Below are 126,234 nucleotides of genomic sequence, written 5' to 3' on the forward strand. Positions count from 1 at the left end.
AGGTTATTATTATTATCACCATTGTAATGCAAGTTTAGGATCAAATAACATATTTAAAATGATATATTATGCAAAGCATACAAGGCATTATTTTTTAAAATGATTTATTTATATATATTATGCTTTTTATTTTACAAATATCTAGCAAGTATCCGGCTATTTTATGCAAAACATTTATTAATATTAATCACAAATATAACATAATACAAAATACACTCTGAGTCAATAAGTGGTCCAGTCAGCCCATACTAGGACTAATTGCATTTATTTTGTGTGCATAGTTTGCAAACACAAACGGGGTTTTATCAGGAGGTTGACTTGCAACAAAGAAAAATATTAAGGCTACTGTGAAAGCGGCAATAAAACAGTTTAGACACAGCTAGGGAAGATAAAATAAATTAAATAAATTTGAAAGTTAGTGTTACAAAATCTTATTACACAACCAGTTATGAAAGGGTCGTTTGAATGAAGTTTTGACTGCTTTCAGTAACTCCAACTAACTGATAAACATACAAAAAGCAGGTGTGATATTATGTGATTTTATTTGGCTGTATTTGTTATATCATTAGTCTGGTCTGACGGTGTCCTGGGTCAGATTCAAACAGGAGCGCTGGGATCTAGCACAGTCAACTTCAACTACGTCCCTTCCGCAGTTATGAAACTTTCTAACGCAGGTTTTGTAACCGAGACGTCTCGACCAATCAGGGCCCGAGCCTGTTGTTCACGTGACGGTGTTTTTTTATGTAACAAACGGGTGTCTATAGGAAAGTCCGTTGTGTATATTGTCAAGGACCGCGGCAGCTACAGAAATGTATAGGCACGTCAACAGAAGAAAACCTAAATCTACATAACATTTTCTCTCTTGACGCTACGATGTCGCTCCAACCGCAAGTGGAGGACGCGGCGGAGGAGAGAAGCGCCTTCTTCATCGGCGCCGACGCGGACACCGTTTCGGAAGAGGAGGAGGAGGACCACCATCAACTTATATTACAGAAAGCCAATGCCCTAGCATCGGAAAACTGCCTCAAAGAAGCCATTGACTGGTTTTCAGTGGCTATGCGGTATGGCCCAGTGCGACCCGAGCAATTAAGCACTTTCGTGGACTGTATTCTGCGCAACTTTAAGAGAAAGGCCGCTGGGCCAGATACGCTGTCGGGCCGGAGTCAGGACGCAGGGGGCAGCTGCAGGGACAACGCGTTTGACTGTCCCAACTGTCATAGCTTTTTAGGTGAACCTGTCACCATAGCCTGTGGACACACGTACTGTAAAAGATGCTTAGAGCGACGACTGCTCTCCAAATGTAAGCTGTGTGGCGACGCCGTCAGCGGCATAGAGAAGGCGAATGTGATTCTGTGCGGACTTTTAGACAAATGGTTCCCCGGCGAGCTGAAAAAGTCGAAAACACTATGTAAAGTGGACGAGCTGTGTCGAAGAAAACGCTACCAAGAAGCTATATCGCTGGCGAACGATGTTATCCAGTCTGGTAAGTGTTATTAACACATAACCTTACATCCATGCAGTCATGAGGGAGGTGTTGCCCTCTGTGCGCATTCTCACTGAGGAGCAAAGGGAACTAGTTTGTGCCTGACACATTATGAAAACAGCAGAAATATGTTCAGACATAAGACACAAACAGTCCTGGTCATGTACTTTGTTGTTTTGGGGTCCTATGGGGCTAAGTAGAGTAAGTTCTACTGACCAACATTTTGTAAGCCATTACTACATGTGTTATGCCGCTGCCAGTCTCCTCCCACTGAATAACCTGATAGGTCCTGCTTACGAAATTTCACAAGCTGAGCATGCGCACTTGGCACAAGTTGCATAAGGCAGGTCGTGACACACACTGTGGGGCAGGTTTTGTAACTTATCGGAAGGAGGGGGGGGGGGTCTTGTAACAGACTAACATTATGCAATGAGAGAAATGAGGCTACTTCTGTGGTAGATGCTTTATAGTTAACAAACTAGTGAGGCAGTAGATTTGTGAATGCAAGGGTTGTAGGTGCAAAGCCCAGTACTGGGGTGGAAAAGTGAAGTGAATAAGAAATGCCATTGTCACATTAATAACATTGTTCCACAGTGCCCTTGCCCCAGATGCTGCAGTGGAGAGTGCACTAGATTTGGAAACTTAGCTGCATGTCCGCTGTGCAGTCCTGGTTTAAACTGGGTTGAGGTGTAGTGGCTGTCATGACCAGCCTACCAGTGACATCTTGTGGAGCCACTTTCTGAAAACTTGAGCTGAAATGGAATGATGCACTTCCCTGCAAGACAAATAGCCTTCATATTTTTAACCTCAGAACCAACAAATCCCAAATTTCTCCTTGCATGAAGGAACCACAGTTTCTTTCTTTTATTCAGTTGCTCCATGCTATTGTAGTTAAGGAGTTTTAAGACTGAAAAGCCATTTGAATGTATTGTTGTCAAAACAAAGCAACTAGGAATCTCTATGTGCCATCAGTTTAGATTCTTATCTGATCTGGTCCACCACACCTTGAAGTGACCTTTTAATCTGACAGTATGGCTGGAGAAATGTCCAGTACCATCACCTGGTTTTTGAGTGCTTATGGAAGCATCCATGCTATGTAGGTCAAATGCTGCTGTATAACAGTACTCATAACCTTGTCCTGACCCTGTTGACCTATGTTACTCAAACTCTAAGATATTTAGTCTAGGGCTTAACCCAGAATACTTCATTATGACAACCTGAGTGACCCTGACTCAAAAGGAATAAAGTAGAATTACTTGTCTCCAAGTTTACTTTGTATGATTGTTGACTGCTAGAACATTTTTAAAAGTTGTTCCTGCATTGTGCATCTCAGGCGGACTCACAAAAGCAGTGAACTGTGTAATTTAAAGGCTACGAGAAAATAACTGGTGTGTCACCTTCTGACAAGAAATAACTGTCACTTGACATCTGACTGATGATGCAGACTAATGTCACTGCGGGAGTGATGCAGTCACACCACCTGCTTTTGACAGCTCTGTCTGGCCCTTAGTGCCGCAGACAGCCAGAGAAGCGGGACGGACACTTTGAGATGTACAGGGGGTGCTGTGAAGACTTGACAAACAACCCTGTCATATTATCTGTCATACATCAAAAAAAAGCTAACTACTCCCATGTGTCTCACTGAGAGGTAATAAATGACTTGGATTGATGACGTGCCATGTGAGGAGAAATCACAACTCAGCCTGTGAAGTTAAATTGTCTGAACTTTTGATGGAATACAGATAAACTTTATCCACTAACTAAATTCATTAGTCAGTAATGTCGGCAGGACAGACGGCTTCAAAAGGTTCAGACTTCCTCACAACAAACTGACCTAGTTGGGTAATTAGATGAATTGAAATGTCTGATTTTTAACATAACCCACATTTAGAGGAATGCATAGCAATGTGCATGTTTACACTTAATTATTATCCCAAATAATTAAGCCACTCCTGAGAGTGTTGAGAATTGTTTTAGGCTTCTTGATGTTGTTTGCTGCCTTTGTAAATGTCCCACAACAAAGCTCTTTTTGTGTCTTTTTAAATCCAACCTACTACAGGGAACATAAATATAAAATCCAATGATCTCTTGCTGCTCTTACAGGCTTATGCAACCTGTTTTTCTTCTGCATTCGGTTGCAGACAATTCAGTGACACAGTTAATATATAATTTGTGCTTGTCATGTTATTATGTAATGCGCAACTTGCAGAAAACAACAGATTTCTAAAAAATCTTGTTGTGGAGCTAAACGCTACCTACCTGTGCAAGAAGAAAAGGTTCTAGGCTTGATGGCAGTATTGATTAGTATGGTGTTATTTGTGCTATGTTTCATGATAGCGACATAACCCACAACCGAATGATATCCCTTTAAACTAAAATGCCTTTCTCTCGTCTAACTCCTTCCCCACCTTCCATTTCCTCATGTTTCCTGCAGATCCAGATTCAGCAGCGGTGGCACGGCTGTCTCGGGCGGAGGCGTACATGGCTCTCAAACAGTACCGTCTGGCTTTGGAGGACACAGAATTTTGTCCTGGGTCCAGCTGTTCTGCTGAAGTAGGTCACTCACTGATACTGCAGTAATTTGTCAAATCATTGTTACAAATTCAAGTTTGCATGGAAAATTTCTTGTGTGTAGGCATGTGGTAACTCCTCTTATGATGTCAGGAAGGTCAGAGTTGGATAACGACACACAACAACTAATTTGTAGGCATTTGATTGGCCTTGCAGAAGCACGGGCATTGCCAGGGTGTGTATGCTTGCTTACGCACACCTGGCTTTACTTACTAGAGTCTGGTATGTGTTTAGTAAGTCAGTCAGTCTTTTCTGATTGGGCAGCCAGCCATTACTGAGAAAAAGTTTATTTTAAGGCTGCCTCCCTAAAGCCACAGACAGGGAGCACCTCACTTGTCATGTCATTGGATTATAGTTACAAGGTAATGACCCATAAATTGAAAGGCAGTTTCCAGACGCCAGATATAATGTCTGTTTATTTTTTCATTCCCTTTGTTATATAAGAAAGTAATTGTTGATGCATGACTTTGCAGCTGAATTCTCTGGACCATAGCTCAAGAATGATTTGTTCGTGGTGATCCTGCTTGTTTGTTTACAAGGCATATTTTTGAATGAGCTCCTGCTATTTTTAGTACTGTATCAAAAGGCTTCTCTGAGGGTAAACGAGTTACAAAAGAGTATGATGAGTAAAGAAGGTTTTCTAGAGCACAACTGCAAACGTAGTGATTAAGGTCAAAGCCATTAATGACTGTTACATCAGTACCAGGAGACCACAAGCGTGTGTGGTCGGGGATATTCTTAATTTGTGGTGCAAAGTACGTCATGCAAACACTTGCGTAATTGCTAATTTCACATTGATTTATTGACTAGTGTAAGAATATTGGATTTGGAAAAAGCTGCATCTTTTCACTTCTGTTTAAGAAGTTTATATATTTGTTCTGTCTTGCTGTTTTTAAACAATTCTGCATGATTTTGAATCCAGTGTTTTCTTAAGATGCATGCAAAGCTGTAACACTTAACAGTAAAAGTAGTTAAAGGTTTAAGGATGGACTGATGTTTATATGTACACAGTTGGAAGGGGCTAAACATGATAGTGAAAACCCAGAATACTTCTGAGGATACAGAATTGTAATTCCTCTCTTTTTCTGTCCTTCCTCTCGACCTTTGCAGGCTTTATTTTGGAAAGCAATGGTGCTGCATGAGATGGGCCAAGTGGACGAGTCTCTCCAAGTCTTCCTCCACTGCCTGGCTGTAGACGAGGACTTCCCCAGGGCTAAAAGACAAGTGGAAAAGGTGAGCTAATGACGGAGTAAGGATTACTCTGCTGGCATTGTGAGAAGGGATAGAGAGAGGGAGACAAAATATTTAATGTTGACGTCCTGAAGTCTGGCAGTGGGTCGAGTTGAGGTCACATGGTGTTATGCAAGTAGGCTGGATGAGTTAGCCTCAATACACTAAAGCCAAAGATTTAAGTGGAACTGTTATCGCTGTACCATTGCTTCAAGGAATCTGGCTACTTGAGCGTCTCAGCCCTTTGATTCGATTGCTGGGAACTTAAAGCTCTCCCATTATGACCCTTATTGCAGACAGCCATTTGTTCTGTTTTTATAGCTGTCCTATTTTACTACATTGACTGCTGGTTTAATGAAACCCATTTCTTTTCATGGCTCTGATATTATAATACTACTTTAGCTTAATGACTTAAAGAGAAACTTAGGTATTTGTTAACCATATTTTCCCATCTTTTTATGTATAAGAGACTAATGGGGACAACAAATTTGAACAAATTTGAAATTGGTCCAGTATTGAGCGAGAGCGCTTCATCCAGCAGCCGTGAAATGAGCTGCAATGTAATCCTTTGGGGTAATTGCGCACCGTCAATGTATGTTCACTGAAAGTGCTCGTTTTTGCCACTGACAGGCTCAGATTGTTATTATAAGTGTCTGATAACATTATGGAAAGGACCATACAAAGAAATAAAATATTTTTCTTTACCTTTCGTGTGATCCGGTCTATTTGTCATTGTGTCTAACCAAGTCTCGATCAAGGAGAAGTCTCACTCTGAAATATCGCAAAAGTTGTTGAAATCAGTTAAATATTCAGCCATGACAGAGTTGGAGAGAGGAGTGCTGGAAGGAGTTTGTTGTGTTGGAGTACAGAAAATGTAGCTTAGTTTTATACAAAAGATTTCAAAGTCATGACTGAATATTTAGCTGATTTCAGCAAGAACTCAGCTCTCGTGAGATTTCAGAATGAGACTTCTCCTTGTTGTCAGACACTTACAATAACAATTTGAGTCTGTCGGTGGCAAAAGTAGTTGAAAAATACCACAGTTTCCCTTGAATAAAGAAGGCGGAAATGTTGTGTTTAATAGGCCTCCCCACCATGTATTGCTGTGTTTTTAATAGGATTTACAGTTTGCATTGTTCTGTACACATAGGAAATGTGTCTGGAATGTGCTGACAGACATTACTTCCGATGGTCATATTAGTCATCCATATGAATCTACGTCAGTCTATATAAACGGGTTTATAGTAGTAGTTTACAGAGCTGAATGACTACTCAATTAGTCAATTGACAGACAATTGATTACTGATTGTCAGACTGATGTATAATTGATTAAGTTTAAGTCATGTACAAAGTAAAAATATCAGACATTTGCTGGTTACAACTTCACAAAGTGGAAGAGGGAAGCAAATTTAACATATCAGTTCAATCTGATGGGCATTTGCCACTTTCTCAGTTTATAAACTGAATGATTAACTGACAACTCTAAAATAAAATAAAATAAAATAATGAGCAATAAAAGTTATTGTTACATTTAGGCCTGAAAACATATATTGTGGTGATGCAAAGTAAAAGAATAAAAAGTTTAACATCCAACTTTCTCAGGAAGTTGTTGTTTTAGGGGTCAGGTCTTGTGACTCTGCCTGTAACGACATTAGTACCACTTAATAGACGGGGCACCATGTTGTGGTTACATAAGTGCTAGATAGTTAAGCCATGTATGCAGCAATACATTTTCAGAATAACATGGCAAATGTTTGTTGCCATTTTGCGGTGAAACGGTTTAAGTCAATTGCTAATGCTGCTCACGGTTTGTTTAATCATCATTGAATCATCGTTGTATAAGGTGGCACACATAAGCACATTACTCATCTCCAGTTAGCACATGGTAAAATGTGTGTACAATTGATTGAACAAGTTGTTGCTGGTTGCATTGGCATCTTGTTCCAATTCCTCGCCCCTCAGATCTTGAAGGAGACACTTCTCAGGCTAGACATCAATCTGAAGCAGTGTGTGAGCCAGACACTGTGCATCAATAGAATGTGCAGCCTGTGATCACACTTAAGTCTCATAGGCCTTCACAATACCCATATAATGAAAACAGCAAATTAATGAAAATGAAAATGACAGCCTTCATCCTTATTTGCCTTACTGAGAGAGGCAAAATAAACATGCACCAATCTTTGGTGTTAAATGAAACCTTTTGAAAGCTCTAAGATGGATCAGCAGCCAAATGACGCGGAGCATATACATATTACATATTATTACGTATTACACATGAGTTGAAAAAAAGTAAAAATGCACAAACTCAAAACCTCACTCAAAATACATGTTTATTTTAAAAATGATTTGTACTTCAGAAACCAAAGTTCAGGCACTCAAGGCTCAACTGAATTGGAAATAAAGCTTGATGTTCTCAGCTACTGGATCATATACTCTGAGGTCAAACTGAGGTGAGACTGAATTCTGGTCTGGACATAGCATGAGCTGCCTTTCTGAACAGTGTTTGCTCTCTCTGTTCACCCCTTATCACCATGTACATTATCATGACCAAGTTTGTTGGAGGTCATGGCTGCAGAATTTGATGTATAGTATAGTGTAGTTTAATCTTCTGTCAGGATAGAGGGTAAATGACCCATACTTCTCTTGCCACACACCATACAGCATGTTCCAAGCATTGAAAAAACTAGAATATATGTTGCTGAAACCCAGTTTTACACCACGGTTTTTTCCATAAAACCTGACAAATTCAGTTATCAAAATAACATTTATTATAATACTTTTGAAACATAATTTTTACCCAGATGTGAAGACATGTACAGGCTGATAATACTTCAACTAACAACCATGGTAGCCACAGCTGCTAAATGCTACAAGATGCACTTTCAGAGGAAAAAGCGCAGTTGAATGAATAAACAACTCATCTACATACTTATTAATAACTCATATATTCCCTCTCTTATGTTGTGTAGGTCACATGTGTACATGATGTAGAGCAATATTCAGTTGAGCCAATCTCTAGTAGTCAGATTAAATTTTATACGGTACCATAAACAAGGCTCTACTATCTATGATTTATGTAAGTAATATGTGTCAAATACAGACACCAGCATCCATGTTTGCATCAGTTGACTATCTCACATGTACCTTACCCTTGTTGAGATGTGGTTTTCTTACAGTAGGCACTCACTCAGGATCATGTTAATTGTTTTTGCTGACATTGACTTCAGATAAGACGTTTGCCTGTTCCGCAGTCCTGCTCCGATGACAAAACTGAGTGCTTTTTTACAGATCTTGTGTGACCTGCTCTCCCCGGCTGATGAGAACGTCAAGGTGGGCCTGAGGGAAACGACACAGAACACGTCGCCTCACCTGCGCAGTAAAACCCTTGTGTCTGATGCTGAAGCTCCACCGCAGAGCCCAGTCCACAGACAACACCAACACCAGGTCCGCGCTGCCTCAGCACACCACCATCCGGACGGCCAGGAGGTATTATCACAGTGAATAATAATACTGATATTACATAGTTAACTCTTAGATTAATGATCACATTGTTTAATAAAGAACCATCCTCATCTTCTTACTCTTGATCCTTTGTCATTACTCAGAAACGCGGGGAAAGTCTGGAGCGCCCCGTTCTGAGCCGAGCTCATTCGCTAAGGATGAATGGCTCCAACTGTGGTGAGGAGGGGCTGAAGAGAGTTTGCTCTGCTCCTCAGCTGGGAGACCAGGAGAAGGCGAGTCTGCTGAAGAGGAAGTTGTCAGTGTCAGACACAGAACCTTGTGTGGTGTATAGCGGAAGTAGCAAGCATAAAAAACAAGGTAGGTTGCCAAGACCATTATTGTTCTGCTTTATTTTCTTCCTCATGTTTTTTTTTAAATTTCCTGCTTTTGATGTCCCACTAATGTCATATATATAAGTATAATACAATACATAAAAGTGTAGTAGCAACAGTGCATAATATAAAGCTTAATTAGACACTTCAATTCAGATTTTTTGCAGGAATAATGTAGACACTACTACTGCTATTTATACCCCACTCTATTATTTAAATGAGATTATTAATTACTAGTACTGTGGTTAATAAGCATCATATCTATGTTAGAGATAATGGCTTTGTTTAGAAAATTCATTACATTTTCTCCTTTTGATTTTAGGTGTGACAAAAGGCTCCAAACAACAGGCTGCCAAAGCTAAAACCCGCAGAGCTGTTCCTGTGGACCTGCTGGACCCTAATGACTTGGAGTGCGCTCTCTGCATGAGGTAAGGACACACACTGCTCAGCCACATACAGCACATATTTACCATGAAGTTTACATGCCAGCTTACATTGTAAAGTTGTAAATGATTTGATTGTTTGATTTCTCTGACCAACACAGGTTATTCTATGAGCCTGTGACGACACCATGCGGCCACACCTTTTGTAAAAACTGTCTGGAACGTTGCTTGGACCACACACCTCAGTGTCCCCTCTGTAAAGAGAGCCTGAGAGAGGTGAGAAAACTCACTGTTGAATCTGGATATAAATACTCTTAATTGGCTAGCTTAGTGTTAATCAAAAATATGTGTTCCATATCTTGCTCTCTCCAGTATCTAGCATCTAGGCAGTACATGGTGACAACTGTCCTGGATACACTGATCAAACAGTATTTGAGTCAGGAGTACACAGAGAGGACAAAAACTCATCTGGAGGAGACCAGAGAGCTTTCTGAGTAAGCAGCCTTTCCATTCATTCATTACTGTCTCTGCCTTTGTTCATTCCAGTGTTTATCATCACATATTGCTGTGTGCAGAAGGTTTAAAGATGTTCAAAGTGTCTAAACTGCTTCTCTCTTTCTTTCCCTCTGTGCAGCTTGACGAAGAATGTGCCTATCTTTGTGTGTACCATGGCTTACCCCACCGTGCCTTGCCCACTGCATGTCTTCGAGCCACGATACCGCCTCATGATTCGCCGCTGCATGGAAACTGGCACGCGGCAGTTTGGGATGTGTATTAATGATCCCCAGAAAGGGTAAGCATGCAGGCGCAAACATGTGGTATTAAACTTCAATTTTAGAGGACCTTTTAAAGTAGATACATCTGAATATAGTTAGTTTTGTTATCAGATTCAAACTTTATTTACTAAATGACACATTGCATCCATCCTTGCAGGTTTGTAGATTATGGCTGCATGCTGATCATCAGGAGTGTCCATTTCCTCCCTGATGGACGATCAGTTGTGGACACTATTGGAGGGAAACGCTTCCGGGTCCTGTCCCGAGGAATGAAGGATGGCTACAGTACTGCTGACATTGAGCACTTGGAGGATACTCGGGTAGGAATCGCAATGATCATCATTTATGTGATGTCATCTATCCTGTGCTTTTAAAATGTTGCAACACTATTGGACTTAATTTAGGATGCAGTATTTCTCTATTGTGAGTATTTAATTGCAAATCTGTTACAAGAGCTTTCATTTCAAAGTGCAGACAGTACAAAAGCGACTGTTGTATTAATTGATTCACTCTTTGATCGTTAGGTTGAGGACAGTGATGAGCTACAGAGACTACAAGAGCTGCATGATGCAGTGTATGAGCAGGCTCGTGTCTGGTTCCAGAACCTCAAGATCCGCTTCCACAACCAGATCCTGCAGCACTTTGGACCAATGCCAGAACGAGAAGCTGATATCCAGGTACACCTCCGGCACATTGTTCCTCTACTGTAGAGAGCTTTTTACACGCTGTAGATTCTCTGAGGTGTTTTATTACAGCCTTATATTACGCATACAATTTCAGAAAACGCTGTGTCGTAATTGCTGCCTTGCTGAACCCACGTGTAGATGCCTGAGTCAGAAACTGATTTAAATTTTGCAATAATATTTGAGCTTAGTTAAACAATAGAAATATGTTGCACACAAAAAGTAGAACTCCTCTATCTCATCATTTAAAATCAGCTAAAAACAGAAATTGATACCTGTTGCGTGAAATAAAGTAAAATTTTTGCAGGGCGTTTCAGAATAGGAACTAATATGAGATATTAACAATGTCTATTTGTAAAATCTGTGAAAAATACTCTGCTGCAGTGAGTTGGCAGAATATCACAGTTACGCAGATGGTGGTACAGAGTCTATTAAGAACAAGAAGTTATTTAGCTGCCTTCTTGCAGGAATTGTGTTCGTCACAACTGTTGAAATAAGCAGTTATGCAGATAAGTAAAGCAACATCAGTCAACATACGCGTATTATTATTATTATTATTATTATTATTATTATTATTATCAGAATGGCAGAATTTGTAAAGCTTTGATTACCTCTCCTGCCACTGCAAGATACTGCAAATTGTCAGTCTAAAATGGGATCATCTCATGACACACTTGCCTTTTGGGGAAACCCACATTACCATGGATTCACCTGCTTCAGAGGCCTTAATACCGGAACGCAGTCGCTGTGTGTGCTCGGCTGTGGCTCCGGCTTGTAGCCTGCAGCGATGAGAGGGATTACAGCTCCACTCTTAGGACAACCACGGGGAGGAGTCAATTGACAATATAGGCTAAAGAGCTTTATGGGGGCTTCTTATCTAATCCCACCGGTCCTGTTGCGTCAGAAGTGTCGTGAAGAGAATCCCCTACTCCACTCCTGCAAACATACTAAAAAGGCAAAGCTTGATTTTTGGTACTGTTATGTAATTTTTAAACATGTTTGTCCCAGGGAAAACTACAGTACTTTCTTGGTTTATAGCCAGACGACTTGTCTGAAATTAAAATCTAGCAGAAATAGTAAGCATGATTCTCTTCAATTCCTTGAAGGTGTTAAGTACATTTTGTAACTGGCTCAGACTCTTAACTCAAAGAAACAGGGATTTTTTTTTCAGCTGTGCAACTGACTCGCAGACATGCATTCCTCTGGCAGATTACCATAAAAGGTCATTTATGTTTTGACTTCTTCCAGGGTTGTAGGGCTGAGTGTAGTCGTAATACTAGTACCCTTCAGTCGCTATCAATACAAAATAAGTACTGTAATTATCAAGCATGTAATTGGAAGTACTAGAGTGTAACACATAAATAAACTCTGAAACAGCTACAGGTCTGTGATAACTGCTGTTAGCCACAGCTAACGTGGTGATTGATAAAATGCGTTTAAATCTTTATTTATTTAGATTTTATCACCATACTAGTTTGAAATGATGCCAGAGACGAATGGAATTCAAACAGCTATGACAAATCGGGGGGAAAAGAGCAGATATATAGGAGAACAGTCTGTCTGAAATTATTTGTAACAAGAAAGTAGTGACGCAACAACAGTCTGAAGTTCAGTTGCGTTACGTAGATATCGATTGCTAGAGTACTTGGTATTGTTTTGATTCACTCAATACGTTGTAAGTCTAGAGTCTTTACAGTGTGATACCTGTTTTTTTTTTGGATGGGAGAATTGAAAAACAGTTTCTCAAATCCAGAACATTTCAAATAGTTTGAGATATTCTATAATATAAAACTACTTCAATCCAAAAGATAATTCTGATGAGAGGGATGTGCTCCACTTTTTTCCACACACTTTCCTGACAATGTTGTCACATCATCCTGTTCAGAAGCCTTCTAGGCAGTAAACTGACCTCAGATCTCCTTAGTTTGGCTCAAAGAAAATCGCTTGAGAACTATCTTTTGTTGATGGTCTCATACTATTCGTCCTTTCTTCCAGGCAACTCCTAATGGTCCAGCGTGTTGTTGGTGGCTCCTGGCTGTTCTGCCTATTGACCCGCGGTACCAGCTCTCTGTCCTCTCCATGACCAGCCTCAAAGAACGCCTGGTGAAGATCCAGCACATCCTCACATATCTGCAGAGCATCCCCAACAACTAGCACTTCCTCTTCTCACCACCAAAAAAAAAATCCTTTGGACTTTAACACAACATTCAAGCAACCTTCTGTCGACATTTCGCCAGCTTTTGTTTTTACTGCGTCTGATTCTTCAACTTTTATTTTTACAGCTGTAAAATCCCTTCATTTTAAACATGTATGTGTTAAGCTTGTACAAGATCGGAGCAAAGCTGAAACATCCTTGAACTGTTCAGTGAAACCAGAGATATGGCCATACCACCTCATGGATGACACACATTTTTTGTGTCAAAAATTATTTAAAAAAACGTGTTAAAATGAAAATAGTTAGTTTCCACTTGGTTGTTTTGCTGTTGGAGATGACAGAGTAATATATGTAACAATCAAGTACAAATGCACCTTCTATAAAGATAATACTCTGCTTTGCAGATGAAAACTAAGTGGAGCTGAGTTGAAGAGTCTGTCAATGGTTATGGTTTGTGTTGTATCATCCCTGGTGAGACCAGAGAAAAGGAAGTTTTTTTGTTTTGTTTCTTGGCTGCAAGATTTATGCTCATAGTAGAGGAGGGTTGGGGTGATGCTGTGGAATAAAATCCTAAATGCTGAAAGTCCAAAAGGAGATAAGATGTGGTTTTAAGAAACCAATGTGAAAAGAGAAGATTTGTGAAAAACCAAGTGCAACTAAAGGCTGGTGTCTGCGTACCAAACGTGAGAGTATTAATCGATTTCTTCCGGGTATCGAGTTTTCTTCTTACCCACTTTTCCCGTGTGTCTACCATACATAACTTCCATGGCTGCCTCTAAGTAGTATCACAAGACCTTCCTGTTAAAAGAATGAAGCCATCTGCATTTCTTCCCATTTTTTCCACTTAGTTTCTTCCATGTTGTCATGCACAGATTAGCCACTTTGTCCCTCTTAACATGAGGTTAGAGGACCCCTCATGACCTTGAAATCCCATCTTGATTCTATGCTTTTTAAATGCTTAACTCCTCTCACAGTTAAACTTAAGTCATAAACTTCCAAAATGTTTGTTTGTCATGGACCTTTGGATATTCTGGTAGAGTGTGAGGAGTTTTGAAAGTGTTTCTGTGGTTCTGTTATTGTATATCTTCTCTCGCCCCAATACCAAAAGACTCAGCTGTCCATTGAATTAACTTAAACTGAATTAATTTATAAGTAAAAAATATATTTGTACATTCTGACCGTATGTTTGTATGACAAATTGAAACGGGGAGTCTTGAAATAAAATGACAAATCAAAACAAATTAAGAATAGCATGTATAGATCTACAAAGCAGGCCAGTGGGTTAGCATTAATCTTCATTCAAAGCTGCTCTGTCTGCTTGGAGGGGAGAGGACGGTACCTGCAGTGCTTCAGTCAGGGGACTGCATTTGCCTTACACCATTTTGCATTGTGATTGGAATAACACAGTGTGTTGGCTTGGTTACCATTCCTTTTTGCCATCGTATGAAGTATGTTTTAATTGTATTTTTCTCTAAGTTAGTTTGAAGCACCATTTGTTCACAATGTGTAAAAAAGAAATCTGGAAAAAACTACTACATTTTAAGTCAAGGCTGTCATGTATGTAAATCATTTGTAAAAAGGCTTTTTGGACAGATCTTGCTTTTTGCTCAGATGTTTTAAGTTATCAATTTTCTATAATAAATGCCCTTCGTTTTTTTTCAACTTCAGCCTCAGTGTCCTCTGTTTGACACATCTAATTTGTAGGCATTGTTCAGTGATATATAGCACCATACTGGAGTTCTCACACAGTGAGAAAGACCTCAGGATGCCCTGGTGTCAAGGAATTTGAGACACTGAATATGTGATCACAACATCAATGGTTCTAGTCTGGCTGGAAAATTTTGTTGCACATCATTCTCCACTTATTCCATGTCTGTCTTTACAAAAAAAGAAGTTATGATAAGCTACAGTCCCCAGTGAACCTGAAGTAAAAATACCAGATGTGAGAGAAATGCTGTACATCAGAGGTTTTCAAAGTGGAAGGCGGGCCTACTCAGAGGGGCTAGTTATCAGAAGGAGATCACATAGAATAGCCTAAATGTGTGTGATCTGGTTAAAGAGATAGTTCAGAGATACAGTACTTTTGGGGAATTGGGGAATTTTACTGTTTTTCCCACTTTTCCTGAGTGAGAAACAAAGAAATGGCTTCAGACAGACCCTTTTTTATGTATTTGGTGTTGTTTGAAGTATGTCATACACACAATACCAGGCTGTCTTAGCTCAATTTTTGAGTGTCTATGCCATGGGATCAAATAACAGAATCATGTTATATAATCATGATCATGTAATATCATTGGGGGAGAAGGGTGGGGTTGTCTGAGGGAAGGCCCACAGTCTCAGACTTTGTATGCCCCTGCTGTACACAATCATAGAAAATGAATGTAGCGTCATTTCGAGTCTCTACACCTTTGATCCACCAGGGGGCGACAATGCAGCATTATTGCTTCGTAAAGTTAAGCGTTTCATAACTCACCCCTTACCCCTAATATTTACTCAAACTCAGTCTTTATTATCAAAATATAAATAGATATCTTTGTCTCTATTTTTTACAATCATACATTTCAAATATACAGAGGAAAGACTGCAGCAGCAGGAATAAACAGTGGTTATGGATATATGGTACACAGCCCTATGGATCCAGTGCTGAATGCTCCATCTTCTTCCATAGGAGGTCATCGTGCAGAAAGCATCATAACAAACTCTGTAGAGGGAGACAGAGACAGCAGCAGATCCACCGATAAGGACTAATGACACTCTGATATCATGAAAGGACAGCAAGGCACGCAGCCACATCATTATCAGCCCACATGAAATTGCACTGGAAACTAACCACAGCTCACAGTGTGATATAATGAAAAAAAATGTTTCCATTATCACTAAGTTAATGAAAAACTGAAGTGGTGATGGGGTGATATGTTAAAGCTGAAAAACTGACAGATAGAGGAGCATTTGAGCTGAAAATTTAAATATGACAGTTTAATTTTTCTTGCTGTTAAAAAATAATAATAATAAAGAACTGGTTAAGCCTTGTTAAACTTTAAATATTAACAACTCCAACATGCCTACTGTCATTTTTTTCAGGCTCTGTTCATCTCTTCTTGACTTGTAATCAGTAATCAGTTTGATTACCACTTGTTTCAGCTTGCTGTATCCATTATTGTGGATTCACTTGTCAATCAGGACAGCTATTGATGTGTCCTGTCAACGCTTGAGGCAGGTTTCACTAAATCCATCCAATCAATCACATCTTCCTTTACCCATTGTCTTCCTGGAGGGCTTTGCTCTGAAAGACTTCTGATTGTAGATGCGAATCTATTGATTGACTGAGAACTAAAGCTTTAATTCCGGATGAACCCACTAACATTGTTTCTTGAGGTACAACTCCTCTAACCATTTTCTATAAAAAGAAGTAAACCATCGAATCAGTCACTTGAGCTTCACCTGCACCTAGATATTCAGATCCGTCTCCCCAGTGCTTATCGGTCTGGTGCCTGATTGTTGGATATTCTGCCAGTGTGGACAAAACTGGATAGATACACTCAAACGCTGCCCTAGGGGCTAATTGATGATAATGAGGAGCACCTGCTTATTGATCCCTTCTGAGACTGACACGCCTTTTCATATGTTCCCGATAATTGCAATTGATTGGATTGCTGAGACAAGACAAACAGGATCACACCTCTAAGCACCTCTGCTTTTTTCGGCAGCCTGTGATCGCACTAACACACTGTGGTGTTGATGGTGCCTGACGTGCATCTGTGTGTTTATATGTGTGTGTGTGTGTGTGTGTGTGTGTTTATTCACTCGCGAGGTAATACATGGTAATGTAATTTCTGCAAAGTCCTTGAGCCGTCCAACAGTGTGTGTTCTTTACGTGTAACATGTGACAGGTGTCCAGGCATGTGAATTGATTGTCTTAATGCACTGCTGATTAGATTGGATTGGCCCTTCCAACCAGCCAACCTTGACTTAACCATCCCTCCTTTCTCATCGCACCCTTTTCCTGCCTCATTTCTTCCCCATTTTCTCCTTCTCTCCCCTTCATCTTCAACCCATTCCAACTAGATTTGCTGACCTTCTCTGCTCTGTCCCTCCTCTACGTCACTCTTCCCTCCTGTAAATCACAACACCCGCCTGTCCCAAGTGCTTTATCATTGGTTTTTATGAATTGTATTAATGTCTATCCACCCCCCCTCCAGCCCCCAACCGCTCACCATCAAAGTCGATGTTGCCATCTTTGTTGAGGTCAATGTCGCTGAGGATCTCCTCCAGCTCTCCTTTCTTCAGCTTCTCCCCCAGGAGGGTCTTCATGCCCTCCTTCAACTCATCGAGTGTGATCTTTCCATCACCATCACAGTCAAACTGCAACGTGTTGGGTTAGTGGAGAGCAAAGAGGTGGAGACAAGGACATGTAGTGAGTGAAGAGAGACAAATAAATAGATAAAAAGGTGAAGATGATTAGGGGTGAGAGAAAGAGCAAAGAATGAAAGAACAACAATGCGTGTTGCTGGGCTAATGAGGTGGGTGGACAGATTGAATGCAGTACAAGGAAGAGGAAGAAAGACAGAAACAGAGGGGAGAGAAATTTATCACAAGACCCAGATAAACAGAAATAATTTTATAAATTATACCACGCAAAAGTTAATTAAATTTCTTCAGTTATCATCGAGTTTCACTCGGGTAATAGCTGTAACATGGCTACATGAGGTCCCTGGAAGTCTGAAAACAGCTTGAGTCTGCAGATGGGGCAACACTGACTCACAAGGTGTTAGTACTGAAGTGAGAAAGACTTTTTAAAGTGATTATGAGACTGAGTTGGAAATTTATTCTCATTTGATTGAAGGGTGCTTTGAAGTTGCAGAAGTTTTTACTCAAGAATAGTGTTGAGATTTAATTAATATTCTCTACCAGTGCAGTCAAACGTCAGAACATGTGAATTTCTGGATTTTGACTGTATCATTCAGGACCTTGATGATGATGCAAGCGTGAGGCAAGAAACTCTAGATACAATAGCAGATGACCATGTAACCTTGTGTTTTCAAAATAGAAAACAATAGAAACATTTTTATGCTTTTTGTTTTTGTCTTTTGTTTTTGTTTTTTACTTGTTTTGTTGCTTTATCTTTTGCCCCTGACTGCGAGTCAAGTTTCCCATCTGGGATAATAAAGTGACTGAACTGAATTGAATTGAACCTTGTTAACGACTTTAATACATGAACAGAGCAACACACGCTTTTAAAAACTTTTTATGCAAACGAATGAGTCTTGCCTACAGATAAAAGCTTGATAGATGGGGTCAGATGCCTCCCCACAAAGCTCAGACACAACCAAGTAAAGCTCATTAAAACACCACAGAAGTTCAAGACCAGAGTATGTTTTTTAGCCTTACCAGCAGCGTGTCTGGGATGGTAATGTCAGTGTGTTTGTCAGCCAGTCCAGCACTTTGGTCCAAAAGGAAATATCTCAACAACTGATTGTCATGAAACTTTATACAATGAAGGGTTTCAGTCATACACACATCACATAGGTGCAGTTGGACTCTTAAAAACACAAAGACCAAAATGTTGTCTATTTGGTTTTGGAGTAAGTATACAGATGTTTTTTTCGTGACATTTTTTACAGACATTCATAATGCAAGTTCAACATAGCCAGGATATCTTTTTGTTAGCTTGCTTCACTGATCCTAACATTGCATACAAAGCTGGCTATCAACTAGCTCAGTCAACTGTGGGTTTTCCAGCTACGAGCACGTTCATGTGAAAGGCTGTTAATTATGAGCGACATCATCAGAACCATGAATGAATAACTTCATATGATATGAGATGACATGGTGATACCAAGTACCTGCAGCAAACTTCTGTTTTAGGGACAGCATATTAATTGACATATTTAATGAAGTGAAATGTTAACGAGTCTGTAATCATACAACAGAATAAAAAGATGTAGAAACACTAGAAATAATTTCCACATATTAAAAGTAGGCTGAGGCTTAAAATAAATGCAGTAATTATTACATATGACTTAAGTATAGAGTGAGTATTTTTTGCTATTTAGTTGGATGAAGATGAAACCTTTCTGAATATGTCACATAAAAAAAAAACTTACAAGTAATGCCAGATTGTTTCTGCCACTGAAGCAAAGAGTGGAAAAGTAGTTAATGACTAATGAGGTTTATCTGACCCAAATGTTGCATTTATAATCATGGGAGCTAATTAAAAGTGTTTGGATTATTTTCTAATAAAAGACAAACTTTTGTTTTTATCTCCAGTTATCATCAAACAGTTGTCTGATGTTATTCTGAGCTGCAGTGATGGAATCAGAGTGTAAAATCATCCACATTGTCAGCTGTCACTCCAGGGATAAAATGTAGTGAAGTGAAGTTTACACAATTAAAATGCAGCTAAAATTATCATCATGTATTTGGTGTCGTAAATGACCTCTCTGTTTGTTAGAAGCTCCGTTTTGAAACCAGAGTGGAAATATAAAGCCTGGAACAATAACATGTTTCCATTGACCTATAAAAATATGTTTTAGTCTTTTTTACTTGTCACTTCATTGTAAACTCAGGACTTTTGTCCATGTCGGGATATGTAGGAATGATGACTCCTTTTTTTCCAGTGATCTGATCGGTCAGTTAACCTGCTCCGGAGCAGGTTAGCTGTTAAGCATAAGTTACCATGGCAATATAACCCGGTAAGAAGTGAACCACTGTTGTAATCTTGAAAACCCAGAGTTAAACCTGAAGTTACCTCGCTAACTCCAAATCCTGCTTCATAGCACAGGCCTCAGAACTCAAAATATGCCTCTGCCAAACTATACATACTGTTTTTAAAGTCCAACAGCATTGCTGTCATTGCCAATTGTATTGTAATATCTACAAAGTAACACCCAAAAATGTTTAGTGTGTCAGCATTTAAAGCAGTTTTCCAGAGAAGGGTTTGAGAGGCGGGTGCCAGGCAACAGAGAGCATTACAGTATGTCGTGTGTGTGTGTGTGTGTGTGTGTGTGTGTGTGTGTGTGTACATGGGTAGTGTGTTGGTGTGTGTGTACATGCTGATCTGGAGTCAGTTTGGTAGGCTTAGGCTTTGGGTATAAAAAAAAAATTCGTTTAAAATATGGATTTTTATTTATAGATATTATTCATGTAATTTGCATGCAAAATAGGTCTACCCAACCAGTGGACAAAAAATTCAACCCGTGGCAACACTTCAAAAGTAGCCCAATTCCGCAGGAAAAGTGCAGACCTGGCAACCCTGCCTCTGACAACCACCTCCTGGTTTCCTCCCCCTCACCTCAGCCCAAACACCATCCAGCCACCATCTCTCCATTGCTCCCAGTCTCTGTAACAAAAGACTTACTTCTCCTTACCTGCTTGTCCCGTGTCTGCATTTGGGTTCAGCCTTAATACGTGTCACATGACTTTATTTTCCGCAGCATTACAGTGAGGTTGATATTTTGGGTTTTTGGTGAAAATTCGCCACAACTGTTTTCATAAATAACATCACCAAAGTTATTTATGAAAATGATTATTATGTTATTTTGTTATTTATATATATTTTGTTATGATTATGTTATCACCTGACTTTTCATCTGGCACCACAAGCAAGTCAATTTGTGGTTTATGACCAAATACTTGCAAAACTAGTGACATTCCCATCAGCCTTGTCGCACTTTGTGTTTAGTGCTAATTAGCAAATGTTAACACTCAAACTAATATGATGAACATGGTAGGCCTGCAAAACATCAGCATGTTAGCATTGTGTGTTAGCATGCTAAATTTAGCACTTGGCTCAATCCTGTGTTAAAGTACAAACTCACAGACTCTTGTTTTAAATTTACATTGTTTGCTTTAGCTCCTAACATTGTTACGTTCTGAGGTGTAACTAAACACTGTTTGGTATAGCCATGGAGAGAGCATATTTTACATAAAAAAGCATTAACATTGAAATACCATAATTTAAATGCCATAACTTCCCTGAGGCAGCAGCTTTTATTAGGCGCTAAAAGTGGTCACATTTAATGCATGAGAACAAATTTATAATATAGATTGGCCCATATAAATGAACAGCAGGAGCGTCCACTAGCATATTGTACACTCTAGTCTGATATTTATAACCATTAAAAGCACTTTCAGTGCTGTCCGTTCTGCAGTAATCATTAAAAACCTATCAAGTAGTAATGTGTTAAATGGCTGAACCCAGGTGTGTGGCTGTGCTTATAAATAACATCATCACCTCATTTGTTTTGTTTGGTCAAAGGCTATGTCACATCAGGACTTGGCTTTGGGGGACAATCAAATTGTTTACCTGCCTCTGTATTGACGTCAGAGATAGCAATTCAATAGAGATTTCCTGCAGATTATTGAGGCACCACAAAATTTAAAATAGAAGAGCAGGCATGTCTAATGAGCACTAATGAACAGGTGAGAGACAGAGAAGTGCACATATATAGTGGCTGCAACTAGGCTACATTAAAACATCAATATTAATTATCCTCTTTCCCCATTTTTCTTCTGCATTAATAGACAGCTATGCCACTTCCCTTAGGCTTGTTTACAAGTGAGAGCCATGAACTCTTGAACGCTCTAAGGAAAGGTCCTATTGCACACTTCAAAGTAGGCCTACTGTCACAATACCAGGCGGCCTGCTTGAAGTCAGACTTCTTTGAGTTTTTAGCTGGGGGCCTCTTACCTGTTTGAAGGCACAGCGGAGCTCCTTCAGCCCGACCATATGAGCTGTCTCAGCCAGCATCCTTGGTCCCATTAGCTCACAGAAATCATCAAAGTCTACATGACCACCCCCTGTAGGAAGACAGAGCACACACAGGTGGATGTTGGCACATACATGTCGGAAAACACAACATTGACATATTATCATCTTATAAAGTCATGATCGTGAACCTATTAGCAAACAAAAGCTTATTTAGCATAAACATTCAGCAGACAAGGGGAAACTTAGCATTCATTTGCAGCTGTATCTAGTCACCTGGTGAATGTTATTAATGCTACTTGTTGCTCTGCTTTAGTCTCTACCAACTTCTCAGAGAAATAACCATCTTTTTAGCTGCTAAATGCTCCTGTATGTTGACCAGCTAGCACGTCTGTCTGTCATGTGGTGCTGGGCATGTAGTTTACTATACTGTAGGTTTATCTGAGCCCTTTCACTGAAAAACAGCTGCCTGGTGTGGCTTGAAGCTACACTTATATGTATGGAATTAGATTTGTTTCATAATAATTTAACAAAATCTACCCAAAATCAAACTAAATAAATTAAATTGAAAGTGAATAAAAATAATTTGAAACCAAAACCCCCAAATGCAACACTTGATTACTACAGTAAAGAGAAGAGATTACTGTAGTAATCTACAGAATTTAATTGGAATTTCTCCTTTGCTGTCACTTTTTCTCAGTTTCACAGCTGAATTTTTCAGTTTTGTACAACTTGTTGCTCGTCCAGACCACTGACCTGTCATTCTGAAAGTAACTGGCCATTGGGGATGCAGCCCCAAAACAACTGGCCAAAAGGAGGTCTTAGTGTCAACTGAAAAATTCAAAAGTGAATCTGAAAAAATTGACTACACTGAGTGATCAGTGAAAGTGAAAGAAAAGTGGTAAATATTATAATCAAATATCTTGTATAGTTTTATTGTCAGTTTTGCCTTTGAGGTCATTTTTAGTTTGAAGTTCAAGTCAGGTTTAACATATTTTTAACAAATAAAAACACAATCAGTGAAAAACTAGCTGTTAAATAAATGTAGTGGAATAAAGGGTACAATATTTGTTAAAGATAAAGTTAAAGTTCAACTTTATTTGTCCCTGAAGGGCATTTGGTTTTGTAGCCTGAAGTGCAACATAAAACAAACCTGCATTAGCAAGAGTGACACAGACTCAGCAGAACTGCATCAATGAACAAGCATAATCATTGAAACAGTAGTCAGAACAGTAACAATGACTATCTTGTCATCCCCCTACATAAAATATGACCAGCATAGCATTAGCATCAAAATACAATACAATGATGACTATCCTGGCATTCCCCTACATGACCAGCATAGCATTACAATCAAAACTCATCAACAAATCCACCCAGCGGCAACAACGTAATCAGAAATCAACATAAACTTCATCCTACAAGTAGGCCTTCTTACTCATGATGGGCAAGCTATGATCTTCTCCCTGAGTTGAGGAGGGTAATGGCTGTGGGGATGAATGAGTGTTTGTATCTGTTTGTCTTGATTGAGGGGAATCTGAAGCGGGTGTCAGAGGGTAGGGATTGAAACTCCTGATGAAGAGGGTGGGTGCTGTCAGACGGGATGTAATTTGCCCTCTTCACCACCTGACAGCTATACGGAACAGACAGGCTCCACTGTTAGACACCTGTAATTTTGCTGCTTGTATTCACTATTTTAGCCAGTGCATTCTTGGATTTGACATTTAGACTGCCATACCAACAGATGAGGGGAAATGATAAAATTGATTCTATGTAGGATTTGTAAAAGACATCATCAGGGACCTGTCAACATGAAACTTGGTTTTCGTAGGCAGAAAAGTCATGGTATTACATTCAAAAGTGAGATTGTTCGATGATTGAACCAAGGTATTTATGGCCGACGACAGATTCCACCTCTTGACCCTCAGTGATCGTGCTCTGAGTGGGAGGAGGATGGTGTCTAAAGTCTATGCACGTCTTTTGTCTTTGATACACTAAATTGGAGGAATGAATTTTGGCACCAGTTTAAAAAAATAATCAACCACAGGGCCATGACCTGATTCGTCATCGTGGGGGAGACTGACTATAACTGAGTCATCCGCAAACTTCAGGATATATTGGTTCTCAAACTGGCTCCGACAGTCATGTGTATACAGAATATAAAGGAGTGGTGAGATGACACACCCTTGAGATGAACCTGTAGATGAAGAGAACTCCTCTGACATGCACTCGTTCACCCTCATCCTCTTGGTCCTGTTGGAGAGGAAGTCAAGGATCCAACCAGCCAAACTAGTCAACACCAAAATAGTTAAGATAGTTTATCCACCAACAGGTGGGGTTGAATGGTGTCAAAAGCTGATGAAAAATCAACAACAGCTTGGCATGAGTTTTACTGCCCTCTAGGTGCTTGAATAAAAGGTCAAGCAAGATGGCAGTAGCATCCCGGCCGTGTAAGCAAACTGAAATGGATCAAGAAGGTGTTGGGTTTTGTCCAGAAGTTCCTGTTTTCTTTGTTTTGTTCCGGTTTCTCAAAGGACTTCATGACCAGGGAGGTCAGGGCAACTGGCCTATAGTCATTCAGGACCTTTGGGTGGTTGTTATCGGCAACAGGAATCACAATAGACTGTTTCCATAATTTTGGAAACCTCTGCTGGCTGAATGACAACATGAAGATATAATTAAAAATGGGACCTAGTTGTTTTACATGACAGGTGAGCAAGCGGCCCCAAATGTTATCTGGGCCAGGACTTTTCTTGCATTTGTAGCACTTAACAGTGCATTATCAAACATAGTAAGGGGGGACAAGTTAGAAAGGCTAACTTTTAGTTGATCAGATTCATTAGAAAATTTGTGAACGTCAAATCTGATATCAAATCTAACTCATTGAGCTCTTGGGCCAATGACTTGTCAGAGTTAAAACCATCTAATGCCACTCTTTTCTACTTTTATCCTGCAGACCAACTGTAGTTTTCATGACATCCCATAATTTGGGGTGACACCTGTACAAGTGTCTCACAATTGTACTTAAGTGCAGTACTTCTGTAAAGGTAGTAATGGCTTCCTTTCCTGACTTAATATTATGTTGTCTGTGAAACGTTAATGAATGTCCTTAGTGCTCAGAGACTCTTATAATACATTTAACTATGTGCTCATTTATGCTCCTCTCAACCCAGTTTTGTTTTGTTTGATCCCCATGGCAATTATCAAAACAGACTGATACAATGAGATGGCTCATGTTATTAGTTTGACAAAAGACAGGCTTATTTGATAGTGTAGATGAATAGGCTCGGTCTGTTTTCATTATCCGGGCATTGGTGGATGTGAAAGACTACTTCAATAAAGTCATGCGGTCATTTACTGGTTCAGAAATTTAATCAGTGCTCTCAGTCTCAGGACTGTGGCGGATGAGAATCAAATGGCGAACTCTGCTTGCACGGAAAAGCATTTTCATGGGGCTGAATCTTGAATCTAATGGCTGTCATCTAACTAGCCATCTACTAGTTACAGCAGCAGCTGAAGGATTCTGAGATAAAAGACCACTCCTTGCAATTAATTATATGATTTTTCAGTTAGCAAAGGATTTTCATAGTTGCCTCAAGGTAAGGTATATATTATTTTGGCTGCCTGGCTTGTGGAGCAGAAGTCTGGGGGGATTCCTGACACTGCCTTAAAAAAATCTCTGTGCGTTAAGTGGGTCAGTCTATAATCATGGAGTAGAAAACCTATCCCAAAAGTCTTGGGAGATTATTTTTCTTAAATTGATAGTGCTATGCTAGTTATGGGAAAAAGAATGAATGAATGAATTTCACGGCATCATTGGCTCTATAGGGATTACTGCAGAACTGCAGAGATTAAACTATAAATGTCTACCATTCTACCTTATAGGTCAAAAAACATCAGTGAACAGATGAAAAATTCATATTATACAGTATGACATGATACTTATGTTGAAAAAAATAAAGCACAAATGTTCTCAAAATTTATCTCATAGTTTCCCTTTGAGATAAAAATGTTTTTCTACTCTGTTTGAAGCATCACATATTGTGCATCTGCTGCCATTCATTGCTGTTATAGTGTATAAAGCTTATAATTCAAATCTGAAACACCGTTTTTATGGCTGGAACATTACATTAAATGGAAGCGTCTCAATGAAATATGAGTCATTTTATACACATTTCCCTGTAATTCGGCATGAAGTATGAATTTAAAGTACATTTGTGTTCTGTTCACATCAGTTGGGGACATTTACGCTGCAGTGGCTCTCTCAATCCTGCTTTTCAAGATCCTTGCTGTTGCTATTTTAACCATCTTATCAGGAAATTACTTACACTTGGGACAGCAGGTGAATCCAATTAACTAGTTGCTAGGTCAGAAAATCAGCTGCACTCTGGTCCCTGAGGATCACCACCTTACTGTATCTAACATGATGTATGTTTTGAGGCCAAACGATTATACGCTGGTCCCACAATATTTTGCTCATTATCAGTGCTATTGTCCTGGGGTCTCAATGCTATGTTGTGTGTAAATTGATCCTGACTTCAGGCTTTTTTTCAAAGAAGGCACTTACACATATAGATGTTTCTAATTTCAAAATCCTTATTATAATAAACCATGTAATAGGGATATGCCTGAATACAAATACGTTATTCGGCAAAGCACAAATAGTGGGTTTTTTACAAACATTTATTTCGTACAAATATTTTTGAAATTATTTGTTTTCGGGAAGAAAAATATCCTAAAATTAAAAGTGTAATAAAAATAAAAACTGGATTTTTACACCTATTTCCATTTTAATTCGAATACAAATACAAATATAAATAATTTTCCAAACAAATATAGATACAAATACTGGGCTTTCTGCACATCCCTACCATGTAACAACACACACTACACCAATTGGTATGATTAACCTAACCACTTGGTTAAAGGGTTGCTTCACCTAGTTACAAAAAATAAAATAAAATAAAGATGGTGTCTAGCCATGCTGAATTTTATTTGCCCAGGTCTTTGGAGGTTTGTGCCTCCACCCCAATACAATGGAAAGTACTCACAGCATTGATCATGACAAACAGATTCAACAGCAACATTCCCATCCAGAAACGTCCCCATTACACAGAACACCTTGTTGACAGTTTGCATAAGAACTATTTCTTCAGTAGAAGCCTCAGCAAATAAAACCAAAACTGTCTAAAATGCTAGATAACTCTGTGATTTTTGTAATCTGGGTGAAGCAACCCCTTTAGAGTAAGAGTAGAGTAATAATAGGCTGTAAAGCAATGTTTCACTGCCCATAAGTATCAAGTCTGTTTCACCTCTGACCACACTAACGCGACACCACTACTAATGGAGCATAGCGTTAGCTCAGGCAGAGCACTGAAGTTGTACTTGTTTCAGCTGATTGGCCTCAGCTGTTTTCAATATGCTTTTACAATCACTGACTCATCCACAGCTGTGTGACTGGTAACATCCACATCATCATCATCACATTCATGCTGGTGTATACCGTGAACATTTTAAACTGACAATGTCACAGTTCACTCTGCCGATTACGCTCTCATCAACACAGTTTGCTGCTGCAGCTCCTTCCACCACCGCAACCTCCTCCTTATGTGGTACTTCAATATTAAGACTGACTACTAAGATTTTAACTGAGATTTAATGTGTATATACAGTACCGGTCAAAAGTTTGGACATAATTCCTCATTCAAGTGAATGGGAAGGTCTGTCCAAACTTTTAACTGGTACTGTTTATTTATTAGGAGGATTAGCTCTCCAAGCAGAATCCTCATTGCTGCTCGGCTTCTTTGAGAACTCCCTCAAGCAGCAGAACCTTTTCCGCCAAATCTAACTGTATAACCATTTGCTATAAATGATCACTACTTGACGTAAGTGTCTCTCGCTGAACTGGGTGTAGTCGAGTCTTCAGAAGTGTGCTTTGTTGCGCCTGTAACCACACCCAGGAGTACACTTCTATATCACTGCAGCGAGGTGACAAGATTTTCAGCTGCCTTCCCTATAACGTCCATGGCACCTGGCTGCGTCATGTCCCAGCTCTGTCACAGATGCCAGAGACGATCACCTGCCATTCTAACCAGTGTTCGTGTGGTCTGCAGATGCCTGCTCCACTATCTTTGTCTGACATGTCTATTTTTGCTGGACTGGCTCACGTCTCTGAAGTGTGACATGCAAATGTGAGTGTTTATATATGCCTGTATTTATTTACGTTTGACTCAAAATTAATGTTTAATTATGCTTTTCATATGTTACTGACTTTGTCTTAACACACATACAGCAAAACTAGTTTTCATGGTTGTATTTAGAGAGAGAGAGACTGAGAGGAGGGAGTGAGACAGTGTCGTTCAAATCTCCCCCTGCACTCTGTGATCACATTATAGTTATTCTCATTTACATATTTTCTGTTTCTGTTGTCAAACATTGGAAGTGGTGTGAAATTTGATAATGGCTGATAAATACTACCTGTTAACCAGTAGTTATTATCTGTCTGCTCAGCTGCAGATAAAATCATTATTTTAAGATCACTGCACCATCTGACAAAATTAACAAAAATACAGGTTAATGACAGCAGCTGTGCTGTGAGGTGAGCTGTATTATCATTTAAAATCAGTGATCACAGTTAAAGTCAGAGGCACAACTACATGTATAGCAGATGCTCTGCTTATGAAACATTTCCAGGACACTGAAACAGTAACTTAGCTTTGACAGAGCTGAAACATGACGCAGCCAGATCTTGTGGACATACAGAGTTAAAGTTTCTCTTTAAAAGTGTGCAACCTGCACACTGTGGGGACCTCCGCTGCTCCACTGCATATAAACATGTAAAAAATGCTCTGATGCAGTGTAAGTGTGATACAGGTCTCATTTATACTGTAAACCAATGCTGCTGGATTGCTGCATACATGATGCTTTAATTAGCATACAATAAAAACGTCACACTTCTAGTCCGCTCTTTGTGTCTATGCCCTGTGTATCAATTAAAGCTTTACGTTAAGACTTGGCAGAATCTTATATAGTAGGTGTTGTCAGATTTTACAGGCCTTGCTTTGACACTATGTAGGTGTTATAGGAACAAGTTCTCCATGCTTATGGCAGAAATCCAGATATCAATACAATGATGATTCACCTTGAACTTTGAACATAGAGATTTATACTTGAACATTCGGAAAAGAAAAAAAATACGCTGACGATAAAAGCAGACAGAGGAAATGTAGGTCTAAACGAAACACACACTTGTACATGCAGACTCACATTCTCTCATCACACTCACTCATACACCCTTGCACCTGCAGAGTGAGGGCCATCAATCAGTCTGCTAAAACATCTTCAATGTCCCCAACTCCAAAGACAAACATCAGTTCCTTATGTAGTCATAGAAAAAAAGCACGTATGCAAGCACACGTGTTTGTGCAACACTTACAGACACATTACTCACACATTCACACTTCAGAAAGACCCATCAATCATTCACACATGGTGTAGCCACTGAGGAAAGAAATGAAAACTATCCACACACATACAAACAGACAGATGAATACACACATTTCATCTTGATTTGCTGGATGATCTCGATGAGCTCCATCTCTGTAGGCATGTAGCCCATGGTCCTCATGCAGTCTGCTATGTCTTTGTAATGGATGAAGCCATCCGCATCGTAGTCAAATTCCTTGAAGGCCTCCTGCAGCTCTGACAGACACACAAACAAATTACAGAGATTGCAACAAACCGTAAAACAAGGTAAAATGTTTTTCCCAAGAGTCAAACACACATACACACCAACACACACACATGGTCACTCATGGTCACTTTGGGGGACATAACATAGACTTACATTCATTTCCTGGAGACTTACCCTAACCATAACCATAACCACTCTCTGCCTAACCCTAACTCTACCCTTAACCCTAACCCTAACCACTGACCCAAAAATCAGCTTTTTCCAAATTGGGGACATGGCTTTTGCCCCAATTGAACACGCTGTCCCCAATTAACTGGTTCTGAGTCTGTAATTTGTCGCCAAAGGTAGCCTATGACAGACCACAGTCTGGAAGTTCCAGCAGCCAGTAGTATGCTCAGTAACATCAAGTTATGTTGCTTTAATTGATTTTTTAGCTGAGTCACTGGCTAGAACATTTCAAGGCAGTCTGAGAAACCTTCCGTCTCAGTCTCTTACATGAATCACGAAGAGGAGCAATCACAACAGGAGAAAATATGCCTACAATTGATAAAGCTGTGTAGTTGAGTTGTAATTTATTGTGTGCCTGCATCGTAATCACACCAACATCATCTTACCATCTAACTCCTCTGGCATCAGCTCTCTCTCCTGTGCAGCAGAGAAAAAGAAAGACAGAGGAAACTATTACAAGAGAGCATCGGCGGACGGGATGTAAAATCAGGGTGGCTTTAAAGCTGCAAATTCTCCTGAGAAATACCCCAGTGATAATCTGTTTTTGACTACCAAATTAGCATAACATGCATATCATGTCAACACTGCTGCATACTGACAGTAAACTCTAATGGGAATTCAACCCAGACATGTCTTTCTAATTTGCAAAATGACACAATATCACACACTCCCACACGCACAAACTCACCCAAACACATCCACTACATTTGCAGCATCCTGAGGGAGACGCAGCCGAAGCTGAGTGTGTGTGCATGCAAATACACAGCCACGCACAAACATGTGAGCGTGAGTTGCGCACACCTTGCACCGTCGCAAAGCAACATAGATGCATGTAAACACAGAAACACACACGTTAGACACTTGCCTACACAAAGACACAAGGCATATAATTTGCATAAAGCCTTGTGTGTGAAACACTCAGTATTCTCTGCCTTGTTCTGACATTTGCTCAGGGTGACTCTCCCTCTATTTCTCTCTCTCTCTCTCTCACTCTCTCTCTTCCTCTCACTTTTTCATGTATTTTCAGAGAAAATGATGCAAATCTAGAAGCTAGGAACAAAATCTCCACAGATGCTCATTAAGCATAAGCATAAAGTGGTGAAATTTATGTGCACCGAGGGTTTAAAATAGCAATATGTTAATAACTCCGCTGCAAACTAATTTGGTCGTCAGTTGCAATAGTGTAAAAATACAGATCCTCAGGCAAGAAATTTGTTAGCTTTAAAAGGGTGTTTCATTTGGATCCATATTGCCCATGAATGAATATTTTAAAAAATGTGATGGCACATATCACACCCCTCAGTCCTTGACTCAATTTTATAATTAGCATATTTGTAAACATGTGCTGACTTGAATTTGCATATGTAGAGCATGGTTGATTGAAAGATCTTTGTGAAATTACATGAATCATTTCATAAAAGTAATGAGACAATGTTTCTTTAGCAGGATGCCTTGTTTAAATCATAACTGTGCCTACAGCAGCATTCAATCTCTCGTTAACAATGTGCAAGTCCTCTGCAGAAACATCATCACATCCACAGTGGGAGGCTAGAAACATGCAAACTCAGTCATCTTAGTATGGAGCAACGGAGCCTGACATATGGAGATATTGTTTAGCACAAAGACGCCGCAAGCCTGAGGATATCTATAAGTTCAAAGACACTAGACTGATACAAGAGCTTATGGAGAGTATAAAAGCTCTGATTGTTGCACTTATTCGCTGAGGGCTTGTTTGTCCTCGTTCTAATGTGGTAAGGAAAAATATTGAGACTGGATAGAATTAAAGACAGTAAGATAAAGACACACTAGCAGCAGTGGAAATAGCAAATTATAACTGTCCATGTGCAGCATTTGGATTTTACTTGAATGTTTCTATTATGTCAGTGCTTTTATTCCACTGTATTTCAGAGGGAAATGTTTCACTTTTTACCTCATATTTATCTGATGGCTGTACTTAATAGTTTTATATGCAAAACTCACAAAAGCACTCGTAAAAATACACTTCATTATTGCATATAGATGAGATAGACAATTGTGAATGATAACATAGCTTAATGCATCTCTGAAGTAACATGTTCTTAAGTCTATTTAATGCTAATGCTCACCTTACTTTTACATTATTATGTATGGCCATTGCTTTTCATCAAGAGCCTATTTTCATTATGTTATTGCTATTTTTATTAGAAAAAAGGATTTTTCAGCCTTCAGTTGTTCTTTTCACTGCTGAAAAGTGAGAGATAAAAAAGGCAAATCAGAGCTACAATGACACTGAAATGCAAAGAAAAGTGCAATATTTTTTCTCCTAATACATGTTGGCACTCAGGGCAGCTAATACATAAATCATACAAGGTCATACTGTTCAAGTGCACAATAGCTCCAGGAAAAGTAGAGGCCCCTGTGGTTTATTTGGAAGATGCTCCACATGGCAGACGTTCAAATGATTATTCACTGTAGAAATTGCCAACAGAGTTAAAACACAAATGCAATGCCAAGATGCAACTGCATCAAGAGTTATTTCACTATACAAAGTGCTGTGCCTCAAATACTACAACACTTGTGATTTAGATAACTGTTTTAAGTTTTAATATGATTTTCAACACCACGACTTAAAACATCTCTGTTGCCCAGAGTACAGCAGCACCGCTGTTTACCCTGCAAAGGATCTTCTAGCCTACAAGGGCATATTTTGATAGCAAGGTCAACACATTAATTGGATTTTTTTTTCGTCCAGAAAGGATTAGACAGCATGCCATGCAGACTCTCAATTCATCTGTCAGAACGAGCCCATTAACAGTTAATTTCATTCTGTCTGCCTTCACATGGCCCACTGAGCAGCCTACTGCTTTGTAAGCATGACGCATGGACACATATGTGGACAGGCCTATATTCCTCAGATGGAGAAGGCACTTAAAAACGTCCATACAGTTACAGTATATGCAAAGCAAATGTTCATTCCTTCAGTCCATTTTTGCTTGACATCAACAATTGTTTTTCTTTTGCTATTTGTCTCTCCCAGCCCTTTCTCTAGTTGGATCTAATGAGGGTTGACAGTGGACCTTGCTAAGGGGGTTATTAATGCTTGTGTTGATGCAGGGATTAGGAACACTGCAGGATGGATGGTCTTCATGCCTCAGTCTCAAGGCAGCAACCAAAACAATGTGTCCTTTGTCCTGTGACACAGACCCCCTCTACAGTACCTGGCTACTAGTAAATTCAAACCAGGGACTGTCACAGGAGAGCAAAGCAGATCAGTCATGGCAGGTGAGGTAGTAACTCAGGGAAGAACGAGTCCACAGTCGCTCAAGGTCATTGTGAAACGGTTTTCATTCCCCATAAATTGGCTTTAAAACAATGAAACAGTGTCATTAGTTATTAAGAAATCTAGTTATGAAACATCATTAAAACGTTCATAGGCACAAAACTCCCTTTGGCGTAGATTTTTGCTGTTATCTTTTACAGTAAATCCCTCTCCTATGATGAAGGCATTTTATGGAAAAGCCTTTGGCTCTGCTTATGGTTTCACCAGGGTCTCTTAAGGTTCCAGGATGAAAAGGATTTATTATGAGTAACAATAATAATCAAAGTATTTTTAAAAAGTGCATTACATAAAAAACTAAAAAAAGAAAAAGAATCAAACGCATAACAGGGATCAGAACAGATAAAAGAAAAAAAATGCAAGAATGACAAAAACAAAAGGCCCTTGATCTAACTAAAGAACTGTGATACTGTTACATAACAATTTTTTTCATGGATTAAATAACTAAAGAAGAACATGTACACTATGTTTAGGCAATGATAAGATAACAAAGAACCAAACTGATGTTTAATGAAAGATATAGATAAACAGACAATGTATATTACACAAAACAGTCCACATCAAATACAAATCTACATTGTGGCGAAGTTTAACCATTTAAGTTTTAGTACAACATAGAAAAAGTCCATTTCCCATCAATTATCTTAATGGGTATTTGCCATTAAGAGTTCTGTCCTTGATAGAACAGAGTTTTTAAGTCAGTCTCATTAACATCCTGGATCTGATCCACGTCCACTTCCTCAATAGAAAGAGTCAGACATGTAGCCAAAGTCTTTCTGTCTGTCTCCCACTACCTCAAACACATTACTGGTTCTGTGAAGGACAACACAAATCTTCCATGGCCAATTAGGACTAAAACATCCACACACACACACACACAAAAAAAAATAAGTCAAATCATTCAAATTTTATATTACAGTTAGACATTTACTGTAAAGGATGCATGGTACATAAATCAACTCATGTTTTTAAAATAAATGAGAAAGGTGCCATTGAGCTGGATCTTTAGCTGTTGTCATTTTCCCAAATATTCTGTGATGCCCTGCAGCTACAGTATCTGGGATCAGGGTATCAGACATGGCCACAGCCAGTGACGTAACATGAGTCAAGCGGGGTAATAAAACAGGCACTGCATTGCTTTTTTTTTTTTTTTTTTTTTTTTAAAGATTTAGAGAACGAGGCCTGTATCAGATAGATCAGTCTGAATGAACAGAGGTGGGTAATGATGTTCACTTTTCACGGTCATTTGACCCATTCTGTATCCGCAATTATTGGTTTGCAAACAGGGCATTACAGCAAACAAAACCACAAACAGCAAACAACCAGTGTTTAAATTTTCAATCAATAGTCACCACTTAAAATCTGCTGAACAAATGGGTCCATTTTCCGACACCACTCTGTGTAACAATTCATTATATCTTTCTTCTGTGACTCAGTCTGTAAACCTCCATTTTATTAAGTGTTCTTTGGTTTCTTTTCACTATAAACTGCTCTGCACCAAACTCATCTTTATTCCACCTATATTTTTAATAATTTTGTTAGAAATTGGAGTTACAGATCATTCAGATTGTTGAAATACATACTCATCATGGAACATTGTGAAACAACAAAAGCTGTTATTAATTTTCTCCATCGCACTGGACTCTACATAAGGATTGAACTCATTCTACAAACGGAATAGAGGGCAGCAATACGTTGTAAATTTCATCAGGAGACAACGGTATTGTCATTGTCTTTTTATTTAATTTGCTCTCTTAAAGGTTAAATCCACCCAAAAAACAGAAAACATTTTTTCTCACTGGCCTTTAGTAGTATTAAGACATGCAGACGGTTTTGAAGTATCCTGGTGTGATTTTTGCAGAGATCCACACAACAGCTTTTAATTTAAACTATACATAATAATTGGACTCAAAGATTATTTTTTCAAACTGCTGCTGACACCAAGTTCTTTATTCAGAGTAACAGGGACACTGTTTGCTGAGAGAGATGCTGTTAAATTTTTAAAATGTAGGTTTTTTTTTTTAAGTTTACATGCTCTTACATAATCAGTTTACAGCCGGTCTTCTGTAGTATTCTGATTTCTTAAACATCATGCATATGAGAAACCTGGTTTCTGTGATTGGAGTGGGGGACTCGGGGTTTCTAACCAGCTTTAGTCCTGGAGAAACTACTTTAAGCGCCACAAACAAAACTCTATTCACTCTCATTGTATCATAAAATTGTATACAAAAAACCCTGGAAAAATATAAATTTAAATAAAAGAAAGACAACTTTTTTTTCTTGGAGTTTTGGGGTCCTTATTGCTAGTTTGAATTAAAGTTGTACTTTCATTTTGGTTTGTGTGTGCCATGGATGTATTGTGCAAATAGGTGTGTTTTCCCCCTGGACTTTATTCTAAAATGGCAGCCACTGTATTATGTGTAATTTCATATCAATTTCTGATTGGTTTCTTTGTAGCAGCAGTCACATTAAAAGAATTTGGTCCTAAATTTCTGACACTGTCAGTACTTTCCTGCAGGCTTTGTTTGGTTGCCAAAGCTCCAAATCAGTCATTGGTGCACGTGTCTCACAATGCGATCCAGGACCTCCATTTTAGATTGACAACCGAAGATTTCACCACTTTTCTCTCAGACAGCCCAAAAACATGCAGTGTGAAAGCCATTTACCAAAAAGTACATCAAGGTCATGACAACATGCATGTGTGTATAAGAAGCAATGTGCTGTTCAACTAACCTGTCCAAAGAGTTTATTGAGGAAGGAGATGTAGGCGGCGGCCACTGCTGAACTGTTGCTGAGGCTCCTTTTACTGCGTCGTTGACCGTCATCCTCACCAGAGCCCTTCCCCTTGGCCGAAGGAGACTGTGACTTTGAGCTGTGAAGTGTGCATTTGCGTGCCAAGTGTTGAGAGCTGTCATCATTAAAGCTAGGCCTATAATTTCCCCTCATAGCTTAATTTAACAAACACACTTAAGTGCCATTTTGTTGGTATTCTTAGAAAGGTGTTTCTCCATCTAGCTGCCCTTGAAATAATTACCCAGCATGAGTGAAATGATTGAAAAACCTCAGCAATCTGACCAGTTAACATCAGTCATTAGGTCTGTCACTAGAGAAGGTAGGAAGGAAGCATTTAAGAGGAAGTTTGAAATTCTGAAGGCTTGTTTTGCGCCTGATGTACCAATCGATGACACTAATTGGGTGCACAAATCCACACAACCCACTCCCCTTGTCCTAATCAATGTTGATTAGAAACAGAGAATGATAATAACCAGAATTTCTTGGAGAGGCTGAGCTGAAGGGCCTTGTTTTTGAATCTCCCAGAAGCGAGCGATCTGCCAGCAGCTGCACCCCTCCCTCCTCGTGGAGACATGCTAGGAGAGAAAGACGCCTTAATCAATTTAAAGTGCTCTAAGTGTAATTAATATGAATACTTTTCATAATTTAAAAGCAACAATAAAATGTAACAACACTGAACTTTATGGATTGTCCTAATGATGGACCATCCTGTTGTGGAAGGTCTTAGATTGTTGGTAGACAGCAGTAGCAATGAGGGGCAATTATTTGAATGTTCAGGGATGTTTCAGGGATTGTATTACCCAGAAAACTATAAAAATCTTTCTAAAGCAGACTAGACCATCTCCTATGAGACTGTCTTCCTGTTAATTAATTGCTTACTTGCTACTGTATAGGAAATGATAGTATAGATCGTATGTTGCATATCTTATTTTATGTTTACAAAAAAAATTGCGACAGAAAGAACAGATTTAAGGTTTACAGCCTCACCAATTCCTAATTGAGCTTTTAGTTAAGTTGTAAATAAGACTTTAATGGGTATATCAATGCTATTTTTCTCCACCAATTTAAATGAGATCTTACTGACCTGTTGGCAGAGGATGGTCTACTGTCTGGTCCTCCCTTTGAACTTTTAAGAGACATCCTGGCTGCGAGAAAAAAAAAGAGAAATGTGGAGAGATTTGAGCACTGAGGAAAAGACAAGAATCCTCCTGATGAAACAGTGAAGGCAGACATAGAGGAAAGTTTTATAAAAGCTGCATTAACAGATTTTTTTTTTGGCCACTTAATTAAGGAACAAGCTGAAAACACAATTATCACCTTATAAATAAGGTTTTTTTTTGAATGTGTAAGCAAACAGTTGCCTATTAACACATCCACTAGACACAGAGCAACATTAGTATTTATTTGTGTCGTGATTCTGGACACCAGATGAATTTCAGTCCAATATTCACTTTCATTTTAGCTGTGTTTTGGTCTCCACCAGCTCCTGAGGGAAATATCTGATTGTTGAGAGCTAAAAGACGCTAAAATTTCCTGAGAAGCTAAGAGGTTGAAAAGCTGTAGAGTTGGGTCATAATTTTCTGTAGGTTTGTCATTACAAGCGACTCCTTTCATATTGCACATTTGATCCACTGTTATGTTGATTAGTGCAGCTTTAAGAATTAAAGCTTGTCCGTTATTTGCTAGAATTTCACACCAAGTTTAAAAATTGTAAAAGAAGAGACATGAAGATAGGATCCTCTTAAAGCTCTGACTACTGAGGGAGGAATAATTGAGAGACAGATTGATTTGGACAGCGGGACTCACACCTAAACAATAAAATGAAATAGTGTATGAACAATATGCGAAGAACAGGAGTGGGTGGAAAGCTCAAGACAGCTGAGATTAATGAGGAACAAAGGTGTGGATAGGAAGAATTTGGTGAAAAATGGAAAGATGGGAGTATGAGACAGAAGAAGATGGAGAAGAGAAAGACGATGAAAAAGGGAGTGAATAACAATCACGTGTATAGGACTTGCAGAGGAGGAGAGGAGAGACTTACGGCTGTCTGTTTGAGGGGCAGATTAATGTTCTGTCATGGACCTCTGCGGGTTCTGGCTATCAGCGCCTGATGATGAACGGCCGTACTTAGCACTGATGTGCTGTAAACACAACGCCTCACTCCACCATCTCACATTGCCACAAAGATGGTGCGAAGACAGATACCCAAGATCTGCTCCAGCGGCCGCTACTCAGGCCGTGTAGACCACGAGGGCCGTAATGAGAAGAGACATGAGGACCAGCCGTTTAATGCGCCTCTGCCAAACGAGATGCATTCCCAGCTCCCACTGGGTTGAACAAAACGTGCCATGACTGAGTAGTGATTGCCTGTCTGTCACGCTTTCACCCAATCGGTTTGTATGTGCTACATGCTGACTGCAACATGCTTAGAGCATGTAAAGCTGTATGGGTGGAGCAGGGAGGGATTTTCATGTCCATATGATTACAGTTGTAGAATGCTTTAAAAAGTGTATTTATAGTCTATATAATGTCTGTACTACACTGTACAAATGATATAGCAATCTTTTATTTATAGAAATACATACATGCAGGAGATGATACATTCTGCTTTGAATGAAAGATAGATTCATGATGTTCACAAATCTTGTTTGCAAGGACACACAAACGCACACAAACTCACACATCTGGCTCTACCGCTCCCTGAAACATTCATATTGAACATGTGGGTAAAACATCAGGATTTTCTACACTGGTGGTCTCATATTGTTTGCCTGAAGAATTGCTCTCATCTTCAGTGAGCCCAACTCCCATCAGGGTAAACAAACACTCACACACTCGCAAGCACAGACTGTACACGTGCGCGTTTCACTACACAAGTCATTGAGCAGCGCTGTGCTGTGTGTCTGCAGCTCTCCTCCCTAAGTGGCCAATTGCTGTCAATCAAGGAGCCGACACAAGCAATTTTTGGTCCTAATCAAGCTAATTGAAGTAATGAAATGGAGAGCCAGGTGGACTGGGCTAAAACAAACACAGCTAACCCAGCTGATGATGGAGAGGAGGAGGAGGAGGAGGAGGAGGAGGAGGAAGAGGAGGCTGCACTCCAGAGCTGCGATGTTGTGGTAGGACTTGAATGGGCCTGGCTGGAGTGTTAGGGGTTAAACGCTGAATGGAAATTCTAAATATATTTCACAAGAGCCACTGCAGTGAAGAGTGCTGAGATTCATTGTATATGTTACACAAACAAGACCCACACGCTGTACACACACAGCCAGGAAACAAACAGAAAGAAAACACTCAAATTATTCCACCAAGGCTGCACCATCCGCTTAATCTGTTATTTTAATAACCGAAAATGTTTTTCTGCATCTGGATGTGGGTCTGCATCAAAAAAAACCCCACAGTGATACACAATACACAAGCATGCTGTTTGTGAATCATGATGATTTTTGGAGAATACCTAAATCCTGTTGCTATTATTAGAGCTTTGTACAAGGATGAATTGTGCAAAATATCAAGTGAGTCACACTCATGACCACTGTATGGAGATTTCATGTTGCTGTAGCATCACATACAATAAGTCATCAAATTATGCACCGTTGTTCAGAAGAGAAGTGTGTTCACCTGCCTTGTAAATTTGGCTCCAATTGACAGATAGGCTATGCTTAAATAAATGTCAGCAAGTCCTTCAAAATATATGACAAAATACAAGGGGGACCCAAAAATTCGACAGGAGCAGGGCGATCAGATTTGCAGCTACAGCTTGGTTAAACTAAAATTGGGACTGAAAGAGAGAATATTTGCCACCGTGGAAGAAATCCAGGAAGAATTGCAGGGGGCTCTGGACATGGTTACTAAAGATGACTACAGGAAATGTTTCCAGGAAGAGGAGAAACACTGGGACAAGTGTATTGCATCTCAAGGAGAGTACTTTGAAGGGGATTAGAAATGTATTACTCTATTACTTTTATAAGTAATAGAGTTTATAAGTCATTTATAATGACAATATATATTTTAACAATTCCAAGATTTTTTTTGGGTCCCACACCCTGTACATTATTTCTCATTACTTTCCAACGACACGCATGAGTGTTTTCTCATCTGGCCACTTTATCGTCAAGAGGACCGTTTGTCAGTTCCTACAAAAACACATAAGCTCATTTCAACAATCGTTCATATGAATGTTTTCTGATACCTTTATGGTCCAGGTTTGGCCATGTTTAGGCACAAACATGAGGAAAGATTACATCTTTGCACCTGACAGACAAGAGCCATAATTCACCCTCTTGTCAGCAACAATCCCTAGAATTTGGCTCTTATGACAAAAAACCTCCAAATAATTAACACTTTTTGGGCTCATGAATAGTTTATTGATCTAATTTGGTGAAGATTGGATTCAATATGTAGGAGGAGTGGTGAAAAACTCTAAATGGTGAACAATCTATTAAAGGAGAAAAGGGTTTGACCCAGTGGTGGAAGGTTACCAAATACATTTACTGAAGTATTGTTCTTAAGTACAGTTTTATGGTGCTTCTACTTTACTTTCTTATTTTTTATTTTATGTTACTTTATACTTCTGCTGCATTTCATAGGGAAATATTGTACTTGTACTCCAGATAATGTATTTTATATTTAATGTATTGATGATCATTTTGTAGAAATCTGTTTTCACCTTGACATTAAAGGGTCTTTTTCTGTTGATAAGTGTCAAAAAATTTACATAAAGCATCTTTATACAGTATAATAAATATATCACTGAGTGGGGACTTTTTGCATAATACTTTTGAGTACTTTTGAAACATGAAATTTTATTTAAGTAATATTTTTAATTCAGGACTTTTACTTGTTATGGAGTATTTTATGTTGTGGTATTACTACTTTTACTTAAGTAAAAGGTCTCAATACTTTTTCCTGATAGATTTCCTGATGATAAATTTGCCTCACAGATCACGATTTAGGAAGAAAATGTAAAGGCAACATAAATGGCCTCATACTTGTAAAGCACTTAATGTTTTTTATCATGTATTTTTAAATTGAAATTCTAAATTGAATCACTTGTTCTTGGGCTCATGGCCTGCATTTACACCAAGCATTGTTGTTTTTGAGATACTCCGTAAATTAACAGGTAAACAGACAAACACGTCCTTGGCAGATGTGGAAAAAAAAAGAAAAAGAAAAAAGAAACACATATTAAGTCAGAGAAAAAAGCACACTGCTCTCAGATTTACTGTGAGTTCAGGTGAGGCTTCACTCCTCTTTATACTCTCCCATCTGTTTTCTCTTTGTTTTTGTATCATCTTTCTATCCACCTGCTGTCCAGTCAGAGGACAATCAATCCCAGAGGATGAAACCAGCCTGTGTCTGATCCATAAACAACCAATAGTAATACAATCTGGTCTGACACTTCATCTTCTCTTCACCTATCTCAACACCTCTCCACACTTCCTCCACCTCACACCAACCTTTGTGTCATGGCTCTGAAATGAGACTGTTCCCTTCAGTATCAGTTCAGATAGGAGGGAACAGAGGGCGAGAATGAGATATTTTTCTTATTCACTGACATCCGTTATTGTCTCTTCATTTACAACAAACGCCTTATTGCTTCTTTGTATAATTCATATCTGATTACAACCTCTTCTTCCTTGTATTTCCGGAGGCCAGACTGATAATAACACGGCAGAGCCGCCTTGAATAAGTCTGTTGATGTGATTGCGTTGTAGCAAGCAACAAGGGCACAAATATTGAACCAAAATGAATGCAAACCGTGGGCTGGCCATCTGTTGGCTTGTACAGCAAAATATACTTGAGATCCAGATAATCAAATATTATAAAGCAGAGCCGAGACGCCTGTCAGTCTCATTAGAGTGTGAGTGGGCTGCCTGAAACATGCTCTGTAAAATACGCTCTACAAATGAACTGTAGCTGATTCCAGTTGCTTTGAATTATTAAGCATTGCAAAGAAAAACAAGTCGACACCTCACTATAAAACAATAGTACAGCAAAATGCAATCTTACCTTCACCAGGCACCAAAAGAAAGGAGAGTAGAAGATTTTTTCCCTATCTAATCTGATTGTCTCCCTTGTTTGTGTTGGATGAATGAGTGAGGTGTATCTGTATGAAGGCTTACCTAACCTGAGGATTATATAATGAAAGGTGATTATCCAGCTAAATATGTCTGGATTAGAGATGTAACTGGCTGCCGCTGTCCTGAAGAACAAAAAGGGCAATGATACTGTCTCCCTGCTGAGCTGGGACATTCTGTGTATTTGGATTAATCTATATTTCATTTCAATCTATTTCGGTTCAAATTACTTCAGATTCAACATCATGAAACCTTTTCAAGCTTATACCCGCCTGGCCAGACAATGAACACAAATGGAAGAACAAGGGAACATAAAGTGAAGGATAACATTAACATTAACTGTAGATATTTTCTCAGTTTGATCCACAATATTACTTCATTCTGTACAATTTAAAACTTAATTGAATTATACACATTAATTTATGGCCAATATTTTTAACTCCCCCTACAAATCCTGATGAATTGGTTTTGACCAATAACCATGCCGATAGTACTGTATAAGTCAATGCCTCAGCTCTCTTTTTTTGATGGAGGAATGCCACGTCAGGGCAGAAACTAAAGCAACAAGAAGACTTGTGCTCATTAAAGAGTCAGTATGAAACAATTTGTCCCTATTTAATTTCTATATAATTACTGCAAACATAATCATGACAAAAAAGAGGTGAGAAGAAAAACGAGCGAAGCATCACAAGTGTCATTGGAACCTACCACAAAGTGGAAAGCAACAAGAGCCGCAACAGAGCGTATTTACGGTTTCTGCACGACAGACAAATTGTGCTATGAACTAGGTAGTATCTTTAAGCATTTACAATTGAGTGAATGTGTGTGTTACAAGAAAAAGCACCCAAAGAGCACAAAAGATGTCTTACTCAACAGACAAGATGAACAATACTTCATGCTAGTAAATTAAAAATTTTGGGGAAGCACAACTTGGGAGAGCCTATGCAGAATATAATGCTGTATTTGATGACAGTGGGGATAAAATGAGGTACTTGACATTCAGGAAATTAAGACATACCATAATGTTGCAGCGTTGGCAGCAAGCAGATAAGGATATATATATTATGGCTATAAGTGTGAAAAAAGGCTATTTAAGCTGGGGAAAATTGAACGTTCAAGAGTTTAATTAACTAACAGCTTAAGAAGTAGAGACAGAAGAAATGTAGAAGTCCATTAAAGCCTGTAGTGGCATGTCCATATACTGTCACATGGGATGTAGGAGCGTTTTCCCTTTTTGAGGTTTAAGCTATAAGGATGCTTTGTAAAACTGTCTCCACAGCGGGGAGTAAGTGTGTGTGTGTGTGTGTGTGTGTGTGTGTGTGTGTGTGTGTGTGTGTGTGCGCGTTGTACATATACTACATAGCTTGAGTGACAATCCTGTCATCTTTGTACTGCCCATTCCTCTCATCACAGAGCAGTTCCTAACTGACGAGTTTGTTGATGGACTGCTGTTGGTTAGTTAAGTCAGGCAAAGGATTTGGAGGGATTTCAGGTCCCTGGGGCTATTTCCTATTGAACGCTACACTGCACTGTTTATTGACTGCTGACTTGTTCCAAACATGCTTGCTACTCTTGCTGTGAGGACACCTTAAGTTTAACCTATGAACAAGGTCAGAATTGTCTTAAATTGTCTCAGTCATATCAACTGTACATCATCCACACAAACGACGGAGCAGATCTTTTTTTGGCTGGATCAGCCACAGACCAGACCTATAACCTTGAATGTCTATTCGTCACTGACTGACTGAGTGATGAAGTTACAGCATTGGTCGGCCCCAGTGTTGGAGTTGCTCTTTCAAAATGAATCAACACCAACAATTTCAAAAACGTCCCCACGGGGCATTTAGCAGAGCCTCTGAGCACAGCCCTGAAATACATTTTAAAAATACACATTTACCAACCGAAACGTCTCACACGGAGGGTCCAACACTGACAGGAACACCAATCTACAGATACAAAGAGACGCAACGGATCCATTTTACCGGCCTGCATGGCGGCCAGGTGCTAGTTAGCATGGCTAGCATCATTAGCATAGCTGTGCTGTGCTGTGTGTAGCCCATAGACTGTATAAAATTAAGGTGTAGCCGCGGTGTTTCCAGTTTAACAGCACCATGCTGGGCAGGTGACAGGTGTGTTTACGGTGTTTGTGTGCTCTGAAAGTCGTCACGGCGTGGATATAAAGTCACACAGCTGGCGGACTGTTAGCCTAGCATGCTAATCCTTCATAAACATATGATGAGTCTATATGTTTACAGACATCCGCAGATAGAAATAGATGAAAGAGTAGGGGGAGTTAACAGAAAATTAGAATAGTTATAATTAAAACTAAAATAAGTTCTCTTTCAAATCAAATATTCCAAGATATGAGTAGAAAGTATTGTTCTTGCAACTGCATTTATAGCATTTTTTTTATGTTGCTTAACCATGTGACATATCTACTTCAGTTTACACTTTAACAACAAATATTACTGGGACCACTACAGAAAATTGCAGATGAACATTCAATATCCAGGAATTCATATTATAGACACTACCACTGACTATCCCTGTAACAAGTTGGCCACAATTACACACATTAACCATACATGGTTGGTCCAGCCATACATTAGGTTTTTAGTCTTGTTTGATAAATGTAGCATAAATGATACATCAGAGAGGTTTGTTACTGTCCATGCAAACTCTGTTGTACCTGTCCTTGGCATTATGCGTCGCTCTGCAGTGGTCAGTCCCTGAACTTTGTCTCACTTCACTGGACAAACCTGCTTCATGACCCATGACTCTTGCAAATGTCATACTGCACTTTAAAATGTGTAAAAATCCAAAATCGCTAAATCTTTTCCGCCCTGTCATTTTAGTGAAATATATTCTGTAATTTCATGACTAGTATGTCATGTAAGTAGAGCAGAAAACCTTGTGCTCATGAGACAACAAAAGCTGCAGGTAAGGCATAATGTAATTTTTATGCTTTCTCCCCATGTTTCTCTCACTTTGTCTTCTGTCCTCCCTCTTTTCCTGTTCTTTGCCCAGTGAGGCAGTGCTGAAGCCGGAAACTACTGAGGAACCTATTCCCCTGTGCCACCAAACTCCCGCCACGCTCAAATATGCTTAGTGTGTCCAATCTAAGCCTTTATATAGCATCACTTTTTTTTTTTTTAAAGATGTGGAAACTTATTTCACCTCTTACCTTCACAGAAAAAGACAAGGAAGTGCAATAATGTTGTTGACTGAAGAGGACATCAACTTTTGTGGTTGGCTTGGAGGCAGTGATACAGTTTTTTAGCAGCATGCAGCCAAATCTTAGAAATGCTGTCTAGAAGGCGTCACTTTTGATGATAGACAATTTGGCCAATGCTCATTCTCACAGCTAATAAATACTGTAAAGATATTCTGGCCAATCCAATTCAAAGTTTAATGTAAAAAGGAAGAATTTAACATTTATTTTGATTAAATAAAATGACGTGTACCGTATGTTTAGGCAGAAATACATGTGCTGCTTGTATTTGTGCAGAGAGAGGCTATTTGAGGGGTCTCAAAGTTAATGATGTGTTCAGTTATTGGTGACTGATGATGTCATATCAGGAACTAATTGCCGGCACTGTTGCCTCATTAAGCACAGCATGACGTCCTGCCACGGGGCACTGGCTGCACACCTCACTACAATCACTGCTATCTCAATACGTCCCCGTTTTACTCCCTCATCTGCTGTCGTGTACTGCATTTACATTATTTGATAGTAATACGTGTTATCAGCCCTCTCAATTTCTCCCGGTTTCTCTGGCATTTTTAATTTATGTCTCTTCCTGCTCTTTATCTCCATTTCCCTGCTCTTATCTGTCTATCTCAGTTTCAGGCTGTTTTTATTTTTATGCATATTCTCTCCGTTGGATCTTTCTGATCTTTAATATAGTTTGCATTTGTATTTCCTTTTAATTTCTGTTTCTCTCTGTGTCTTATTCGCTGCAGTCACCTTCACACTCCTGATCTGAAGCAGTTGGCACGTCTTTCCCCTTCCCTCTTCATCCATTCACCCCTCCATTTCGCACATGCCCACCGCCCTGCCTCTGGGCCATCCCCCCCGCCCCACACACACACACACACACACACACATCCCTGCTCCACCTCAACATCTCGCCCTCTTTTATTTATGGGAATATGCTGATGGGGCAAACCCAGGTAAAGATAGAATATTTCTAGTTAAAGGGTGAGAAACAGGAATTGAAACAGAAAAAAAAGAAGTGAGAAGGTATGGACGGACTGAAAGAGCACACACAATTAATCATTGCGCTGTCATTTGTCCTATAAAGCAAAGCCATTCATCAAAAGGCGCAGCGGAAAAATACGGAAAGGGAGAGAGAAAGAGAGGAGAGAAAGAAATGTGTATTGCAGGATCTAAGCAGTATCTAATTGGGTCAGTGGCAAATAATGTGGCTGCGTTAGCGCTGAGCTTCGTTTTGGAGTTGGAACAGCAGGCTGGTTGGAGATCAGCATCAGCAGGAGAGTAATTCAATCTTGTGAGAGATAAAACAAGAAATAAAGACTACCTCAGACCTCCTGAACAACCTGACTTCATACCCTTCAAATCCAATCACATGTTTCTTACTCTAAAACCACCTGGTAACTTGCTATATATGAAAACATGGAATTGAGACCAAAACAACATCACCTAAATGCCAGAGGGACCTGTTGTGTATTTTCTCCAAGACTGCACATAATCCAAAAAAAAAAAAGAGCAAGAGGAGATGTATAAAATAAACAAAGAATGAACCTCGGGGGATATCATTCTGTCAATCTGTCATTTTATTTGACAGGGGTCATTCTTTCTTTTGCATTGCTGGCTGAGCCTGTCACAAAACATTAGAAAAATGAAAACTTATTCAATGACATTATTTTTGAATTTAGATTTTTTTTGTGTGTGTGTGTACCCCGGCTTGTCAAAGTTAAGGACAAATCACAGGCTGGGTTAATGGGATCTGTCTGTGTTAGAGAGAAATTCTCATAAAATGAGGGAAAGGTGAAGGTGATGTTGGTGGTAGATGATAGCAACAATGGGAAGCAGAGTTGAAACAGAAAGAGAGACAGACTGAAGGAGCTGCTTTTTTGTGTGAGACCATGCTGGGCTAAAGTTGGGGATTGTGGCATGCAGTGAGAAGAATAATGCACCTTGACAGAACAACACTCTCTGCCAACACGACCAATGATTCCCCCCGAAGCAGAGTGATGTGGAGCGCGAGCAGCACCTGTGACACCAACTGCCACCGTGGGGGAACATCAACAACTAGCCACCTGTTAAAAATGCACTCGCCAACATCACACTGCCTATTAAACTCAATGAATCTCTCATGATTGATGCTGCTGTGCGCCATGCCATGACGGCCTCTAAATGATTCTTGAGCTGAATTCAAATGTCATTCAAACAATTTGTCAGATGCTCAGGGAAAATTAGTGTCATTCACATCTTGCCCTCATCAGGGAATAAGGTGCCTACTTTATTCAAAGTCCAACTGAAAACTGACTTCTTCTCCCTTTTTGTTGAAGGGAATATAAAGTATAAGCTTAGTATACTACAAAAGGATAATCAGCTGGTTTAGAGGTAGTTTCTTGACTTTTGACTTGTATTTAATATAGGCAGCAATAGCAAACGAGTTAAGAGACAAAACTGGGAATAAAACAAACAAAAAAATGGTCAGGCTGCATAAGGAAATAGCAGGTAGCCTGTGAAGGTTTATACAAGACAATTTCACTCCTTTTCAACAAGCATACATAGTGTTTGTTCCCACACAGATATTGCACCAGTCACAGTATCAGCACCAAAACTGTCAGTTGCTACCAACAACAACTACCACGGCTTGAGGCTAAAACCAGTGTGGATGTACTTTAAGGTGCAATGCCACTGATAGCCACTAGATGTTGTCTCCAATTGACTCTCATTCAAAAATAGTCAACTTCTCTCTAGAAATACTAAGTTCATCATTTTTTGCAATGAGTCATTATGGTCTCAATCGCTAAACTCAGGCCCTCTCATTTTGGAAATAATTGCTCATTAATAATATTTAAAGACGTATAGTAGGCTTTGATGTCTGCTCCGTGGGCGTTGATTGATAGCTGTGATTGACAGTTTGCTCACCTGCTGCTCTGCCCGACTCTGGGACTCGCTCCGAGTCAGACTATCGTTGTAGTATTTCGGTAAGTTTAATGTTACTTAACTAGAATACCCTGTTAACATAATTTAGCTACAGTAGCTAACATTAGCCCAAGTGTGCACCACTTGGTGTTCCCAGTAAGCTAGCTAGTGCACTTCAGTCTGAGGTAGCAGGGCGTGTTTCCAGAGCATGAAAGGCAACACCCCACACTCCTTATCTGGAAGGTTCCTGGTTCCAATGGAAAAGATGGCACCGACCATAAGCAGCAGCTCTGGGCTTCAAACTGGCTCCAGCGCAAACCAATGGGTGATGTCACACCTCCACGTCCATTTTCATATATGGTCTGTGGTCAGTACCAAAAATTCACGCGCCCTGGAGTACACCAATGTAGGGGGCAGGTTTCATTGCAGAAAGGAAATAAAGCCTAAATGTCCTTTTTTTGGTACAATTGACCTTTTTCACAGCAGCCATTTTGAAGCAGGAAAGGTACAGGTACAATTAATAACATTAATCATGGCTGAGTCCTATTTAGTTTTTCCAAATTCAGGACCCATATACTGTACGTGCATAAGGGTTCACCCATATGGCTTCCTTGGACACTTGAATGGAACTAAGTCAGAATATGTGCTGTGAAAAAGGTCTATTTTGATCAAATAAGTACACAAGTCAAACAAGACAAACACCAAGGTTATACACATTTATTTAGCTAAAGTGAATTTTCATTTCAGGTTGGCTTTAACATACAGGCTCTTATAGCAGGCACTCAAAAAAAAAGCAGAGAAGTAAATCAGGAATTCAAGATATGTCTACATATAGTATACTTCTAAGGGCAAGTGTAGGATGGAGTACGCAGTTCCTTTGATCGTTATCATAAAATTTATGCAATTTCCCATCTTGTGTGATGCCAAAAACGTTGAAAAATTCAGCATGCACTAGTGCTACAGTATGTAAATAGAGGTTTACTTAATCTCAGAGCTAATGGCTGGTGAAGAAGCTAGGGAGTCTGTGGTTGTGCACTTAATGGAAAACCTGTGCTGCTTTGTGCTGGAGTAATGGGAGGAGATTATCTCGCCATGCAGAAGGACTGGATGAATGCTCCTCCACAAATTGCTCGTACCCTCTCCTTCCTTCCCACCAATCTCTCTCTCTCTCTCTGTCTCTGTCTCTCTCTCTCTCATTCTAGATGTTTATTATTTATATTATACTCATGAGCAACATGAATGCTTTAATCATGCTTACATGGAGGCTGATGGATGTATGGCTGACAGTGTGTAGGATGGATTTTTGGTTTGGTCATGCATTTTGTTTTCATTGAGGTAAGATTTTTTGCTTACAATGGAGTATCATTACATAATATTCTGAGTTGGTCTGCCTCCATATTCTTCATCATTAGGCTTCGCTCTTCTGATTTGGGTTTCACATCTTTTCTTGGTTGCTGCTGACTATTATTTAATTTTGTCAGGGGCAATACCACTGTGTTAAATATCCATCTGACAGACAACCTAATGTTTACCCCTAAGAAAGATCGATACCGCAGCGCCATCGTCCAGACTTCATTCTTCAAGCACAATTGATTGCGTTTCTTCCTTAGAACTGGCCTGGATGTGGTAAACCAGACAAATCCATGTTGTTTGGTGTCACCGTGAACGAAAAACTGTGTCAATTGTTAAACCTGTGTCTGTCGAATGTACAGATTACATCACTCCGCACATTGTCAATCTATGGTTAGGGTGTTGTCATCCTTCCCAATCACAAAATATTGAACACATTGTGAGTCATTTGAATTACATTATCAGCTTAACTTTTTCAATATAAGACTGTGTGACAACAATGACGTCAGCAGACATGTCTCACAAGTGCGATCTAGGACCAGTGTTTTGGACTGATGACCTAAGATTTTACAATGTTTCTCTCAACTTTCAACAACTTTCGCCTCAGACAGCCCAAAAAGCCCATCAGTGTACAGTACACACATTCACATTTTCAACATTTTCTGTACAAAAGCTGCAAAGATATGTTTTTAAAGACTACTCTTCAGAATTTGCTTGGACTCCTACAAAATCTAAACTCAATGCAGCACATCCAGAGATATTATGCTTTTTATTTGATGCATTCTTCTTCCTTGTCAAAAACCATAGACTGTAAAAAATATGGGTGTAGCCACTGTGATGTCACCTATTGGTTTCTGAAGAGCGGTTTTGAGGCTTACAGTGGGCGACTCTGTCCGTCGCTGTCTTGGCAGTGCCTGGCTACGCCTAACTCCTGGCTAATCCACAATGGGCAAAGAGGTGGAGCTGAACCCGGTTACTGACACAAGCGACCTAGCAGCTAGCGACCTGTCGCTCAAAGTGGCCACATCCTTAATTATGCATAACTTTATGGCTTAATAAAATTTAAACAGGTGAGTTATAAAAAAAATTCATCACCCATACAGTTGTCATGAATGGGGAATTTAACTAAAGAGACCAAAACCGTTTTTTGGACCAGGCTGTAAACATGTTTATTTCTGCTGTAGAGTTGGGTATTTTAACATGGAGGTCTATGAGGATTGACTCGCTTTTGGAGCCAGCCTCAAGTGGTCATTTGAGGAACTGCAGTTTTTTGCACTTCCGCATTGGCTTCATTTTTCAGCCCCAGAGGTTGCTGCTTGGTCAAAACATGGAGCCTACATTACCCACAATTAGGGCTGGGCAATATGGCAAAATGTTTTTATCACAATAATTTTTTTCATATCCACATATATGTGATATGTATTGATATCAAGATATATATTGATATCGGTATCGGTAAAGTCATATTGCACTGGTAGGTGAAATGCGGTCTACACAACGATGTAATTTTAACACATTTAATTTTTCATATAAAATGTTATAAATCCGAATCTGAATACAGTATTCTGAAAAGCACAAATAGTGGGTCTTTATGAATATTTATATTGAACAGATATTTTTAAAATGATTTGTTTCCAGGAAGAAAAAAAAAACATGTCCAATAACAGCATGCAAGTTGGGCATCGTAGTGTAGCGAGGTTACATCGCTGTTTCCATCCCTCTCTGTTGCTCAGCTCTGCTGTCTCTCACTGTGTCACTGATGTCAAGTGAGAAATAGAGTAATTTTCTCAGACTTCTATACAATCGGTCTTCTTTTTCCAACCAGTGGAGTCGCCCCCTGCTGGTCATTAGAAAGAATGCAGGTTTAAGGCACCTCTGCATTGGCTTCACTTTTCAGACCCGGAGCTTCCTGCTTGTGCGTTGTCAGGCAATGATTCATATCGACAGTTATATAGAAGTTTCTAATTTTCCTATGATTCAAATTTTATATCACAATGAATGTATATATTGTTTATATCACCCGGCAGCTGACAGTTCAATCAGAGTTAGGATGTGTTATTCTAGTAGCGGCTAATGTGCCCCTGAGCTGTTAGCCTTAGTTAGTTTAGTTAGTTTGTAGTCAGTTAGTTCTTCCTAACTCCACACTCAATGATTCTTTTAATTCTAAACTTGTAGTCGTCAACGCTGCCTCAAGTGACATCACTTCCTGCAATAAATCCAGTTTTGGATTTTTCATATTTTATTTATCAAGTTAACTGTTGAAATCTTAAATCAACTCAATATTTTTCCTCTCTCTTTTATTTACTTGGAGAAAAAAATACATCGTTCTTTTTAGGAAATTAAATTATTGGGAAGTAACTGACCTGTAAAATAAGGTGTTATGCATTTTATTACACATAAAGGTCTAAATCCTGTTCCAAAGCCCTCTCCACACTGTCAGTCATAAAATTCAGGTAGAGAAATATTGAAATTATTTATTTATTTGAGTCTTAAAATATTGACTAAAAAGCTGGAATCGGAGCCTAACAAACCCACCATGTGAAGGTTTTTGTCTGCAGAATGTAAACCCACCAAGATTGCTTAACACCTCAGATTGAAGATTGCATGGCCTCAAATAACACTGGGCGTAGTTGAGAAAAAATATGTTATTCGTAGTTTGTGTTAACCTAACCCTTGCAAATCTGTGCTTATGTGTATTTCACCCACTCATGACCTGAGCGTGTTGAGACTGCCTTAAGAGCCCTCTTGGTAGAGTGCAGTGTGTCTCTTGGGTACCCAGGCACATGGAGAACGTCTGAGAGTTTTAGTGGTCAGCAGGTCAGCAGTGAGCACTCTGCAGCTGCCTGATAACTGCTGCTGTGGGTGGAGTAAGCGCTCACCTATGGATACATGTGCTTTTTCATTTTTCACTAAAGGGATGAGCATCTCTGGGGGAGCCAAGACCATGAAAACCACGAGAGGATTCTGTCCACGTGACAAGAACTCAGACAGCCAAAATACTTAACCACTTAAAACATGCGGACCATGTCTAAAACACCTATTTATAGATAGATAGCTTTGGCATCGGTAGACTGAATTTTCATTTATCTCTTTTCAACTAATTTAGCCCTCATGTTCCTTTTGCAAATTAATGAATATACAGTGTAATGGTCTGTTAACACAGTATTGATGAGGTAACGCTGATAGTAATGAGATGCCCAAAGTAAATCAAAGTGTTTACAAATGGATGAGCACGTGTCCACATCTAGCTGACCATTAATTTAATTGACCGCGCTTGTTGTTCATCTGTTACTTTTCAACCATGGAGAATTACATAGTTATCAATTTGTGCTCTGATGACTTTCCAACCAGCAGTACATGAAAATGTTATGTTTTTATATTCTCCGCCATGTGCTGCAATCAAAGGAGCTCTCCTGCCACACTATACTCAACAAAGGGAATGTGCTTTTAGCTTTCTCAATGAGAGTTTTCATTTTTTTATGTCCATTTCTAATCCTTTGAAGTTTTTTTTTCAACTTTGTTATCTACTCCTCATACTTTTGCCTGTGAAATTTTGAAATTTCTCTCTTTTAAACACCCTCGCAGCCATTCATCCGTTCTTTACTCTTCTCATTCATCCAGTCATTCTTGTCAGCAATAATTTACTGCAGTGTCACCCTGCACAAGTCCACTGTTATTGATGGTTTGTTGTCTTTGATTCATTTTATTACTGAGGCAGGTGAGAGCTGCCACAGTTGGACGCGTACAAACAAAGCACACACACACACACACATACACACACATTCACATACACACATATGCTTGGCTGATATTGGCCATAGTCTTAGCCAACACAAATGAATCTGGCAGTGTGATTGTATGGCTGGCAGTGTATTTTGTTCAGCTCAGTCAACACGTTGTATTTAATTTCCTCTCTTTCTGTCCTCCAGCGGGTGGATTTTTTTCATCCCAGAGCAATATTTCCTTTTTTTGTGCGTTGAGTGTTTTCACACCCGTTTCCCTCCCTCCATATACTGTATATATATCTGCCTCTCTGTGTATTTGTTTTTGCTGGTGTCACTGAGCGCTTGTCTGTGTGTGATGTCGGTTTGTCTCCTCATCTGTCTCTCTGTCTTGCTCTGCTTGTCTGTCTGTCACTTCCTCTCTCGCTCTTTTTGCACCTCCGCCCTCCACCACCCCACCCCCCCCATACACACCTCATCCACCACCATAACCATCAAAACACACACTCCCAACCCTTTTTCCCAGGTCTCTCTTAAATCTCCTCACTGCTGAGAAAGTGAGTGGCATTACTATATGCACAGTCTACAAACGCCTGACTGGGATTTTAACTGGATACGTCACAACTAAGGGGAAGGGAAAGAGGGAGGGACAGAGGAGAGGAGAGAAGGAGAGGAGGAGAGCAAACGATGAACAGAGACGGAGAGAGAAAGAGAGAGAGAGAGAGAGTACAGAGGGATATATTGACTCAAAGCTGGTCTGCATGCTCCTCAGTGTGTGAGAGACTAAGGACGTGAGAGCAGGCAAGATGGAGTGCTGGCACAGATGAAGACTGTCCCTGGGTACGTATTTGTGGATATCTATATTTGTGCATTTGTGTGTGTGTCTCTGTATGTAATAGAGGTCGAGAGTGAACGAGTTTGTGAGCAACATGCTGCAAGTGATCATTTGTCTGTGGATACCCAAGCAGTGAATTTCGGTGTTGTTACATAAGAGCAGTGCGAGTAATTGATTGAATGGAGGTATCAAAAATGGGAACGGGTAGTTTGGGTTTTTTATCTGTGTGTATGGTCTTGTTGCACATGTGTGTGTGTCAGAAGGAGTCTGTTTAAGAGCTGTAACTGAGTATGGTGAGTATAGTGAGGACGGAGGGAGATGCAAGTTTGGAAATGAGCGAAGTCTTGTTCTGTTTGGATATAGATGACGTTTTGGCTTTATGATGAGCTTCCAAAAACTTCAGTGTGTTCAGTATAGAAACATGTATGTGAGTGTGTGTCAGAGAGAAAGAATCAATATGTTTTATGACGACTTAATACTGGTGTAAACAAAGTGAAACAAAATCTTAGTATTTTCACCTACAGTTTTTTTTCATGGCTTCTACACACAACTGAAACATTTTCAGTTTATTCTACTGGCAACATGCATATTGTATAAACAATAATAACGTACACTCCTCGTGGAAGAAGTCTTTTTATATCCAAAATGACACTATTACAAAGATAAATCATACTGGATTAACAGCATTTGTGAGCTTTAAAAGAAACCAATTTGCAAAATTTTCATAATTACTGAAGTCATTCTCTATTTTTCCAGCTTCTCAACTGTGAAGATTTGCTTCTTTTCTCTGTTTTACATAATTGTGAACTGAATACTTTTAGGTTTTTGGGTTTTTGGCAACATTTGAAGAGATTTTTCTACAATCTTTGGACATTTAATAGACTAAATGATTAATCAGTTAATTGTAAAGAAAAAAGATTAATCAATAATGAACATTATCATTAGTCGCAGCAGCCCTAGAATCAACACTTTGATATGTGAGTTTTCAAAGTACCACAAGACAAATAAGAGAGCTGCAAAGAGACTGATCATTCATGTCTAAATAACAGATGCATCAGTCAAAAACCAAAAGAGCAGTGTTGTTTCAATTGCAAAAGGAAATGAAAATCTTGACAGCGTATGCTAAAATGGACAAACTGCCTCGACAAAAAGGAACAGCGGTAGCAAGATGACACTAACCGCCAGTGACATGATGGACATATGCATTATATAGGGGGATGACAAGTGACATGCATCCTCAAATGACCTGCCTTTGTAGCAGTGTTTGCAACATGTTTGTGTGTTTGATCATCATTAAGATGATAAATTATCGTTTTTAAACAATTTAAGCTGGGAGTTTATCCCTTTTCTGGAACACCACCACCAAACAAAGGAAACTCTTTGACATCTGAATTTGAAGTTTTTCCCTGTGATCATTGACATCAAACCAGCTCTTTAAATAATGAAGAGACCGAGGCACTGTGGGATCGCATACGAGAAAACATGTCTCCAGTCTCTCTTAATCACCGTGAGGAAAATAGGAAATGATAGCATTTGGCTTAACGAGGTTGGAGTTTGGTGACAGTTATCACGCTTCATTTAGTGACAAATATGCTAAGGACTGAGAAAGGCTCCAAATAGTATTATGTAAATATTGCTCAGGGGACTTGCAGATGAGAGAGAGAGAGAGAGAGAGGAGAGAAAGAGAGAGATAAGGGAAGGATTAGAGTGAAGTGCAGATACACAAAGTGACATCACTTGTTCATACTTTACAGCAATACATTTGAATATTCATTCAGAGCACAGACTTGGTATGATGACACAATGTGTGAGTCACACTTGAAGTGCCAAAGGTTCTGGCAAATTCCATTTAGGCCTTTTATTACATCAACGAATGAAAACAGAAACATATTTCTGCAGGATTCTTTTAGATGTGTGGTGAATTTTAACACATATTTTGTGTGTTGATTTGCCTTGAAAAGGATTGACCCTTGCTGCTGCTGCTGCTGCTGTGCAAACTTAGAATATGGAAACTAAGAGGAGGCGGAAGATATGACTGTGTTGTTATGTTTTTCTCTTCAAGTTCCGAGCCTCTTGTTCCTCCCCTCTGCTATGATCCCAGCTGTTATTCTGTTTTTCTTTCATTCATTTCTTTCTCTCTTCATCTCATCCCTTCATTCTCACCCCACAGTCCTATTCGACAGTCCACATGAGCGTCTCCAAACCTCCGCCGCCCCCCTCCACCTCCCACCTGGCCATCCCCCCTTCCTCCACCTCCACACCCTCCTCATCCGCCACCTCCCCCTCGGCGATGCCCCACTCCTCCGCCCTGCCCCCTCCCTCGCCGGTCAAGATCTCTATGCAGGAGCACTTTGCCATAAATGTGTGCCCAGGCCCCATCCTCCCCATCCCTCAGATCTCGGACTTCTTCCCACGTTTCCACGACTACCCCTGCACGCCACCGCCCCCGAGGGAGAAGAAGATCCTGAAGGAGGAGACTTTCAACGGGGAGACGGGTGGAGGATACAGAGATGGGGAGAGGAGGGGGGACAACGATGGAGACAGGGAGGAAGTGCTCGACTCTGATGATGATGACAGTGAGTTCGTAGGGGGGTGACCAAAGTTTTGTGTGTGTGTTCATTCATGTGAAAATTAGAAGACAGAACAGCAGAAAAACAACAGTCAATTCTGAAACTTTAGAGTGGAGAGTCACCTTCTTTTTTACTCAAAATGAATTTATGCATTTTTTCCTCTGAAGTACAACATATGCTTGCAGAGTAATTGTGGAGTCAAGCATTTTTCCAAAAAGTGTTTGTCACTCCCACTTTGTGTGACTCCGCATCTCCGATGATTTATTAGACAATGTCGCAATAGTGGGACTCAGCCTGCAAGTTTCAGCTCATTCCCAAACAGTAATCAAACAAGACAGATCAATTCATATTAGGCGGCGTCATGTTTTTAAGAGGACATCTGCTACAAATGTGAGTCAGAGCTTTCGAGAGTGTATGTGTGACTGAGTGTGTCTTTCTCTTTTCCTGGCAGTAATTGCCGTGCTTTGTGTTGTTTTCAGCCTACCTGGGAACGTTGGAGTTCAGCCTGCTCTTTGATCAGGAAAACAACTGTCTTCATTGTACAATTCACAAGGCGAAGGTACACACACGATTCCAATATCCAATATCTAACAGACAATTCTAATAAACAGACCTCTGTCTATGTGTGATTGGTTGCATAATCCTCCTTGAGAGCCCAATGAAAACATTTCTCCTGTAGCACTTCTGCACAAGACATCTGACTGCCTTTTCTCAACCTTTTTAAAGCAACATCTCATGGTACTGGGAAATAGGAAAATAAAATTGGATAGAAGAAGAAGAAATTGGATAATAGCACCCTGTTGCTGTGGCAGACACATACATTTAGTATGTCCATCTACAAGGACACAAGCCTTGTATTACATATTGTGTACTGTCACATGATGTTAATTATGTAAATCTCAGTGAATGGTTCCCTTGAGGACAACACAAAGGAGTCAGGGAGAGTAGAAAATAGTGGCATAAAAAGAAACACCCAGCAGTGCTCTTGAGATATGACTACAGTAGAGGAGGTCTGTCATATTCGCTGTCTTTTCCTGACCCTGTCAGTTGTGTGAAGTGTTTGAGGGCATGATGACGTCACTTTTGACACTACAGTATATGTGTGTGTGTGTGTGTGTGTGTGTGTGTGTGTGTGTGTGTGTGTGTGTGTGTGTGTCTGCTTGTGTCCACAGGGACTGAAAGCCATGGACTCCAATGGGCTGGCTGATCCATACGTCAAGCTTCATCTTCTCCCAGGGGCTAGCAAGGTCACTGCTCCAACCTTACCTCAGTGGCAATTAATGTAACATGCTACCACACTGTGCAACATGCTCTGTCCCAGACACTGACACTCTCTCATGAAGTCCTACATCACATAGAAACCGGTGGCAAAGGAAGATCTTTTCTGGAAAAGTATTTAAAAAGCAAAAAGCAATTATTTACTTTTTGTAAATAATAGTCTCCCTTGTCGATTCTTGTTTATCAGACACCGTGAAAAGGTCAAAATGCTTTCGCTGAAACGTAACGTGGCAGCGCGCTAATTTAGTGGGTCGCTTTAGTGGGCCGCTTAATGTGGCCCATCCAATGCTCTGCTTTATCGAGCACGAACATGTTCTGGTCTGCTGCATCGCTCTTGTCTTGTTTGCAGCTCAAGCAGCAAAGAAGATAAGGCTCACCACAACAGCAACCCCCAGCTCCGGCAGAATGCAACCTGTTGTCAGCCATTTTGGCTCAAGGTTAACACGAAATGAGGTTATGATAAGCGTGGGGAGGATGCTGAGCCAAGATAGGTTGAATGAGGCAACTGTCTGAGGTCTAAGGTGCTAACAATAACAACGTCCGGGGGATTTTTGTCCTCCAGCCTTCCTCTGACTGTCTTCTCTGCCATTGTTATCGCTCTCCTTTCCCCACTTTCCACCCCTATCTCTGTCTCTATCACACTATCTCACTGTGACCCTCTTTGACCTTGAAATACCAACAGTGTGCGAAGAGAAGGGAGACAACTGAGAGGGAAGGAAGGGGGGAGAGTGAAAAAAAGAGAGAGAGAGAGAGAGAGAGAGGGGGACTGGAGAAACAGAGGGAGGGAGGGAGAGACAGATGAGGGGAGGACAGCAGCAGGTGGTTGTCATGGAAACAGGGAGGATTGTTACACGGCTCACGTCAACAGGCGAGTGTTGATGGGGGAGAGTGGTGGTGTATGGTGTTGGGGGGGGGGCTCAGAGAAAGCATCAATGAGTAGGTAAGTACCCATGAACCAATTTGTTAAATGTCCACCAGACAGGGGTCACGTAACTTGAAAAGTGGTAGCAAGCACACGTAGAAGTGAGGATGATGGACACACACTCACACACCTACTTTTGACCACAGTCAGACTCAGCATGCGAGTATTGTAATGAACGATCGAGAACACAAGAGGTTTCAGTTTCTGTGAAGAACTGAGTTGTCAAAATACTGCAAGCAGAGACACTCGTCTCCTCGGTCCCACATGTTTTCCTTCCTCCTCACTCTCACATCCTGCAGCATATGCTGTGTAACCATGCAGTATACACTCAAGCATGCTGTCTTGTGATGCCAGACACACACAGAGACACATGCAGCACATGACCTTGCGTATATGCAGACACATAAGGCTTTAGTCACAGTCACACAGAGATGTGTGATGCTCTCTTCATCCCTCCCTCTTTCTCTATCACACCCTCTTGCGTTCCCACACATAAACATACATGGACACAGTATTTCCCGGTGCCTCTATGATGGTCACTGGTGTTTTCATCTGTTCATTCCTTCTTGTGACACGTGGAAAAATCACCCACAGCCAGCATCTCTTCATCCACACCTTTGGGAAGTAGAGATTGAGAGAAAGGGAGTGTGAAATAAGTAAAAAGGATCCATGCAGGCAGATGGAGAGAGAGGTGGGAGAGTGTGATGGACAGATGGAAGGCGAGAGATAAAACATTTAGAAGACAGGGAGTGACACAGGGCAGGAAAAGGGAACTGGTGTTTTAAATGTTTGTAGATATTGCATTTGGTAAGATATGTGCTCAGGAAATTTTTCATTACCAACCCAATTCAGTCAATAGGGAGTGATGATTATTTGAGGAACTGTTGTTGAGTTGAGTTGTGCTGGCACATATGCAGTGGTGCAACACACTTGCGAGTCGTGACTCTGCTTGTGCATGACTCCTCCTGCACATTAATGAATCAAAAAACTGGTGTGAATCAAAAACACTTGTTCCCCCTTCGTGGGGCAAACTCTGGAGGGCTGACTCTTATTGACAAGCCAAAAACTTTCCAGAAGAAAATGGAGGATAAAGGGTGAGGGTGGGGGGGGGGGGGGGGGGGGGGGGGGGGGGGGGGGGGGGGGGGCAGTGATGGGAATGAGGGAGAAAAGAGAGATGAAGAGGGGGAAGCAGAGCAGGCAGAACAATGGGATGTGGACAAAAACCAGAGCAAGAAAAACAGGGGATGGAATGGAAGGGAGGGTTCAGCATCTGGCCCTGAGGCGCTAGCAAGAGGCTGACTGTAACAGAATGGCGGAGAGAGAGAGAGAGAGAGAGAGAGAAATTAGGTGTTTATCTCTGAAGCTTCAGACATGAGCAGGAGAATCTTGAGAGAATAGCATGAACACTTTCTCTACCAGCTGGAAATACAGTGCATATAATTTTGCATAGACACTAGTGCTGGAAGATACTTCACTGAATTAAATGTAAAAATTTTAATGTAGGAATACATTACAAGTAAGAGACCTGCAATCAGAATTTTACTTAAGTAAAAGTATTAGTATTACTGTATCAGCTCAATTGTTAATAATTTTTGTAAGTAATGAATGGCCCCTGCCATATACTTATATAGTTTATTATTGTATTATTAGAACTGATGCTTTAATGCATACAAAACATTTTAAGTGGAGTTGACTGTAATTGTGGGATTTATTGTCAGTAAATCCCACAAAAAACACCAAAACAAGAGTCTCTCAGTATGTTCTGAGAGACTCTTGAGACTGTCCTTCTCCAGTCTGTCTATGGCTCTCAGCTTATTCGTCTTGTCCCTACTGAAGATGGAAAATTCATAACAATATAATTTCATTAAAAAAGGTAATTTCCTACAACAGTTGGGCACTGTAATTTCTTGGCAAAAATACTCAAAAAGAAGTAAATAATACATTTGCTTGGGCTATTTTCAGTGGCAGATTAATACACATTTGGTGCTCTAGTGAGTATTTACAGCACCATGACCTTGTATTATTTATATATACAAGGTGTATAGTAGGACTCACTCAAAATAAACTAGTGCCCACATTCAAACATGTTGCCCTTTGCAGCCATGTGGCTCATTGATGTGTTTTTGATTGTTTTGTTTTTGACAAAAACTTAGCTCAATGGCACAGAGGAATATCAGGTTTTGGATACATGGAGGATCCTTTTTTTTGGTTTTGGATTTTTCTGGTATTTGTTGGCAATAAGAAAAATGTACTATGTCAGCAGACTCATAATGTATGTCTGGCTGTACTGTATTTACAGTATGTGTTCATGTATGTGTAAATCTGCAATGTAACTGCTGGTAGCTGTGAAAGAAATGTATGCAGAGTAAAATGTAAGATAGTGTGTTGAAGTTGAAGTAAAGTGGCATAAAATTGAAAAAGCAATACCTCAGATTTCTACTTACAGAACTTAGTAAATACTTTCCACACCTGATAATCGTTCCCACGGCTCAGAACAGTCAATTAGTTCTGCTTTTTGCTCTACAAGGTCTTATTAACCCATATTTATATGAGACGAATTTGTGTAGAATTTCAGCATTTGAGCCAGAGTTTTAGCTTTCCAAGATTAGTGAGGAGGAAAATCTTAATGCATAGAAAATCAGTAAAAAGGCATTTTGTTATGATGCAAGCCTAATTTCTAGAGGGTTTTTATAAACATTACATTATATACAAAAGAAGAAAATCCGAAATAAAAACTTAAACAAGATGAACACATCCCTAAGGCAACTGTGGGAAATGAATCAGCAAGTGGCTGCAAACTTTATTTATGCATAGTGAAGCTATTAGGGGCTTGTGGGCATTTCCTCTCCTGGAAAGCTTTAATTTTTCATACTGATTGTGTTGTGCAATTTAATTGACCGCTGTGTTGTGCTGTGTTTCGAGACACAGTGCTTGTTTTGGAGGCCTGGCTGGTGCTAATGCACCGACTTATCCCGTTGGGGAGGAGACAGACGGACAGGTGAGGCGAGGAAAGCCTTGTGTCCTCTCACTCTCCTCTACAAAGTAGGCAGCAGATGTCTGCGATTTCCTGAGGGACAGAGATAAATGATGTTTCCTCACTCTTTTTCTCTCTCTCCCTCTTTCTCCCTCTTTGATCTTTTAGTGTCACTCGTTTTTTCTTCTTTTTCATGATCTCATTCTCTTTCTTTCTTGCTGATCTGACGAGTTTGCTCCCTCGCCCTTTAAACATTCCTCTCCTCTTTCATTCTTTTGATCCTTCCCTTCCCATGGATGTCTTTTTTCATATATCTTTTACTCTCCCCTCTGCAGGCAAACAAGCTACGCACAAAAACCCTGAAGAATACACTGAACCCAGTGTGGAATGAAACACTGGTGTATCACGGCATCACAGCGGCTGACATGACCACCAAAACGCTCAGGTAGGAACAAAGCTCTAGGTGTCACTTCGGCCAGCAATTAGAACTATTCCCCAGACAGCCAAATGACCAGTTTATTATGCAGAGGATGAAGATCCATGCCTCCATTTCTCTAGTGAACTGTCAGCAGCCAGCTATGCGTCCCGGTGGGATTTTCCAGGTAATTCATTATTGCAGCCAGGCAGCACCAGCCAACTGTTCCACTTGCTGCTGCTCCTCAGGTGTTGGCTGCGTGGTGAGTCTCCGGACCCTCCTTCCCAGAAATTCTCTCCATATGGAATGATTGAGGTCAAATGTAGCCATCTTGGCCCAAAAACTCAGATGCACTTGTATCACCCTGCATGTGTAAGTTGATTCAGTGGCTGAGTTTTGCGTTGTTTTGTTTGTGAACGTGTGCGCTGCGTACAATCAGTGTCAGTTTGCTCAGCGGATTCATAATAGGGTTGGATGGCATTGTTTATCCTGAGGAAACACGAGCACAAAAGCGCACGGACGTGTGCACGAGCACACACGGCGCGCACACGCACTTGTCTCAGCCGCACACACAAATGCAGGCAGTCAGGTGTGTGCTTATCCTCCTGTGTGTATGTCAAGGGCAATCACTGGCAGGAAAGAACATGCATGGCCCCTCCTCTGTACGCAGAGAACACACACACACACACACACACACACACGCACACACACACACACACAGATACACACACACACACACACAAACACACACACACACACACACACACACATAAACAGTGCATGTCCTTGAGCTCTAACAAGTACACACATTCAGAAATAACATTTAATCTCCCTCTCCAAACACATCTCTCTCATACACACACACGCGTAAACAGCAGCTTGAGGAGTGACCCCTCAAACTAAAGGAAACCCACCTGACCTCTGTCCAAGGACATAGCCAACAGACACAAACCAGCATGGAGGCTCTGGGCAGCCAACGCGAGGAAGAGGAGGAGGAGAAGTGTGTCCAGTGTCATGCAAAAGATGAGGAGAGAGAAAGAGAGAGGTGGCTGCCAAGATCAACAAAGAGAGCAGGAGAAAAAGCATGAGTGATGCCAAGTGACAGATAAGGGGGTGTGCAAGGGGAAACTAGGAAGGCCAAGACATAGGAAGATGACAGAATAGAGAGATGGACAGAATCCAAGGGTCAATGGAGAGACAGAGAGATTGGCTCAGAGAGGGAGGGAGAGTAGTGAAATGGATAAAAGTGATGAATGAGAAATTTCACTTAGCTGGAAAAAAAAAAAGTGGGCGCGTGATGGGGAGGAGTTTACTTAAAGGAGAGCCAAAAACAAAAGAACAAGGACAGTGAGAAATACAGTATGTGAGAACAGCAAACAAGCGTGAGTGAATGAAATGCTGTCTGACATGAGGAAAGAGACAGGGAGGTGGGGAGAGGAAAAAAATCTGTTCAAACTCTCTCTGGATGTGTTAAGGCGCCAGCACGATACATTAGCCAATAGAGAGACTTTGTTCTCGTTACTCCACAGAAAGCAGCGAGCAGTGGGAGAATGGAGAAACAGAGAGGGCGATCCCTGGAGAGATATTTACTCACTGGGTTGTGCCCTGCTAGATCTTGCTCTGCCGGTCCCAGCAGGGCGTAGAGGAGGAGATGCTGTACTCTTTGATCCCCATGCTCTGTGCATTGCTGAGAGGGAGGACTGTGCCCAGACTCAGTCTCTCTGTAGACTTGCCTGGAGGCCTCGACACTGCAATGTTAGAAAATAGTTCAACTGGGCTACGCTGCACACAGACCGAACCCATTTCAATTTAAAAGAATTGGTTTTCATACAAGAACACAGATTGTTCCTGAGCGGTGTTTTCATTCAGATATTTTTTTTCTTTTTAAACTGTTTCTTACCGTTTGGCCCACATTAGAGATGCTGATAAAAGCTGGAATGAAGCCAAAAACTTCTGAGTCATTAAACAATTCTTTAGTGTAAAAACCATTTTATCAAACTGTTCTTTGCGGTGGAGGACAAATGCTGTATGCAGTGTGTTAAGTGGAGGGAGAAGACTTGTTTTGTGCATTTATTTATTTATTTCCTCATTCATTCTTTCATTTACAGTTAGAAAGATTATATAGAGCTATTATACTGAAGCAAAATGCGCTGAAATAGAAAAGGCTGTTTAAATAGAGGCTGGTTATGAAATGGCTAAAAAAAAATCTCTTTAAGTTGTAAAAGCAGTCTTCTATTTATATCATGTATTCAACAACTGTATTCCTCAGTGTGCAGACTTTATCTCCAAGGGCCACCGGAGGTCCAGTCTGTTGTTAAGAATGAACCAGCTGAGTAAACTAATAACTAATGTCCTCAATCCAGACTTCACGGTTGGCCTCATAGCGGCTAATCCTTTAATTGGTGCAGGAAGGCTGCCTGTGATGGTCGGGTCTTGAGTGAAACGTCAACCAAACTGGAACACAGTGCAGAAATCTCCACCCTCATAAGTAATTTAGTCTGTTATTGAGTCCTAAAAATCATAATTGTCACAATCTAAAATGATTTTAATCCCCAATAAAATTCAGTTTGTTTCAAAAGGGATTTAATTTCTAAAAAATACCTGACACACAGAAAAACTGCATTGGGAACAAGTGGATTTATGAGTCTCCTTTGATGTCTGAATATGAGTCAGAATGACGCACTCAGAAGATTGTTATATTGTAGTGGAGCTGACATGATTTCAAGATTAGGTCCAAATTTCCCTCTTTTTCCACTGCAGTTTGCTTCTGCCTTTGGGCAAATTTAAAATTATTTGACAGTAGTAATGTGGTGCTTCAATCCTTCCCCTCATTTAAATGACACAACCCTTTTTTGTGCATCTTAATGCACAAAGAATAAGTGAATTGTACATTCATGCCTTGGGTAGAATCTTAAGGCTCCTTTTGGCTTTTATCACTGAAATGATTATCAGGCAGCCAGTTATCAGAGGAGAGATGGAGACTGTGGAGGTGTTTTGATCAAGAGATCCTGTGTGTGTGTGTGTGTGTGTGTGTGTGTGTGTCTGTGTATGTGTGCGTGCGTGTGTGTAAGGACTACCGAGATGATGTCAGTGCCAGGTCTGGTCTCCCTCCTCTCAATTTCTGCCCTCTATCTCTCCATCCCTCTGTCGGGTTTCCTAATAGACTTGTACTGTCCCCGTCTGTGGACAGATAGGGACAAATCTAGGACTTGATTTGGTATTGGATGGAGGATGAGGCTGAGATTAGCTACTGGATGCCTTAGGTGAGCTGTACAGTCCGGTACTGATATGGTCAGGGAGAAAAAAAAATACTTTCATTAGAAGTTAGATGTTGGAGTGGGAGTTTTATTTTTGGTTGGTGTTGCTTGATTGTTTTGTAAGGAATTCCCTGAACAGCGACTGTCCAATCGTAGTTTAGCAGCTGTAAGTAGGCATGACAGGTCTGTCAAACTTTGGATTTTTCTGTTTAAGTGGTGTTCATCGGCCTCTAATAAGAGTGGTACTTCATATCTAATGAGTTGTGTCTTTTTATGGCTTTTCTAAATCCAGAAACACAAGAGCAAAAGCGTAAGGGATAGAATAAACTTTGTTTATCTGCTCTAATGAGAGCTGCAAACATTAGTATGCCTGGCTAATAAGCCCACAAGTAACTCATCATTATTTCCAAAGTCAAGGGTCATTAGCTAACTATATTAATATGGTGGGTTACAGGTTATATAAAAAAAACACCTGTTCAAGACTGGTGCATCCACTGCATGGAAGCCAAGATACAAGTATATCAGTAGAGTAATGTTAACAGCTCTGCTCCTGATCTTTATTCGTGTTGGGGAAGTTTACACTAAACTTCAGATAGTGTTACATTTGCCAAATTTATCAATACTTCTTCATACTCAAATCCTTTTCTCTTATACAAGTGAAGCATACTGTAGTTTAGCATAAATCTAACCACTCTCTGTTGCGCTTCTCAAAGTAAGTTCTTTTTTCAAACCATCAAAGGGTTAAATCAGTCCATTATATCGTAGCCGTCATGTGCATATTTAAGACCTTGTACTTGGACTGACTCTACAAAAATATGTTCTGATTTTGATGTTAGATCATATCATGCACTGCTTGAACGTTCCCCAAAAATCAGTGTAGAGTATCGGCTAATTTCAAGTAGCCATGTAATTTATCTTTACAATATTAAACTCTTAAATATGTTAAATATGGTAAATGGAAAAACATACGTCATTTGCATTGCCTTGAACAGTTTAATTAATATTTGGGAACATGAAGTAATGCCCGAATGTGGAAAAAACAGAGAATTAAGCCTTAAATAACACAAATCCCTGTGGCATGGAATTAAAAACAATATGGCATAACAAATCAATCGGCAGGCTAAGTGGGGATTCATTAAGTATATACAGTATCTAAAGTTTGAAATACCAGTGAGCTCCTTACACGCCAATGATCTTTTTTTTTTTTTAAAAACTGTAAAGGTACCGCAGTAAAGGTCATACTTGTCATCAAAGTCACTTTTTGTTGACACTCTTCCTACTTGTTCAAACCATTAAAGAGATACTTTCACAGGTTCAGACACCACACAGGCATGCTAAAACACCCTGTTCATCTAATGTAACTCATGAGGATGATATTTGCCAGTGACGCCACACTAAATTTGGCACCGAAGGTTGAACAGATTCCATGAGCATCTGCTTGGTTTTTAGAGGAATACTAGAGCCGGAAAATGTGGGAGAGGGTGTAAAGAAACCGGATGGAGCATTTGCACAGAGGGCCACAAGTTTGGGGCAGATCTGGTGTCACTTTTCACCACAACCTTCGTCTCATCACAGACACCTTACAAGTATGACAGAGCAAAGGCACATGAATCATCTGACAGCCCTGGTCATGAGTCAGAGTTATTCTGAGGCCCCTGCTAGAGATATAAGTTATGACTAAAAGGCTGGAGCCAGCATGTCAAACGTCTAAATGTCAGAGGAATGGGAAGAGAACAGGAAGAGGGGGGAAGGTGTGTGTGTGTGTGTGTGTGTGTGTGTGCAGCGAGAGAGAGAGGCAGGTTGAGAGTAGAAAATGAAGAGTGAGGAAGAAATCAAGAGCAGCGACAGTCCATCTGGGAATATCTGAATACAGAGGGAATATTGTAGCAGGTGATGGGCTGTGAAGATGCTACTGTATCTGATGGAATATTCACCCTCCATCAAACATCACCATTAGTCTGAAAAAGTGCGCTCCGTGGAGGAATTAATTTTGCATAACTATAGCAATACAGGGGATATTGATTTGTTGTCTCCTTTTAAATTTAGAGGGCAGCGAAAAGCAAGACATGCGATAGGAGATCTACATAATTCAAACAGGATATTTTTCTTCCTCTCAATTATGGTGCAAGTCACCCTTAGTAATATAAAGACAATCTATACAAATGACTTGATTACCTGCACACTACATGAAATCAGAACATTTTTTACAACTCAGTGAAATAAACAGCAGCAGTGTCCAAAATCACTCCCTCATTCACTCATTCACTACTCCCTGTATAATAGACGCTCAATAGCTTACTCAGTGCTTTACATTTACATTTTGTCATTTGGCAGATGCTTTTATCCAAATCGACTTACAAGTGAGGCAAGTCAATCAAGTGTTAGAGGACAGTGACTCCGAAAGAGCCGTGCTACAAATTCTCAAGTAGCTGACGAGGTATAAGTGCAAGTGTTTTGTTTTTCATATTAGTAAAGTAAGAAACAACAGCAAGTAGACAAATGCACAAGATATACCATCAACAACAAGAGAGAAAGTGCTTTTTCAGGCGTTTCTCGAATGCAATGATGAACTAATCATCATCATTTTGTATCATCACAGTCGGCTGTGGAGTCGCAGTGTAATTTTTATATCTATAAAATGCTGCTGCAATGTGAGATTGTTTGCAGGAAGTAGTGTACATTCTTTGGAAGCTATTTTATCTGTTCCATTGTGGATTTTTTGAGGGCACTATATAGGGGATACATTTACACACTCAAAGACCTTTTTACTTCATTCTAATAATATAAAATTACGGGAAAAAACATCCTTTCTGACTGCAAAAGGGATGATTAAATGTTAAATTAAATTTTTGTTGGACTTTAAGACAAATTAGTGTCTGATGGAGTAACAGCCATAAAGGAAATAATTGAAATCCTTTGGACACCCCCGTCCTCCTCAGCACCCACACATCATTCATGAGGTTGTTCATGCGAAACCACAGAGAACTCATCTCGCCTTGCACGTGGAGCTGAATGATTGTTCAGATTCACTTTGGATATATTTGGCACAGTCTTCTCAATAATGAGCAGAGCAACGCAGCGGCAGAGTTCATCTGTAACTTGTCAGTGACTCACCTGCTTCTCTCTCTCTCTCACTCTCTCTCTCTCTCTCTCTCTCTCTCTCTCTCTCTGTTTCTGTGTGTGTCTTTTTGTGTATGAAGGCTGTGTGTATGTGACATGGACAGACTCGGACGAAATGAATTCATTGGAGAGGTGAGAGTGGCACTGAAGAAACTGAAAGAGGGCGAGAACAAACGTTACAATATGGGCCTGGAGAGAATTGCACAGGTAGGTACAGTGTGTGTGTGTGTGTGTGTGTGTGTGTGTGTGTGTGTGTGTGTGTGTATGTGTATATGTGTGACCGTGCATTAACTGTTCACATACATACCAAATGGGTTTCTGTGGACATATATATCAAGATGTGTCCTATTTCCATTGTGCATGTTGGCCTCGGGGCTATCAGGCATCAATTTCAACTGCTGCATTATATTATGTAATAGATATTCACCTGCAGGCTCCGTAGGTTATAACCAGTATCTCTCTCGCTCTCTTTCTTCATGTCTATCTATCTATCTCTCTCTCTCTCTGTCATTTCAGAATAAAGAAACTAACAATCAAACGGTGGAGCAGGGAGCGCTGGTAGCAGAGGAGGAGGTAAAACTATCGTCAGCTTTTATCATCACCAATCCTATTATCATTTTTAACCAAAACATGACTCACTGCAATTTCCTATTACTCGCCTATATCTAATACATTTTCTTATCTTTTTAGAAATTCTAATCTATCTTCTATTTCCACCATCTGAAAAGAAAGTTTAATTAATCAGTAAATGTGTCGGAAGCATGCACTGTAATACACTGGTGCGAGAGAAACTATTCATATGGACACTGTATTGCAACAGTTTGTGAATCACAGCAGTGTTGTCGATCCGTTGTTTTTCTCCTCTGGTGGTCGTTATCTCATTTCTCCTCATGATTTTAGAGACAGAGGCTAATAGCTTTTGGTTTCAAATGAGAAGGGAGCAGTGTCATTTTGCCAATCCAAGATAAGGCTTTTAATTACAAGCTTTAATTTGAATACTTCTGTTGCCCATACACTATATGTTAGGTAGGATATTGGTGCAAATAATAGTTTTTTAAATTAAATTTTTACTTAATCATTGATTTATTTCCACTGCTCTGGGTGAAAAAGAGTTTACAAAGAGTATTTTGGTAATTTTCATAGTCACTTTACAAACAAAATCTGCTGCAGGATTCCCCACTGCGTGTATCCATCGAAGGGGGAAACATCAGAGTGGAAACAGGTGCTGTGTCTGACACGGTTGTTTTCTCTGTCCCCAGCGTGGCCGCATCCTGGTGTCACTGTGCTATAACACAGAGAAGGGCTGCCTGCTGGTTGGAATCATACGCTGTGCCCATCTGGCTGCCATGGACTCCAACGGCTATTCTGACCCCTTTGTCAAAATGTGAGTCACGTTGGAATTTTTATTAACCAACCTGGTATCCAACAAATTATGTTCATATGTAACTGTTCTGCTTTTGCATTTAATGGTCAGTGGCAATGTGCTCAACCAATGCAAGTGGTATATCACTGCTATATGAACTATAAAAACATCACATATGATGTGTAGTGCAGCAGAAAGTAAAGGTGTGAAGAACGGTGTGGTGGATTCGACAATGGCTTGGTTTTGTGTTATATCTCCTAAGAGCAGTCATTCCTGATATTTTTTTTTTAACTTCACCATATTTGGGATGTTTTTTAAACGTTCAACTGATTCAATTATATATATATATATATATATATATATATATATATATATATATATATATTATAATACTTATCATACCAGGTTTGTTGCTTGTAATGCTCACAGTTGCAGAGAATTTAGATAAAATAGTTGCCACTGTGATATGTTTCACTGTGACGATCGTGAGATAAACAGAAAGGTAAACAGTAGAAATGCGACGTTAACTTTAGAAAGTAATCTGCGAGGAATGTGTGCTTATGTACTGTATATAACACAGCACCTTTCAAGATGACATTGCAGGAAAAGTTGAGCCAGATTTTTTCTTTTTTTGCTGGATGACCCTGTGTTGGCAACCTCACTGTGTCAACGCACTGGCCTCATTCAAATGATTGAGAGGGCTATGTTTTTTTATGGCAGGGCTCAAGTCGCTGAGAATATGGCCTTAGTCTGTGGATTTTTACCTGAGGCTTGATAGAGCATCTGTCACAGCTAACACAAGCCACCATCACAAATCTCCCATTCTGCATTGATTCTGTTTCATAGCTCCAAAACATAGAAAACAGTAAGTATCAGCTTAGATACTACCAAAACTATTTCTATGACTACATTAAATTTCAGTCAAAACTTATGTATGCATGTACTTGGCCAATCAGGCCAGTTTCAGGTAATGTCAACGACTCAAGAAGAATCAGGAAGACAAGGTGAAAGGGCTCTGACACAATACTCGTAGAACTAGGTGTTACAGTGCATAAGCTTTGATCTATTACACACAGGCTTCGCCCTTTAGTGAGCCTGACAGGCTTGAGGGGGCGAAGCCAGATGCCCTGCTAACAGAAGCATGGCACAACACCCACAAACCTATGAAATGCGAAAACATGTCTCCAGGACTAAGGACCGAAATGTAAAGCCACCATAAGCTTAATTAACTTGCACACTACAACAAGCAGATCAGCAACACACCTATAACTCTGAACAGTCTTTGTGAGCTGAAGGAGGATGTGCCCATGACAGTTACTTAAACACAAGGATGAAGTTGTCTGATAAGGCCAATAAGAACCTCAAAAAAGCAACTGCAGTCCCATAATGGTGGTGACACCACCAATCATGCTGCAAGAAGGATTCCTGATCATACGGTACCATTCCGAGAGGACTGTGCACTTCTCTCAGCCAACGCAGGTCTCTTCAAAGTCTAAAACACAAAGCCAAGAGAAAGACAAATTGTCTAACATTGTAAACCTGGGCCAACCTGCCAGAAAGGCATGGGTGGTGACAGATTAAACCCACACAGCTCAATCTCTGCTCTGCCTGGTGCACTTACTGTAAATACCAGCAGTGCTTAGAGAGAAAGCTCCCACACAGGACAACCAATCCTCTAACCGACGCCACCTCCAGTAGTGGGAGGCTGTGAAGCAGAAGGAGCACCAGTTTGCTGAAATTGTCTCTAAAGGACGTTTTAATGGCCCCAAAGTAGTTTTTAGTTTCTTCAGTTGATTAAACCGTGATCTAAATGGTCAAGAATAGATAAAGTTGACTTGATTTTTATCCCTTTGACTGAGATGACATGTGTTTATGGCCTGAGGATGATGGGAAAAGATGCAGAAAAAGAGATGGATTAGCCTGATTATCTGTCTGAACTTTTGTGTGCTTTATGTACAGTACCAGTACCACAACATTTGGACACACCTTCCCATTCATTTGAATTAGAAAAGTCCAGACTTTTGACCAGTACTGTATATTTACTTGAAGAACTTGTTTGTGAGTGGGAAAGAGATGGAGAGGCGATCCACAACATTTTTATTCAGTACTGTGCAGTTTGGAATAGAGTGAATGAGAGGGAGAGATAGAATTACTGCATTGAGAAACATTTTTATCTTGTGATGTTTTCAGTAGGTTGTACAAGTGGGAAATATTGAGCAAAACCTTCTCAGTATTCACCCTCAATATTGGTATTTTGAAATGCTGTAGAGAGAGAGAGATGAGAGAAACAAAAGAAAAAAAAGGGAAAGTTCACGCTTTTCTCTCTCTCATACGCACACAGACATATTTTCCTTCTGTCTCTCCAAGGCATTGATTTGTTCCTCTGCTTTAAAAGTGCCACCTTGTACTTTATCAGTCAATTTTAATGCTCAGAGTTTGTGTCTGGCTCTTCTTTCAGTCCCTGTTTTCCTTTTTACCTGCTCTGTTTCATTTTATCTGCTTTGGTTGTGTCTCTTTCTTCTTCTATGTCTTTTCACTTTTATATAGGCTGTTTTAATTGACATGATTTATTTAAGCCACTGGTCTGATACTTATTTCTAATGCTTTAGCTATTTGGATGTTTTTTATTTGCCTGTCTGCCAGAGATTCCTTTTGTTCCCTTTTGTACGAGGAACTCTCTCTATCCATCACAAAGAGCCTTGTTTACCTCAGTTGAGTGGCTGCTCTGCAGAGTATACAGTATGCCACTCTTTTAATGCATCCTAATGTGATTTCCATAGACCCAACATAATTAATGATCTGAAGTTTAGTGAAGTTAACTTCCAACAAAGAAAAATTGGCAGCGAACGTATTGCTGGCACAGGACGAATTACGTCTCTAGAGTATACCGAGCAATTAAGTCGACAGAGGAGTAAGGAATTAATTTGCTTAGGTAGCTTTCTGACTTACTTCACTGTCAGAGTGGTGATGTCCTGCAGCTGTAACACCAGCAATCCTCTGGAGGAGGATATAACTAAAGCTGATCTTGATACTGCTTTGTCTTCATTCATGCTCACGGTGTGTTTGTGTGTGCATTTGTCCAGAAGGCTTTTCTAATTGGTCTTTTCTCTCTGTGACTCTCAAACAGTCTTTGGAAGCTATTTAAGTGACACAAGGTCAGAATTATCTCAGAACTAATTTGTTTTCCGTTTGAAAGGATAAATTAGCTTTTTAAGAGAGTTTACATCCTTTGAAGGAGCCCACAGTCTTTTCCTTTGCTCTTCACACGTTATTAAAATGTAAAAAAAAATAAATAAATAATTCTGTCAGAAAAACGACATGTGAAGGCAGAAAATGTGCAAAACATGTCAGATATTTCCTGCTGACCAAGCACACTTCCATGCTCTACTGTCTTGTTCTCTTTCCCTCTGAGCGCTTGTGTGAAGTGGAAATCATGACTCCTTTCTGCAGAGGGCATATATTTAGCTCCTCTTTCCCATCGTTCATTTTCATTTTCTCTCACATTTTTTTTTTTTTTTTTTTTTGCATCTCTGTGTCATAACTTCTTTAATTTAGCTCCTGTTTTTAACACCGGCTCCCTCATGTCTCCCTGCCACTTCTCAGTGTTTTAGCTGTTCCTTTATCTCGTTCATGAGGATGCTCTCATTCTTCTGTCTGTCTCGCTGTCAGATTGCTGTCAGGATCATTTTTGGTACCAAATTCTCATCATCCCATCAGTTACAGAGTTGTTAATTTGACATGTGATTATATCATGTGCTTCCTGTGACATAAAATGAGTGGTGAAAGGTGAAATATTGTGGACTGAGGTGAAGATAAACAGCATGGGTGCATGGTTAGACATAAGGAGCACAGGAGATGAATGGATCTGATTGACAGTGTATTGTAAGGTTTGATCATTGATGATGATGACTGACTGATTGTTAGTTGACTGGTTGGATGTCAGGCTGGGGCAGGATGTAGGCTGGAGCCCAGAGCATGGATGTAGAAGACAAGCTGGGCAGATTTGTGGTAGTAAGAATGGGTTCAAGGTTATGTTCAGCTTTTTTAGAGTTACTGGTTGCTGTAATAATTCCTCTTGTCCACACTGGCTGCAAAGAGATCCCTTAAGGTGACTCCATGTAAGAAAAGGGGTACATGTACAGTCCCTTATTCTTCAAGTTCAGCTGAAACTGATATGAGGCTTCAGCAGTCTTAACCTGACGCACCAGATGATTTGTTACACAGAACATCTGAGAATTCGTCTTTGGAAACTGTTTGGAAAAGGGCAGGCACAAAATACTTTGCAGGTGATTGGATGAACCATCTGTCTATTACCTTGTGAGGCAGCTGGATTCGCGAGATCATGAGATCACGCAAGAATCTCATAGGACGCTGATTGGTTTGGACATAAACGCATAACTTGAAGCCTGACAAGATGGATTCTTGTGTGATCTTGTGATGTCGTGATCTTGCAAATCCAGCTGCCTCGCAAGGTAACAGCAGTCTGAGTTAGACAAATCAAATGGATATCTAACAGAGTTACCATCTTTTTATTTCAAAATTCAGCAAAGGTCTTTGCTGAAATAAAAGGGATAATAACACGAGGGAATTTCATACTGAAAAAAAAACAATTTTATTTGTACCACTCAGACTGGCGAAGCCTCATATTAGATTCAGAGTAATACAGAGCAGAACGAGGACTGTGGATTTCATCCGTCTTTTACAGAGTAGTCACACTGGAAAAGGATTGCTTCTTTGCCACAGTGCCACTTTTAAAGTTCATTTGGATGTGTGACTATTGTATCAGAGTAAGATAGACTAATCTATCCTTTAAAAGAAAAATCATCATAAATACAAACAAGATTTAGGAGGAAATATTCAAAAATCTGATAAAAAGACATGTCAACATGAACAATAACATAATATAGGACAATTAAGTGACTGTAGCAAAGTTTTGTAATGTAAAGACAGCAGAGTTAGAACAAAATCATGAGCACTTTCACTTATCCATAAAGCATTATACGAGAAAAACAAAGTAGTCTAATGGAACAGGATTTATTAGAGAAGCTGTCAGTCGCTGTCAGCCTTATCAGTCAGTGGAGGTTTACACATCAGTAAAATAGGAGGATGATACAGCATAGAATTGTATGGTTACTTAGTTTCACTGTATTCTTCAATGAACAACCTACTTTTTAAGGAAACAGCTAACAAAAAACCGAGGGGATAATCCTCCCTATCTCCATGGACCAGCCTCCCATGTTACGAATGATTCTTCACATCGAATTTTCTATGGTAATTCGAGCATAGTTTGATGGCTGCTGTACAGAATATTTTTATTTATGCTATTATTATTATTATGAATGCTGCTGTGGTGGTTTTTTGTTATTCTGGAAACTGGAATACCCCAGTCTGAGTTGCCTCGGAGCCGTATGTAAAATGTGATTTGGCACAGCTCATAGTGAGATGTCCCCCGGGTGTTCACCTCACCATCTCACATGCTGCTGGTCAAATAGAGGTTTTGTTTGGCTGCCTCTCTCAATTGATTCCTTCTTTTCTTCCCATTTCCCTTTTCTTTCTTGTTAAGGCAGACAGACTACTGCATATGCCAGAGGTATTATGGGGGATACATTTTGATAAGGTTATGGAGAAAATGACCTTTTTAGAATGCAGTAAACATCTAACAGTCTGGAAACAAGAGATGATTTGCCATGAAACGAATGGTTTGAATTGAAATCACAGGATGTAATAGTTATGCAGTGAGTTTATTACATGTAGGTACTTCTTTTAAACCCCTCATCTTTAAAATGAAGATGTCTATAGTCTATAGGGTGTTACCTCAAAGAGGGGGGACACTGGGTGAGAATCTCCTCCAACAATATTGATCTTGTATCTATATTCAGTAATTTTAGGTCTTATTTATTACTCAAAAATTCAGTTAATAGGCTTTGTCAGGATTATGTGGGTGTGGTTTGATCAGATGTGATAGTCAGGGACCAGACAACCAACCAACAGTCATCAGATTCTGATTCACATGTTGCTGAATCGTGATTGGCGAACAGAAGTACATGACATCATGTTTTTCCAAGTGAGCCTTCTTCAAACCGGTGAGAAGAGCACAGAAAGTTAAAAAAAACTTTTATGACTTTGGAAAACAATAGTTCATGTAGGAACCTATCATTCATAGTAAGAAGGTGATTGGGAAAATACATTTTCAGGGTCTTTAATTAGTACTTTCTTCATAGAATTCATAGTCAGATCAGCAACAGAAATTTAGAAAAAGCTTTGAATATACTGTAGGATGGAGGTTGTATGGTGATGTGTAATGTCTTTTGATTGGGATAGGTTCACATTTATAAGTAAATCCTAAAACAATACTCACATGTTCACATTGGAAGGAGCATTGGTCCCTTCCTAAACCAAATTCAGAGTAAGTGATGGGGGACAAAATCCACAGTCCTCTTAAGCTCATCTAAAACTAAATTAGGCTTCACTTTAAATTAGACAAATCAAGTTGGTATCATCCAAAGTTACAATTTTATTCCCTGTTTGTGCTACCTCGGACAGTGTTTGCTTGCTGAAGCATGAATTTCATACTAAAAAAACTGTGACTCCCTGAAGAAACCCACTATACTGAGCTAACTTAGGCTGCTGAAGCCTCATATTAGTGTTGCCACAATGAGGGTTGTGGATTTCATCCTCCATTACTTCCACTGAAATCACTTTAAGAAGCAAACTCTTTGTGTCCAGTGTAAAGAGGAGGAACACTTACAGTGGCCAATAACCATTTCAGTGAACATTTGGGCATGTGAGTGTTAGTTGAAGACAGACTTGAAAAAATATGAGCGATTTTTCCATCTCAGATTGTTTCATCTGAATTATTTTTGAAGGTTTGAATTAGGGAAAATATACCTTATTCACAAGGGGGAAAAAAAGGAAAAAAATAAAGTCAGAAAAATTCAACATAATTTTGTATGATAGAAATATATCTTGATATATATTTTTTTTTATCTCTTATTCCTTTTAATCTTGTTGTAATCTCTCAGATTTATGTTGTGAACCCTTGGTCAGTCAAGCCCCCACAGCCTGGGAAGCAGGCACTGTAACTGAATATCAAATAAGGTTGTGTACATCATCATCATCATCTGGTCTCTGGACAATCCTGGTTAAGATATAACCAAGAAAATGTTTATAAGTTATGACTTCAATTGAGTGTTTTCATCTCTAAGTTGTCAACACAACGTAGGAGGACTGAAGTCAAAACTGTTTCTTATAACTGTAACTTCAGCAGATCATTTCATATCATGAAATATTACTTTTAGTGCTGACAGAGAGCACACAGCGGTGCAAGTCTTTGTGCCACCACCTTGCTTTCTATCAGTTCCTCCTCCTCCTGTTCCTCCACCACCTTCATCCCTCCATCCTTCACTCGCTCTGATTCCGGCTCTGCAGTGACAGCCCCAAGCCCATCTCATGCATCAGCTGTCAGGCCAGGATTCGTCACTGGCAGGGGGGTTGGGGAGGCTGGAGGAGTGAGATATCTCACCGCCCGAACATCTTGACTTAGAATTTATGCTGATGATGACTCCCGTTGCCCTCTAGTGATCCTTCTGTTGCCTCTTCGCTGGAGCTTACATACTCCTCCAACATCGGCATGATTATGATCTTGCTGTGGTCTACTGTCTCTCTCTCTCTTGTCACTCTCTCACTGTCCCTGCCTTTGTACAAAAGACTTCTGGGTCACAATTATCTCAGAAAGAGATTTTGCAAACTTTCTGTCTTCCTTTCTTTCTGCCATTCAGCAAGACTTACTGTCACAATAGGGCAAAAGATAAAGAAGTCATGGATTAATTACTTCGATCTCAGAAATAATTAATGTTCTGACCCTGTTTGAAAAGTACAATGCATTTGAGAATCTCTATTGTACAAATCTTTACTGACCCCTTTCATCCTACGCTGCTCAGAAATTGCTCAATTTCTCTGTAACATCTACAGGCTACAACTAGGGTTGAATCAGAGAAATAGTTTGAGATTTGGGGAGTTTGTTCAATTTCTTGCAGAGAGTTAGATGAAAAGACCAATATCACTCCCATGCCTGAACGATAAATATGAAGCTACAGCCTGCAGCCCACATCCTCATAATTAAACCACCAAATAGGTCGACTCCAGAACAACCCATAGGAGCATTTTCTAATATGCCAGCTCTATCTGCAGTTTTCCAAAACCATTACAAATCACAAATAATGATGTTTTATGGTGTGACAATGCTGTGGTTAAGGTCTGGTTAGGTTTAGGCACAAAAACCACTTGGTTAGGGTTAGAGAAAGATCATGGTTTGGGTTAAAATGATCACTTCAAATATATTTACTACTTCCTTAAAGTTAGGCAACCTTTGGCAACAGTAAACACCACAACAATTGTAGTTACAGTTTTTAAAAAACTGTCCCAACTCACAGGTTGCAAACATGACATTCACAGTTGGAAACGGGAAGCTAGCCATCCACCCAAGCCACCACCTCCAAATACGGAAATTTGTCATCTGAACTCCGTCACTGACTCCAGTCATAATTACTATGGCCCCTATATGATGTCTGTCACTCAGACGTAACTATAGGTCGTTTTTGGCTACTGAATTTACAACTTATACTGTCCCTTTTTTGGGAAGATGGGCTTGGGGGAAACAGTTAGCCTGTCTAGCCAACAAAGCCAAGCTAACAGACGCCTCTAAAGCTCACTAAGCTCATTGAGCTGTTTCCTGCTGTTTCCAGTCTTTATGCAAAGATAAGCTATTTGGCTGATGGCTGTAGTTCAATTTTGAACAGACAGATATAAAAGTAGTATCAATCTTTTCATCTTGGTCTCAGCAAGTAAGCAAATGAGCATGTTTTCCTAAAATGTCAAACTATTCCCCTGAATTTGAGCTATTTGTTATCTTGATGTTGGACAATATCTTCAGCTGCTCTCTTTTTTCCCCCTCTTCCTCAGCATCTTGCAGCCAGATATGGGGAAAAAGTCAAAGTACAAGACTTCAGTGAAGAAAAAGACTCTCAACCCTGAGTTCAATGAGGTACATGTTTCCCGCTCTTCAAATAACCGCGATACATACACCTGGCAACTTCTTTAATTTCACTAATGAGCTCAAAATGATGTTCTTTAATGTATCTGACGTTCGGGTGAGCATAGCAATTAAGCATACCCTTTTTAAAACTGCCTCAAATTTGTCATCTGCTGCATGTGCTCCCAGCATCAGTCTGCATGTTTTTACTGAAAATGCACTAAATAATGAATTCAGTTCCTTTCAAGTCTCATGTTTATGAATCACTGATATAAATATGTTCTTGTGCACACCACCTGCACAGGAGTTTTCATATGAAGTCACCCTGGACCAGCTGGCAAAGAAAACCCTTGAGATCTCTGTGTGGGACTACGACTTGGGAATGAGTAACGACTTCATAGGTAGGCTGAGACGCTGAGGTGTGGAGGGGAGGAGAGGAGAGGAAAGCAGCAGCAAAGTAGATGACTGTACAAGAGTGTCTGAATGAAAGCGGCACAACTGCAGAAAACATAAAAACCAGGCCGAGCGTGGGCGGAGAGAGGAGTAAAAAAAAAAGAAATGCAGAGAGATGAGGGGTAATTATGAGGCTTGATGAGAACGATTGAGCGAGAAAAGGAGAGATTGAGTGGAAAAGGAAATGGAGGGGCTTTAGAAATCAAAAAGGAAGACGTTTTCTCTGGATCCGCATCCTTGATGGACTTGGTGCATCACATCTCCTGCTGCTTCGTCAGACTGCTAAACAGCTTTGGCATGGCCTGGTGTGTATATCACGGCAATGGAGCACATGGGAGCTTAAGGAGTGATGGGGAACTAGTGGGGAGGCACAGTGAGAATGGATTACCACCCTGTGAGCTTGAAGGCCCTCAGATCAAAGTGTTTTGTCTACTGTGTGTGTGTGTGCGCGCATGTGTGTGAGACAGTGGATGGGTGGGTTGGCGGGGGACACACGGTGTTTAGATAAGCCCAGTGAGTTATTAGCCCTGCTGGGAGAAAAGGCCATCAGTCTAACGTACAGCCCCAGATAACAGCCATTCCCTTGACCATTATCATTACAGGTTTAGCTACAGCAGCCTGCCAGTTATGTTAATTGGGGCTGGGAGAAAAATGACACTGAGACAAAGAAGAATGGAGAAAATGAGATGATAAAGAGGCCAAGCGAACACATTCCCAGTGCACTGGTATAAGAGTGAGAGCAATAACAAGCGGGCTAATAGGCTTAGCAGAAGATATAGAGGATGTCAAACGGTAAAAGGTGAGATTTTGGAGATACACAGAAGAGAAAACTGAACAACGAGAGAAAAATGTGGGGGCAAAAGTGCACAAGAAAGCACAGACAATAAATCAAATGGATGACTTGACAGAGCAATCAATACACAAGGAGAGATGAGAAATTTCATCTCCACCCTGAGCCAAATTTCAACCTCTGATTTTGAGTTAGTCATGTTATGTTTTATATTTACAATGTCACCTTACAGGGAAACTGTAAATCCTTATAGAAAACCCTAAAAAATATAGATCTGCTAAAGAAACTAGACACATTATAGATCAGGAATCAACTATGATCCACATTAAAGTTTACAATACAGTTTCTTCATCATTGTCATGACGAAATTCAGTGTTGCATTAATACATTAATTCAACAGGTCTTTGACTCACTTTTTTTAGGACCACAGACAATCCCTGTCATCATGATTCCAATGAGTGGGGTAAACAGACTTTATTAATTTAATTTAATTAATAATTAATCAATTAATCTGTTGATTATTTCCTTGATTAATCGCTAGTTGTTTGGTCTATAAAATGTCAGGAAAAGGTGAAAAATCTTAATTCCCAAAGCCCAGATGCAACCTAAAATGTCTTGTTTTGTCCCGAATAACAGTCCACAAACCCAAAGATATTCAATAAACTATCATTGAGGATTAAGAAACCAGAAATTCACAATTAAGAAGCTGGAACCAGAGAAGTTTGGCATTTTTTCTTAAAAAATGACTCAAAACAATTAATTGATTATTAAAATAGTTGCCAATTAATTTTCTGTCGACTAATCAGTTAATTGTCGCAGCTCTAGTCAAGTCTGAAGTCTCGATTCAAGTCACAAGTCCTCACAAGAAAATTGCAAGTTAATGGCAAATCTTTCACTTCTGTCTTGTTTGCATTCAAAGGTACATTAATAGAGTTATTAATCCACACAACTTAGACCAAGTCCTCTCAGTGCATAGGCCTAATAATTAAGAATTCAAGATGTGGCAATGCAAGATGTGCCTGTCGCTGTCTTATTCATTTTTTATTGTGGACTTGACCAAGTTAAGACATGAGTGTATTTGCTTTCAAATCCCACAGTCCAAGTCAAGTCTTAAGGGGATCATATGCTTCAAATCGTCGAAGGCAAAAGTGTTTGTACTTGTTCCAGATGGCCACACTTGAAGGCGAGGCGAAAAGCCTGCCATCATAGAGAGGGGCATGACGCAACAATTCACACAACTTGTGGATGATGGTGCCCTCTTTTCAAAGGCATTCATAATGTTGCACTCATCTGCTGATGTTGTACACGCAAAAAGTGACGTGGAAGTGAAGTAGTTGTGTGTGAAAAATAGCAGAGTTCAAAATCTGATTGCTTTCTCACATTTGCACATCTGCCCAATCGCTGTGTGAAGTAGTTTTGCTTGTTAGACTGTCGGCTTTGGAAATTTACAAAAACTGTTAGACGCAGCCTGCCCTGATGGGGAAGGGAAAGGTGTGGAAGATTTCAGGGGGTTACAAGCACTTTATGTGAAGCATACTGACACCTTTAGGTCTACAGCTCTTTAATTCACCACCAAGTATTTGTATGCTTGATGGGTTGAAGGAGAAAAATGGGGGAGTAGAGGAAGATTTTTTGAGGGGTAAATGTAAGAAGTCTGAAAAACCTACTCAAACCTACTCAAATCTACACCTGCTCTCCTGCCTGTGTGTCAGCCTCGCCCTTGTCTCTGTCATCTCCTCCGGCCCTGTTTCCTCATCTTTCTTCTGTCCCCCATCGCATGTCACGATGGCTGACCATTCGTTTGTCACTAGCAACCCACAGGCTCAGGGAACACTCCATCGATCTCTGTTTGGAGGAGGTGGGAGTGTTATGGGGAGGGCGGGGCTGGACGTTACAAAGTGTTGTGCGTGATTATCCAATCGAAACTCTGTCAACAGGTTTAGACCTGCTCTCCCAGATGTGTGTCTGGGAGGGGGAAATAGAAAGAGAAGGAGGATACGGGGTATGAAACACACACAAAAAAAGGCTGCCCCACTCTTCCCAGCAGCAGCAGCATCTCAGGCAGTGTTCAATGCCGACCTCAGATGAGCCGCAGATCAACAATGGAGCCTTGTTTGCTTGCGGCTGTCATTTTCTAAGGCGCTGCATTGCCAAAATACCGTGTTTAAAACTTCATGCTCCATTAACTATGCAATCACAGCCAAGGGAATGGCTTTGTAATAACCTCGATGTGACAACTGCCTGCATCTCTCTGTCTTACAGTCTGCCTCCCCACCAACGCCTCCATCACCTCCGCTCACTTTGACCTGAGTCATTTCCTGTCTCTCTGCATATTTACACCCCCTCCCCGCCCCCACCAGCCTTCATATTCAGTGGTTGTCCTATTTTCAATAAATCTTTCTTTATCTAAATATCCCTTTCCTGTAATTCCCCAGTTACTTGTCTATTTCTCTTTCTCCCTCCTTTATCTCGAATGTTTACTTCCTTTGTTGCTCTTGTCTGTCCTCCTTTAATGCTAGGCTGTATTCCTTGTTTCTTGATTTTCCTTTCCTCAGTTTATGGCTTCTCACTCCATTGCCAAATTCCCATCATGTCCTGACTCTTCTCCTCTGTTTCTGCCTCTCCTTCTGGTTCCAGGTGGAGTTGAGCTGGGCATCAATGCAAGCGGACAGAGACTCAGACACTGGTTCGACTGTCTCAAAAACAAAGGGAAGAAAGTCGAGTACTGGCATACGCTTACACAGCAAGGAGCCCCGAGCAGCGACAAACCGGACTAGATTACACACACAATGACATTCATGCATACACACAAACACACACACACACACACACACACACACACACATACACACACACTTCGTCTCACTGAAAGATGGCTGGTAACAGCGACCAAGTGAAGCAGTAATAAGAGAAAAAGGAGAAAAAATGCAATAATAATAATAATGTTGAAAATGAAATCCGTCATATAATGCCAATAATTACAGCACCAAGTATTAGTATATGATATTCATACTAATATTAGTGATGGTAACAAGGTGTAATCTGAATACATTTTTTTTAAAGGTGAACCAAATTGTGACTATGTCCTCATTAAAGTGTTGACGTAACAAAACAATACTCAGAAAATTGTGCTTTAGACCTTACTGTATTGTGGAAGTCGCTCATATTTTGTCATTCAAATTTACACCTAATGAGATTTGAGAGTAATGTACTCAAAATTCATTCAGTGAAAGGGGCCACCAGTACGCGCACCCTTGTGACTCATAATGTGGTATATGGTTACTGGGGCGGGGATGTTATAAAAGGTTGATTCTGTTCTGAGAAGTCTCTATTTTAGTGGTTGTTGATCTGATGCAAAACAACACAGCGTATTATAAAGCACAAAATGATCCGTTTGGTGGATTTGTACCTTTACCGTTTCAGTGTTCTTGTTCTTACGTCTTTCATTGTCTTTCAGTGACAGTGGCTTTCTATACACTTTCATATCAGACAGTAATGTGTCTGCATATGTGTGTGAGTGTTTGTGTGTGTGTGTTTAAGTGCGAGTGTGCATGCACACGCATCGGGCTATGAGAATATGAGTGCCTACATTTTCTGTCTGTGCCGTATGTGTCTATCTGTATTAACGTCATGCCCCGTTCAAAATGTCTCCATCCAACTTCAGAAGCACAGAGGTGTGAAGAAATAATAACAAAGGACAAGAAAGACACATACATGAGAGAAATCCTCCGCCACCACAGGCCTCAGTGGTGTGAGTGTTCCTGGCTGGAGGACACTGACAAGCTGTCAATCATGTGTGCCAGACCTTTGCCACCTCTCTCTCATTGCCAGGCAGTCATAGAGCAACTGTAAGAATGGACTATGTCTTGATATATAACCTCTGACCGTTCTGTTTAACTTTCCTGACAAAAGGCTGGAAGTTGTTTCTGCGGCAGGCAGAGCAGATATTGCTTTCAGAGGTACCATTTGTACCTTCACTTGGCTGCATCATTATGACCCTGATTTCAACAGAATCAGAGTAGGTTTACCTCAGTGGCTCCAATTCTGCTCCAGCAGAGTCACAGACGATGCAACATTTCCTTCCTGCAGGGCAAAATCACACCAGTAATGTATTAATTTGAAAAATGCAGACGTTTGATTTGATTGATGTTATCTGATATGTGACAGTTGGGCTGCCCAAAGCTTAAAAATCACCTCTAATAAACCCTTTTACACCCTCGGACACTCTCCTTGTGAGGATCTAAAAAACAAACATCAGAGGGCCCAATTTTTTGTGCTTAATTTCATTCATCCCATAAGTTATGACCTATTAAACATCAAGGCTAGTAATATATATTTCATCCTCTTGACCAGAGACAAAACTACTGTGCCCAAGTCTGAGATACATAAGCTGTGTTCAGTCAGTAGAAATGCAGACACATAGAATGGAGCCCTAATACAATTTAACCTCAGGAGGTAAAAAGGGATTATACCCTGCATGGTAAGACATTTAGCAGCAGGGGACCAACCATCCAAACTGAGAAACTACTGTAGACTGTGATGGTGTGTGTCTGCACACTTTACCTACTCGTTTGCTATGTGTCTCTATGCTCATTTCTGCATATTGATGGTGTATATGGGCTAGACTGAATTATCTAAATGCCTGCGAGAATATCAAATGTGCTCCCCTGGTTCATCTATCACTACAGCTCTGGCCATAGAACGGTTCACAAAAGCACACCCACAGTCGGTCAGTGGCCTCCGGGAGTTTTCTAACTATTGAATCGATCCTGCTGCTCATATTCTTGGTGTCCTTCGACAACCTTGTGAATGTCTCATCGTTGACTGCAAAAAAATGGATCCTTCAGTGGTGAATTAGTTTTCAAGTAAAAAAAGGGCTTGGGCATTATCAAAAGATTGGAAATAAATTATTATTATTATAACAGTAAGCTTAAACACATTTTCAGTAGGTCCTTAAATGACTTTAACAAGAGGGTTGGGCAGAGACAGCGGGTTATTCTGTACTTTCTCTATGCACATCGAAACTCCCAGCACAACAGCAGTGAGATAATCAAACCAAAACAACAACATTATCACGTTATCCATGCATCAACGATGCATTTCTGGGAATACTCAGTACTTTGTTTGGGGCTAAGCTGGATGACAGTGATCATATGGAGTTCACATTTGTGGCTGGATGGTTGCTCATTCCTGTCTCTGGATCTGTGGGTTTTGTTTACAGTCACCAAGTTTTCAGACTCTTGTCTATTGACCCTGCTTTGCTGATGTAATCATTTTATCTGCAATATAGCTGCATGTTTAGCAATCACCATCAGCTTGTATAATAGAGTGCAACCTTTGCTGATCATTCTGAATGCTGATGTGTTTACAGTTTATACCATCCACTCAATCTCTTACCATCAGTGTGTATTTGTTTGTGAATACAATGATTCAGGGTATTTTTTGCTCAGTTGCTGTGCTTTACCAAGCAAGATGTTGCTTTAAAAAAAAACAGCCTTTACTGTCACAGATTTTGACACTTGTCTTCCTTAAATTGATATCAGTGGTAATGATGCAGGAGGGCAGGGGCAAATGAGATGAGAATTCACTGCTGCAGTCCTTGTGTATTCACTGTCACTGTCAATCACACAGTATGGCTGCCATCCTGTGGTGGGTTTGTGTAACTACTTCGCAAAATAAATTGAAGTTGTTTCAGTGGTCGTCTGTCCTTTGAATGACATGTGATCCCTGTTCTTAAGTCCTCAAAATCATAAGACAGGCAGCGTATGTGTTGCGTAAATATGTGTTTATTCATCATCTTCTTTGAAAACAAAGGGTCACTTGACCTTGATGACTACCTGTAGTTTTACTGATACAGAGAATTTATCTTGTTTTGCACATCAAATCTTCAAAAAGCAACTGAATTTTCAGAAAAAAAAGCATAGTGACACAATGACATGACTTTGACTCTACATTTACTGTATCTTTCTTAGCTCATGTGCTTGTTACATTTCTATTCTCTCCCTCCTTCTGTGTCTGTCTGTCTTTCTTCCCCTCTCTCTCTCATGGGTCAGTCACTCTGCCTATAAAGAGTGGCACATTGGCCTGGTCACTCCACAGCAGCATGACGAAAGGCCGCATGGCAGAGAAGGATGGAAAGGAGCGAGAGAACGACATAGCGGTGGCGGCGCCAGCTTCCACTCCTCGTGCGGTCAGTGCCAGGAAGGCTCTGTGTCTGGCATCACCCAGAACCATCTTGTCTTCAGAGTAGAGGCCACACAGGTTGCTACCCTCAAAGAGTGAAGACAGTCCTGGGTGGGGTGAAGGGAGGTGAAAAAAAGCAGGGAGGAAAGCAAAGTAAGTGGATCAGATACATGGAGATCAAAGAACAGATGGGTAGATGTATCTCACAAGATTTAATGTCTCTGCTGGCTCAGAGATGAACACAGGCTGACAGCACGGGTGGGACTCAGTCTGTGGTATTGAGAAGAATTTAATTAAGACAGATAGAAAAGAAGATAGAAGATGAACAAACCTAATTTCTTGAGAAGTATGTTCAAGTCCGGTTGCACATCCAGCTTAATTTGGGGAAGAGTGACCTCAATATGCTGGGGGGACATTGTTTTCAGTTGTTCTATCATTTGATGCACAGCTATGTCCGTCATCTTCTCCTCAAGCTGCAGCAGGTCAGAAGCTTTGCTGGAGCGAGGCAGCAGGATGTAAAGACTGTTGTCACCCGTGAGACTAAACCTCGCCACCTGTTGGAGAGTTTTACTGTGTATGTTAATATATACTTTAAGCAACAATATAAAAATATAAAAATAATCCAAGTAAAAGTCCTACATTCAAACTCCTAAGAGGACAAGTACAGAAGTATTATGAGCAAAATGTACTTAAAGTATCAAAAGTAAAGGTGAATTGGCTCCTGTGAGTGATATATTTATATATATATATATATATATATATATATATATATATATATATGACATTATTAGATTGTTTTATGATACATCAAAGCTGAGTAGCATTTTACTGTTGGAGCTAGTTTATGTACAATCAGGTAGTTTAGTCCAGCGGTTCCCAACCACAGGGAAGGGTCTTCAAAGGGTCACCAGATTAGTCATGACATGACTAATGTAGGTCAGAAGAAAAAAACAAAGTTCTCCTTCACAAATATGTATTACATTTTTGGATTTCTCTCTAATCTTTGCTTTTTTGTAAACATTTTCTATTTATATTTATATAATTATACTTAAAACAAACTTGGTGGAACTGCCATATCTGAAATATGACGAATGAGCCCCAACCAGACACTAGTTTTTTTGCAAGGGGTCACAAGCCAAAAAGGTTGGAAACCACTGATTTAATCTTTAACAGTATATTGCATTTTATATGCTTATCATGTGTTTTTGTGTAACAAATCTTAATCTGGAAAGTAAGTAGTAATTACAACTGTCAAATAAATGTAATGGAATAAAAAATATAATATTTCCATATGAAATGTAGTGGAATAGTATAACGAAGCATAAAATGGAAATACTCAAGTGAAGAATAAGTACCTCAGAATTATATTCCAGTATGGTACTTGAGTAAATATAGCTGTATGGGTGAATATGTGTGTGTGTGTGTGTGTGTGTGTGTGTGTGTGTGTGTGTGTGTGTTTGTGTGTGTGTGTGTGTGTGTGTGTGTGTGTGTGTGTGTGTGTGTGTATGTATGTTCATTACCTGTGCCTTTAGCTCAACATCATATGTCATAGCTGCCAGGTATTTCTGGTGATAGAGGAGAGGCACTTTTACGAGATCACCATCCAGTTTTGTGAAAAGGCCTTTCTTGGGTTTCTGTTCAAACTTGACCTTCCACTGACCTGATACATACAAACACACACATACACACAGTTTATTAGTTCCCACCACCATCTCCAGATGCACACACACACAAACACTCACTCACACACGCACATTACTGACCACTGAAGGAGACAGCATTGAGCAGGATCATCTGGGCATCGGGTGATACGGAGTCAACCAAATGTGTGATTTTATTTTTGGTCTTATTTGCCACCCAGCTGTTGATCATCTGTTTGTTTTCCTCACTGGTTTCCAGCAGCTTAATGGGCTCCGCTTCATAGAACTGCACCGACTGGTTAGTAAAGGACTCACTCAGACTGATTTCTGAGGAAGAGAATAGAAACGCTATGATGAGCTACAGAGATATTCAAAGCTATGTGTGCACTCATGAATCTCTGCATCTTTCTCCTCTTTCTCTTCTATTTCGTGCACTTCACACAATGATGGTAGTACGTGGGTTATAGTAGATCTGAGAAGCCATCTGCAAGGAGCTGGCCAGCTTCTCTCTCAACTTCTTCATCTGGAAGTGAACACAATGGAAGTCATGTGGCACACACACGGCCGTCTGGATGGCTCTGCGGGTGTCACCTCTTGCACCTGTAAGAAACAGGATAAAGAAAAGACATATAGATATAGAAAGAAATGTGTGATATAGAAAGTCACAATATGGGTCTGACATTTAATATAGTAAAGTAGAGGAACTCCTGTGACATTTCCAAATGTGAAATGTTTTTATGTAACTTCCAAGACATATAAATGTTCTTCTTGTCTACCTATAGACACAATGGCATAATATTGCTTTTTAGACCAAAGAATCTTGAAGGATAAGGCTGTCCCACAAATCCCACAAAAAGATCAAAACCAGCAATGCATTAGTGCATCTCTCAATACTTTCTGACTTCCCCAATATTTAGCTCAAGCTCCCTTTGTTAGTGGCACTCAGCCCCAAGCCATTCGCTCCTACTGAAAACATAAATATTTGATCAAAAACATATACTTTTATTTTTTAAAAAGGCTTAATATTTTCCTAAAACAGTTACCCAGTGCAACGGTGTGGCTCACTGATGTATTTTTCATCATTTTTGAACAGCAAAAGGAATAAGCTATATGCAACTTTGGACACACAGACAACATCAAATGGATAAAAGCAAATCAGCCATTTCCTACCTAACAACAAATGGGAGAGTGCCCCGTTGATACTAATAGGAGAGAAGAGCAGGTTGGTAGTGGGATATGATTCTCTGAGGTACGAATACAACTTCATGGAGAACTCTGCCATGGATTCCTGCAGCAGGGGTTCCCCTGTGCGACTGTTCTCATCCTGACAGGGTTCCCACGGTGTCAAGAAGCCACTGCACGAGTGAGGAACAGGGGTGGGAGCATCTGAAGGAAAGTTTAGAACACGATTACCCATTTTTCGTGCCAATGTCTCAACATGGTTTAGAAATGAAATCACTGTTTTAATCTACTATTTTATTTACCTCACAATACTTTTGATTATCAAAACTATGAGTCTAGTGCTGTTAAAATTAAGCACTTATCATATGCAAACACATTTAGAACTTGTTGCTGTTCCATTTTCTATAATCACCGATGGTGCACGCTGCCAAACCTACCTTCAACGGTAATATATACACTGCTGAGCTTCTCTCCCTCTACAGATTCACAAGAGTAAATTCCAGCATCCTCCTTGACAGTTTCTCTAATTATGATGGTCTGATCTTGGTCAAGTGGATAAAGCTGTTCCACTCTTGTAGTATCATCTACTGAAGCCTCTTCTGATTGCAGCTTCCTCTTGCCTTCGGCCGTCTCTTTGAACCAAACTGCATTGGCCTTAACTTGGCTGGAAGGTGGGAAATAGCACGGGAGATGAGTGGTTGAGCCTTCGGGTACCGTAATCATATAGGCAATTGATGCTGTAGAGGAAGACACAAACAACTCAGACGCTTTTAAGCTTTTCATTGAATTATATATACATACATTTTAACCTATCCAAATTCCAAATGCTCCACTGTATTTGCTTGTAAACAAAATAAATATTGCATGTATATCTTTATTTCTCACCATCCACTGTGATGTTGTAGGTCCTTGTCATCTTCATATTGTTCTCCTCTACCAAACACACATATGTGCCCTCGTGAGCAGCAGTTACAGGGGAGATAGAGAGATACAAGCCATTCTTTTTAACTTCTGCCGAGCCAGGTGACTGAGCACTAGGACTTATATCTTTACCTGTTTTAAGAAAAAAAAATCCAACTGAAAATATATATAACTGTGGGCTTTTGCAATGCAGTAAGAATAGTGGTGGTAGTTACTGAAATATAATAAGACCGTTGTATGTCCAGGTGATGGTTGCTCCAGTGAAGTCTGTTTGGAATGAGAGGCAGGGCAGCTGCAGGGTGGAACCGGGTACCACTCGGAGATGTGTGCATGAAGAAAGCTGAACAGGAAAAAAATGTTAGATAAACTGATAAAAAAGTTGCCAAATTCAGGAGTTGATAGTCAAGAAGGTTGCGGTGTAAGCCCTCTGGTCAACTAATTAATGGTTATAGAGGAGATACAGTAGGTAAACATTCTGCCTGCTTTCATTATTTCCACATTTATCAGATGAGCTTACCTCAAAAATGAGCTGCAGCAAGAGGCAAAATAAGGCCTGATGTCTCATCTAAGCGAGAGCACAGACCAGAGGGAGAAAAATGGCATTAGCAAGTTGATAGAGCTTGTTTTGCAAGTGGGGATTTCAAAATGAATATGGCACCAAGCCGGAAATCAATATGTGGCGCAATCTGTGAAGTTCCCAAATATTAAATCTTGTTAAATTGTAATCGTCTAGCTACAACTTCCATTTGCAATAAGTAGAACCTTGTCAAGATGAATCGCACAAAAACTTCAGTAGATAAAGTATAGTTATTTATAACTGTAGTGTATAATACACTGTGAATATTATTGCTTCAGTTAAATGATCAAGCAACAGATACGCAGAAAAACATGACAAAAAGACTCACATTGCTTGAATTCCCCAAATCGTCCAAATGCAGTAATGGATTCAGTCTTTTTCTAAACCAGCAGTATTTCTGTTGCGTCCAGCCACTGTTACCTCCACCTACTACGTCTGACTGTCTGCTCCCCTAAACCTCAACCAACAATGACTAATCTCTGATTGTTGGTTTAGAAATGTTTGTTTATATAATGCGGGCTGTCTGACTTGCTGGAAATCACATGATTTCACATGTTGGCAACAGAAACGAAAGTGGGATGATTCCCATTCCTGCACTTATTCTTCCTCTCTCTCTCTCTCTCTCTCTCTCTCTCTCTCTCTCTCTATCCCTCCCTCAAATTTTTTCTAATTCCAATTCAAATAAACTTTATTGACACTCTGTTCAGTGTCAAATTCTAACTTACTTTGTGATTTGGTGGTTTTGTTCCAATATTTTATATAATTTCCTTTTTGTTTTGAGATGACTTGGCTGGGCCAGATTGTTTGGTGTCTGTCCCGAGGCCCTGGTGTGTGTGGGCAGAGCTGGCAGAGGTGACCCTTATCTTTGTTCAACTCTTGGTAATGAAGGGCTTTGTACAGGTAGGAGTACTGTACTTATTCTTCCTCTCTCTCTTTCTCTCTCTCTCTCTCTCTCTCTCTCATAAATTCTACATTTATGAAGCATATACATTTTCAGTTTTTGTTGACATTGTCAGAAATGTGATAATTCTCCTTTCATAGTGGGTGATGATGGTGTACTGCAGTGCATTGTATTGAATGGAGTTCCTAATATTTTGTCCACTCCATTAACAACATGAGGAGGGAAAAATATTAGCTTTTATGACTTAAGATATCAGTATTTAAGTCCAGGTTTTATCATCAATTACACCAACTCGGTCTTGACAAGTGGAACATGTTTATTCTAGTTGGAGGAGGATAAGCTGTTTGACTTTGGCTCATTTCCATTTGCATAATAAAATGTTTTTGCCTGAAGTGTTTTACATAATTTCATTTTGCTAAAGGTTGGAAGGGGCACATAGACAAGGAAATAGTGCAAGTATCAAAATGATGTTATGTGACAATAAGTGTTTTAATGGAATCATTAAATTAATTAGTACTTTTTTAAGTACGGTATGTAATTTGATGTTTTTTCGTTTTCATTAAAGTATTTTATTCATATGTTGATTGATATTGGCCCATTATGATCACCAGCTGCAGGTACTGTACCTAATTTTATTAAGTATAGTTTTTAGATAGTGTTTCTTAACTTGAGGATTTTCCTTTTGTGAGGAAATGTTTTCTCAGCCTGTTCAAATACAAATAACTTTAACAATCTATCAATCAAACATTAAAAATCTAATGTTCTTAATAATTTGTTAATGCATATAAATACATACAGTGTAAATATACAGATAACTTTTGTGTAGTCTAGTATTCTACATATCAATCATTTCAATAAATAATATTTGATTTTTTTTTTAAGAAGTGAATGTGATCATTAGCATTTTAATTTACTTTATGTTAGGGCTCTGAAATGTTTTCAGGATGCTTATTCAGTATTCAAGAATTTAATAGGTTGACCCCAAACCATGGTTACCATCTGATAAATGAATGTATTGTAATTTAGGCCTATTGAGGTGATTTAATGCATGTAATGAACCCCCTTAAACTTCATGAAGTAACATTACAGGTTTCCCTTAAAATTTCACCTTAGCTTTTCAACTGAGCTGCATATTTGGGGGTTCACCCCAAATTTGAAAACAATTATAATAATTTCATCATTATTAATAGGCAACTTAGTTTTAATTCTAGTATTTTAAAGGGGGATTTGGTTTCACAGTGATAGGCTACTTTTTACTAGGCTATACATTTATCCGACAGCTGTAATGAAGCTTTTGCATAAGTTCAATAAGGAAGATCTCAACTCAAGATATCAACACACCCTGACTAAATATCATAGGTGAACATTGATCCTTCTGTTTTATTTCTCCGTCACTTCCACCTCCCCACAGTGTCAAAATCCTTTCATTCTCAATTCTGACATCACCATACCTGACTGATGATTGTTCTACCAATGTTCCTCTAGCCAATCAGACTTTTAGTGCTGCTCTTTAAATATCGTTGCAATCCTGCACTGTCTTTCAGACCTATTGCATAACCCACCTCCTCCCCATCACTACCAAGTCCTTCATGTTGTCCAGAGAGACCCAACTAAAGGTCCATCAACCATCTGCTGGCTCATTCCAGCACCACCAGCATCTAGACTCCAGGGGAGATCCTGTCCTATCTTCATAAGGGCCTACGCTTATGAAGATGTCTCATATCTATAGAGCCTAATCACAAAAATCTCTCTGTTGCAATTAACAATAAACATTGTTCATTTTTAATTAATCTCTTCTTATTGAATTGCTTGTTACTTGCAGTTTAGAATTTTATATCCAAAACACAGAATATTACTAATACTAATTAAACTAGGCTATGCCTTTTTCTGTTTTCTCTATTGGAGTACATTTTGCTGGTACAATTCTTGTGTTTAAAGGATAGGTTCACAGTTTTTCAAGTCTGTCTTAAAACAAAAGTCAGGTGTTCATATGAACACTGAAAGAGGTTTTCCTCGCTGTAATCATTCCTCCTCTTCACACTGGCTGTTAAAAGATCTCCTTCAAATGTGCTCTCAAAGTAATTGAAGGTCTGTCCACACAATCATTTTGTGCAAAGATGTATTTAAAATTTTATCTGAAGTTTATATGAGCAGTCTGAGTTAAGTCATATCAAGTGGATATCTGCCACATTTACAGTCTTTTCAGCATAAAATTATGTTTCCTTGGACAGTGTTCCCTGTTGAGCTGTGGTAGAAGTACAGTTACAAAAAGAGGGACTTTGGCACTAAAAAGACTGTAATGTTGAAAGATATTTACTTGATTTGACTAATTTGGACGACTGAAGCTTTATATTAGCTTCAGATAAACTTTTAAATAGGCCTACATTTCTGCACACGTGAAGGACTGTGGATTTTGTCCCCCATCACTTGCATTGTAAGTGCATTATGAATTATGGATCCTCTAAAGGTCAGTATGAACAGGAGGAATAATTATGGCAAGAAAAACCTGTTTCAATGTTCATTTGGGCTCCTGACTGTTGTTTAAAATCAGACATCAAAAACTGTCAACCCGTCCTTTAACTTTTACTTAACTCTTACTCTTAAGCTATTAACCACATAATTTTCTGTACATTAGCATGTCGATCGACAAACCGATACTCGATTAAACGGACTCCAGAAAAATCCACTGGGCGTAATCAGGCGTGTTCAATCGATAACCGGGTGTTAAAAAAAAGGAAAAAGAAAGAAAGGAGGAGACGCAAAACTTTTGCAATAGCGTTTTTCGTAATCCAGAAGAAAACAGATACTTATAGAAGAGTTTACACAGAATAAGAAAAGACTTTAGAGATATGTGACCCTTCGTTCAACATCGTGGAGTCGAGTTCAGCCTCATTTAAGACAGTAAGTTTTGCTGCTGGTCATCTGATCGACTAAGTTAGCGGAAAAAGCACAAACAATGGCAGAGACCAACAACAGAGCCAGTTAGCTGCTTATTTTAGTGAACGTCGGTCCTGTCCGTTCAAATATATAGGCCACGTAGAGACTGTAAAGTAGATTTTTTCTGACTTAATGGTAAACTTGGACAATTTCGCTTTGTTCAGAGTTGCTAACTTTATTACATAATGAGCTCCTGACTTGTGTTTGTGCTTTAAACGCGTTAAAGCGAAATTCTCACTTTGACAGCAACATAAATGAAACCGAAAATGTCAACAAAAGTCCATAAAGTCAATTTTTTACTTATTTATCCTAACTCTTGCCGTACTTTTGCCTCGCGAGACGGCATATTATACCTGCCCTCGTGTACAAAAGTAGCTAGAGACTACAGACAGTGAATATGAGCACTTAAAAGACACCTTGACGTGTTTTCCTTCATAGCTGTGTACCGAAAGTAACATGTATACTCTAAAATCCACAGTGAGCATCAAGCCACAAGACCTCAGGGTGTAAGAGGCGATCACCATGGCAACGCAGTTCAGTATCGATGATGCCTTCGTGTTGGAGGGAGATGAGGAGGGAGCCGTGTCTGATGGAGAGCCAGAGGGATGGAAGAGCCGAGAAAAGGACAGAGAAGGAGGAGAGATGACATTTGGTCCTCTATCTTTCTCTAAACCTCAGTCTCATCCGTCACCTGCTGCCGCCGGCTCACCTGAACACAGTAACCTGAAGTATCAGGTAGTCCATGTACCCACTGTGTGTGCAAGTACAGGTCTATCAGTTGTTTTCTTGAAAATGCAACTCTTGTATCATGTGCTGTTCTTCTCAGAATCTGGAAAATGAAGACGCCTTGGGCAACAATGGCAATTCCTCTTTCAATAACTTCTTCAAAATCAGGTGGGTCCCATAGGTGGGGATGTTGATGTGATTTTGTTTTTCTGTCTCTGTTTGCATGAAGATGAAGTCTACTTCTGCTCTCTCCACAGTGATCCTGCGACTCTTTCTTACTGCAGCTCTCAGTGGTCTTTCAGCACCTTGAGTTCTGTCACACAGCTTTCTGCACACTGCTGCGGGTGAGTTCAAATAAGTCAAATACACACACTTGCACACAAAAACAGAAACAACAACAAACAGTTACTTTTCCAAAAAAAAAATATATATATGTATGTATATATATATATATATATATATATATATATATATATATACGTGTGTGTGTGTGTGTGTGTGTGTGTGTGTGTGTGTGTGTGTTGCTCAGGTGGGTGTCCCATCCGCTGGTGAAGAAAAACAGAAGAGTTGTTCTTGCTTCATTCCTTCTCCTCATCACTGGAGTTGGTAAGTCTAGCAGAGGTGTTTCTTATTGATTAAATACTAAATACCAGACGACTTTTCACTTGGATGAAATAGATAAATGACAGAACTTAGAATAGCACAGAAACAATTTTATATTAAGAAAGCTGAAAACATGCCCCATTATTTAAAGGTGCAGTGTGTGGAATTTAGTGGCATCTAGCAGAACAGACTTGGCAGAAATAGAAAATAATATTCATAAGTATGTTTTGATTAGTGTATAATCACCTGAAAATAAGAATCGTTGTGTTTTCGTTACCATAGAATAAGCCCTTTATATCTACATAAGGAGCAGGTCCTCTTCAATGGAGGCCACCATGTTGCACCGCCATGTTTCTACAGTAGCCCAGAATGGACAAACCAAACACTGGCTCTAGAGAGGGCATTTCGCGTTTTTCGTGAGTTTTGCAGCCATTTTAGGTTCTCCTTCACGCTTGGAAGGGGAGGGTGAGGGGAGGGGTATTTAGTTGGTTGCAATCTGCAGCCTCACCGCTAGATGCCACTAAAATCTACACACTGATCCTTTAACATCAACACGTTACTTCTAGAGGTGCAACGATTAGTCAATTAATCAATTATCCGATTGACAGAAAACTATTTTGATAATCAAATAATCGTTTTTAAACAAAAATGCCAAAAATCAGCTGGTTTCAGACTCTCAAGTGTTATGACTTAATGCTTTTCTCCATCATACATGATGGATCTTTGGGTTTTGGTCAAATGTTTGGTTAAATGTTTTGGGACATTTGAGGAGGCTGTGCGGAGCTATAACGGATATTTTATAGACAAAACAATTAATCGAGAAAATAATGGGTAGATTAATCAATAACGAAAATAATTGTTAGTCGCAGCCCTAAATACTTCAAATAGTTATGCAATTTTACAGGGTTAGTTTGTTCAGTGTTGTGTCAGTCTGTGACATGTTTGACACTTTACACAGTGAACTTTGTCCCCGTGTTGATCCTCTCTGTGTAACCGATTTTAGCCAAAGTTACCAAAGTTAATGAAAAAAACAAGTGTTGAAATACTTTCTATGTACTGAGTCGTCTCCCTGCCCCGCTGACGCACATTTGTTCTGTTTCTTTTTAGCTCTTATTTTCACAGGTGTTGTCATACAGCTGAATCCAAATGCAGGTAAGGAAAAGAATCCATTTTGGAAGACAAGCTTTATGATTTCCACTAGGTCTGGTGGTCCAGATGTATCAGCAACAACTTCAGCATTATCAACAAGCACATAATGATAAATACTGTATGTGTCGTGGACATTTAGAAAAGAAAAGTTATATGTAGGCCGCAGTGCGTAGATACACAAACAGAAAACCAGTGAGAGAAACAAATCAACATTTTAAAAAACAAATGATAACTCACAATACAAAAAAAACAATTACAAACCACATTTCCATTTAATGAAACACATTTTCAAAGCGCAATAAATGTTCTCAGTGTATTTAAATGGTAAAAATCAGAACTGTATGTTTTGATTGGAGACTATAAATGTGTGTCCTTCCTGCAGCAATCTTGTCTTTATGTTGTTTTTGTGAGACTGTTACAAACACAAACACACACACACACACACATTTGTATAGCTATCTTAGTGAGGACACTCATTGACATTAGGCATTCCCTAGCCCCTAACCCTAACCTTAACCATCACAACTAAATGCCTAACTGCAACCTTTACCCAAAACTGAACCTAAACCGAATTCTAACCTTGACCCTAAAACCAAGTCTAAACCCTCAAACAGCCCTTTGAAGGTGTCAGGAAGTGAGGACCAGTCAAATGTCCTCACTTCCCAGGTCTAAAACTCAAATTGGTTCTCATAATGATAGCCATACAAGTACACACACACACACACACTCTGCTTGGTGGATAGTGAGGAAGCACCCGTCTTTCAAGGCCAAAGTTCCTTTGATGATATAAAGTAGAGCAGCGTTTCTCAACCCTCAAGGGTTTATATGTCCTGTTTTTTTTATCACTGGTGTGAAGGAAAGTTGAAATGGTAGTGATACTCCCACTAAAAAAAATAATCTTCCTCAGGCCTGTGGAGTGTTATCAAACAGTGATGTTGCCAACAGAACACAAATATAGTAGTAGTAGTACACCATACAAAACATGTTTCCTGATGACTGTCAGTGAAATCTTGGACAGCAAAGTTGTAGTTTGCACCAGGCGGAGTCAGAATTGTTTCAGGTTATAGCTTTTCTTCTGTAAAGGACTAATGATATAATAGAAATCATGTAAGGATAAATGGTTTAAACATGAATCTTGTATTACTATGATTATATTTAATGTTTTGATTAAAAGATTGACAGAAATAAAGACAAAGTAATGAATTACTGTACAATAATGTCTGTAAGAACAATTTATAAGGTCTAAAGGGCTGAAAGCTTTTTAAAATAACTTTATATTTAAATTTAGAAAATGAAATTGCCAGGTTATCCATTTTATTTAATGTAATTCTGATTGAATGGATTAAAAGAAATATGTGGGTTACTTCTTGGATCTGCACAACACAGAAGCCAGTGTGTCGTCCTTTAATGTGTGGCTGCATTGATCAGTGTTGATGACTGTGTCCTCACTGTGGGTAGTAACTCATGTTGTTGTCCTCACAGGGGTTTCAAGCGCTATTTTCTTTGTACCTGGATTCCTTCTCTTCATCCCTGGAGGTAAATTGATCATTTTGGTTCTGAGATCTTATTTTTTACATACCTTTACATATCAGTAAAAGCATACTTTGTTGTGTTGACATTAACATGTATTTCCTCCAGTGTACCATGTGATATACATCAGCTGTGCTGTCCGAGGAAGAAGAGGCTTCAAATTGTTCTACCTGCCATATTTTGAAAAATGACATTTCATGAGACACTACGTTTTCACTACATTTAATATTTTTTTGTTTATCTTAAAATGAATTCTATTTTGTCACTTGCAAGAAAAAAGGTGTTGTCACGTTGTTGTTTTTTCTTGTCATTGTAATGACCACTACTAATGCAACCACTCAGCGCCTCGACTGTTTCCACTACATGAACTGACCTTGCTGTATGTGTCCACGGATAAGAAGGAGATTGGTCTTGCCTGTGTTTTCTATGCCGTGTGAATAATGACTGTGAAATTACAATAAAACTTTTGTATATTTTAAGTTGTGTCAGTCAAGTTAGTTTTCCAAATGGGGTCAAGGTAAGAGCTGTTCCCAGTATGCCTTGCTGCCGACTGTAGACCGGGTTGGGGTCAAACCACTCTAATGTGGGATTATCCATGACCAGCTGTGTGTTTGAGATGTGAAAAAGTCAACAAAGAGGCAAAAATGCCTTTGTGGATCTTGCTAAAATCCTTGTAATGAACACCTCAAGGTGAATTATCTTGCCTATACCAAGGTCACTTGCCAAAAAACTAAAAATGATTTTCTTATTTTCTTTTTTACAGTATGCTTGTGTTCTGGGCTTTCAGCTGTTTCATCATGTTTCCATGGTGACAGGTTAATATGCAAGCAGAGTGGAGGCCAGTTTATGGTTTTACAACAGAGATTAAACTTGAGTGAAATTACTTGTGCATCAAATAGTTTATATACATACCTTCCAGCCAATCAGACACAAGGATGCACCAAGGCTACTATGAAGCTGTTAATTGCCATCTGCTGATTTTTTTTAATCAAGTACCACCTCCTCTCACCTTTGAGTAATTTAAAAGAAAATTAGGTTTATTAAAATAGTTTATCAAACTAAAGCAGTGAGGCAACATACTCACTATTTATAGTTTCAGTCCTTCATGAAACCTTTAGACCCAATGGCTCATGTCTGAGTAGGTTATATAATCCAAATCCTTGACATGAATACCCAAAAAATATAAAATTGTGGCTTTGTTTTATACTGTTGTAGCAAATATTAAATTATAATGACTTAAAGGGGTTGTCAATACTAAATATACAGCACCGTTTGTCAATACCTGATGTAGATTTTATAAAATAGTCATCAGTCATTCTTTTGTCATCAATATTCACATAGCTGACAAAAGAATCTCACCACAAGGTCAATGTAGCTGTTTTGGAGCTTTGGAGCTTTTTTCACATCACATGAGCTTCCTCAGCGACACAGCTTCTGGATGGATCTTGTGGAGAGATTATTTTGTGGCCTGATGTGTCCAAGGTCAAGAATGAACTGTAGAATGAGAAAATATCTGTCTGTTATATATCTGTAGGACACAAAAGCACTTTTTAAACTGGCATTCAATCTCCTACTTTCCCTGAAGTTTGTTTGATATAAAATTGAACAAATATTTCATTTTAAACAGAGAAAAAACATAAAGTTTGTTTTGTTTCTGGGAGACTCACATAAATTGGTAATTTATTTTATGCATTCAAACTGATTTATTCTATGTACCATCTAGTCTGCCTTCTGTTTTGGTACACTGAGCTTGAACCCATATGTATGTTTTTTTACATTAATGTGAGGCATTTACATTGTCTATATATATAAACATCCATATACACACTGATTTTCACACTCGGTTTGTGTATAAACCCTGAAATAGATGTATATCAGTAGCAATAAAAACAGCCAGTCTAGAAAAAACATGATGTGATAGCTCTTACACACCTATGGTACAAACCCTCAGTGGTTTTCAGATATATATACCTTCTCTCAGGTTGTTAGGGCAAATCATTCATTCTCATAAAATGCAACTACTTTTTTTTCCATGAATGATGGCTCGTAAATTGCCCAGTGGTTTTCAATCCTGCTATTTTTCAATCAAGGACTACTTCACTCCTCGAGCGCCAGGCATTTATCAACCTAATGAGATAGACAACCAACAGAACCGCTCTTCCTTCAGTGGTCAATATTTGAACCCCAGTGCTTCAGAGATCCAGCGGCAGCTCTGCCCGATTTAACCACAGGTTCCACACTTGGATCAGTTATTCTTTTAGAGGAGCCAACGAAATCAACCCTGAAACCACCAGTGCTCATTTTCACAGTGGCAAAGCATGTGGAAAGTTGAACAAACTGCAAACTGAAGGATACATTTATACAAGAGATTTATGTTTACATCAAAAACTAAACAATTCACCATACAGATACATAACTCTTAGTGTCCGCATGTTGCTTATGACCTTATACTGTATGTGGCGTGATATACAGTTTTGGACAAAGTTTTCAGATCCTTTATTTTTCAGTGAAAGTAGCAATACCACAGTTTGAAAATACCCCATTACAAGTAAAAATATAGGAGTCTAAGCAGCAAAATGTAGTTAGTAAGTATCAAAAATAAAGTACATTATGCAGCAGAATGGCTCTGGTCAGTGTTATATTATATTCTATTATATTATTGCACTATTATTAATGATGTGCCAATGTGTAAGCAGCGATTTAATGTTACAACTGGTTGAGTTTGAGTTAATTTTAAGTTAAATTATTTTAGGTATATTAAAGGTATACTATACAGATTTTCTCGGTTTGTGTTTGTAAACATGCAGCATTCAAAGTTGGCCCCTTCGTCCCCGGCTCAACGAGCGAGAGAGAGAAAGAGAGAGCAGCAGTGGTCAAGCAAGCTAGAGAGTGAATTGGCGCTGGCGAGAACAAAACCGTGAATCTGATAAATAAGACGTTAATTTCTGATTGTTTGTCAACAGTTACATTCTAAAGCACAAATAAACACACACACACCTCCACACGACCCTGTGGGAAAGTGCCGCATTGCCGGATTTTGTGTGAATGCAGATCTTCATCCTGTCCGCTGTGGCCTCTTTGCTCTGTGTGTGTGTAGCTCAGCCCCACCCTCGGTGAAGCAGACACACAGACCTGCAGCTAAAACTCATCATAGGTTTTGAATATAAAAACTTCATCTGTAAAGAAACAAGTTACTACATTAGAGCAAAAACTACATTTCCCTCTAAAATTGTTGTTTACATTTTCTTTTACATTCTCTTTGATTCAGTCTTTTATAGTTTTTTTTTCTTTTAAATATGTGAAATGCACTTTGGAATTGTCCCATGAATTAGACAATTTTGTGAAGTAGAAATAATAAGTATTAAATCCAAAATACTTTAAGTACCTCAGGTACAGTAGTCAAGTCCACTAGTGGTGATATAAATATGATATATGTCGACTATGATAAAAATTGAAACCCATAGTTGAAGAATACGCTCTCAAAAATGTATGTTCCATGAATTAAAACTTGATGCATTATGTAAATCTTCATGAATCATAATGCAAGATAGCTGAATGTTCAGTGTGTGTTTTTATGGTGATGAAAACACGAGTGTTGCAGTGACACTACATGTGGAGGGCGCTGCTGGGCCCGATGTGACGTCTCATCGACAGACTTCGGCAAACATCGTCATCTGCCGTGAACTGAGACTCGGTCAAGGATGGAGGAAGAGGCACGCAGGCTTCTCGAAGAAGGAATAAAGAAGAAACTCGTCAGTCCTGGTAAAGGAGAGCTATCGACCTTCCCCAATGGAACCAAGGTAAAAGTATAGTGTTAGTGGTTGAACGGGTTGAATCTTTTCCTCTGAATAAGTTTAAGAAATACGACGAAGCACGTTAGCTAGCTAATGCTATCCCCCTCTATCTGCTATCACATCTCGGCTACATTTAACTTTAACTGTTAGATTCATTGTACACTTTACGCTTTCAAAGAGAAACTGCTGACAAACTTGTAAGCCTCCTTTTCTTGTGTGCGGATACAACTATACGTTTGGTTTGAACTGTGATTTTTCGGCCAGATTACATTTTTTCCTCCTATTTTTTGTTTTTTTTCATCTGATGCAAAGACGGGGGCGGGACAGGATGGCGTGTGTTGATGAATGCTGATTGGTCGGTATACCATGCCAATCAATTTTCTGGTGTTGTGATTGGTCAGAATAAGACGGAGTTTAGACGCTCCGCAGACCTGTCACAGAAGTGGCGATTGCTCTTTTTTTTCTGATTTCAGCTTCTAAAATTTGAACATTTTCTGGTTTATCTAGTCTTCTATGATTGTAAACAGCAGAAGACTTCCTAGGGCGTCCCATGGGGCTTCGGGGAACAATGATCAAGATTTCTCACCATTTTCTGACATTTTATGGACAAAACAACTCATTGATTAATCGAGAAATTAATTATCGGATACTGAAATAATCATTAGTTACAGCTCTAATCGTACTTCTATTTTACCAGTTGGTCTTTCACTATCGCACCAGCCGGTGTGATGGCACAGTACTGGATGACTCCAGAACCATGGGGGGCTGCAGCAAACCCATGGAGCTCATCTTGGGCAAGAAGTTCAAACTAGCTGTGTGGGAGACAGTGATCGTCACCATGAGACAAGGCGAAATTGCAGAATTTACCTGTGACACTAAGGTTAGTGAGCTGGCTAAACAGGATGTGATATGGGTGGTGGTCCCTTTTAAGTGCTGACTGTTTCTGCTTTTGTCCTCTTGCCCTTCAGCACACCTCCCTGTACCCACTGGTGTCCCAGTCACTGAGGAACATCAGTGCTGGTAAAGACCCCCTGGAAGGCCAGAGGCACTGCTGCGGCATTGCCCAGATCCATTCCCACCACTCTCTGGGGCACAAGGACCTGGATGAGCTCCAGGCTAATCCACAGCCTCTTGTCTTTACTATCGAGCTGCTGCAGGTCAGTGGGCAAGGGGGAGTTTAGAGTTTAATAGTGATGGTGGTGGTGTAGTATTGGGTTGTATTTTGGGTATTGTTTAACATTTTTTAAACTAGTGCTGATACAATATAAATTTCATTACCAAAACAGTGCTTAAAGTAAAGTAGTTTTCTGTTTGTTTAAGTTGTCAAATGTTATCCAAACACAAGAAGCCACACAACTTTTAAATAATGTTTAAATACGTTTATAATAAATACGTAAATAATGTAGTTCTTGGAATGTTTATGCAATGCAATTGAGAACATATCATGCTTTTTGTAATTTTCTTTTATTTTTTACTGTTATGATGTTGAATGTCTATGTTCAACATGGTCAAAGTTCCAAAACTTGAGGTGAATGTATATAAAAATGCTCCCTGCAAGTCAAAAGCTAGGGTTTCAACCTGCTCTGAATGCTTTGTTTGCAAAGTTACCTCTACTTCCTCCTCGTGATGACATCAGATCGTTTGTGTATGCCCACAAATGGCCATCCGTTAGTAGCGTTTGTTCCTACGGTTATTTCACAGGTTGTTCTGGATTTCAATTGGATTTAAGATAAAGTAAGAGTTTTTTTTAACTGTGTATCATGCAAAGATATTCTAGTAAAGCCCAAGAATATGAATCTAGACCTGGAAATGTGCATAATATGTCCCCGTTAACAGTCTCTCACAGAAAGGAAGCTGCAGCGGCCACTGATCTCCAATCTCTTTTCCTGCTCAGGTTCTGCCTCCAGGATCGTTCCAGCTGGATGTGTGGGCCATGACAGACGAGGAGAAACTCCAGCTAGTGCCTCAGATCCATGAGGAGGGCAACACACTTTTCAAACAGGGCAAAATTAAGGAGGCCACAGAAAAGTACTACAATGGCATTGCCTGCCTCAAAAATCTACAGATGAAGGTTAGGGGACAGTTACTCCTTTGTGTTTCATTACAGCTGGCGTGATGAATTAGAGATTTGTAGCCTTGAGTCTCTTTGCTCTTATGTAAACAGTTCTATTTCCATACAAAGCTTTCCAGTGTCTCTAACTTCTCTCTGTGACTTCTGTTTCTTGGTTTCAGGAGCATCCTGGAGATGAAGCGTGGGTAAAGCTGGACCATATGATCACACCACTGCTCCTCAACTTCTGCCAGTGCAAGTTACTCCAGGGCCAGTACTACGAAGTCATCGAACACTGCTCATCCTTGGTCTTTAAATACGAGGGTAAGGCTCGATTATTCGCTTGGTTAGAATCGGCAGATTAAAGATTTTGGTTGCCATTTTAGTTGATATTTGTAAACTTTGATAAATGATAAATGTAAACTTTAAACAAGTGTAAAATTGTGTTCAGGTTTTTGAATTGAAGAACCTACATTATGTTATTCTAGTCAATCCACAGTATTTACAATCTGTACAACTTAAAATTAAACTGGCCAGTAGAGTTGCTTTGTTATTTTTGGCATGTAAACACATCTGGCAGTCAACATCTTCCCTGTGGTTTGTTTGCCCTGAAAATTTTCTTAAATCTTCACCATACAGGTTGTTGATACTTTGGTAGGGATATATATCGTTAGGATTTTATCAATACTACTTATTTTTTAAATACAACTAAACATTGTTTATAGAGCAGCAACAGTAATGTTCATATCAGCAAAGTCACTATATAAACTCAATATCTCACTGAAAATAAATTTAACATGTCACTAAAATAAATAATATTTCTGACATAAAAATACTAGTGAAGTTTAGAAAGAATGTAAGACACGTTATCAGTCAGTATCAGTCGTTCTTCCTGTCCTCTGTCCTCCTCCCTCTGCTGCTGCTGCTCACTGCTGCAGGTACTGCTGGTAGAGAGGAAGGGCTGGTTTATCTCAGCCAGTAGCTAAGTGTACAATATACAAGATACAGACAACTTTCGTTTTAGTTTGTTCATAACAATTCCTGTCAGCCAAACCAGCAAGCTCTGGTCGTTTAAAACATACAGGCGGATAGTGGTGGATGGGAAACTGCAGGCAAAGCAGATGAAAATATCACTTTTCAACATATTTATGCTTGTTGAAAAGATTGGTTTTGATTAAGTACTCTTATTGGCTTTTTACTCACAAAGGTTTTATTGCACTTACAGTAACAAGCGTAGTTTGTCGTCAACTTGAGTAAAATTCACTTCACCTGGTTCACAGTCTCCACTCACCGCAGCCTCTCTGCTCTGCTGTCCACTCTGTCTGTGTGTGTGTGTGTATGTGTGGAGGAGCTGAGCCCCACCCTCAGTCAAACACCAACACAGAGAGCAGAGGAGAGGCTGCAGTGCAACCATAAGTTAGACCAAAGCATAAAAAAGTACCAATAAAAGACCCAACTACTTTGGGTTAACTTTTTAAAACCGGTTCCAATTTAGAACTGTGTCTCGGGGGGCATCCTTATTCCTTGGTCTTGCTCCTGACATGCGTCGATAAGCATATGAAGATTGTGTGTATAAGGGAAATCAATGACAAGTAAGCATTTCATGAACTTCCTCACCTTCCAAACAGACAACGTGAAGGCCTTTTACAAGCGAGCTAAGGCCCACGCTGCAGTGTGGAACGAGGCCGAGGCGCGAGCGGACTTTGCTAAGGTGTTGGAGCTGGAGCCGTCCCTGGGACCGTCTGTGGCCAAGGAGCTGCGGGCCATGGAGGAGAGGATCCGCTCCAAGGACAAGGAGGAAAAGGGTCGCTACAAAGGCCTATTCAACTACAACACACCACCAGCCACTGCCACCACAGTCAGTCCAGTTTGAGTTTTAGTGACCTTTATGGCCACCAGAAGCCTTGTTGCTAGGATATACTGTAATATAACTACAACGCAGAATTTTAATGATGCATGTTATGTGCTCTTTCTCCTCACAGGGTTGAATCTCTTCAGTGGGTTGGAACAAGAGGATGCCTGTGAATTTCAAGATGGATGAGAAACAGTAGGACACTGCTGGTGTTTTAGTTTTATCCATACACCCAAGCCAAACACTTTCTATGCCACCCTGTTCTCCATGGTACATGCAGAAACAGTCCACACGCAGATGCACCCACAATTCACTGATATTTACCAAGGTGCAATTTGCATCCCTGCCTTATTCCTGTCAACTCCCTCTCCCTAAATGTAAAATTCTTTAAGTCTTTGATCAGGATTATCAACTTGAATATAATGAAAGCCCCAAATGCCCCAAATAACTCTCCATCTGTACCAGACAGCAGCACCGTTAGTTTAGTGTATATTCAATGGAAAGGAACTCTGAAATCTTGAATTTCTTACCAAAGGTTTCAGAAAGGTGAACATTCTTGGTAAATAACTTCCTCGCAGTAATAGCCTACTCGAAGCATGTTACCCTTAGCAACGGCTTTCACAGGATTCGCTGCCGAGAATTTTCTTTTATTTAACGATGCACTTACCTGCTTGTTTGTGGAAAGTCATCATATTGCAATTTATATAGCACATCTACACACATAGACACAAGTAGATTAAGCATTTTATGTTCTCTAGCTTTCTCTGATATGTGCACAGCTGTCGGATAATCCTAAAATTACTCATAATTGTAGCCCAACAAGGAAATATTGCAATGGATTCCAGACAGAAATGCTCTCCCTTTAGAAAACCCAGGAATGCTTTTTTTTTTTTTTTTTTTGCACAAGAGACATCATGCACACCTCTGCCTTGTGCTGCCAGGCCCCATTTTCTATCTTGGTCACAGTGGAAGCACTGGAATTAGCAGGAGACCATTTTCTGCCGATGGATGTGACGGGGAAACCGAGCTGTCTGTGACAATCTTTAAATAACACACATGGACTTGTGTTATCTTAGCTTTTCCCCTATGTACTTATTTCATATATATGTGAGAATTCTACCTTTGTTGTTTTTGTCAAGATGTACTTAGCATCTCCTTCACTTGCTTAGTAAGAGCTACCCATTACTCTTCATGTGAAGCAGTGGATCGTTAGCCCAACCTGTCTGAAGTAAGATGTTATTGAGGCTGTGATTATGTAACTGAAATAAATGTGTTTATCCTTGGCTTTGCATTTTTTCTGTGTTATTTACCTGCAATCAAATCATTTGAAAAAAAAAAGGTTCATCAACGTCCTTTTGTATCCATTCAAGTAGACTGATAACTCCAGTATATTCTTGAGTAAACATAAAGAAATGGATCGAAACGCAGCACGTCTTCTTCACATCTTGTGGCTTTCATTATTGAATGTTAACTTATTGAGTCAAAAGTTTGTTTTGTTTGTTTAACTGCAGTTTCTGAGGTCAACAATGAACCTTCAAGCTCTATTAAACATTTCATGGAAAAGTGTCATCACTGTCAGAACACGAGTTTGACAAGAAAATCTGTTGACCGCTTCATTTGCAATGTAAATTTCAAAAAAAAGAGACAGCCACTGAAAGTGTTTTTTCTGTTATTTAATTAAGATAAACATACTGAACTGCAAAAATCTGGTTTACAAAATTTCCATAATAACAAACTGACTTGAGATGTACAGAGTTCTTGGGATTGAGAAACATCTAATGTGTTTATGCTACAAAATACGAAGAAAACAAAGCAAGGGTGAAGGGAAATTAGGTATATTCAAGACGCTCAGATTGACAAAAAAGAAAAAAAAAATCAGTGGTTGCAAAGTGATGCTCAGAATAGAAACTTGAGGTGCAATTTGCACATTGATTTCATCATTTTAAAACAGCCAATTTTCTTGGTCAATTGCAATTATTAGACAACTAATATAAACATCCCCATCCATTTTACTATGCTTTTGCAATACTTAAAAATATGTTGAAATTTTCCGCACTCTTGTTTCAAAATAGGTACAAAACTGCATTTTGCATACACCCTAAAGATCACAGAAAGCTTGTAATTTACTAAATTGGGTGTGGTGGAATGCAGGGAAGAGTGCAGACAAGAAGGACATAATGCACCTATAAAAAAAGCCAGCGAGGGAAGCGTGAAGGATGAAAGCATAAGAAATGTTTTTTTTTAAACAGACAGTGGGGATCATGATGCGCAGAGAGGCTTCTACTGGGGAAAGACTGAGGGGTGGAGGGATCTTTCCAAAAGGTTATGTACGGGCGCTTCTCTCCGTCTCTGCAAGACACTCCCTGACCAGTGCACGGGCATGAATTATACCTGGAGGAGACAAACACAAGGAGCAAGAAGGCATTAAATCAATACGTAGACATGGAATAAACTGAAAAAATAAATCGTTAGCAATTTCTAAAGTCTTCAGTCTGAGTGTTCCTGACCAACAAAAATCAAATGTACCCAAGACAGCTATTACTGCTGAACAACGGGGCCGCCTCTCACCAAGAAATCTGCAGGTCAAGTTCAAGGCAAAATGAGGTTTAGCAGTCTGTCTGGCTGTCTGATGAATTAACACAGCAGCCACTGCAGTAACCACTATTTCTAATCCATGTGATTCTATTTCAATCACACCTGTCTATTATGTCTGCATATCTTCATTATTATCCATCAGAATTTAATGGAGTAGCCTAATGATACTGACCACAAATTGCGGTCATAAATGCTGACTACTGTATGTCAGGGACTTTTGCTCTTAAATGTATAAACAGTATGTAGTCTTTTTTAAATAATTTGCATTTAAATCAGCTAAAAGTTAAAAAAAAAATACAGTAACAATCAAATGACAACTAAAACAAATCCAATGTCAGACTTGCTTTCACCAAAGAGCAAAAAAACATTTATTTTATTCCTACAAGTGGTTGGCCAATACACAATAGAAGCACAAAAGGTACAATGGAAACAAATTCTTCCCCCTTCAGTACTTGAATCAAGTATTCACGATACAAACCCAGAGGAAAAAAAAAAAATATATATATATATACCTCTCTTTAGCCTCTCCATAGCACTCTTGCTCCCAGCGTATGTAGGCCTGATCTCACGGCTCATCTCCTCAATGACAGACAAAAGCTCACTGTAGGTGGACCCTTGAGACACTTTGACAGGCTGGCCGTGTATTTTCACACACGTCATGTTTGGGGGACAAAAAAAAAAGAAAGATCCATCAGGACTTGTGACAGCTGGAAATTCACACCACAGGTTAAGATAAAGAACAATGAAGAATGTCGACTCGCTAATATGATATAGTGTAATGTGAACTTTCATTCTTTTCATTCAAATAATTTGTCGTAACAGAGAGTGCCCTAACTGTTCCCATCTAATCCTCTCTAGCTATAATGAAGTACAGTACATCCCCTCTTTTCGTTGTTTCAAATTACTCCAAGAAAAATGTGACATTAATATGAGATTTTAGATTTACACACATTTCAATCAAGTCAGTGTCCCCTTCACTATCTCAACATGCCCATGTAGGTCACATGCCTGCAGCTGCTTCACAATAAGAGCTTTCTAGCACAGTCAATATTTAATGTACTTCATGAATGCAGTCAACAGAAAAGCATGTTTGTCTGCAGGTACTTTACTTAAGAGGGATTTTTATGTTGAATTAAATGAAGCACAGTCCCTGTTACATTGTCTTGTTTATATAAATGTTATAATAGAAATTCTACTTTGACTCAACTGTTCTTTGTCTTAATACAAACCCAGTGAACCTGACTTAGCCTTTATTTTGTCCTTTTGTTGGGTGCATCAGCACAAAACTCTCATATAATACTTTCATATAATCAAATTTTGAAATAAAAGCTGGTTCTCAATAAATGATCAGCTCACGAATAATAACCGGGAGTGTGTTTGGCCTAAGGTGAAACATCTGTATTATGTTCCTCATAAATAAGACAACAAGTATGTGATTCCATGAGACACATTTCATTGACTTCCTTTGCAGGTAACACACAGTTTCAGCACTAGTAATGACTTTTATGCAAAGTAGTAAACAAATCCATGATGTCAGGTACTGTACCCAACAGGAAAAACATTAGTAAGAGTCGTTGTGGTTTGGTTATGGGTACACCTGTATATGTAAATGGCGCAACAGCTGAACAGTACAGCACTGTACTGTAAGCATACCTGAACAAAGCCCATGGAGGGAGGGCCGAAGTCACTGAACGCTGGCCTGAAGTTGGATGATGATGGTAGAGATGGAGAGGGCACAGAAGAGCCTGGAGACAAGAGGAGAAAGTATGTAACATCCTATAGCTCACACTAGTAACACAAAAACATTTCTACTGAGAAAGCTGCCAAATAATTTATTTATCCTCAGTAAGGCTGAGTGTCTATACAGTGTTTGTTCTGGTTCTGAGCGCCAGCATCTTTTTTTTTTTCCAATTGTTACCGATGAGGAGAGAGTATATAGAGCTGCCTAGAGAAAAAAAGCTGCACCCAGCATCTTTTTCAGAGCGTGCCACCTTTTTTATGTGGCTGCTCCGAGCGCTTCCCATTGAAAATCTCTGAACTTTTCAAAAAGGCGCTGGTGTTATCACTGTCGCTCCTTTTCAGGCAACCAATCATATATAAGATGGCTCGTCCTCCGGTTGGTGCTCATGTTGAAAAAACAATGTCAAACAAATAGATAGCAGCCTAAGAATAAAAAATAGATTATAAAAAGCAAAGGGCCAATGCTAGTGTATCATACAACGGCAGTTAGAGTGGTAATATGTTGTCAAGATATTGTTGTCATAGAAACCAAACCCATGTGCAGCGTGTTATCAAAAAAGCACTGGGATGAAGCGTTCCCCTGCGCCCTGCCAGAGAAAATCACTATATGGACACACTGAGGTATAATCAGTAATAAACTGTAAGCTGCACTAACAAAAGAAAGAAAATGAAAATCACTATCCATTTTTTAATAAGTTCTCCTAGTTAACTTGGTGAGTATCCTCGGTTTAACCACCAGTTAGTTTAACTATCATCACAGTATTAATGTGTTGTATCGCTATGATTATTTACAACATTGCTAATAGCAAGGCTGCCATTAAAACGATACTTAAACTGTTGATCAAAACTATGTTTTACAATTCTTTCATATACAGTATGTATAATGATCCACATATTCATAACATGCAGAAATGATAAGTAGTCAATAATTGCATGAACAACACTGAGGCTGGGTGGTACCTGGAGGGGTGTGGTTGGAGCCAGATGGCGCGGGAGCTATGGGTTTGTAACTCATGGCGATGTCAGCAGGCAGCTCTGCGTATGACGCGCCACTTCCTTCGGTCCCGTCAACCCGGTGCTTATACAGCTTTACTGGTGGTGATGAGCTCCTAAGAGCTGGTGCAAAGAAGATAAGCAAAGGCACAGACACACAAACAAAGGAGCAAATTATGAAAATGTTATTGATATTCAGATGTAAATGGTACCTGGAGGGCAGCAGTTATCAAACCAGTGAATATTAAAATAATATTTAACAAATATGTTAAATTCAGGCAAATTGGCTCTTAGTCCTGACTGGCACAAAGAAGTAAATGACATTGTCTAATTAACTGAGCTCAGCTCACTTCAAACCAGTGAGAAGAGCACAGACTGAGGAAAAATAAATATATAAGTCTCTTAGGGCTGCAACAAATGCTAATTATCAATTAATCTGCAGATTATTTTCAGATATATTCACTTGATTAATTGATTGATCACTTTGTCTATAAAAAGGTAAGAAAATGGTGGTTTGATTTCCACAGTCCAAGGTGATGTCTTTAAATATCTTGTTTTGTCCGACCAACAGTCTAAAAATTTTGTGTTTTTAAATTCGATAAATTGACAAGACCCAAATATCAGCCAATATTTGCTTATTGCAGATATATAGTTATCAGTTTATATGACGGCAAATAAATAATAAGAAATTGATGTACAGAAATGCCAAACTAGGTAATTTAGAAACAGTCAGAGTAGTCGTGTTCACATCCACAAAACCTCAGTAGGATAGATGCTGCATACAAAAATCAATTAAAATGTGAAATGTTTCAACCAACTACAGGTCTTCTACAGGCAAAAAAGGAAGACCTGGAGATGGTCGAAATATTTTAATTAAAATACAGGTACTGTATCACAATTTAAAACAGTGTCACCATTTAATAATTTGTCCACCAGAAAGCAATGACAAGTTCATTTTCAACTGAAAAATATCCAGCTTTGTATTAATCTTGATCACAGTTCTTTCAAAAAACAAATCTAAGGGATCCAAATCAATATTTTTAGTTTAAGTTCTGTGTTTGTGTTAAAACAGCCAATATATTATTCATTTAAAAAAAAAAAAAACCTTTCAATATATCAACATCAGAATATGCCTCAACATTCCAGTATTAGTTGGACTTTATTTTGAATGCATTGTGTAAAGCACTTTGAATTTCCTTTGTATATGTCTTGTCTATGTATCACGCACTTGTATGTATGTACAGTATGTATTTTATCCCATATGTGAAGCCCGTTGTAACTGTGTGTTTTTTAAAGTGCTATATAAAATTAAAATAAAGTTATTTTGATGATGAAACGTGTTATACAAATAAACCTGCTTGCATAATGAAACTAGAGGACGCCTTGCTGCCATACAGTTATTGTAAACAGGTATAAATGCTGTTCCCCTACAGCACAGATATCAATTCACAACAAGTATGTGGCAAAATAAGGGCAGTAACGTGATATAGGTTATTTAAGCATGTGTGTATGCTGTATGTAAGAGACGAGACGAGGTTGACCGACGATAACGACGACAGTTTATCCCTACAACTGTGTATGAAGCTAAGCATTAACTTGTCATTCAAATCTGGCAGACAGCATTTGTGATAACTAGCTAGAGATGAGTTTTACTTGGTTATTTTCGTGTCTTAGGGATTACAAAACACTTAAGAGCATGTGTGTTTGAACGTGAACGCAGCCGAGAGGTGCTCAATGAAACAAAAGCTGACGTTAGCTAAAGAGGAAGGTGCCCGGCTAACTACCTACTAGGTAACGTTAGCTAGGTTAGCTAGCTTTCGCCGGTTTAGCACAACAACATCAGAAGAGCGAAGAAAATCAAGGCTGACGCAGGATTGGTAAGGTACATATATGCAGTAAACAATAAAAAGGTAAGCTACAATTGAGACCATTGAGAAGACCCCAAACATTCCAAAAGATTGGTATTTTTTTTACCTTTTTAAGGAGACTTATTGTCCTCAGTGGGACGAGAGTCCTCTTCCTCTGTGCGTGAGTCTGCGCAGTAGAGAGACTAGTGTACTATCGTTTTTTTAATTTTCCAGCCACACCATTGGCTGATGGAGGAACCTATGACGTCTCTTCCAAATGTTTTGTCGACCTACATCATATTAAAGATATCCCGACAAATTGAAAGAAATGTCACAAAAGTGTGCTATCCTACCAACAAATTTGTTTTAAGATTTGTAGATATCGATAACAAATGGGATTTTTGTAAAAATGAAGAAGACACAACTAAAACACAACACAACTAAATATCTGTTTTTATGAATGTCAGTATGCATCAGGATTCTGGGAAAAATTAGGATAATTTTGACACTCAAACCAACCAGCAGTGGAAGAAGTACTCAGATCCTTTATTTAAGTAAAAGTGCCAATGGAGCAATGTAAAAATACTCCATTACAAAAGTCCTGATTGAAAAAATCCCACTCAAGTAAAAATACAGAAGTATTAGCAGCAAAATGTACAATAAAAGTAGTGGTTTTGTCCCTCTGAATGATATATTATTATATATGACATCATTAGATTATTAATACTGAAGCACCAGTGTGTAAGCAGCATGTTACTGTTGTAGCTGCTGGAGGTGGAGCTAGTTTGAACTCCTTAATATACAGTTAGCCAACCTAGGTTCCCAACCTAGGGGTTCAGCCCCACAAAAGGATCACCAAATAAATCTGAGGAGTCGTGAGATGATTAATGGGAGAGGAATGAAGGAAAAACAAAGTTCTGATGCACTAATTTTCAGTTTTTGGACTTTTTCTCTAATCTTTTGTTTTTGCTGAAATATTGGATCATTTGAACATTTATTGAAATGAAACCTTGTGTGAGGTTTAGAGGGAAAAATCACCATTTGGTGGAGCTGTTAACAACTCATAGACATCTGAAATGTGAACCTGACTACTCACTGCTTTTTGTAAGACGTCGAAAGCCAAAAAGATTGGAAACCACTGGTTTCATCTTTAACAATGTGCTGTATTTTAAAAACTTGTAATATTATCCATTGTGTCAAAGCTTCATCTGAAAAGTAACTAAAGCTGTCAAATAAATGTGGTGTAGTAGAAAGTACAATATTTCCCTCTGAAATGTAGTGGAGTGGAAGTATAAAGAAGCAGAAAATGGAAATACTTTAGTAAAGTACAAGTACCTCAAAATTGTATTTAAGTACAGTACTTGAGTAAATGTACTTACCATCAGTGAAACCATACCCCTTTAAGGTAATTTTACAGAAATATGATAATAATAAACCATACATGATCCGTCAAAAGTACACTAATAATCATATTTTTCAGGCCTGAAGCTTGCAGTCAGATATTTTCTTGGTAATTACCCTGAACTCCTGCTATGGGCCAGTGATTCATATTTACATGTCTATATGTCACTGTACTGCAAAGTTCAACCAGTCTTGCATAATGCCTTCAACTGGAAAAAATATTTTCATGATTTTTACAGGCCTCAGGTTCCACTGGGTGGATGTAGACAATTCTCCTTATTTGTTATCAATAGCTGTGATTTTACTCAACTCTGCTCGTCACTTTTTTTATCACTTTGAAAATATTAAGTTGACATAGTTCCAGTCGCATGCAAAAGCCTATTTTGAAAGTTTATGTTTGGATTTTGTCCAAAACATGTTCTTACTGTGAATATCCTATTTATTGAAGATGGCAGCTAACCACTTGGAACTTCATCACTTAAAGGTGCTACAGTATGTTTTCTTTTGTCCATCAGAAGTTATGAAGAGAGAATTCCAGCCTCCACTGAGCTTCCTTTTACAAGTAAAAGAGGGATATTTGCAAGCGAGTTATTAAGGTATCATTCTAAGTACGACCTTAAACATGAAACTGAATTCATATGCAACTTATCAGTTTTATCATGTATGTTATTATACCACAGAGCCAGCTTTTCAAACTTAAATTCATCTTAAAACAGCAAATGGATCACTTCATTATGTGGCATCTTATTTTTCAGGTTCTGTCTCTGTTATCCTGCCACAAGCTGTAACATTTCACCTCTCTGAGTTGGAGCCAGATTGCCTGGTTCCACACCTTTTGAAACCACTCTACCAAGTCGAGTAGACTGGTGGAGTGTAACGAGTTGACAGTTCTACCTGATATCAGGCAAGGAGTCAGAGATTGCAGAACAGAAAACCCATTTGCACCTCTGTGCCATCTCTACATTTTACATCAGAGCACTGATAGTTAAAAATGCAGAAAAGAGACCTCTTTAAGCCTAACTGATAAGCAAAACACTTTTGATAACATCATTGTTTGCAGTGTGACAGTGACTTCTACTGTAAACTAATATGCAGACTTACAGTATTTATCCCTGCATGCATCAGCCACAGTATAAGTTACGGTACTATAGAAATAGCAAGAATCATAATAGCAGTAAACACAACACATCACTACATGGATCACTACAAATTTTGTTGTTGAGTGCAATGCAAAAACAGGTTCAGGTTCTTAAAGTGGTACTCCATATCTTTCTACAAGGTTGGCAGATGTGTGATTCAAAGGACCTGCAATGCTTTTGACTGCTCCCAGAAGGTGCAGATGATTCTTAAAAGGGGTTTTTTTTAAAGGAAGGATTCCTGCCTGAAAGAATTTGTGATAAAAAGAAAACAAGAGAGCAGAATGTTAGAGTGCTGTACAGTAAATGAGTTACTCTCACTTGTTACTTGTCTTAAAAATGCAACAAATGAAAAATAGTGCATCAACCTTTACCCTACACCAGTCATGATGGTCATATTCACCAGCTTTATGTTTGGCTGAAGTGTTTCTGTAACTTCCTGTTGATTTTTAGGCATCCTTATTATATTTCAGGACACATGTTTTTAGACATGATTGATCCATTTAATCCCAGCTCTCCAATACTATAACACATTTTTTGGGTGATGTTATTTATCAATACTAATACCAATACCAATGCATGTTTTTTCTGAAAAAAAAAATGCTGTGGCAAGTTTTGATGCAAGACGAGACAAAAATATGTTATGGTGTTTTCACCATTACCATATGCTTTGACATGTTTGATACACAGTCATATTTCAGACACTTTTATTGTCCGATCTGTCAAGTATCTATCAATTTCTGCACACGTTCTTCGTAGATATGAACTGGAGCAATTAAGTGAGGAGAAAGCAAATAATTCATATCAACAGAGCTTTTTATCACTCGCCTCACTTTCCTTGGTGAAGGATCAGCTACAGAACAGTTGCTTTTAAGATGGCATATTGCTCAGAGATACTTATGCAGACACTTTCCTCAATTTCCATAAATTACAGACAGATATTAAAAGACTTCAAAGATGTGTCCCCATTGAAAACTAGAAAAGGATTCTTGTCAGGATTTACAACTAGAATATTTCACATTTTAGAGATTTCACCAAGACCCTTCACAATGAGAGTGACGTAAAAATAATTGAAATTGCTTCATCTGTAATATACCAGCACTGAGAAGGCCAGAGCTATAGGACAACCCCAACTTCTAAAACACATTCTAGAAACTCAGGCCTGGTTTATTCCCAGAATTTGTAGAAGATAAAGATTAAATGTTCTGAATCAGTTGTCCAGGCTGCAGAAACTTTTCAAAGCCTAAGACAGATAGGTCAGACAGAGCTGCAGGTGTCTGTGCAGAGGACGACAAGATCTTTAACATAGAACGAGGCAGTTCTGGTATTTGATATGTTATTTGATGATTTTACTAGAACCACACTAATAGCTGCAGTTCTACCCAGTGCCTACTGATTCTTTAAAGGTGACAGTTACTGTGTATCTGTTTAATTAAACAGGGGTTCATACTGCAATTGCACTATTGTCAAATAGTTTATTTAGAACGGTACATATGCTTTAATGTATTTGTTTTTGTGTGACATACTATGGCACACTCATATCTTGTGAGCCTTGCAATGCCTTCACACTTGTGATGGGTTTATTCAGAAATCACAATGACAGTTAGTTGAAGTGACCCAGTCAAATAAGTTCACCCTTTGAATTCAAAATTTCTATATCAGTTAAGTGTCAGTAAGTAGCACAAACTGACATTAACATTTAGAATAAATTCACGTAATTTCCAACCTTGACAAAGACGTGAGAGCTGGCTGGCAGCTATAAAATCAATCAAAAACCAACTCACTTCTCTAATTCCCTTATTTATTCATTCCCTGATAATTTTACATGGCAACCAATCAACATAATGCCTAAAGTTGAAGGCAGCTGTGATTTTCCTAGTTCATTCATTTCGTAGTTCAGTAATAGCTCAGTCACTGGATCACCATCTTTCTTTTGGAAAAAAAGCCATTCTCTCCCTTAAGCACCAAATTTAGTAAATCAGTTCATAATATTTTCAGTGAGCTCTTACCCTGGTACAGTTTGTACACCACAAATGAGGGGATACAGGTACCAATGGTAGCTGAATGTGACTGTACATGACTGAAGTGCTGAGGCTGTACAGTTGTAAATTGCAAAGTCAGTACTCATGGCAGGACATTAGGCTGACAAATGCATCATTACTGGAGATAAACCTGGCCAACCTTAATAATTTATAAAAAGCAAAGGGTAGAGAGGTGTGGCAGGGGTGTGAGAAATAAATAGAGGAACTATATGTTCTTGGAGTACACAGATATGTTCTTCTGCAACAAAACAGAGGAATAAGTCCAAGGAGTACATAATGTTCTGAACTTGATAAGTTAAAAACAGGCTCAGTCAAAAGTATGAAGAACAAAATGCAAAGGAAGAAGAAAATGCTTCTAGGATATAATGGCAATATGCAGTTTTAGCAATAAGTAATGACATAAAAGATGAGATCTTTTGTGAGGTTTGTGGTTCAAAAGTACCATAAATCAATATTGTTATGCCATAGCAAACTACCAAAACATTGATGGGCAAATGGATGCTCCTTCTTTCTTAGGAGAGCTGAAATGAGGGACAATGCAGAGCAAAAGATTAAATTTGCCATATAATTCTGAAGAAGTAATAAGTAATAAGAGAGCAAGAGGGGTTAAAAAATGTAATCTTAAGGAAGTTACAGAGCAGGTGGAAGGAAGCATTAGTGATCCTGATAAGAAAACCAGGAAAGGACCCCAGTAGTCCATCAGGATACCGTTCATACAGTCTCTTCACAGTTATGCAAGTATATTTTGGAAAATAAGGGGTTCATTTTACAATATCAGGATGCTTTTAAGAAGTGAGGGTAAAACATTGATTCACTTGTGTTTAGAAATGATGATAAGAAAAGAAAACTCAAGTATCTTGTTTATTTGGAGAGAAGGATTAATGGTGAGGGTCAGTGGATACACACAAGTCTGGATCAAGGATTCAAGGCAAAACAGGAAATGCCTTGTCACCGTGTTATGAGACTGAAAATGGTCTCCACAGGGAAATGTTATCAGCCCTATTTTGTTTTTCATGAGGCGGCGGGGACTGAGAGTTTTATTTGGATGGACAGGCAGAATTACGTGAAAATAAGTTTGCTCCAAATGTGCCTTTTATCTGTTGTTCCCCTGTGGTTATTCCCCAGAGCAGAATGCTGATTAATGTACATTGTCCCTTTTTCAAATAAAAATAGATTGAAATTGAAATTGAAAAGTGCATGTTGATTTCCACATACTGGATAGTGTAGAGTCCAGAGAAAAATGAACTGGGTGAGGGCAGTAGAGGGTGAAATTTAAAGTTACAGCAGCAGATCTATCAGTATTCAAAGGATGCAAATAGAGAAAAATAGTTTTGCATATCATAAGATGAACCATACATAATTCATTAGTGAAAAATGAAATGAATGCATGCTGAAAAAGACTGTGACTTTTGGGAAGAGAAATGACACATTTTTCCTTTTATAAGTGAAAAGTTGAATTTCTAAGAACCTTTGACACACACTGTCTCTCTATTTAATACATGTATAAGTTTTGACCAGCGGCTCCATGTGACAAATGTTTATGGACATCACTGAGTCTGCACTAAATGAACACATTAAAATTCACAATTTCATGCTTTTAACTGCTTCTCTTTTTCCTTTTATACATGACTCACTGGTTTATATATAGCTGCTGTAGGTCTGATAAAATGGGAGAGGATCCATCATTATTCGACAGCTTTCACTGTTGTGTGGATTCTGTTCACATCATCATCATCATCACTTCGGCTGACTAACCAGTCTTTATGTGGTGCTCAGTGAATGCACCCACAGAGCTTGCACTTGATATAATTGATACGCTCCCCGGAGGGGCAAAGCTCACACACGATTGTCTGATCTGTCTTTGTGTTTGTACTCTTATTGAAGATGACACCATAAATTGGTCCTCGAACAGGCATGAAACAGGATGACATTCAAGTCTGGCCACTGCTCTTTGGAAAATCTGAAAAAAGTGCACTCTCTTTATAAAACCATTTGATAAGAGTGGAATCTATAAAGTGATTTGCAATTTTAAAGTTTGGATTAGCTACCCTTTTTCTAATGCAATTTATTTTTGATCTTTGAATCATTTGTCTTGGACAATTATAAATTATGGGTCTATGTCTAGGCAGGTAAAAACCTAAGATGTTTTGACTATAGAGTAGATGAAATGGTAAATACACCCACCAAGCACTTTATTAGGAACACCTGTGCAATCTAATGCAGTCCAATAAAACAACTCTGCCATAAATTCTACTTTTAAGAAGCTTATACATTTTCAGTTTTTGCTGACACTGTCACAAAGGTGATAATTCTACTTTATGTTTATTATTGAGGTTGTAGTAGGTGGTGGTGGTGTACTGAAGTGCATTACATTGTAAAAGTGATCCTAATATTTTGTCCACTCCATTAACATACAAGAGGGGGGCAAAATATTAGGAAGTACACCACCACCACCTGCTACGACATCAGTAATAAACGTAAAGTAGAATTATCACCTTTTTGACGATGTCAACAAAAACTGAAAATGTATAAGCTTCGTAAAAGTAGAATTTATGGCAGAGCTGTTTTATTGGATTACATTTAGACCCCACAGATGTTCCTGATAAAGTGCTCAGTGAGTAAATATTACAGTTATAAAATTACACATATTTGATTTTATAAATACTTTGGCTCTGATTTTATACAGGCAAGTAGATTGGAGCGGAAAACCACTCACTCCCACAGTTTGCCTTCAGAAATATTAACAACATGCTTACAATTCTTCGTGCTTTCATGATGGCTGTGCTGAAAACATGGTCAGCACGTACACTTGTTCAAGAAAGGCACAAAAAACCTTTTAGCAGGATTTCACAGCAAAGATAAGTGGGAAATATTTTCTGACCCGATCTACTGCCAACAAGAGGCTACATGTACCCCAGCAGGTCATTCATTGTTAAAGTTTGTTTTTTTTCTCTTCCTCTGGAACGGGACCACATCTATTCAAGGAAAATAAAAAATCTCTCAGACTCAAGTAAATCTGGTTGTACTTTTTTAATGTTTATTAGTGTTAAATCTAATATACATAAAGTGTAAACACAATATAATGAGGCATTGTTATTCTGATTTCTAGAGGTCATAGGCTTGATCTGATCTTTAAAATGTGGTTGTGGGGAAAGGAAACAGCTCATGGACAGGGACTTTACATGCTGTAAAACTCTATACAAAGCAAATTGCCTATTTCCTCCCTCACATGATCGTACCATAATCTGATACAGGGTGCCTCCATGGAGACAAGGCATGAATCATGTTTTTAAAGAGAGTGCAATGGGATTTTTCTTCCAGTTACCATAATTAGCATGTGACTCAGAGGTTAACAACCACCTTGATACTTGCACCTAACCCATGATCTCTGTAGTTAATGTGGTCAGGTTAGTTTCTCCTCTCATTTGATAATCTGCTGGTAGGTCATACATCACTATAGGCTTCTGTAACAAACAGGCAATGAAGAAATATTTTAGTTGACTTTAGATGTAAACAGACATTATACATATCACACAAATTACATACCACAAACAATCTTCACATCAAAACATTCTGCACAAGGATACAACTGTCCTAAGAAAAACAACAGTATCAATCAAGGAATCGGTTAAAGGAGGAAGTAGTGTGATGTTATTAGAGAGCCAGAAATTCTGTATAAGGCAGGATCAAGGTGGAGGGACGGGTCAACAAAATGTCAGACTTTAAAACAGGAAACTGCTACTAGTTTTCTGTGCTGTATCATCACAACAGTCAGCGTTGGATTCTTTTAACCATGATCACAGTCATTCTCAGACCTTAACCTGGTGATTATCACTGTAAGGATGACGACAGAGCTCCTCTAACCTTAGTGAAGGAGCAATCTGAACCCAAACCATGATCTTTTCCAGATCCCCAACCAACTTTTTTTTTTTTGGCTTAACCTGAAACAAAAAAAAAACCTCCAGGAAAAGTGCCGGGCTGTGAAGCCTGTCGCTGCCCGCTCTGAGTCAACTGTAGATATGAGTTGCACACGTGCCATGTATTCAGGTATGAGTCAATGAGAAGTCGATCGCATTTTGCAAGTCAGCAAATCATTGCATATTGTAGATTACAAAGTGAAGTATAGTGGGTTTCATGTGAATAAGCAGATGCTGGAGTCTAGCCAGTAAAAAAATCCAGCCAAACCCCCCCCAAAAAATGAAAGCGCAAAGGAAGATTAAAGTATCGGCGCTGCAATACTCCAACTTTTGAACTCTGTTTAGGTTTAAATTTAAGGTCCGCAAACAATGAAAAACAGCAACCACACACAAACAATTGGCCAGTTTTTACACACATCTTTACCAAGAATACAGAGAGTGTCTCACTTCTATCTCCTGTAAGAACACTGAATAAATTCTCTTTCTTGGAATATTAACTCAGGAGTGACTTTTTTACACAATACCTTCAGTTGTCATGGTAATTATAATTTCAAATGATCATAAATTGACCAAACCCCCCCCCCCCCCCCCCAAAAAAAAAACCTCTACCTCCTGCTACCACTATGGTACATGTGCCCTCCACTATGTGACATCATCTGTTGGATTAGGCAAACTGGATAACAGAAAAAGATTATTTTTCATTTGCTGTTTAAGCAAACAAATAGTTTTTAGGACATAACCATCACCCACACTCCACTCCTCAACACTGAGCAAAACTCTGATCTAAATTCTGCATAGTTGCTGTAGTTACACGCTGGTTACAAAGAACATGTACAGGTGTGAGCCAAAGGCCGCCATGTGAACTCAGACATGTCTGTGAATGTGACTTTAATAGTCTCAGATGGGAACAAGTCAGACCCTATGCAGTACCTGTGGAACAGGCCGAGCTCCTTCTCATCTCTTTCTCTTACAAATCTCAAGAGATGATTGTTTCCACATGTGACAAAGATCCTGGGATCTGAATGCATTTGGTAATGTTTCTTGGCCTGGGTTTCAGATCATCCAGAAGCTTTTTCAGTCCTTTGCCACTCATTAATTCCCTCTGATAAATGCTGGCTCTTGCACCATCTCTTTGTAGGATTTTTTACTCCACCAGTTTTGACAGATTTTTTTCAGTTTGGAGCACAGTGCAGTCGTGACTGCTGAGTATAGTGAGGAGTTCTTCTATATCAGCCCCTTTGAAGTTGTCAAGTGTCTCATTTCACGCATCCTTCTCAGTTGGGCTGACGTAGTTGAAGAAAGCCTCAATTAGATTGCTCTCTGAACAGCAGCAATCTAATGGAGGGGCAAGTTGGACTGGAAAGTACTGAAATCGCTGCAATCCAAAGCCAAGACACAAGCAACAGCCACCCACTCTCTCTCTCTCTGTTGGAAGGTGTGGTGCAAACTGGGGATCTTGCAGGTTGTTCCACAGGTCTTTGCTGCAAAAAACATATTCCAGAAATCAGTGAGGCAGTCTCTGATGATCCCACTCCCAACTCCAGCCTCAAACTCGCCATGCCCAAGTGCACGCCTTACTGAAATATTAACATCCAGTATGTTCTTGTCTGTAAATGCTTCAACCATGAAACCATGAAAACAAAAGTCATTTTCTTGTGATTTTGTTATCTCATGAAATCGGCCTTTTGTTTTCTCGAGATAATGAGATACATTAACCCATTATCACGAGAAAATGAGCTTTACTATCTCAAGATAACAAAATAATTAACTTGTGATCTCGAGACAGCATTACAAAAATAATTACAAGCATGGCTGTTCTCGGCTCCCGTAGTTAAGTGATGAAGAGGTCACTCTAAGAAGTGTTAATGTCACTCTTGAGAGCTTTGTGTATGTCCACTTCATTTCCTTGGCATTCTCATTCACAGCAAGTATTCATATTTCATTAAAGGGTAACTACACACTGAAATTCTGCTAGCTACGATCAGGATCGTAAAATATGTGGTAACACATCTCTTCTCACATGACGTCTTTCTAGCCAATCTTACTTGTTGTGATGATGAATGTGACTCACAAGCACAACTGTCGTTCTCCCTCAAGAGTTTGCATGAGAAATAGCTTACTGCTGCATCAATGTGAAGAAAAAAGTAAAAAAAATAAGTTATATATTTATTTATTTAACAGCTGTGCTTTTGTTTTCAATGTTGGGACATTTTTATTTGAGTGAGTTCCAAAAGACTATCCCTTTCCACGCCTCATATAACTATGTCTATTAAACAGTGTGGCTAGATTGGTAGGTGGTGTCAAAAAGTTGTTTGTCTCAATAAATACATATTTTCTGAAATTACACATTTACGCCTATTTGTTCTCTTGGTTATGGCTCGTGTATGATAATTTAAAATACAATAACTTTAAGCCTCTGGTGCAAAACTGTAACATTTCCCATCTGGCAACACTGAGTGAATCACCACTGCTCAGTGTAGCATGAATAGCGATGTAGAGCTGGTAGTTAGAGCTAACCACCAACGAGAAGCTGCTGTCAGACTCTCCATGTCCACACTGGAAACACATAGAGTCAAGTGGAGCTTTGACAGTCGCTAGAAGCACATTCATGGCCCTTTGTAGAAGTTTCTGCATGGTAACTGAGCTAGCAGCTCTACTATGAGAGGCTCTCCAGTGTGCGTGTCTGTGGGGGAGTTTCAGTACATAGCTGTAACACTGTTGTTTATCATGGTTAACGTTACCGTCGTTGGCCCTGAATATCTTGTAAAACTATGAATACAGTTTGTTATCGGTGGGTCCATGTGTTGTGTTTTTACTGCCACAGAAAAGTAATAAATCTTTGGGTTATTTGTATAACCACAGTTCTCTGAGTAGCATGACGTTGCCTCTCTGCCGTCTCTTATCAGGCTTGCTAACGCCACCAGCAGCTCTGTGTGAGAGGCACAAACTGAGGCTACAGTTAGTCAGTGTTCATACTTGGCGCGGCAGCTTGAAGTCTTGCTTATCATGTCACGATTAAGGAGGTGCAGAGCAATTGGCTGAACTGAATTTTCAAATCCAAGCTGACACAATATGTATATTGTTGGAAAACCCTCTTGTATTAACATCATACACCAACATAGACCTATGTGATTATGTGTACAGCATAAAAAAGATTTAGTGTGTGGTTACTCTTTAAAATAACCTTAACTGTCATTAAGTTCTAGTTGCTCATCTCACTTCAGGGTTATGTCTATGAAATAATCATGCTGCACCACACATCTTGCTGCTGCTGGACAGTGGCAACAATAAACCATTAACAGGTGGAAAATTGGATTTTCCTGCCTGTTCCATCCATGGGTTGGACCACAGGTGAAGCATAGGCAACTATTCCAACTCTTTCTTAAACTCATTATCTCAAGATCATGAGTAAATTACAAATGAAAGATTCTCTCAAATCGATCTTTCATGGTTTGAATGATGAGAAGCTAGAAAAGGCAAAGAAACTGGACAAGCTGCAGCAAAAATAATTGATAAAATTACTCCAGTCAAAGGGTGACGAGAATGATTTTTGAGCCGACTTGGAGTGTTTCATGGAGAAGGAAAATGACAGACCTCTGACAGAACTTGATTTGGCTGGAGGAAAATCTATGAAAGACGGTGAGTTCCATGATTATACTGATAGTTGTGGCTGCCAGAAGTATGTACAGAAACATAGTGTACAGAGAGCTTAAAGAAATGTTGTCCATTGGGAAATACAATATATTATGAATGAAGAGACAAGGCCCTGAGACCCTGAAACTGTCAAATATACAGTAGATGCATATATAGTTGATAGAAAAGTGAAAAGGTAAAGTTTATATGATGGAAATAAAGAAGCAGCAATTAATAGGGAGAATGTGGATATTACCTTGGCTTCCTAACTACATTTTTCCTTATAAATCTATATGTTAATTCAAGAGATACAATAGCTGCAGGCACAGAAAGCTGTGTTATGAATGGAAGCATGCTTTGGTTGCTGCTTTTTATTGTGTGCAAAATGAAAAGATGATGTGCATATTCACTATATAAAAGGTTTATTTGTAAAAAGTGTCTTCTGGGAACACTCAGGGGAAATATACTGCTTTGCCAATATAAACTCTTTTTCAAGTAGACTGTGTGTACCCAAGAGTTACTTCAGTGAAAAGCTCAAAATGTTCAGTTTGGTTTATGGAAGGGAACAATAATCTGTTAGTTGATCTAAATTCAGACTGTACTCATAGCAATAATTCACATCATCTGACCACATCTAAATACAATATCTTGAATGATTTTTGTAATTGGTGGATGTTTGGCATATAAATCATCCTTTGACAAAAGAGTACCTCCATCTCTAAAAATATTTGTGTTGTGTGAATTTTTTTTAAA

At 39.4% G+C, this 126,234-nt stretch overlaps 7 protein-coding genes across 7 annotated transcripts; 4 read left to right on the top strand and 3 right to left on the bottom strand.

The window, feature by feature from the left end:
• The first annotated feature begins 725 nt into the window (after nucleotides 1–725).
• lonrf1l (LON peptidase N-terminal domain and ring finger 1, like) lies at nucleotides 726–14,776 on the top strand. The gene is made up of 12 exons (XM_042394318.1): nucleotides 726–1,483; nucleotides 3,918–4,036; nucleotides 5,165–5,287; nucleotides 8,573–8,770; nucleotides 8,890–9,103; nucleotides 9,440–9,545; nucleotides 9,662–9,776; nucleotides 9,873–9,994; nucleotides 10,135–10,293; nucleotides 10,434–10,596; nucleotides 10,801–10,953; nucleotides 12,955–14,776. The coding sequence occupies exons 1-12, from the start codon at nucleotides 874–876 to the stop codon at nucleotides 13,111–13,113; spliced, it is 2,241 nt and encodes a 746-aa protein (XP_042250252.1). The 5' UTR covers nucleotides 726–873; the 3' UTR covers nucleotides 13,114–14,776.
• A 708-nt stretch (nucleotides 14,777–15,484) lies between these two features.
• cabp4 (calcium binding protein 4) lies at nucleotides 15,485–44,718 on the bottom strand. The gene is made up of 9 exons (XM_042389550.1): nucleotides 44,621–44,718; nucleotides 36,936–36,996; nucleotides 36,325–36,426; nucleotides 35,792–35,930; nucleotides 30,129–30,159; nucleotides 29,379–29,522; nucleotides 21,804–21,913; nucleotides 17,329–17,476; nucleotides 15,485–15,815 (listed from the first exon to the last, which is right to left on the bottom strand). The coding sequence occupies exons 1-9, from the start codon at nucleotides 44,631–44,633 to the stop codon at nucleotides 15,787–15,789; spliced, it is 777 nt and encodes a 258-aa protein (XP_042245484.1). The 5' UTR covers nucleotides 44,634–44,718; the 3' UTR covers nucleotides 15,485–15,786.
• A 9,152-nt stretch (nucleotides 44,719–53,870) lies between these two features.
• On the top strand, nucleotides 53,871–83,447 carry doc2d (double C2-like domains, delta). The gene is made up of 11 exons (XM_042422549.1): nucleotides 53,871–53,964; nucleotides 56,130–56,535; nucleotides 57,009–57,088; nucleotides 57,702–57,776; nucleotides 62,039–62,148; nucleotides 68,576–68,702; nucleotides 69,012–69,068; nucleotides 69,755–69,879; nucleotides 78,820–78,901; nucleotides 79,194–79,290; nucleotides 82,770–83,447. Exons 2-11 carry the CDS (start codon nucleotides 56,148–56,150, stop codon nucleotides 82,907–82,909), a joined length of 1,281 nt encoding a protein of 426 aa, XP_042278483.1. The 5' UTR covers nucleotides 53,871–53,964; nucleotides 56,130–56,147; the 3' UTR covers nucleotides 82,910–83,447.
• Nucleotides 83,448–85,898: 2,451 nt separating this feature from the next.
• serping1 (serpin peptidase inhibitor, clade G (C1 inhibitor), member 1) lies at nucleotides 85,899–91,249 on the bottom strand. Its single transcript, XM_042436274.1, has 11 exons — nucleotides 90,964–91,249; nucleotides 90,576–90,623; nucleotides 90,290–90,398; nucleotides 90,023–90,190; nucleotides 89,575–89,874; nucleotides 89,126–89,341; nucleotides 88,412–88,555; nucleotides 88,079–88,282; nucleotides 87,836–87,975; nucleotides 86,647–86,869; nucleotides 85,899–86,422 (listed from the first exon to the last, which is right to left on the bottom strand). The coding sequence occupies exons 2-11, from the start codon at nucleotides 90,621–90,623 to the stop codon at nucleotides 86,175–86,177; spliced, it is 1,800 nt and encodes a 599-aa protein (XP_042292208.1). The 5' UTR covers nucleotides 90,964–91,249; the 3' UTR covers nucleotides 85,899–86,174.
• A 2,977-nt stretch (nucleotides 91,250–94,226) lies between these two features.
• Nucleotides 94,227–98,960, top strand: tmem134 (transmembrane protein 134). Its single transcript, XM_042387937.1, has 8 exons — nucleotides 94,227–94,437; nucleotides 94,952–95,208; nucleotides 95,300–95,367; nucleotides 95,457–95,543; nucleotides 95,729–95,805; nucleotides 96,910–96,954; nucleotides 98,434–98,487; nucleotides 98,590–98,960. The coding sequence occupies exons 2-8, from the start codon at nucleotides 94,996–94,998 to the stop codon at nucleotides 98,670–98,672; spliced, it is 627 nt and encodes a 208-aa protein (XP_042243871.1). The 5' UTR covers nucleotides 94,227–94,437; nucleotides 94,952–94,995; the 3' UTR covers nucleotides 98,673–98,960.
• Nucleotides 98,961–102,132: 3,172 nt separating this feature from the next.
• On the top strand, nucleotides 102,133–107,460 carry LOC121885235 (aryl hydrocarbon receptor interacting protein). Its single transcript, XM_042394494.1, has 7 exons — nucleotides 102,133–102,281; nucleotides 102,973–103,155; nucleotides 103,244–103,432; nucleotides 104,170–104,346; nucleotides 104,508–104,649; nucleotides 105,954–106,183; nucleotides 106,308–107,460. Exons 1-7 carry the CDS (start codon nucleotides 102,183–102,185, stop codon nucleotides 106,311–106,313), a joined length of 1,026 nt encoding a protein of 341 aa, XP_042250428.1. The 5' UTR covers nucleotides 102,133–102,182; the 3' UTR covers nucleotides 106,314–107,460.
• Nucleotides 107,461–107,835: 375 nt separating this feature from the next.
• On the bottom strand, nucleotides 107,836–113,568 carry cdk2ap2 (cyclin-dependent kinase 2 associated protein 2). Its single transcript, XM_042394508.1, has 5 exons — nucleotides 113,480–113,568; nucleotides 111,473–111,628; nucleotides 110,426–110,517; nucleotides 109,285–109,405; nucleotides 107,836–108,568 (listed from the first exon to the last, which is right to left on the bottom strand). The coding sequence occupies exons 2-5, from the start codon at nucleotides 111,525–111,527 to the stop codon at nucleotides 108,501–108,503; spliced, it is 336 nt and encodes a 111-aa protein (XP_042250442.1). The 5' UTR covers nucleotides 111,528–111,628; nucleotides 113,480–113,568; the 3' UTR covers nucleotides 107,836–108,500.
• Nucleotides 113,569–126,234: the final 12,666 nt, after the last annotated feature.

The sequence above is a fragment of the Thunnus maccoyii genome, chromosome 2, assembly GCF_910596095.1.
Source record: "Thunnus maccoyii chromosome 2, fThuMac1.1, whole genome shotgun sequence".
Classification (NCBI taxonomy): domain Eukaryota; kingdom Metazoa; phylum Chordata; class Actinopteri; order Scombriformes; family Scombridae; genus Thunnus; species Thunnus maccoyii.

Bases quoted from the DNA above. Each gene is read 5' to 3' on its own strand.
- lonrf1l (XM_042394318.1), top strand. From the start codon at position 874: ATGTCGCTCCAACCGCAAGTGGAGGACGCGGCGGAGGAGAGAAGCGCC. The intron at 1,484-3,917 runs GTAAGTGTTATT...TGTTTCCTGCAG, and splicing joins GAACGATGTTATCCAGTCTG to ATCCAGATTCAGCAGCGGTG. The intron at 5,288-8,572 runs GTGAGCTAATGA...GCTTTTTTACAG, and splicing joins CTAAAAGACAAGTGGAAAAG to ATCTTGTGTGACCTGCTCTC.
- cabp4 (XM_042389550.1), bottom strand. The intron at 17,477-21,803 runs GTAAGAGGCCCC...AACACGTTGCAG, and splicing joins TCCGCTGTGCCTTCAAACAG to TTTGACTGTGATGGTGATGG. The intron at 15,816-17,328 runs GTGAGCGGTTGG...CTCCCTCTACAG, and splicing joins TGGCAACATCGACTTTGATG to AGTTTGTTATGATGCTTTCT.
- doc2d (XM_042422549.1), top strand. From the start codon at position 56,148: ATGAGCGTCTCCAAACCTCCGCCGCCCCCCTCCACCTCCCACCTGGCC. The intron at 62,149-68,575 runs GTAGGAACAAAG...TTGTGTATGAAG, and splicing joins ATGACCACCAAAACGCTCAG to GCTGTGTGTATGTGACATGG. The intron at 78,902-79,193 runs GTACATGTTTCC...CCACCTGCACAG, and splicing joins TCAACCCTGAGTTCAATGAG to GAGTTTTCATATGAAGTCAC.
- serping1 (XM_042436274.1), bottom strand. From the start codon at position 90,623: ATGAGACATCAGGCCTTATTTTGCCTCTTGCTGCAGCTCATTTTTGAG. The intron at 86,870-87,835 runs GTAATGAACATA...ACTCTCCAACAG, and splicing joins ATGTTGAGCTAAAGGCACAG to GTGGCGAGGTTTAGTCTCAC. The intron at 86,423-86,646 runs GTTTGTTCATCT...CACCCCACCCAG, and splicing joins CATACTTCTCAAGAAATTAG to GACTGTCTTCACTCTTTGAG.
- tmem134 (XM_042387937.1), top strand. From the start codon at position 94,996: ATGGCAACGCAGTTCAGTATCGATGATGCCTTCGTGTTGGAGGGAGAT. The intron at 95,209-95,299 runs GTAGTCCATGTA...TGTTCTTCTCAG, and splicing joins ACAGTAACCTGAAGTATCAG to AATCTGGAAAATGAAGACGC. The intron at 98,488-98,589 runs GTAAATTGATCA...TATTTCCTCCAG, and splicing joins CCTTCTCTTCATCCCTGGAG to TGTACCATGTGATATACATC.
- LOC121885235 (XM_042394494.1), top strand. From the start codon at position 102,183: ATGGAGGAAGAGGCACGCAGGCTTCTCGAAGAAGGAATAAAGAAGAAA. The intron at 103,156-103,243 runs GTTAGTGAGCTG...CTTGCCCTTCAG, and splicing joins AATTTACCTGTGACACTAAG to CACACCTCCCTGTACCCACT. The intron at 104,650-105,953 runs GTAAGGCTCGAT...CCTTCCAAACAG, and splicing joins CTTGGTCTTTAAATACGAGG to ACAACGTGAAGGCCTTTTAC.
- cdk2ap2 (XM_042394508.1), bottom strand. From the start codon at position 111,527: ATGAGTTACAAACCCATAGCTCCCGCGCCATCTGGCTCCAACCACACC. The intron at 110,518-111,472 runs GTACCACCCAGC...TCTTGTCTCCAG, and splicing joins CTCCAACCACACCCCTCCAG to GCTCTTCTGTGCCCTCTCCA. The intron at 109,406-110,425 runs GTATGCTTACAG...ATACACGGCCAG, and splicing joins CCTCCATGGGCTTTGTTCAG to CCTGTCAAAGTGTCTCAAGG.